Consider the following 124472-nt stretch of genomic DNA (forward strand, 5'->3'; position numbering starts at 1 on the left):
TACGGCTCTACTGAGAAAGAACTGGAAACGTGGGGAAGGAAAATGTGAGAACAACCAAGTGATATATTTTCTGGTTTAGATGAGATAACATAGCCTACTGTTAAATGAAGCTTCTGTGGGTGAGCAAACTCCAACGAGCGTTCTGTGAGCCAATAAAATCATTTGTCTTTCACTGTCATTGAAGCTGGTCCAAGTTCATTCACAATTCATCAGAGTTCTGTGGTTTCCTGGAGAGTTGTTTATGGTCACAAATGCTACATGAGTTGTTAAATTGAGTGTCATTCCCCTTTTTTAAAATGCAGGGTTTGTCAACATACTAGACTTGCAAACAATATTAAATTCGGAGGTTACTATCCCACTGTGTGTGTGTGTGTGTGTGTGTGTGTAAGTAAAAGTGGTGTCCTGGCCAGGCCCTGCTGGTCCTCCCCTGAAGGACTCAGGTTGCAGCTCCCAGATGGTTCCTTAATCTGCAGGTCCCTCTCAGGTCAGCTCCAGCAGAGCCAGGTAACACGAGCCAAACTCATAACCCCCACCATCCCCTTAAAATGCATCCACAGAGACCCAGATAGATGACTTTAATGTACACTTCTCCTGGAAACAGAGTCACATGAAGCTGGGGGAGCAATGATCGAGGGGTTAGGCTAACTGAAACCTATTATCTACAAGACCTGCTGCTGTGGGCTTGAATCCCTCTTGCTGTGTGCTTTTGATGACGAAGCGTCTGACTTGGACTCAGTGGAAAAGAGCTTGAACATGACAGTGGTCAGATTACCTAAGCCTTCACCTCATGCGGTGTAAACACCCCATTACTTCCCACTCACTACCAGCTACCTTATAGCTGCGGCCTGCCCAGTATATAGAGAGGCATTTCACAAAGTGTAGGAGTTGCACCACTTTCCAGAGTGGGATCTAACCGCACCAAAAACCATGTTACTTGTCAATGCCAGAGTAAGAAATTACAGCATGCTCCTGAGGGTTTGATCCCTGGCCAGATAAGGAGCTGCTTGATGGGATTGGGTTACCCCCCTCCCAGCCCTGGAAGAGAACTACCACAGCAGGTCCCTGAGCCTCTACTGTGATAAAACTGCCTCCCTGTTCCACTTCTCCCTTCTCCCCCTATGTAGAATGTCTAATAATTTCCATGCTCCCGTATCAGTTGACTTGACAGGGTTTGGGTGTGTTACCGCAGCCAAGTTACAGCTGGAAAGCTTTTCCAGGCCAACCTGAAGGGTGTGAATGGGCAGCTGACCCACAATTTCACATTCCAGCTTTAAGTCTTTTGAAATTAGCCCCTGACCTGAAACTAAGGGGTTTTGAATCTGTCTTTGTGCCTTTGATCTCTTCTATCCTACTGCTTAAATGCTAAACTATGCTCTCCTTCTTTCTTCGTCTACTGTCTTTCTTGAGATTTATGTATAAGCAAAAAAGAGTAATCTCTTGTATTTAATCTTGATTGTTTTGATAGTAACATTCTCTGTATCAGGGTCCATTCTCTAAAAAGTGAAGAGACCATGATGGATGGTCTTACTTGCAGGATAATTACTATTTTTGCCACCACCTTCCTTCTGTGTATGAACCTTCACATGAGGCAAACGTAAATGGAGCATTTTCCTCTCTGCCTCCCTCTGAAATTATTTTAACACAGGACACTGTAAAACACCTCTTAAGATAAAATTTTAGTGCATAGCTAATGCTTTGACCAACACAGAAACTACTCATTCAAGCCACTGGTGGCAAGAACAGGGTCTTGTTGTTTAGCGTGCTGCTTCAACACCCCGACGTTCTTAGGACTTGTACAAAGTCTCTTTTTGAGTACATAACTTCTAACCTTTCCTGTCCTGTCTTACAAAATGGAAAAACATCATTAACGTATTGTGAAAAGAAAAGTATTGAGTTTGATGTTTATAAGAAGGTGCAGACGTTTATGCTTGTCAACATGTGTTTCTTTTTTCCACTGACCCTCAAAGGATTCCAATGATCTTAATGAAACCAATTTTCATATAAAGACGCCTTTTAGCTTCGGCTCCTTGCATGAAGGCAGTAGCATTTTGGACCCAACCCCTGTGTGGACCTGGCCTTTGAAGTGGCCTCTGGTTATTTTTCTGCTTGACAGATCAGAGCAACTGTGCAGAAATCAAAAGGGAAGTGCCCTGCTGCCCCAGGTAAATGGTAATTCAGGACTGAGCTGGGACATTTGAAAGGAAATATGCTGTTGCTGAGTTAGGGCCATCTGGACATTTTGCCCCCCGTCCAAATCCTTCAAAATGTGACGCTAAGTAGTTGCATCGCAACCAACAATGTAGGATTGTGGGCTGCGCTTGTGAGCAGAGTTGCAGCAGAAGTGTATCATATGACTCATCAGAAAATAGTGCTGCACACCTCAGAGAGTGTGAAAGACAGACCTGAGTCTGAGACATGGTTGGTTGCTGGCAAGGTGTTGAACAAGGCTATCCAGGCGTGCATGACCAGTATCCACTCCTACAGCAGGAATGCAGCGTGTGGAAAAATTAAGGAGATTCCTGAGACTCTATAGGGTTCTTACAGAGCACCTGGTGTAGTTCATTTTACCCATGAGAACAGTAGGTATTGAGGGATGAGACACGGTCAATTTAGCTAAGTGAGATGTGATTCTCCATCAAGGAACATCTACCACTGTTTCTTCCTGGAGCCCTACTCTGGCTCATCACACACACCCCTCTCTCTAAATGCAATTGTCCCTCAACCACGGTAATGGGAGGGCAGAGAACAAGGTTTGTACAGCACTTGCTTTTCATTTTCCGATGCCCCCCTGGAGGTTTCAAAACAAGCTCTGGGGTTAAGAGCAAAATCACTGAAAGCCGTTACACCACAACTGATGCCTACTCAGGTCTGCTTCTCATTGGAAGGGATCTTGGGCGAGGGACAGGGCTCGCTAGGAAGGGCTGAGAGATGCAAACAATCAATGCCACATTGGCGCTCAACCCTGCTATGAATAGGGATATCATACACACACATACTACAAAAGGATCAATAGAAAGGACAAGATTACATAGATTACATAGATTGAGACTCTAAGTTTCATCTCATGGAATGTTGTTTTGCCTTCTGCAACTGTATAAACAAGTATTATTAATGATCCTGATCATTTTATGTCTTGGGTAATGTCCCCTTGTGTGGCCCATGTGTGGTTACTGTCCCAGGGGGTTTTGGTAACCAGTTGACCACAAAGTGCAGTATCTTTTAATTTATTTCAGGAGCAGGGTCTGCAACAGTTTTCACATGTAACCTCAGATCAAGCAAAAACTATGTTGAAATATTCAAAATAAAAAATATGTGAAATGGAAAAAAGTGAGAGAATAGACGGAGAACGTTTTCTACCATTTCAGATAATCTTTTTGACAAATTGCCATTCCTTTGTCACTCTATGATTACTTATAGTAGGTGATGTGGTGTTAAAAGGCAGCAGATTTTCCTTCTACAACAGTCTCTGTCTCTCACACACACACACACACACACACACACACACACACACCACCTCATATACACACAAGACAAAGCTGTGTGGCTGTGCATTTGCAGGCATGTTTATCAGTTCCCATGTGTTGTACCAGATCTGTCATTCAGCACTGTTGTAAAGCAGCCGATGACAGGGCCTTTGTTTTCACTGGGGCGTATTGATGCTTGAGGAGATAGGCCCAACTACCCATTTAAAACATATACTCAATACACACGCATACACACACTCTCTTTCTGTTTGCCCTGAAGACGGAGGAGACCTGGGAAGCTCCCCTCCCCGCTGTTGGTGTAAGAGGATATATATATGTATATGTATACTGTGTCTGTGTGTGTGTGCGCGTGTGTGCATGTGTTTCTGTGTTGGTAGTTGTGAACAGGGTCAAGCCCAGTGCTTATAGCGCAGATAGTAAGTGCCCAATGGTGTGAGAGGCCTCATGAAGAAGCTGTTAAAGTTTAGGGAGAAGGTAGTTTTGTGTACTCTGGCTGCCTCTTAGTGACAACATAATAAAGGACTTATATTGCATACTTCTGCATACTGTCAATACCATAAAGCAAACCTTTTAGATTTTGTCCGTCCAGGTTTCAAATACTATATTTAGTCTTGCATCCTTGCATCGAGACCCATTAAAATGTATAATAATTTATACCATGTGGGGACCCACCACTAACAGGCCCACAAACCATTTTTGGTCCTGACCCATAAAAACACAGCTATGGAGTAAGCATTGCGGTGTCACATACAGTAACTATTGGAGTGTTGCATATGCTTTGTATAACGATCAGTGACAAATCATTTGTGTGTACAGTTTTTTTTTTTCTTGCAAATATCCCTCACTCTATGGACCACCTACAATATGGGGTGGGGAAATAATAAAAAAAAAAGACTAGGTAAAATCATATTGCTGCACTAGTGCCACTGCACAGTTTTTTTTCTTACACTTTTATATTATGCTTAATCAAATAAATGTTTTGTATTGTATAAAATTTGTTAATTTTCCTGTGTGCATTGCAAAGCCATCAACGTCTTTTGTGTGTTACGGCCAAATGGTTGCAAGTATCAAAATTCTGTGATGCAAAGATGATGTAGGCAGCTGAAATATGCTGTGTGTAAATTTTGGTGTTGATTAAAGGAATAGTTCACCCAAAAACGAAAATTTGGTCATTATCTGCTTTAAGGCAACGTTGTAGGAGAAATGTTAAAAAGTAGTTGCTGTTACAAGCTTGTCCTGATAGTGGCCCTATGGAGTGCAACCAAATGTGGTCCGTCACACTTTAGGGTCTATCCCAAATATGTATCTGAAAATTGGTTGCTCCACCATGAAGCGTTTAAGAATTATGCCTCACTTCCTGTTTGTGTATCTTTGTTAAGTTAATTTGTGCACCATGGCCAACTGGTTGGGATTTTGAAAAACTCTGGGTGAAAGCTGTGTGCAAAATTTTGTTGGGACTGGGCTAACTTTGCAGGAGAAATAGCAAAAAAATAGGCATTGCATATAATTCAAAATAGTGGAAAACTGCCGTGAGTGAAATGAAAATCAATACATGGAATGGGGAAAAAAAAATTCTATGGCTTATGGTTCAGGAGTAATTGGCCAAAACGTAAAGCTGCTTGTTATAGCGCCACCATCTGGTGGATCAGTGTAATTTTTGTTGCCTCGTAATAGTGGTGGAAATTTGAAGCCTATTTACTAAATTTGTGTTTGCTCTATGACTTACTGTACGGTCTCTGAGGTACTAAGATTGTTTTAAGGGAGAAGAAGAAGAACCCTAACGAAAACGCAAAAGCACCTTTCACGCAAGTTGGAAAGTGCTTTAGAGACAATAAAAATGAATAGAACGGGCAAATGCAATACAAGGGAAATGTAAAAGAATTGTTCCTTTAATATCATTATCCTTGAGTGTGTTCTGTGTGGGGCATTTTCTTGTGATCCATACAGTCTGGCATAATAATGTAGTGATGTCCTTGTGCAAGGTTGTTTATGCAGGCCAGCGGTGGAGATGATTTAGTGTTGTCTTAATGCAGCCGCTTGTGGCCCAGCTGGGCCCAGGGAAGCTGGGAGGTCTTGTAGGAAAGGGAAGGAGGCAGTGGAGAAGAAGGATAGTGGCGAGGAAGGTGATTTATCTGCAGCCTGAGCTTAACCTGAGTTTTCCCCTACCTCCAGACCTCTCGACTCCCCCAGGATCCAGGAGTACAAGCGCACAGGCTAGCCCACGGGATTGATGTGGAGAAGTGGATCGAGAGAGTTAGAATTCCTCAGTAACTGTTCTATCTGATACCTAAAATCTGAACCTCTGTAGGTAAGAATGACACACGCCTTGTTTTAATTCTGTGGATTCATTCATGGTAATGTTGGCTATATACTGTGCACTAATTAAATATTAATTAATAAAATATTTATTAATTAATTAATATCTAAACGTTTTCCAGGTTTATTGACAAGATGCAAGTATATTGTTAGCACCAGCCAACAGTAGAAGTAAAGGATTTATGAGTGTCGATGCAGAAGCTGTTCCATTGAATTTAACAGTGATGCTGCTATACAAAAAGGCAGGGTCATGCTTATGGAAGAACATGGGAGCAGGGTACATACTTGTCCCTTGCTCATTAATTATAGATTGTCCAAATTTTAACATTGTTTTTTTTTTTTTGGGCCATCATGCTTGTTGACTATGACATATGTATTTGTCTGTCTATGCTGTTAACGGAACAAAATGGCAAGAATGGATAACTTTGTAATGCTAACCGGTACGAATAAAGATTGCTAGCAATGCTAGTCCGTTAGTACCTCGCAACAACCTGAATGTGTCTATACCGTTATGCTGGAATCTGTCATTCTTATCAGTGAACAGTCTTTGCCTAGGGCTGTGTATAGACCTGTGACACATGATAGATCAAGTCTCTTTCCTATAGACCTTTTTTTTCCAAGAACAAGACTTTTGCCTTGTAGCTTGCACTGCCTCAGGGTTTAGTTCACACAGCACCCAGCCTGACATCTGATAACCTTCTCCTATCCAATGGATGGCCAGAACAAACTTGCCAATAATGATTGGTATGTGTTTTAGACTGAGCCCAGAGCTGATGATGATGTCCAACAAAACCTGCTCCAGACAGGCTGTGTACCATGTTTGTAAAGATTACGGCTCATACCTTCTCCTTATTAAAAAATAACTCCCTGCATGGTCTTTTGTTCCGTTGATGATGGCCATTTCAGAGGGGATTGTGGGAAAGTCATGAGGATCACTGTTATGTGGTTCTGTTGTTAACATCAAGAGGACATTGCATGTTGGTCTGTGTGTGGGGCTTTAATACCGCAATATGTTTTGCATTAGTCTCTTAGTCTGTGTGTGTTTGCCTCCCTCTGGGAGTTGAACATGTTTGCAGATATCCTTAAGCACTGCTCCAGTTTTTTTTTTTTTTACCTGTTTGGCCTTACAAACAAGGATTGCAGAAATGGGATGGGAGAAGGAGGGGAATATACCACAATCTAGATGGGGTGAGAGGGCAATCTGCTTTTTGTGTTGAGATCCTCTAAAACTGGACGGTTTCAAACAGATACTCTGAAATGTTTTTTAATAACAAAGGGCAAGCTCAAAGAATTTGATAATGCCCTAATGTGGAGGTAGAGAAAGATGGGGATATGAAGGGTGGTTTCGTTACAAGATAGAGCAGAGATGAGAGAGAGTAAAGCAGTGGTAAAGAAAAAGGTGGTAAGCCCATTTTGACTGTTACCTTGAATACATATTCTTTGGTTTTGGCATGGTTGTCCTCACAGATTGGAAGCTTGGTTCCTCTCCCTGCTGCTAATAATGTAATGGCCACTTTTGGCTCCCTGTGCACTATTTCATTTCAAACACACTGCCAGCATGGATATTTAGCCTTCCCAATGATAAACAATGACAGACTCTGAGGGGGTTGACCCTCTGCTGTGTGTGTGTGTGCATTTGTTCTTGTGTGTATTATTGTGGTCTGGGCAAACCCAGCTTGGCTCTGTTTGAACTGGGTAGGATAAAGGCTCATACATTTTAATATATTGCCCCCACGTCAAGCAAGAAGGAGCAAACACAAAGCCATGAGGAGAAAAGCTATTTGGTAATGAGAATCAGCTCCAGAAGCACCAGTTAGAAAAAGAGAACTGCTGCCATGTATTTGTGAATGCAGAGCTGTGGATGGATATGGGAGACAGTCGGGTTGCCAGGTTAGACATTCAACAACCGCTCTTTTCTTTTATTGTGACTGAACAAATCGACATCTGCAGAGATGAAGAGTAATGCATCCACGTTGAGTGCATGTTTTTGTAAAGAACTATGGTCACAACACTTTGGCTAATGCCTTCTACCAGCCATACAGATTACTGAAAAGCATCTGATGGTAAATTGTGTTTTAAAGCCTACATCCAGATTAAGAGAAATGATTGAAACTTGACCCGATGCCCCCCAATCCATTCTTCTCTGCTTCGACAGATTCTGGTGTACCTGACTGCAGCATTTGCCTCCACTCCATTTGGACTGAAGAGGGCTCTTTAGGATGAGAGGGATTTGGTACGAGTGCACGACTGAAGTGTCATACCCTACTAATCCCTGATTCCCTCTGACTCCTCAAAGCCGGGTCAAAGGTCATGCGCTCTTCCCACAGCACGGCCCGCATGCGACGTCGTCAGGGTCAATGTTTCTGAGAGGAACAACGTGACACCTAGGTGGAACAGCACATTTACTCCGAGTCTTGCCATGGAACATTAAGTAATGCCTCAAAGCCACCGCATTGTTTAGGGATTATCACTCTGACTGTGGGCCTTATTTGTTCTATTTATAGCTCTAAATAATCGCCATTTCTGCTCCTTTCCAGATGGCTTTCATGGCTAAGACTTGCATGCCCTTGACAATTGACTCCACAAGTTTGGCTTGTACACAGCACACTGGCACCACACACATCTCAGCCACACACTCTGTTGGCCTGCTGTGCGCCTGTGAGAGATTTGGAATATATCGGCCTTGTCAGTCAAACGCAGTGGAGTAGAGCTCAGTTTTAAGTGTTTCATGTTCTGGTATATATTTATATAGTCTTGAGTGTGGTAGCCAGACATTGAAGTTAAAGCCCCTTGACTTCCTGTTGATTCATAGTCCTATATTTGTGGTGTGTCCAGCAGCCTAGTTTTCTTTGTCTTAGATTTCAAACTGAGGCTGTGCTTTCTGTTTTGCTTTTGATGCTAGAAGAGAGACATGCTGTTTGACATGGGACACTGTTGTGTAATGTCATTAGAGAAGATGCCAAATCTCTGGTCCTTATAAAGAGCATGGGGTTCATATGGTGAACCCAGTGTGATGTGGAAAGTGCATGGAGCTCATTTTCTAGACAATTTCTGTCACACCTCTTAACTCTGTTGCTACATAGTTGCGGCCGATCTGTCGAGCTATTTTTGCTCTAAAACAGGATTCAGACTATTTGCCCAAACTTAATGATTTCAGCTGTTCTGTTATTGTTTTTTTATTTTTCATTTTTATTCATAAGCTTATACAGCTTATACAGGTGGTCATACACCCACTTGCAAAGGGGTTAAACAGCCTTGATCTCTTTGGCAGTCTATCATCAGAGTTTACCTACAGTACCCAACTACCTCAGCTGTGTGAAGCTAGGCTCAACTACAAAATATTTTTTTTTTCCATGAGCAATAGCTGTCCCACGGATTGTGAATCAGACAGACAGATAGGCTTCACACCATCTGTGTCTCAGGATCCCCAATCAGCAGAAAGTGTCCATTACATGGACACTTTGGGAAACTTTTGGGAAAATACAGTACATGAAAGCTTTGTGCACTGTACTGTACTGTATGTAGAGACATGGGAATCCCAATCTCCCCCAAGAAAATGGGTTCACATAACGCAGTATACGTAGATATGACATAAAATCGATTTAAATAGAAAGGGGCTGTCAGATAATATCAGCTCATGCAGCTATGGCAGCAACATAAAGAGAATATGAGAAGGCTTCTTACTTAGTTACTGATAGCCTTTTTGCAGCTGACAGCGGTCCCCTCGCTCATTTTTAGTCTGAAGCATCGAATTAGAAGAATGCTTGTGTTTATTACCTGTTGTAAACCTGTCACTTTGTCTCTCATCTCCGCTGGCATACCTGAATGGGAGTCGACAAATGTAGAGAACTATTCAACAGCTGAGATGTTTAGCATTCCCAAAGCATGTTTATCTAAGCTATAGGCTATAACATTTATGACTGGCTTTAATTCAGTCAGCGTACCGTTTTGATTTCACCATCAGCTCAAATAGTGTACAAAATGTGGCAAGGGGTCCATAAAGCCTTCAACATGTTTTATCCCTCTCTCTCTTGAGTGTACAGTTTCACCATGTCCGACACCAAGCTAAACACATTCATCACTGTGTAAAATGAGACACTATTTTCCCTATTTTTCAGGAACTCAAAATGAACCCTCACATAGAATCCAGCTGCAGAATTGTTGAATTCATCCGTTGTCATGGAAATGCTAGATTTTTAAGCATGTTGTCTACTACAACATACTCCTCAAACTCAAACTCTGGCTTCAGTGAAGTTTTGCTAGTGATTTCGACAAATGTAGAAAACTATTCAACAGCTGAGATGTTTAGCATTCCCAAAGCATGTTTATCTAAGCTATAGGCTATAATATTTATGACTGGCTTTAATTCAGTCAGTGTACAGTTTTGATTTTTTTTTAGAAATTGATTGTTTTATTGTTTTTTTTTAACAATAAAACACTAATACATTTGGAGGATGTACCTGAAATTTATCGGTCAATATTTCAAAAATCAAAGGTGAGGCTAACCTAAAAAACTTTTATCCATCTATTATTATCTATGTATTCTCCTTTTTTTTTGTTTTTAGCCAATGGTCTTTAGATGATTACTAACTTTAATAGTAACCCATAATGGGCTTTACTTTACGTAAGTGATCATTTTGTCAGAGTAGGCGCCAATTTGGATGGTTATCTCATTTTGGGACCAAGTTCTTCATTTAAAAAAAAAAAATCTATTCTACATATATCACTCTGCTTTCTTGCGGCTTGGGTGATTTGCCTAAAGACAGCATTGCCATTCTGGTAGAACTATGTGCACACATAGGAAAACACACAGCTGATGATTTATTGGGTATAAGAAGCTGGACATGTACGGTATGAGAGAAATCAGCCCCCCCCCCCCCCCCCACACACACACACACACACCCCCACCCGCTTAACCTTATCCTGCTCGGCACCAGCTCAGTAATGAAAGTCTTCAGTCATTCCGTTACGGATGTGCTGTGGATCATTTGGCCATCTGGGCCAGGACAGGAACAGGAAATGAAGAACAAGGAATTAAGAGGGGCTCTTTTTCGGATATGAAAGCTTGAAAAGAAAAGCTGAGCACCCTTGGGACTCTTCCCTCTTTCTTTCCTTCCGTCCTTTCTTCCTTCCTTCCTTCCTTCCTTCTTTCCTTCTGATTCTCTTTCTTCATCTTTCTGTACATCCTTCCTTGTTTCTAAATGTGAGACTTAAGATTCAGTGCTTCTCCAGTTTTTCTGTACAGTATTTCTTCACCAGCACACCGCCCATGGGACCCAAAGAACGTGCCGGTGTTGCCCCTAGTGTTACAATGAGTACAGGGCAGCCTTATCAGATGCAGTCTCAGTCAATTGCGAGAGTTCAACAGGCTCACCAACAGAGGAGGAACAGAGAGGTTTTTTCATACCCTCAGGGGGAACAGAGAGGAGGGAAAAACAGAGGTTAGAGTCTACACCCGGCCTTAATAGCCTCTTTTCCTTGTATCCTTCCCTTTGTCTGAAATTACCATTTTAAGAGTTCAAGCCTGTGTGAAAGCGGAGCCAAGGCTTGTGTGCCTCTCCAACATGTTGTCGCTACAGTACTCAAATCTGAGAGATAAAGGCGAATTGAAGAAGAGACAACAGTCCCACTGTTGCTTGATGTGCATGCAAGATAATGGAAAGTAGCCCAAGGATCTTCAGGCTTTGGAGTGTTTTAAGTGTTTCTGACTGAAATATTCACAAGACGATGCCCATTTTCTCCCCTTCCGCCTCGTCATTGTGGCCGAGATTCCTCAAGAGAGAAGATAAGCGCTCACTAGGAGGATATTCAGAATTCCTCTACTTTCCTTTTTTTTCCACCCCGACTGTCCCTTTCTTTGCTAGAGCATTTTCACTCAAACGGCTTCATCTCTGTGCGCCGTTGTCTCCCTCTCTTGTTCTTTCTCTCTTTCCTCACTTACTCACTTTCTCTCTTTTCTCTCCTTGTGATCATATCTTTTGGACTAGTAACTCTTTCACTCATTTACTTTGTCCTAACATGCAGCATGATCAGAATCTGTGGCCAGCATCAGCCAGTGATGTGAGAGAGTGACATGAGAAAGAGAGAGAGAGGGAGCGACTGAAATCTGCTGAAAGTGAGATGAGGATGGGTTATAAGGGTAGTATATTGATAAGGAAAATGAAGTGAAACCGATCGTCTTCCTCTCTATCTGTACATCAAAAAAGGAACTTGGAATAACAGGACTATTCAACAGATTTATTTTATTCTTGATAGCTGTGTTATTGAAACTGGTAGAAAGGTGAGGGATGGGGGTCAGGTAGATACTGATTATACTGCACGTTCGGGTCCCCAGCCACATGCCATCTCTCACTCTCACACATAGCCTTTGCACCTTTTTTCTCTCTCTGCTATTTCTCTCCCTCTTTTCAGTATTGGCTCTCTATGACATTGAGAGGCCGGTTTACAGAACAGGACAGAACAGAGAGGCAGGAACCCCATCTCCTCTCATGCATATTCAAGCACACACACACACACAGACACACACACACACACACACAGTGAAAGGCAGCTTGGCTGTTGGTCAAGGGATCTCTGCTAAAGGCTGGTCCCGGACAAGAGAGCTGCTCGCCAGCCAAGCAGGACAGTTACAAAGTGAAGCACGGGAGGCCCCGCCATGTTTGCTAAGATCTAAAGCCTCTTTCTCTAAAGCTTTGTTTGCATTTTATTCACTGCACCAGCTGAACGGTACACAGAAAAGCCTTTTCTTACCCTCTCTCTGTCCTCGGTCCTTTCACTTTTCACTTTCTCTGACTCGGTTGCTTTCTGACAGTTGATTCAATTCCTGTGTACCAAAGGAAATTATGTGCTTAATTGGATTATTGGGCGTTTTCTTCAAATGGGTGCTCACCCGCCCACACACCCAGACACCAAACTCTCCTTTATGGTGGGCTGTCCAGTAGCCGAAGGCTCTGTAGTCTACTAGATGAGCAGGAAAAGGGAACTTGGAGTGTTTCTGAGATAATATTTTCTGAGTGATTATGAATACAGTTTGATATTGTGTGTGATGTTGAGAGATTCCTTCTATACTCATTTACTGGATTACTGTATGTTTGAACAGTTTTCACATAAAGGTAACAATGTTGCTCAAACATTCACAGTATTTACACTCACTTATTCATTTGCTCTCTTTTTCTCTCTCTCTCACCCACTCACTCACTCACTCACTCACTCACTCACTCACTCACTCACTCACTCACACACACACACACACACACACACACACGGTTATGGTCAAAAATGTAATTTTGGAAAATCGAGCCTGATGTGGGGCATGAAAGCAGGTCTAGCTGTCAGACATCTCTGCTGGCCATCACCTTCAGCGTGCCACTTGGCCCAGGTTAATACAGACACAATAGTGTCCAAACACACACAGGCATCACTGGAATTTGCACCTGTTGGAGACCTGGCTCCTGTGATCTTCTTCCACCTCTGAGAGATGGCTTTCTCTGGCTCTCGCTGTGCAATTTGCATTCCTTAATAACCTAGAAGAAGAACAGGTAAAGAGAGAGGGTGAGAGATTGGTGGTAAAATAACCATTTGATTTATAATTTGGTGAAGGGAGATGGTCTGGGAATTGAAGAGGAGGCGGGGCATGAGAATGGTGGAATAAATCTTTGAAGAAGGAAGGTGGACTGATAGAGTTGGAATAGGTAAAGAGCAGGAGTGGATGATGGGAGGAGAAAAGGGGTGTGAAAGAGGCTGGATGAGGCGGCCTGGAGAAGAAAAGGGGAGGGCCCGCTCTTGTACCTATTCTCATACAAATGTTCCCTTACGCTGTGTGGCCCTTCAGCGGGCCAGCATCATAAACATCCCAGTGCTTGTGCAGTTGTTGTTTAGTGGCAAGCCGTTCATGTTACTGATTTTCTCCCAGGGAGAGGAAGCCAGTCCAGGGCACAGATTAAAAGGCCTCTCTTCCCACCCGCGTGCGAATCACAAATCACACAGAGCCACAGTGCTTCCTCTGCCCAGGAACCCAACAAACACCCAGTTAAAAAGCCACAGCCACAGCCCTGGGTTTTCATCTTACTGGGCACAGAAAGCATAGTTTGTATTTTAATTAAACTAGCGTGTGTGCCAGGGTTGCCATGTGGAAGTCGGTGCTGCAGCGGATTTACTGTACACTTTCTTTTAGCTAGCCAATTTGGTTCTTGCGTGAGTTGCTGTATGTGTCAGTGCCTCATTATTTGGCGTTTTGCTTGTTGATTGTACTCAGTTTGGCGGTCGTAAATGCGTTCAGCCATAGAGCCGTTCAGACATAGAGCAGAACTGATCATTCAACAGCGCTGTTGTGTAATACTTTAACCTCTACTATATGTCAACATGTACTGTATGCTCTAACCTGATCTCCCTTGTTCTGGCCACATTCTGCTGACAAATGAAACTCCTGTCCTTATCGCAGCCCTGGGCCTGTTAGGGCCTCTGGGGGGATAATTGAATGGCCTATCTGCCCCACGCAAATCCTAATTCTCCCTCTCAACAGGCCACTGGCGGCATGCTTTATAGGATTATATTCAACCAGGCATTTAGGATGTTGTAGTGTAGATAGGCCTTCCTCCCCACGTACAGCTTTTCCCCTCTCTCCTTGTTCCTGCCTTTCACCTTCTCGCCTGAGAGGATTAAGTCAGGCTTCCGGAAACGGAGCGCCGCTCGGTGAGGATGAGACTCATCAAAAGCCCCTCAGAGACGGGAAAGAGTTGGACACTGGCGTCAAGGCAACAATTGCTGCTTTCTCTCAATGTCTTCTGGGGTCAACACTTTTTAGTTGACAAAGAGTTGCCCTATTTTTCACAGAGAATGTAAACGTAAACAAATGTTTTTGGAGCAGATTGTTCAGCTACCCAAGAGACAGAGTGGAGTCTGCGGAGTCAGAGTTTATGAAGGGAAAAGATTATTTGTTGAATGCATTATTGTTCGATGGTGTGGAGACTGATTCTTTTATTTGTGGCTGGAGGAGAACTCTGCTCCAAGGTCAATGATATGCTCTACCAATGCCATTTTTGTTCAATCTCTAGTAAATCTTTTTCTTTTCAAAACATGTTCTCGATTAAAAAAAAAAAAGAAAAAAAAAAGAAATCTCTTCTTTGGTTCTTGGACCGCTCCAGTAAAGGGGTTCACATTCAGCTGGGGTTTAATTTACATTCAGTTCACTTCAATTCATAATATTCAAAATGCAATTCATATAATATTAATAGGGCATTCACTCTTATTTACAAATGATTTTTTTTATGGCACTAGATGATTTTCAGTTGTTGAATTTGACCCAACCATGGTTCATATTTTGACCGAGGATAAATAGCTGCTATATTTTTATTACATTCCGACTGTAATCCAAACAAGTGTCATTTGTACAGAGCATGGCTGCCACTATTTTCCCCGACAGTAAGTTCCCATTAGTCTAAAGCAAAGCAGTAACCCTGAACATGCTACAGAATTAAGTGACCCGTCCATCTGGCCCCTTAGGCAGTGTTTTTTCTTTGCGGACACACACAGATTCACCTAATGACAGCTCCCCTCTCTCCTCTCCACATCACCCTTATTTGGATAGGATATATGATGAAATGTGCCTATCACAATAGGGTGTATGCATGTAAAGGAATGTCAATCTTAATCTTTTTTTCCTCACCTTTTGAGCTGTGTTTTGTAATATCTGTGTGTTCAAGGGTACGTTGTTTTTTATTTTTTGTGCCATTTCTGCTGCTGTATTATGGGAGAGGGTCAAGGGTCATGACTGAGGCGCTGTGTGTCTGCAGGAGAGGGAAACCCTTACAAAGCTTGGTGGAATTATAGGCCACCAGCTCCTAGTCCATTAGTGGCATGTTGAGTTGACGACCCCCCTCCTCCAGCCCTTTCCTCGCAGATATCGTATCATGGCAAACAAAGACACTCGGGCAGGCAGAAGAAGTGTGTTTTTTTTCCCTGTTTCTGCTTTTATTCTGTTTTCTTTTATTTCCCCTGTCACATTTGTGCACACGCATGATGTGCCCTTATTCATGTGTCAAGAGGTATCTACACATATAGTAAATTCAAGGCAAAACTGTAAGTGGAATTCTGTTGTATTGCTATCTCCGCAGTCCCTGGGGCTTTGCCTGTGGGTGCTGGTCATTACATCACTATCACTGTCCCAGCAGGCAGAATGTCTTTCATCTCCTTGCCTCAACCTAGGGAGAGTGATCTATATCTCCCACTGTATCTATCTCTCATAGTCTATCTTACTGGCTTACAGCACTGGTTCCCGGGCTTTTAACCAGCATTCACTGAAGCTTAAGGCTATCTTAAATCATTTCCGTCATCCTGTGATTCACTAGATCAGCGGAGTGATAGGATTGAGTCCTCTCGCTGTCTATTCCTGGCTTTAGTAGAAGTTTTTAGAAGATCTTGATCTTGCCTTAAGATGACTCCCTGGGAGGTCTATCAGATTTCTAAATGGTTTGCTACAAGTGTTATCATTGGATGTTATCATTATTCTAAACATAAAACATTTCTGAAACTCCTGAAAAAGAGTCAAATGAAGCAGAGCCCTGTGAAAGCAACACAGTAGTTGGAATAGTTGGAAGGAGGAATGGAGGAGTTGAGGAATTGGTCCATGGATCCAGTTTAAGGCAGCATAAGATTTAAGGCCCACTGTAACTGCAACACAGACACTGTTTGAAGTTTTGATCAATAAGAGTGTCAGTGTGTTCTTTGTTAGGTGCCCCTGGCAGCTAGTAAGGGCCAGGGAATCGTACTGTGCTCTGACAGTTGTTGTTATTTGGAAATCTGGATGCACTTATTTTTTTTCATGCCAAAAATTATCCAATCTAGGCTGCATTCCTCCAGAACTAGATATGTGGAAGTAAGTTCGTCATTTGCACCTGTATAACATTACTGATGGTACGTGTTGTCATTTGATATTTTGCGTGGAAATAAATTCAATATTTCTTCAGAGCAAAAATGATCAGCAGAAGGATTTAGTCAACACTAGTTTTTGGAATCTGGAAGAATAACATCTGTGATTTCCACATAACGACAGGGTCGCTTATGGAAGCAATTTACTTTCAATGAAGCATACCCACTGTTGCGCTTTACAGAGAGGGATAGAGATAGATATGCAAATAGCTCCTGTACTATTGACATTTTCATAATTCTTTGACAGACTTGGTTAAATTACCTGAGATTAGATTAGTTGTTTATCAAAACACAATATTGAAACACAATAGTATTTTCAGTAAATGGAACTGGCTTTCTCCCTGCAGATACACTTTGATAGTTGGTTGATGGATGGTTGATGACCATGTAAACATCTGCCAGCATTCTTCTCAGAACGATAACACCTCTGGCTTCTCACTGAAGGCCATTGATGGATGTCATTATGAGCAGACCTCTAAATCCTATCATCATTGCCTAACACTTTGTCTCAGTTTGCCTTTAATGAGTCCATTATGTGTTAGTGTATTCCATTTGCCTCATGCACTACCTGTTAGCTTCTTTACAATGGGTTTTCCACAATGGGTCCCAGACTTAATGTTCATTGTATCAATGACTGCCATCCTTTCCAGTAGAAAAAAGCCTAGATGTATACTATATTATATGTATGCTGTGTTATGTGTCACCTGAAAGCTCCATATTGTATAAGGATTTGTCAATTGGCCTTATTCAGCCTATTGTGACAGTTGCTGCCATGTGCCATGCATGTCTTCATGCATGTTTGGTTTCATGCGTGTTAAGCTACATACATGTGTAGTGCAAGGGCACATGAGTGCCACAGCAGGAGGGTGGCGTGAGCAGAGCTCCCTCCACATGCGTGTGCTGCATGTTCAGCTGTCACTGAACCACAGAACCCCCCTCATCCATTCTCCTCTTTCTCCCTCTAGTTCCCCTTTCCCTTGCTGCCCCTTGTCCCTACTGTACTCCTGACTCCCCTTTTTCCTCCCTTCTCCTTCCCTTCATTTCTCCTTCCCTTCATTTCTCCTTCTAACTCTCTCTTCCTCCTCCTCCTCCTTTCCTGCTGTCTCCCAGTCCTCCCTAGCTCTCAGCTGTGCCTGTCTGGCATGAACTTGAGATGACGCTGATTCGACCCTCTGGAGTCTGAGGGGTCCTGGGAACCAGCAGCAGAGGACCAGATATATATAGCACCAGGAAGGATCCTCTCTTTGCTCATATACACTCGATGACACCTGGTCTTAGCTGCAGAAGACAGACCTGTTTCCTGCCAAGTGGCCGTGTGCCCTGCTCCCAGAGTTGGCAGTTAATGAAGGTAGTACCCCCTGCGTGTTATGGCCCTACTCAAGGAGATCTCTAGCAGCTGACGCATTCAATACTTTGATCCCCGCTCGTCATCTGACACCGGGCTGCCAGCGCTGTGTCACAGTGGGAGGTTAGCATGGCGTTAGCCATGTGGTTAGCATTTAACTCACGGCATAGCACAAGACAGTCCAATGTCACCCCTAGTTTTGCCTTCCCCCACATCACAGCATTCCCCAGTTCCAGCTCTAGCTCTCTACACTGACCCAGAGGCCGGATCACAGCTATGACACCCCTGTGTATCTCATTCAGCCAGAGAGAATGGGGCTAGTGAACCGAGTAGCCCCCCAACACTGGCCCCTGCCTGCACCTGCGGGCCCCACTGATGGGTAGCAAGCTGGTAGAAGAAGGGGGGAGGTGAGTTTGGGATCTGAGGAGGATCCAGTTCAAGAATAAGGCTTGGACAGGAGAGAGCGGTGTGAGGTGTGGGGGACTCCTTCAGAGAGCGCTGATACCAGAGAAAACTGGTAATCTTAGGCTAATTCTGTGTTAGATATCCACCATGGTAGGCTTGGTCGGTACTTTGTGAAGTGTGGAGGGAACGGGAGAGGAAGGGGAGATGGGGAGAAAGAGAGAGAATGGGGGTTACCAGAGAACCTCTGGCCCCCTGCAGGTCATTCAGTCATTCATAGGATGAGGCCATTTTATAGACCTCCCTCTTCCTTCGCTTTTGTTGCTCTTGTGTCCATGAGCGGAAGTGAAAATGGAAATCAGCGATAAAGCAGGTCATGCAAAATGAATGAGGTGTGTTAGAGTGGGGGAATAACCAGTAACTATCTAAAGGTTTGGGTCTTCTGGCTGCTTGATAAGACTGAAGTTGTTTTCCTCATAGAAACTCAGAGCCTGATAACCTTTTCTGTCCGCATGGATTTATGATGTTTACAGATGTGCTCAGCTCCTGAAAAAACAGCCCCTCTCCCCCATTGGGGCAGCCATCTTTAATCCAGTAAAGAGCATAGGGATTTGGTCGCCCCTGGCCTGCCTGAAGGCCCTTTGGAAACCTCTCGGCCGTGAGAATGGGGGCTGGGGGTTGGAGGTGTGGGTTGGGGTGTGTGTAGCCATGCAGGAGGGGCTGGGGACAGTCTTTGTGAATTTAGTTAATCTAATTTGAGCTCTTTCCCCCGAAGGCCCTCTCTCTCCCTAGCCACTGCCCCTGTTCCAGACCTCAGCCCGAGCGGGGGAAAGTTTCACGTGTCTCTGGTGAAAATAGGCTTTGTTTTGTTTAATCTAATATCCTCATACATAAACCTGGGGTGAATATAACCGGGAGCACCCGATGAAAAGGTGGCAGTATCCCTTTACTGTGTGTGTGGTGCACTCAAATTAAACTGGAAAGCTGATATACAGTGGAGATCTGAGGGATATGGTGAAATACGCATATTGGGGACTTTACAGAACTTTGTCAGGTCACGCTACTGCTGTATACATAATTTAAGGATGCAACACACTTTGATTATTATTGTACAGGATTAAAGTCAGGCATGGTTGGAAAGAAATGCTTGAATTGTACTTAAAACGTTTTATACAGACCAATAAATGTAACCTTCATTAGACTGTTTGTGGATCCACATCACCTTGACTGTATCATTCAGTAAGGGTGATCTGAAAGGGACTATCCACAATGCAATTATACTGGTCTGTGTAAACCTGTTTAAGTACATTTGAACCTTATGATATTTATCAAAGGACAACTTGAAACAGGAGACGATGGTGTGAATGCTGCTCACTGAATGTAAATGGACCACTTAGAGGCCTTTGTTTGGCGTTTCACACCTCTGATGAACTCACTGTGATGCTGTTGGATATCAAATGCGTATTAACTCATTAGCGTTCGCCTTTGAAGTTGCTCTTGAATATCATCAGGGTCTCATAAGCCGTTTTTAATGGATCAGTGAGTAGGACAGTGGTTCAACAAAATGATTAATGGGACAGCCTTTCTCACCTAATGTTCCCAGTGTTTTGCATGAATGGGTAAGTTTTTCATTTGCTCCAAGATCAATTGTATTGTAACAGCAGGCCTCAAGTAAGACAATTACCACAAAATTGATTGATTATATAGGAAATTAACTCTTAATGGTGTTAATGTTGGAAGACGTCTCACTGATAGCAAATAGTACATGCTTTTATAAAAGGTTCATATGTAGTGCTTTGGGATTCATATCTTATCAATTAGGCAGGTAAAGCTAAATCAAACTCATCTTTATCAATCTGTTTCCATCTTGTACCACATGCATATCCCCTTCCTATCTTTCCTTGTGTTGCTTTTTCTTTCTCTCTCTATCTTCCTCTTTCCTTAGCTATGTAATTTTAGTGTCTTCTTCACTGCCCTCCTTTTTAACTTAAGGCAATAGATGGTGAAGGGCAGGAATGCAGCCGTGGGACTGTAAGGATTTATCACACTAAGGTGTGAGGGCTGCTGCCTGTGCTTCTGCGCCTGCAGATGTAACAGTTTAGTGCCAACAGCATTCCCACCATGGAGCCAATACAGAGCTTTATTGCTTTATTAGTTTGATTCTCTAGACCACATAGTCTGTGGCCGCTGTAGCAGGGAGAGGAAAGGAGGGAAGGGGGTCAGGGACAGAGGGTAAAGTACCGGTAATGTGTGTGTGTTTAGTCTAAGATTCCTGTGAGAAGTGTTAAGTAACATTACTGGTCAATTGGCATAGTCTGTCTCCCTCTTTGTCATTCTCTCTCTACTTCTGCCTCTCTCAAACATGTTCTCTCTCTTATGTTCTCTCTCTCTCTCTCTCTCTCTCTCTCTCTCTCTCTCTCTCTCTCTCTCTCTCTCTCTCTCTCTCTCTCTCTCTCTCTCTTTCTCTACCTCCCTCCTCCCATTCCTCCTCTTTCCCCTCCTCTCACTCTCCCTATCCCTTCCTCCTTCTCTGGCTCTCAGGTTACGGTGGCTGGGGGTTTTCTTGCTTGCATCTTGTAGAGTGAGTGTGTGTGCGTGTGTGTGTGTGTGTGTGTGACTGTGTGTGTCTCCCTGCGCTGGGCTGTGTCCTTGTCCCTGCCTCCTGGCAGCGAGGAGCCACCCAGCAGCCGGGCTGTGATTGGGCAGGGGGAGTGGGGTTCTTGACACAGCGCGGTGCTGACTGCTCCGGGACGTGTTTCAACAGATGGTCGAGGTTAGAGAGTGTCATCACATCGGAGAGAGGATTAGAGGAGAGAGGTTGTCCTCCAGGAGCTGTGTGGTCCCCCCTTACTCTTCAACCCAAAATCCCAACACCAAGACACAAACCCCTCTATGAGCGGAGGAAGAACCATTGAAGAAACGCAAGGAGAAAACTCACAGAGAGAGGAATCCTAGCCTTCCCTCTCACTCGGCCAGCACTCTGCTCTCCTGCCTTCCAGGTAATATGCAACTTTCTCACTCTCTTTTTCTCTATTTTCTGATGTTTTTCTGTCTTGCTCCCATTTTCCACTGCTTTTGCAATGTGTTTGCCTGTTAGTCTGTTCATTTAGCAGTCAATATCTTATGCAGATAACAGTGAGGAGTGGGAGTCTGTCTTAGCAGGGATTTGTATTGGTGGTATGGTGAGCTGTGCTGTTCAGCAGTGGATCTGTGTTGCCTGTACACTGCACAGCAGCCCTCTGTGTGCAGGACTTCATAGTTTTCCCCCTGAATGACAGGAATTCCCTCCGTCGCAAATTCCTCCGTCTCCAGGGATTAGAAGGCAGCACATTCCATTAATGTCATTTTTTCCCCTACCCATAAGCAACCAGTTGTTAATTTAAATTTTTCTGAATGCATGAGTTTTGGAAGTGAAAGGTAACTAGATCAGAAAAGCTTTCTGTTACTTAAATAAGTTAAATACATGACTGTGTCAGTGGGGGCTTCCTATGGGTTATCATAGCATCAGGGTCAAAGATTACAGTCTACATTTTCATCCATTTTGGATATCCTGAATTAATGATTTTCTCTGTTGATCTCAAGAAAACAATTCATCATCTTCCCTCAAGTTTTTATTAGTTTTGTCAGTTCCTTAAAATAGTCAATTAAACCACTAGTTATGTGCATTCCCTAAACTCAGTGTAGCATTTAACACCCCTTCACTTCAACCCAGTTAAAACTTTTCATAAATCTAATTCAAAGTGCACATTTGGCAGACAGTGTCAGTGTAGGCTAAATGGATGGGCTGCTGAAGAGCGTTTTCCGGACAAACTGTCAGAGCTGAAGCAGAGAGAGAGAGACACAGGGAATGTACACCTCACTTCAGCTATTTAACTTGACTCGAGTGAGAAGGGAAACTTGCCAATGGAGTGGGAATATGATGTATAGTATTTATACCTAGCTCCGGGCGCTGTGTGTGTGTGTGTGTGTGTGTGTGTGTGTGTGTGTGAAAGAGAGGTGTTTGCAAATGGAGATTGTGCAGCTGTGAAAGGCTGTGTGAACAGCAGCAGGGCTGAGAGGAGAGGAGGTTGTATGGGTGAAAGCTGCTGTTGTGTGAATATGTGTTTACCTTGGTAAATCAGCCGTAGCTACACTTCCTGCTTGTTACTTAAAGTATTTAACACAACCACCAGTGGATTGTGATGCTTGCTGCTTAAGGGCTATGGAGATGGTCTCACAAAGTGGCTTGTATTAGAAGATTGATGAGGGATAAAGTTACTTAACTGAGACAGTCGCTAGTGAAAGTTTAGCAGTTTTGTGCTCACACAATACTGTTGTCAGAGGTATTTGCTGAAGGTTTAACTCATGAGTCTGCCTTTCATATCTAACTCATTTATTGCCCAGAGACAGACAGTGCATAAGAGTGCATGTGAATGCTCTAGCTGAATATGTTTTCACTTCTGTTGAAATACAGTTGGCTTTTGCTGCAGGTAAGCTCGGATGCAGCCGAGTCACTGAGTTCAGCCTCAGCGTGGCTCAATGTTAAAAGTCCCGCTGTTTTAGAGATCCATGTGAGCAACTTCTCGACGTGTGTGTGTATGCGGTCTCTGTGTGTACCTACCAGTTCATAAGAACTAGAGAATCTCTCTCTCTGACCTAGTTTTCCTAAATGGCAAGCTTATGTTGTGGTCCCGTTCAAAGCTGCCGCCAATTGGTTGCACCAGGCACAATTAGCGTTAAATGTAACAGACTGGCTTAAATTTCCATACATTGCCAGCTCTGATGTGTGTTACTGGATGAGATGGCTGGAGAGAGATGGAGAACTTGGAAGATCTGAACTTCATACATACTATATCGATGAGTCTGATCCATAAATCCACCCTGCACTTGAGTTTCACCTAGCAGTGTTTAGATTCGATTTCTGATTACTCAACTCGGCGCATAGCAAAGCAGCTTTGGGGGGTTTAAACGCAGCACTAACTGCCAGCTCAGAAGAGAAGGGAGATCCTTTAAACAGTTTAGCGTCGCTGTGCTACAAACAAGAGCATGAGCAGCTGCTGCAAATAATGAGGTTCCGGGGGGCAGAGGCTTGCCAAGACAAACGTTGTTCCAGTAGCGCCTCTGCCGTCATTTGAATCTACTGTGGGGTGTGTGTGTGTGTGTGTGTGTGTGTGTGTGTGTGTGTTTGTGCATGCAGTGACTGGAGTAATACATTCTTCTGATAGACATGGTGAGTGACTGAGCATGAGGGAATAGGAAGAGTTAGTAACTGTGTTTTTCAATTATTTGTACAAATGGGGGAAAAAAATTGTGTGTGTGTGTGTCATTTGAATGTCAACCACAGTGAATCAGAGAGCTCTCAGACATCTTGCATGACTTCATAGGTGCAGACGGGTGAACAAGGGCAAAGGCATTCATCACAATAGTCAGACTAAATAATTATTGTCGTAAATAAAACACAACGAAACTCTGTGTGTTATGTCACTGCGTGAGTAATAAATTTGACACATATAGTATGTGTCAAAAGTGCTGCATTAGATTGACTGAGCATCCTGTATATGTGAGCAGACTTAGGCACATTATGTAAAGTGTTCTACTTTTCCCCTTCTTCCTCATTTAGTCCAAATCAAAAACATGCTAGAGGAGTTTTGACATGCCTCTGCCCTCGTTTTATATAAGTGAGCGAGGAGCGATTTGATGTTTCTAGAATGCTTGTTACCCTCAAACCGGCACCATATTTTTACACCTACTATGTTATCTGTATGCCGCATTATTCACTGTCTTTTCTTAAGCCTTAACTTGACCCTGCTATGGTAGGTGTCACATTTGAGAATCCTGTCACTGTGTGGTTCTCAGCTGGTTGCAGTGCAATAGGAAGTCTTTCAAATGACTTTGCCTAGTCCTGTGAGAATAGGAAGAAAGTGGTGGCCTATAAAAAGAAGAGTTGGGGGCGGTGATGCAGTGATGGTGTTGGAAATAGAGAAACACTGATGAGGATGCAATATCAAAACAGCACTGAGCACCTTTCTGACCAAATTGCACTCTGACCAGGTATAAATACCATTAATTAACTGTTTAGCCCTCTTTGCTTTTTTGAAAGACTAATCGTATGTAGGTTCCCACATTTTTTCATCACTGAAAAATACAGAAAAGAAAGAAAAGAATGCAAAGAAAGTGTTGAGAAGGAGTTGAAACCATTGTGCAAAAGTGTTATTTTTAAGATTTAACGGTCAGTTCCTTTGGTGTGTGTGTGTGTGTGTGTGTGTGTATATGAATGTGTGTGTTCTCATGTATGTGTCTTAAGAAAAGGTTTCCTAAACCACCCTCTCCTCCGGCGCTTGTTTATCTCTTCAGCTTAATGATAGTGTTCCTCACACTGGCCTGATTGCACAGTAGCGCTGGGATAGATTGCACAGTCCTATCACTGCAAATGACCAGTATTTGAACAGTGAGCTCATGGCATGCTTTATTTATGTGGGATCTAGAGAGGCTATCTTTAGATGAGTCAGCCACTTTCTCGGTTGCTTTGTTGTCCTTACTGCTCAAACATTGCTATGGAGCGCAATGTGCATTTCAATACACTTACATACAGCCCCTGAAAGAGAAGTGTCCTTGGCTTTTAACAACATAGCTCCAGGGAAATATGCCACACATATCTGGGTCCACATGCACACACACGCACACACTCACACACACTCACACACACTCACACACACACACACACACACACACACACACACACACACACACACACACACACACGCACTGCAGTGATCTATTTTGGGGTATTTGGGAGTTTACAATAGCACCCCCAAGTGTTTGTTCAGTCTCTCATTGGAGCGGTGGAGGTCAGGGCATGCAAACATCACATCCAGCTCATCACTGGAAGGAATTTCCTAATCCTCCAACCTCTGATCTAGTATTTTCACACCTTACAGAAAGTAGCAAACCAGGCTTAGGTTCAGTACTTTACATTTGCTGTGTCAGGAATTTTCCCCCTTCCTTTCTCCAGCCTCTGCCCCGATGACCAGTTGGGAAGAAGTGACCTTTGCTGTGCAGTTCTCAGTAGCTGGACATTAGTTCAGCTCTGCAACAGCCAGAAATGACCCTTGACCAGACCCTTCTTGTTTCGGCCCGAGAGGGAAGTGAGAGAAAATGTGGGATTGCTGGTAGTGGGTGAAAGTGCACAACATTAAAGAAGAGAACCAGAGTGAGAGAGGATCTGTGTCTTTTTCTGCGATGTCCGGAGCAGCTTTTGTTCGAATGTTGCTGCACGTGGATGCAGCATGGGCTTAAGAGGGGGCAGAAAGAGAGAGCTGGGTCGAGAGAAACAGAGAGGGGGAGGAGGACAGGGGCCAAGATGAGAGGAATAAGAGAGAGGAGGGGAGATGAGTAAGAAAAGGGAGGTGTGAACGTGATGAAGGGGGGAGTAAAGTAAAAAGAAGTTGAAGAGCAGAGGGAGTGCAGGGTCTCCAGTGACCGTGTTGTGATCAGAGAACAGGCTGGATTTTACATACACGTTCTTTCCTGTCACACGCACACACACACACACGTGCACACATTTGAAACACATGGACACATACATAATCTTCTCGTGGCACGGGCATGCACAAAAGAGAAAACATAGCAAAACGTGTGTACAGACACACACACAAACACACTCTCCACAAGCTTACCCCCTCCGACCCGCACCCCCCAGAGGGCTGCACTGTCCCTGCTTTGTCATCTCTCTTGTCCAATAATCCCCTCCCCAGGGAGAAGCAATCTGTTTTAGATTTGAAAGAGAAAGGGCCCTGCCTGTATCACGTACAATTAAGCAGCCGTCAGAATGCATCGGCGTAAGGTTGGAGGGAGAAGTGCTGCCACTGGGGGGTCCTCCCTTTCATCCGCCGCCTTTCTAGAATGGAGATAATGGGGAGGGAGGGATGGAGGGATGGGAAGGGATGGGGGGGGCAGGAGGAATGAATACGTTTCCTCACCCCTCCATCCCGCTCCACGGCTCTACTAATAGAAGCCAGCATGCGTTTGTTTCAGCTCCTCTGCTCCCTTTCTTCCCGTCTCCCCTGGAGCGGGCAAACACATTCAGCCTCTGCCAGCGCTCCCCTCCACTGCCTGTGTGTGTGTGTGTGTGTATGTGCGTGTGTGGACGTGGCCATGTGGTACGGGACTGGTAGCCTCTGGTCCTGTTTGCCCCGACTTGAACAGCCTGACTTTGCCATGTGGATCTGGAATGACTGCATCGCTGAACAGTTGTAGTGTTAAGAGGCTGAGCGGCTCTTTAAAGCAGTTTGTTTATCCTGACAAAGTCCAGCCTGGCATGACACGTATTATCTCTGCTTTTCCTAAAATGCCCTCGGCCAGTTCAACTGAGTTTCCGTGTGTTTTGTGGTGTCTCTTGAATATGTGGAGGTGATGTATTGACTGCATTCCTTCAGGTTGGCTGAAATGTATTGGAATGACAGCATTTGGAGAGGTAAGCTGCATGTTTTATACTTAAGATAAGGTACAGTTTTTAGATTTTGTATAATGCACTGGCTTTTGGAATTTTTGCCAGGAAAGATAAAGTTAATTGAATTACAAATGACGTTATTGCACACTCTGGAAAGCCACACACATTGAGCCAGAGGCCATGGAAAGGAGAGCTCCCCTGTGTACAAATTACAGGTTACGTGTCTGTCTATGTGCATGTCTGACTGATTCTTGCTGTGTGTGTGTAAGTGAATGAGTAAGTGGAATAGTAAGTGGTACAGACTTGTAATGCACACATACACACCCACGCACACAGTATAGGATATGAATACATATATATATACACACACACATACAGGGACAGCAGGGAGTGCAATAAAGGCTGCAGCACAGGTGCAATCGGGCGAATACATTTTACGAGTGGTATCATGTGTTGGTGTGTCACAGTCATGGAAAAGTTTGTTTATGGCGTCCAGGGTCACGTAGGCTGGTTCTCATGGTCTATGTTTGTCTTCAGTTTCCAGAGAATATGCCTGCACATGCTCCACATTTTGGGGGTGTTTTGTTTCACGCCCCAGCAGCGGTACACTTGCCTGGGGTTTGCTGACTGAGCTGTTACCTTCTCAGCCTGTGCTTCTGAGGAATCCACACAGCCCAGAAACAGTTTTTGGATTGTTTTTAGGCTCGCCATTAGGTGAGAGCCTCTATATGTCTCGTCCGTAAGGAGGACATTTTTTAGGGACATTGCATGTTGACTTTCATTCATTTTGGATGCTCATTCACTTTCATTCACTTACAGTATATCTGTGGCAGTTACCTCTACTCGTCAGTAGATAGTGCTATCTCTGTAGCATTTTGCATATTTCAGATCGCTTTACAAATCTTCAAAATCAACCAATTTTGTCTGTTTGGCTATCATACCTGTCATAGGTTGTGCCGTCGGTTTTAAATAACTGTCGGAACGGAGGGGGAGAAATTTCTTTCTTTCTTAAGGGAATTAGTCTTTTGACACCATATGTCATATGTGCATATGTCCTCCGTGATATGGCACTTGGTTCTGCTGGTAGCCTTGAAATAACTGTGGAGAGACATTCAAGGGGAGCTGTGTCTGTGTGTGTTTGAGAGAGAGAGAGTTGGGTTTTTTTTATATTTCAGGAATTTCATGTTTTTTTCCCAAAAAATACAACGGCTGTTGATTTTGAATCATGAAAGTAATGAAAATGGAGAAAGAAAGTAGAGAATAAAATAGACAAAAATGACAATCTACCTGCTTTTTTCCTTTTCCTGCTATTTTTTGCGCTCCAGATCCCATCTTCACTTTCTGCTTTTGACATAATTTTCTTCAGACCATATAATGAGAATTCTACTTCTACGGTAAGAACAGTAGCCTCTAACTATGGTAGACTTCTAACAGTAGAAATTCTATTTATTTTTCTTTATAAATTGTTCATGTTGATTTAATTACCCCCCCCTCCCCACCCCCTCACATACACACACACACACACACACACACACACACACACACACACACACACACACACACACACACACACACACACACACACACACACACACACACACACACACACACACAGAAACTAAGGGACTAAGCAAAGCTTAATTTGCTGTATTGAATGTGAAAACAATTGTCCTGCCTTTGACAAATCTGTTCTACAAGTGGTCCAGGAGACGGGCACATTAATCACTGCTCCGTCCACGTGGATCATTAATTCTCTAAACTGGTCCAGCAGTGGCGTCTTTTTTTATACTCATTGTCAATGAATAACCTATGCTTACAGAGAGAGAAAACCATTTCTTCCTAATGACCCATTGCTGGTTGTGCTTAAGCTCAAGAACACAGGCCTTTTTTTTGCCTTGACAATGTCCATGTTATACATGAAAGGGAATTCAATTCTTAGGAATCACAGCTCTGCCACACTTCTCAAGTTGGTAGTCAGTGAACATTCCAGGTCTATTGAAGTGGGTAAAGTACTGAGCTCGAACAAAAAAATATCCTCCAGACTCACTGCACTCACTCTGTCTCTGTGCCACCATGCTGCTGATTTCATGGAAAAGAAGTCAATCTCTTTATTCTTGACAATTACCTCAGTGGAAACCCATTGAAGCAATTTGCCATAGCTCTCTTTTGTGGCAAAAGGAATAATTTATCTGGGGTATATTTGACACGTCAAAGAGACGAGAAAGCCACCCGTGAGTGAGCAATTCTTTCTCTTCTTCTCACTCTCTCTTTCTCTCTTGCTCTCTCGGCCTGATAGTGTGTTTCTGATGGGAGTGTGGGCTTTGACAAGAGAGTGGCTGGAGGAATATAAATGCACTGTATTTTATTCATCTGAGGTCCACTATCGCTAATGGTTTCCATTCATGGCTCAGAATAGATTTAACAAGGAAGAGCTTGCTCTAGGCTCATGCCATATAACTGCGGTTAGTGATCCGCTGATTGTGATTCCATGTTTTCATATCACACAATAAATCAAACGAGGGGTTTCCCTTTTCTTCACTATCTCTTTCTCTCTTTCTCTCTGTCTCTCTCTTTCTTTTTCTCACCCTTTCATTTGGGAAATCTTTTTTTCCACTTGTAAGGTTGAACCACACTTAAAAAACATGCCTCCTGGAAGACTCCTTTTTAAAGTGTTTCCAGAGCAGAGCAGGCCTCTTCCTAGAGCTACAAGCTAACAAGAACTAGCAGAGTTAGAGGTGAAAATTAGACACTGTGTGCAACGATAATGTGGATTTGGGTACAGTACGTTACTTTTGATATCAATCACACTGACTAACATTAATCCCCATTTGTAAGTGTTACCAGCATGAGGCTTGTGACAGATAGACAGAGCTCAACAAAGGGTACACATACTTCAGGACCTGAACATTTAAATACACACACACACACACACACACACACACACACACACACACAGAGGCAACCTTTCTCCCCTCTCTGAAACAGCCTTGTATGTTTTTTAATCATTTCCCTCTTAGGGTGCCCAAAAGCCCCTCATCATTCCCAACAGACCACCTAGTGGCCTGCAAGCCTTTCCTACTTTGAAGTCTGTGGGACCAGGATTCATTTAATTATATATTTACATGCATCCATAATTATTGATGGGGCGGCCTGGCAGCCTTGGCACTACAAAGGGTCTCTTACCAGGTCAGGGAGAAACATGAGGGGTTTAACTCAGAGCCATGCATGCAGTCCAGGTTCACATTTCACTGAATTGAAGCCATTCTTCTTCATTAAAGTGACCATCGTACACTCTAATACAACCACAGACCATTGGACGGGAATCATTCCCAGTTCTAATATCTGAAGGCTTACAGATTTAGGACATACAGGAAGCTTAAGAGGACGATTCTGAATGTGCCTGTCAAGGTGAGGAGTGGTGTTTGTATCCATTTTCTCAGTAAACATCCTGGAACAAAGAGCCAGTGATCTCTCCGTTTCACTGCTTCTTGCTCTTGGTTTTCTCACTGGAATTTGGTCATAGATCCTACACCGATTTGGGCATTTTGGTCAAACAAATCAGTGGAGTTAAGAGTCTGAAAACACCAAGGTTTGAGCCCTTTCCCAGTGTGTACATGCAGCCAAGCGAGCGTATTGGGACAGAGCTCTCCTTCAGTGAGCTCAGTGTGGCTGACGGGCGGGTCTTGGTGGGCACAATGTTCTGCCCCCGGCCTGCTGGGCACAGTGGGTCCTGACACAGGCCCTCCTCAGTGTAAAGGCCCTCGTTTGGCCCCATGGCAGCAGACCAGCCAAATTCCCTCGGATTAGAGAAACATTTGGACAAACCTCAATATTAATCTAAGGCCGCTCCGTAATCATTTTTTCCCCTCAGAAATCGAGTGGGAGCAATCAGACTACACATGAAAAATGGGACTGGTCTAAGGCAAAATCAAGAGACCTCTCCTTGTTCTCCACAGCACCCAGTGCATCTCTATCTCTTCGACCGTTTCTGTGCCTCTCTGTTTGCATTCACACATTTATCTCTTCTCTACTACATTTTTCACTTTTTCTTCTTCCTCCCTTGCAGAGTTCTCTCATGGGAAGAGTTTGAATGCACAGAGTTGGAGCTGCATACAGAACGGTCTTTGCTGTTACTGGTGGTCTTGCAGCCTATAGACACAGGACAGCCTACAGAATTCTAACTATGCCATCAGACTTTAATTCCCCTTTCTTCGCTATTGTTCCTCTGTGTCTTGGCTGCCCTAGAGATGGACTGGGCAAACAGAGAGAGAGAGAGAGAGGGAGAATGAAAGGGAATAAGAGGGGATTTGAGGTGCTTTGAAATGGCCATTGTCCTTAATGGCGAGGGCCTTTATGAATGACTGATTTACTTTAGGAGGCCATGGCATCTGGTTTGGGTTTGACTAGCATCTTGTTTTGGGAATGTGAACCCCTTCACCTCCCAACTCTCCATGTTAACTTTAACAAGAACCACAATCCAAGGATAGGCCCACGTTGATTGAGAAATTATACCGTCACCGCGCTTTGCTTTCAGGGATACAAGGATTCACGGCTATCGATCAATGTCTGTTTACTGAAGAATTCCTCTTGTGCCGTCCCTTTATGTGTCTATTGTTCTTCAATGATGATAAACGTACAGCCACCAGTGGTGACTGAACAGGGCCCAAGCCAGATGCAGCCTGTGTGCCATGGCTTAAACAAATGTCCAGGCCAATCACAACCCTCCTTCCACAAGACTTTTAGTTGTTACCCTCATACCTCTCCTGAATCCCCGCAACCCCTCCTCTTTTTCTTCCCCCGGAGTTCCCCCTCTTAACCCCTGTGTGTGGGTAGCCTCAGGTGACTGAGGTTAGGTTAAACAAGCCACCATCAAAGCCATATTACCACGCGGGTCAGAGGAGGGTCAGGGTGCAGGAGGGTGTGTGGTTTGAGGCCCTAACTGTACGGCACACCACCAACCAACCAAACAGTCCTGCACTGGATGGTTACACCATTATATTTGACTTTACAGTATGCACAAAGCATCTGTGTAGCCGTACCAAAATGACTTGGAGCGCTGCTGTCATGTGTCAAAGGAGAGTAAGTGGAGGAGCTGTTTTCTGCAAAACTAGAATAGAAAAAACCCTTTACTATCATGAAAGTAAAGATTAGCGGGGTGTTGAGGTGCGCTAAAGGTTCCTAGTGTTGATGGCCATTAATCTGAAAATTGCACATATTTTACGTCTCTGGCAGCTGTGTGTCTGAAAACTCCATAGTGCCCTTTTTGTTTGGTTCCTTTGAACCCCCGGGCCTTTTACGTTCCTCCCATCCGTCCCCAATATTCTTGCCCCAGCTTAACCCTGACGAGTACAGTAAAGGCTCATTTAAAGGGTCATTAGTGCTAATCCTCCAAAACAATGAGGAAGGAGAAACAATGTGCTCCCTAGTCCTCTGACTGTCCAGGCATAAAGGCCTCTTGTCTGTTCCACAGATGTATAGAAGCCAGCTCTGCTTCTGTCGGGCTAGATGAGCTAAATAAATGAGTCAGCCAAAGTGAAAGATTTATAAAGATGCCACGAAACATTAGTTATTCTAACAAAAAGGTTCTCAAGAGGTTGTTAGAATTGGTGACATTCATCTTAACTTACATTTCGGTGACAGGTAAGAAGCAAAATGGCAGTAACAGAGGAGACATTCAACAGCCAAGTCTATAATAACTTTCAGATGTCAGCATATTTGCTCATATTGTATCTTATTTAGCTCTCTCTGAAGTTTGAATACATCCAGCCATGTTTAGCATGGGTAAGTTTCCTGCTGCCTCTTGTCCCTGAATGTGCCTGAAGGCAAGAGTTCTGTGATAGCATAACACTTTGTCAAGAGTGTGTACAAAACAAAAGCACTTGCAACTGACTGGGTTTGAACACACTGATCTTAATCCCACTGCAATTAATCCTGCTGAATGATAACCATCAATGATTAAAGCAGTCTTTTAAACTATTTGTCTAAGTATTTATCGTTCGTAGTGCTTCCTGTAGTTGATTTTTATAGTCTCCCTCGATGGAGATTTTAGCAAAAACTATGTTCAGATTCTTTTGCATTCATTTTTGTCTTCTCTAAAGCAGTCACAGTCTGATTGTTATATTTCATCCATGCCAGATAAAGTCTGGATTCTGGCTATGTGTATTAGTGCCTTTGTCTGTGTGTCTTTGTGCGCGTGTGTGTGTGTGTGTGTGTGTGTGTGTGTGTGTGTATTTAAGTGCACAAGAAAATGCTCCAGAACACCGCGGACCATAGAAATCCTGACAGGCATATTTATTACTATCTCTAGAGCTACTGGGCTGCTGGCTAAGACAGCTGCCTGAGGCAAAAATGGCCACTGGTATGTTCACTCTGATACGAGGACATTCATGGAAAAGGGCTACACTCTTTTCAGATTCAAAGTATGTAAGGAAGAAGTAGCTTTTTCTAATTCAAAGTGTGCCAGATTTCCTTTGGGGAGTTGAGTGTTTTGAGTAAAGTTTCTCTCTCTATCTAGTTTTCCACCGTGTGAACAGCTACCTTGCTAGCTGTGCCGTAGGGCTTAATACTGCCAGCCCCCTGCCATCCATCCACCCAGCCTGCTGTACAAACAGCAGCCACTAATCTCTACATACCAGCCTCGTCACTTAGCCAGTTAGCTCCGCTCTAGCAGCTCTGTGTCCCATATCTCATGGTTACGCCAGAATGTCAGGGTGCCGGGGATGCTGCTGTAATGAATAATGGTGCAGGTTTTGTTTTCCTGGGTAACAGGGCACCTTGAGATGGATAGCTGTCAAATGATGTACGGGCACCTTTGGCAGACACAAACCTGCTAAAAATACTTTTGGTCAAAAATGAACTTTGGGTGACCTATGGAGGAAAGCGGATCAGGTGAAATTGACTTAGGACGAGAGGTGACCCAGAGGACAAGGGGAGGCCTGGGTCGTTCAAGGCAGCAGCTGTGTCATTTTGCCTGCATCACCTCGGCCCGCATCACATGGGTCACTTTGTGTGGTACTTAATTAGCCCTGCCATCCCATTCGTTTAAAACAGTGTAGCTATTGATATCGCTGTGGCTAACCACATTAGCACAGCAAGGTTTGTATCAGATAGCACAATGAACCTCCTTGTCTGTTTTCTCAATTCCTCAGGTCACATGAAAAGGCTATTGCTGGGAATCATTGGCATGTCAAATTGAATGTGTGCTGGGTGCTAACATTACACTGGCTGGCTGGCTGGCTTACAGTTGATTTTAGGTCTTCCACAGCTTGACAGAAAGGGAGACTTGAGTATGTCTGATTGGCTAGTTTCGGGCTGTGTCTAGTATTGTTTCTGGGAAGCAATCCCATTTATGTAGGAGGGGCTGGACCCTCACAGCGGGAGTGTGTGTTTTTGTGGGAGAAAGGATGTGCGTGTGAGTCTCTGCCTATACTGTATGTGTGTTTCTGCGTGTGTCACCATCTGTTTGTACAGTAGTTTGTGTTGGGTGTGTGTGTAATCCAATGTGAGGGTCTGTGCACTCTGCCACCCTGTGCTGGAGGGGGGTTTGTCCAAACAGCGCCAGTGTTTGCACAAGGCTGTCAGGATGACTGGGCTGGCTGGCCCGGACACTGCCTGTCTGAAAGACTCTCCAAAAAAGCTCTTAAAGCTCCATCTGAAGCTCTGCTTATCACAACCACCATCTGACTGGAGGAAAAGCAGATAAGCAATGAAAACCAAAGCAAAAATGTCTCTTGTATCTTCAACATGACTTTCCTCACCCAATCACCCAAATCCTTTACTGGGTGGGGTGGTGGGCGAGGTGGGACATAATTTGTGGTGTTGTCACATGTCATCTCGTGACAGGACCATCTGTTAGATACATCATTGAGAGCAGGTGTTTTGGGGTTTGCTGATGTAGGCTGTTTCTGTTCAAGTCAGGGTGTGCGTGTGTGTGTGTGTGTGTGTGTGTGTGTCTTTGCATGTATGTGTGTGTTTTTATGTTTATGTGTGTGTGCACGTACATGTGCATGTGTTGGTGTTGGACAAATGGACAAGTTGATATGTCAGGGCCAGCCTGTGGCAATGGTTTTGCTCTACAGAATATATTATCCTAGACCTCATCCATCTTGTCATCCTCTTACCGTCATCCCCTGCAGGGCCTTTTTCCTGACATTTCCTCACATTTTCCTGCTTCCTCCCTATCATCTACAGAAAGAACCAGTCAGGTGAAAGGAGTCAAATCCTCATCCATATACTATTTTAGTGAACTGTGGAACTAAAGCCTTACCCATAGAAATCAACACATTGCATGGCTGAAAATCATGTTTGCATTTACATTTTACCTTTTTAAAAATTAATCTGATTTATCCAAAGGGACTTCCAATAAATGCAGGCACCAGCATAAATGAGCATTTGTTCTAGATTTTATTTATTCCTCTTTGCTTGGTACCAGTTGGGATGGCCCTTTGTGGCCATTCAGAGGGTAAGGGCGGAGCCACCCAGTGGGGTTTGACCAGCTCAGGTGTGGTAGACCTGCCATTTGTTTCCAGGCCATTAACTCAGAATAGAGAACAGTATGGTGCCACTCAGTGAGATGGCTGCCCATAAGGCACTTTGTCATCGTGATGGAGTACTCATTATTACAGTGTCATTGTTCATCATACGCCCACAAGCCATATTATTGTTACTGAATGACGCCCTTACTGTCATCTGCTAACTTAATTTTATCGAAAAAAAATGTGTATGTATATTTTGCCTTTGCACTCAACCTTGTCAGGATACATTGGATATATAGATTAGTATTATTAGGAGTTTATAAATGTATGATTTCTCCAGAAGTAAAGTCATGAGGACCAATCACAAGAATATCAGTTTTCCCTAAAGTTGGGGTGGGCTTTGTCTTGGGACCACTGTAAATGAAGTAGAAGCCTTGCACATTAAGCCTGAGGTTATTTAGACTTCTGATGACCAACCATGACATTGGGATGTTGTTCACTGCCGTGGCTTGCTGGTTGTGTTTGAGCAAGTGAGCAAGAGGCTGCAAAGGGCTAGGATGACTCAGTGTAAATCTGTGATTGGCGACAGCGGCATGGGGTTAATGTAGCGGAACCCTCCCCCCACCTCCCCCGCTCCCCCCTCAAAATGTGGTCCCATCCTCCCCACAGGCCCTCTGTCACGCTTGACTCACCAGGGGGTGACTTTTGAGTGACAGGTGGAAGGTGGACTGCGATTGGCTCATGCAGCAGTGTGGTTGTGGGTGTTTGAGTGTGGACAGCCAATGGCATTGCCTCAGGATAGTGAGCTGAACAAGAGCTCTCCAGTTGAGAGATGGAGAGTTAGAGTTTCCGTGTGCTAGTGTGTGTTATCTCACACAGGAGGAGAGGGGCACACTCTAGTCTGGCTGGGTGAAAAATACAAGAAAAAGTGCAAGGATAATAGAAGAAGAAAAATGCAACATGAAACTCATGGAATTCTCCAAGGTGAGAACTGCGTTTCTAGACCTTTACTGCTCTTTGTTGTTTGTAATGTGGAAGAGTTTTCATGGCTTGCTGTGGTCTGCTTGTTAGTTCAACCCAGGTCAGGAGAGTTGAGGTCGAGAGATCTTGTTTTCAGAGGAGAGAATAATTCAGTCAACACACAACATATGTTGGATCTGTTAGAGAAATCTTTCTTGGTGACCTTAAAGGGCTCAGACTCCAAAAGAATCCTTTTGGTTTCTCTCTTTATGGATATACTGATGTGTGCTGAGTATGATTTGGGAGCAGATGTACAGAATTTCACTGAAGTAAATGTGCTGAAATGTTCCTACAGGGAATCTGGGTTTTTCACTTGACTGTCTTTCTCAGAAATGGAATCCACTTCTCTATTCCCATTACTAGTTTTAAATGTCCTACTTTCTTTCTCTTTTTTTCTCTTCTCAGCACATGTATTTTCCCCCCACAAACAGCATTGGTATGGATCACTCCCTCTCCCTTGTTGTAATGCATCTGTGTTTTCTTCTTCTGTGTCCTCAGACTCACCCACGGCTGTGAGAGCTCCACTGGTGTGAGTGAGCGGCCTGGCTGGACCTCTTCTCCCTACATCCATCTCTTCATTTATCCTCTCATACCCATCCCCTCCTCTGTCCCGGGCACCATGCTGGTGCAGTGGCTGGCCTGGTTGGCCCTCTTGTCTCTGGACTGGGCTCCAGGCAGTTTGGCCTTCACCACCACCAGAGCCCAGGGCCTGAGGGGTCGCATCCAGAGAGACCGCAGGAACATCCGGCCCAACATCATCCTCATCATGACGGATGACCAGGATGTGGAGCTGGGTAAGATTGACGCATTCGTCCCCGCCTCCCTGGAGTGAGCTCTTTTTTCCCTCTCTTGTTTACTGTTTTAATTCTATGTTATGTTCTTTCTTGCATTCTTTTCCACGCTTCTCCCTTATTTTCTCTCTTCCTCTGTCTTTATCTTTTTCTCTGTCTTTGTCTTTGTGGGTGTTTGCTTCAGGATTTATGAATGTATTGTAGTCTTTTTCCACACATAAATATTAAATGGAAACCATAAGCACGAGCAGAAGGGCCATCTGGCCCAAGTGCTGCTTTATTTGTGTTTAGCTCATGCACAGTGGATTATGATTATGTTTACTGCTGCCTCTCAGTGAATGCAATGAGAAAAGGTTAAGTCATCTAATGAGTGCGCTGTGTTTAGCCACATGGCAGTGAAATAAATAGAATCTTATTCGTTTAGAAAATACTTAGGGATTGTCTTTCACAAACAGCAACATTGGCATGGTGCATATTGGCACAACACCTTATTTATAGTATTAACAATGTATGCTGCAAAATTCAAACAGACTTCAGTGGAATGTGCAGCACTGACCGCCCTATCTTTCCCTCCAGGTTCTCTACAGGTGATGAATAAAACTCGTAAGATCATGGAAGATGGCGGCACTTCTTTCACCAATGCCTTTGTTACCACGCCCATGTGCTGCCCGTCACGGTCCTCCATGTTGACGGGCAAGTACGTCCACAACCACAACACCTACACCAACAATGAGAACTGCTCCTCCCCTTCCTGGCAAGCCCAGCATGAGCCGCGCTCTTTCGCCGTCTACCTCAACAACACTGGTTACAGGACAGGTTGGTGGACACACACACACACACACACACATAGAGGGGCATTTCCCTATACATATTAAAAATTTGAACTGTTTCTGTCATCCACAGCACATTTAAATCTTTGTCATATCTCATCAAGCCCTGTATTCTGTTTAGCTTGTTAAGCTACATTGTGAGGGAGGGGCATAAAATGTCCCAAAATCATGGACACATTCACATTACATTTTACATTTTAGGCATTTAGTTGACATTCTTATCTAGAGCAACTTACAATGGGACTGGGTGATGTGATTTACAGGGGGTGAGGGGGACTTCTGTTTCCACTGTTTCTTCAGTTTTCAGGTTATGATGGTTCACCCGCAGTAGGCCCCGTCTCCATTTTAGCCAGGGTTCCATCAGTCACTGCTAGCTCAAATGGCCTGCTGGCCCCCTTACATTCATTGCTGTTAGTCAATGCAAATTTTTACGGGAAGCTAGAGTCCATCGCCCTGCCTGCCTGGCTGTCTGCTGTGAGAAATGCAAACACGGCGAGGGTGCCAGGTCGCTGTCGTGTCTCATCAGACAGTGTCTGTGTGAGTGACGGGCAGGCGCTGGACCGGGCAGCTCAATGGGGTCCTGTGGGCTGCAGCATGGCCTGCGGTTTCGAGCTGATGCGTTAGTCTACAATTAGCCCTCTCCGGGACAGGCTGGCTCCCTGCCCAGCCTACTGGAGAACGTTGTGCAGTGAGGCCAGGGGAAAAAAAAAGAGACAAGCGAAAAATATTCTACATCATACTCACACACACAGATATGCTCACACAGACCCACAGAATTAAGACTTTTACAGGTAGGAGTGAGAAAGAAAACAGCATGTACTGATGTTGACCCAAGATTGCATTTGTCTTCTCTCCCCTTCTCTACTGCAGCCTTCTTCGGCAAGTACCTCAATGAGTACAATGGCAGCTACATCCCGCCTGGGTGGCGAGAATGGGTCGGGTTGATCAAAAATTCCCGCTTCTATAATTACACCGTCTGTCGGAATGGTTACAAGGAGAAACATGGTGCAGATTATGCCAAGGTATGTACCCGCTGGTGTATTCCCACAATTCCCAAAAAGGGGCCATTAATTCAATCACCCATTTGTTTTTCCTTTATGACCCCATATAAAGTCTTCTCCTGACTAATTGCAGGTTCCACTCTACTTATAAATATAGATATTGTGGCACTTCACTTATCACAGCGTTGTGATTCAGGCTGGCAGGAATTCTCCGACGAGAATTAAAGGGGATGTGTTGATCTGAGGTGGCGTCTCCTCTTTCTGCAGCATATTATAGCATCTCTTTATTATGTTGTGCCTTACCTCAACATTTAGACGCTGTAAAATTGAAACACCTTTGTGATTATGAGAGACCAAAGTTGCCATGAAAATTACCACCCTGAACTTGTTTTTGTCTCTGTCTCTCTCTCTCTCGCTCTCTCTCTCTCTCTCGCTCTCTCTCTCTCTCACTCTCTCTCTCTGTCTCTCTCTCTCTCACTCACTCACTCACACACACACACACACACACACACACACACACACACACACAAACACAAACAAAATTAACTTTGCCACCCCCAGACTCTGGAGATGAGCGATGTGGTAGCTCTGTGTTTTTGTTTTGCACGGCTTTGCATGGCATGGGGCATCCATCTTCCCCCCCCCAATGTTTTCACAAGAGCTGTCAGTTTCTTTTCCCAGCTCCATGCCAATGTCCTCCCAGGTAGCGTAGTCCTGGGGGCATGAGGAATGCGCGAGGAGGTTTCATGGTTTGGATACACGTCAAGTTGAGTTTTAAAATGGTCTTCCCAAAGGATGGGCAAACAAATGTTTGGACTGGTATCCCCATGCCAAATGACTTGCTTGTTGAGTTGGACTGAGGTGTAAAGTTACCCACAAGCTGAGAGCAAGGTGTTTACGAGACATGGGCCTGGTCAGCAGATTGTGGTTTCAGACCAAATGGACCCACTATGGGCGCTTGCCTGCCAAAACCCATTAACCTGCCACAACTAGAATGATGGCAGCTCCTCTACGTAGACTCCCACAGGGTGAGAAGGTCAGGGTTTCACACAGAGTGCAGTTGGCACACCAAGTCATTGTGATTTGATGAGGCGATCGCCCAGCGATTTTAATTCAGTTAGGTTCCATCTAGTTTTCCATCTGTAGAGAGGTTGAGGTTTCTGACGTTAAGGTTCTCGTCAAAGGACTCTGTGTGAGGATATGATTCATAAGCTCACTCATTTTGAACCCCTCTCCACCTCTTAAGCTTTCCTCAAATTCCATGACAGTAGACAATTGTAATAGGGAGGCAAAGCAGAAGCTTGGCTTGCTAGCCAGATGTGGTATGTCAGTGTTATCAATGGTAGCACAAATTCCCAATAATGATCCAGGGGCTTGGAATAAGTACAACTTACTGCTTCGTTAACAATCAAACCATGTAGGTTGTTATTAAAACTTTTAGAAAATGTTAGCATCATAAATTAAAATGGAGTCTGTGAGAATTGAACCATATGTGAGCGAATACTCATTATGAGAATGCCATTTAGTACTAGTCAGCTCCGAATGGTTCAGGGGAAAATGAAGCTCTTCACCTTTATGATCATTTCATGGTAGTTGGCCAGCTATCCCCCTTGACACCCTCACTTCCTTTTAACCTGCCAGAGCCCTTAGCAGCAGTGGCTCAGATTATTGGCAGCACAGAGGAAACCAGTATGGCAATGCTTTGCCATGTGCATGCAATCGCCAGCCTCTGTGGGCATGTGTGGCCGCCAGGTCATTAAAGCTGTCCATAAAGCCTATTAATAGAGACAGGATGAATCAGCCAAACCCACTTCTGACATTTCAGGGAAATCACCCTTTACCCTTTCATTCTGAAGCTGGCACTCCATTCTGCATGTTGTATGCCAGGCAGCAACCGTTGCATGCCAGTGTGCAGGTAGAATGCCTAATCAACTGGTGGAATCTTGGCAAATGCTGCTGTGATTTTAGTGGAGGGTGTGACCTACATGTAAAAGCCTCCACCACGCCTGAAGTCTAGGCTTTGATAAAAAGTCACGCCAATGGATTGTTGCATATGACAATGCCAAATTTCCTGAGTCTAAGCCCTTGAGAGTAAGCTGTATTTCTCGGCCCCTACTTGACAAATTTAAAACACTTGATTTCGCTTAAATGTCACAGTTGTCCCTGACTGCCCATTCCATTAGATAGCATAGAATGAAGCACAGTGAGAGAAAGAGAGAATGGATTGCACAGAGAGGAGTAGAGGGAGGAAGCTGTCATAACAACATACCAGTCGCGAGCGCCAGGCTCCTCTCACCATCAAGTGTGTCACATCCAATACTGCAGAGATTCACTGATGAGCAGTTCGCATACACACAGACGCACCCACACACACACAAGCACATACGTATCCCCACACACACACAAGCACATACATACTCTCACGCACACAGGCAAGCTGCCAGCTGTTGACTCGACAGATTGGTACCGTAGTGTACTCAATGGCCCCTCTTCATATCCCACTGGCCCCTCTCCACTGATTTGAAAATGACTGGACTAGTGAAAGCAACATGTCTGGACGTGTTGCTGCAACTGAGTTTATCAATGCTTCTGTTGATTTGGATTTTTCCTAATCTCTCCTTCCCTTTTAGCCTTCTGTAGACGTGATTTTAGCCCTATAATACCTTATTAACATATTCTTGGTTTTTGTTCCTCTTTTCCAGGACTATTTCACAGATCTGATCACCAACGACAGCATCAACTTTTTCCGCATGTCCAAGAGGATGTACCCACACCGTCCTGTGATGATGGTCATCAGCCACGCCGCCCCTCATGGCCCAGAAGACTCGGCACCACAGTTCTCTGAGCTCTTCCCCAATGCCTCGCAACACATGTAGGTTACACACACACACACACACACACACACACACACACTCACTCACTCACTCACTCACTCACTCTGACCGGGGTTCCTACATAGGTCTAGAAAGGCTGGTCTTGATACACATATTTTTATGTAACTGTTCTTCTAACTATCTTCTGTCATCTACACATTTTATTTGTTGTTGTGAATAATCTTGAGCTATACAGTGTTGTGGCCTAGTTGACAATATTGCCATATTGCAAATGGGTTTCTAAGTGTGCCACATACTGTATTCCAGTACCATCCAATGCCACAATGTACACTGCTGGTAAAGGAATGGACATATAAATTATACACACAGAAATACTCCTAGCCAGACATTCACAGACTCTCTGGCGAGAGTTATGTCTGCTGCTATTTGGAATTTTTCTCACTAAAAAACAATTACACTTTTTATGATTTGGTGTACCTACATTTCTAAAACATTATTACAGTGCGCATGCCCCTCATCCTCAGTGATGACAGGTTGCTGAGAAGCTGCTAGGGTCGACAACTCGGCAAGCGTGAAATCAAAATGATTTATCATCCAAGAATAGCTGGGGCACATACCAGGGAGAAGATCAGGGATGGGCGTTTTTTTTATGGAGCGCTCCTCTCATGCCAAACCCACATTGGCCTCCCACATCTCTCATCACTGAGTTGTGGCAGCGCTCCGATACTCTGGGTCGTTCCATGGCAACATGCCCTGCCGTCCCTCCGTCGGCCCTCCACCGTCTCCCAGGGAGCCCCAGCCCACTGGCTGGGGGGAGGGATGGAGTTTGAGAGAAGCAGACGGAGGGGGCTAAGCTGCAAGCCTGCCATTTGTGCTCCATGTTCCTCTTTCTTTCTCTCCCCCAGTGCTTTGCTTATCTTTCCCAGTTCCTTCCTCTCACTTTCTACCCTACTTAGCATTCACCTCAGTCTCTCTCTCTCTCTCTCTCTCTCTCTCTCTCTCTCTCTCTCTCTCTCTCTCTCTCTCTCTCTCTCTCTCTCTCTTTCTCTTTCTCTTTCTCTCTCTCGTCTCTTTTTCTCATCCCTACTCGCTCCCTCCACCCCTCCCTCCTGTGTAATTCCCAGAGGACTTCCTGACCCTGTCCATATCAATCAGTAGTTTCTCCCTGCGGCTCCTGGGATGTGAGGAATGCATTGTGTGCATTGTGACATTATTAATTTATTTTTAGCTCGAGCCTCCGAGTGAAGGGGGTGGAGCTGGGGCCCTGGAGTGACTAAAGGGTTGCCCCAGTGATTGCATATAGGTGAAGTGTGTGTAAGATGTGGTGAGGACAGGTGGTTGGCATGGGCGGGTGTAAAGTCGGTGTAGTTGCTGACTTTGCACTTAATGACCAGATATGACACAAAACCTTCTTCATAGAGAGATGTATTTGAAGCAGCGTCTGTTTCAGACATCATTCTATTTTGGACACTGTTCCATTTTGAGTTTGGGTTGGTTCAAGGAGGTTTGGTAACACCCTACAAAAACTGGTTAGGCCCTGGCAAAGGTCATCCACCACCTAACCCCAGGTAATGGAAAATCATGACTGCAGCCTTGTTTGCTCAGCCACTTTCTCTCTTGGCTGTGGAAGCCATATACAGCTAATCTGTAATGCATGGAGCTGGGAAGAGACTGCGTGGCAGTAAAAGAGGAGCCAGCTCGTAAATCAAACAGGCATCTGTTCTTTTGACGGCAGCAATAGCAGGGGAGGGTTTGATGTTAATGTCATTAACATTCCTCACCCAAGGTGTTTTTACCCTGTCTCTTAGATGTAAGCTAAGGCTAGCTACTGACTCACTCTAAAAACTAGAGATGTGGTTTGGTTTCTCAGTGTCAGGTCTTTCTAAAACAGACAGTGAATGTAAGCTATTCTGGACATAGCTCAGCAAGTTGCTTTAGGGAAAGCCAGTAAATCCATGTTAAGCTAAGGCCTTCACCACAGCTCTACCCCATGCTGAATGGTACCATGTCAAGGTTTTGTATGGTCAGGAGGCATTCTGAAGTGAACACCGGGCCTTGCACTGTTGTAATCCATGGCTAATACCACAAAACACCAACCTATATGTGACAGGTGGCAGGTGTGACCTCTCCTATATGGACTGGCTTCATTCCACTGACCCCTGCATTCCTGGTTCCCCGGTGCCCAGGGCCCCATACCTTGGTGGCCCAGTGCCCAGAGACAGGTCCCTTTGTGGGGCTTATTAGACCGCCTGGCTGGGTGGGTGAAGAGTTCACCCTTCGCACAAAGAAGGCCTGAGGAGGAGAGGGCAGAAGGCAGCTCACTCAATCAGAGCAGAGCAGCTCCCATAGCAGGTCTTCATTAAGTATCTAAGCCTGGATAGGTTGTCTAGGGGCTGCTTATAAAGGGTGGAACCTAGTCCTTAATTTATACGTTATTCTAAGAATGAAGTACTTCCAAATTAGAAAGGAAATTATTTCCTGGTCATTGCAGAATTCCAGGAACACTGCAGACATATCATTCTGGGTCTAAACTTGATTTGGTTTCTGCAGCTATAGTTATACTATTCACTATACTTTTTCATGGACCTAGAACCACAGAAGACTTCCAGACACAAAAGTCAGCTTCATACTCAGGCAGGCTTGCGGGTCTACATCTCCCTCCTCCTCACAACAACTCATACCACAACAGACAGGTGAACTGCTTCTCACAGCCACAACTCCACAAACAACACTCCTTCTCCCTCCCTCTCGCTGTGTATCCACCCTTTTAATTCCCCCATTTCAAATGACCGTGACTTATTGAGTTTTTGGTCCAGAAGTTGTTGCAAACTTGACTTTGGGGCCTATTATTTTCTTAAGCATGTGCCAACCCTCAAATGACTTCTGTGTGCCAAGAGCGCAGTGGAGCAGGGAGACTCTCGTCTCTGTGTGAGGGGAGAGATGGTCGGAGGGAGGCGTGGAAAAACAGCTAGCGTGCTGGCTGCTGAGCATTAAGACATTTCCCTCAACAAACAGGCCAGTTATTGATGCTTGTCACATACAGTAGACAGCAGGTTAGGAGAACCCACAGGCACCTGTTACTGAGAAGCAGTTTGTGAAAAGTAGCAGACAGGTGCCTGCTGGCATCTTAAATGGGCTCTTTATGGCTGTTGCATAGTCTGATGACTCCCATGTTTTTGATAGACGTCCAGAAATATTTTGTTTTCGTACCTCTGTGCGACTCTATCAGACACATGATATATGTTCCATCGGTCCTAACACTAATATCATAATACCCTTTAATATGTTGTCCTTGGATGAAAAGGGAAATAAAACCAGTTTGTTTACATGCTCATCTCTTCCTCCTGTGATCCCTAGCACCCCCAGCTACAACTATGCCCCCAATATGGACAAACACTGGATCATGCAGTACACCGGCCCCATGAGACCCATCCACATGGAGTTTACCAACTTTCTACACCGGAAGAGGCTGCAGACCCTCATGTCTGTGGACGACTCAGTTCAGAAGGTGAATGTAAATTGTTATATAATTGTGTGTTTGTTGTATGAATGGCTAAACATTTAGCCTCTTGCACATTTAGCCTCTGTTATTTTCATGTTATTCAGTAACCATATGTGTACACTATCTGCTTGTGGTGACCTTACAGAACATTCAATTGGTAATTATGTATAAGTTTGAAGAAGCAACCTGCACAACTTATTGTGGTATGCAGGCCACTCTCTCTGAATTGTGAACCCTTCGTTTTGGAAGCCTCCTGTGCCACTAACTAGTATTACTATCGTAATTAATTATCTAATTAATTATCTAATTATTAATTTTATTTCCCAGGTTTATGAGATGCTAATAGAAACTGGAGAGCTGGACAACACTTACATCATCTATACCGCAGACCACGGCTACCACATCGGTCAGTTTGGGCTGGTCAAAGGCAAGTCCATGCCTTACGACTTTGACATCCGAGTGCCCTTCTTCCTGAGAGGACCCAACGTGGAGCCAGGGGCAGTGTAAGACCGGCCAGTCACTAAAATCATATTATCAGGGTTCTTCAGCTTGCAAATTACATTGTCTCTTACATCTCCAAATGTTTCATCACCCCAAACATTTAATACTGCATTGTAAAAGTTCAAGAATGTGTGGGTGTAATCCTCACTTATTCAGGTAATTTGCTTTTATCAGTGTACATCACTGATGTGTATTGCAGAAGATTAAGTAAAGTTTGATGTGTGTGTGTGTTTCTTCAGGAATCCTCATCTGGTGCTGAATATTGACCTGGCTCCCACAATTCTCCACATTGCCGGGCTGGACACCCCTCCAGACATGGATGGAAAGTCCATCCTTAAGCTGCTGGAGCAGGAGAAGACTGGCAACAGGTCTGTATGGGCCCATCATGGCTATGGGAATCTGAATCTGAATCATGACATGCTGTAATGCAAATACAGCATACAATAATGGCTTAGTGTGCATAATATGTGCTTCAATTCTATTCAGTAGCCGCTATTGAGCAAATGCAAAGTTGTTCAGCCGGAATAATTGCTTCTGGTCCAGCTTTGCAAAAAGTGGGTTCAAGTGCAATTTGGGTGATTTTTCTCGGCTGTGGGGCTTTGGCTGGGATTCTTTGAGGTTCTCTTCATGAAGTTTCTCTTAGAATTTAGCTAGTTAAATCATCTGTTGTTGGGTACTGATGGAGGGTCAAATAAGACCATCCATACCCTCTGCCCTCTATTAAAATCAAGCATTGTAAATACATACACATAAATACATAAAGAAATTCAGTTCCACTGGAAAACATTTTCAGAGCAACAGAAAGGACAGAGATATTTCATTTAATGCTGAAACGGCATTTGCGGTTATTTTCAACACATTTTCAACATTTTTTCATATTCCATATTTCCCGGTGTTCACTTCAGAATGCCTCCTGACCCCACAAAGTCTCGAGCTTGCTGTGATCAACTTCCATATTGTTGGCTAGTTGTGCGACCGACATAGCTGATGGTGAGCGCACAGGCCATATGAATTCTATAAACTTTGTGCGTTTTGTTTTCCCAGATTCAAACCCAACCGGAAACCCAAAGTCTGGAGGGACACATTCCTGGTGGAGCGAGGGTAAACTGGTGTTCTTTATTCCCTTTCCACACCACAGGCACATCCATGTCATTGCAGAACATCGTGTGTCGCGCAAATCCGACAAAACATTTCATTGAACCCAAGATGTGTGAGGCCCGTTGCATGTTCCCTCTTCCAGCAAACCAAGCCTCTTTTCCCAGTTATTTGTTATCTGACAGACATTTTCTGACCACAGTCGGCTTGGAAGGCAGCGCTGGTGGAAGGGGGATCGAAATTTTCTAGGTTGTTTGGTAAAGCTATAAAAGGCTGGCACATTATGACAGTTCACGCAAGAGGCGCTGACACATGTGTAACCAGGCTATTCGATCAGTCATAGGAAAAACAATCCAAGTCTTTGTCCTCTGCAGGGGCCTTGCATATTCAGCGCACCACCAAGACACTAAACTTGACTTAGCCCGCTGTCCTTGCACTGCCGGAGACAGACGGAGGATACATTACAGTAACACGGTAGAGCTAGACATGCGCAAAATAAACAAGGGCTAGCCAGGCTCAGGATGATATTACCTGAGGAATGGCAGGAAGGCTCGCACTCAATCCGCTCACAGGACATGTCACCAGCTCCCCCAGTGTGGAATTCAGCCGCTGCGCCACGGCCAGCACCTGACTGTTTCCTCAAGACTGTTTTCTTTGTGGCGCACGCACTCGCATACATGCTGTCACGCACATTTACAAACAGCGTCAGTCCTTTATTTAACCTCTCAACGGGCACCAGAAATATATCACCTAACATGATACGTCCTATTTCGACAGCCCACTTTTGTTCACTCAACATGCTAAGCTGCGCTAATGCCAGCGGTACACTGTTGGAAACCTGACAGCTCAGAGAGAAATAATCCCATCAATCTCCTCTTCACATGGCAGAGGTGGCCAAGCAAAAAAAAATAGAGAAAAAGACGGCACAGGAAGGAGAGACAGAGGGCATAGGTAGGAAAAAGAGGCGGGAAGAGAACATCACTGGCTGTGTCCAGAGCTGTGCTGGCAGTGTGTGTAATGATATATTACGTCTTTCGAGAAGCACTTTCGTACAGCTGCTGTTTTTCTCCACCATCATTTCCTCACATCCCCACTTATTTGCCAATGGCCTGCTTGTCCCCTTGCTATTATTCTCATCTCCTTCCCACTCATTTGCTCATGTGCCAGCGACTGCATCAACATCCGCAGACACGTGTCCAAGAGTTTAAACGGAGAACCCGTTAGCTCTGCTGCCACTAATGCAGATCAGTCTCCTGCTGGCCTATGTTTGTGTGACAGAGGAACTGGCTCGCCCGTGGACCGCTGTGTATGAAATGAAAAGAGCGTGACCCCTGACCTGTCGGGGCTTTAGCTCTTTTAATCCATTCTTCCATTAATCCACACTGTTTATGAAGGCTGTCTGCTGGCGCTCTATTCTCTAAGTGCTGAGATTAGCCTCCACAGACCTTTCACTCTATTACTCAGACACAGATGTAGCACTACAGAGCGGACAGTCACACACAGTAGCTAATGTGTATCGCACGGTTCTCTCGTTGGCCATGTGATATACTGTATGATTTCATATCCTCACATTACCTTGTAGTACCTCTGAGTCTCGTGAGACGCTGACTGACAGCTGGGACCGACTATATACTGTTTGAGAATCCAATCATCTACGTAATGTAGCCGTCAGGGAGTGACATAGACAACAACTGTTAGCGCTTTAATCACCCTTGGCTAGGAAGCTAGAGAAAACAGCCAGGCCAGTGTGTGAACATTGGCTGTTTTCCCCTGGCCCGGCACGCCAGACAGGATAGGACAAGACAGCGGCCCGACTCTAGAAGGGGACAGGTTGTTCTTTGCTTCGTCGTCGTCGTCGTCGTCGTCGTCGTCGTCGTCGTTCTGTCTGTAGGTCTTGAGCAGCCAGGCCATGTTGGCAGAGAGCTGGCAGGGGTGTGTGTGTGGAGGGGGTGGGCGGTTGGCATGGGGCTTAGCATAGGCTTGGCCAGGACCAGTAGTGGTGGCGGTGGTGGGAGGGGGTGGGGGGTGGCGGCTGAGGGTGGTGCCAAGCCAAGGTCAAACAGCTTGGCCTGGAGCTGAGCGCTGGTGTGAGGCTGAGCTGTGCTCCGCGCCCGGGCCTCCACTGGCAGACACAGACGCTACGTAGCCTATCCATTCACTGGCTTTGACCATGAGAAGCACACAGCACTGCCATGACAGAAAATAAAAAAGTGAACACTCCTTATGTGAATAAAACTCTGGCAAACTGTGCTCAGTTTACTAAGAGTGCTGTACTTTGACTAGTTGTAGTGTGTATAGACTCCCTGAATAAGTCCATTGTTTGATGCTGATGTCATGCTCAGTTTTCCCCCCTAATTCGGTTTACCTATTGTGCCGTGCAGCAAGATCCTGAGGAAGAAGGATGACTCCGTGAGCACACAGCACACCAACAGCCTGCCCAAGTACAAGAAGGTCAGAGAGACGTGCCAGCAGGCTGAATTCCAGACGCCCTGTGAACAGCCTGGACAGGTAAAACAAACATACATGCACACACACAGACGCACACAAGCACTTATTTCCACAAACCTTTGTGAACCTTTTGTGAATAGAAGGGAGTTCCCCTCATATCCACCAAGTCATATTTCCTCAGTTCTTTTCCAATAGCAGAGGTGCATATCGTTCTCAAAGTGCGCTCTCTGCTTGACATAGCCGCTGTCTGGCGAGCTAGCGTTCTGCAGAGCCACAAGTCAAATAGCCGTTTACATCAATTGGTTTATAATTGGACGCTTTTGCACCGTTTTGTGGTGGACCAATTTGTTGGGACTTCCTTTCATCTGTGCCCATTAATTTGCTGGCAGAACCTGTTAGACCAACAGTAAGTGGTATGTGGCCGTGGAGCAGACAGACCTGAACAATACAAATTGTTACAATTTTCAGGTAGCATTAAATGGCAGACAGGGTTTCTGAGGGGCTAACTAATGCAATCCAGATCCCTTTTATGGCCGCATAAGTGTGTAACACTCAATCAGTTATTAAAGACAGCAAAGGAGAGATTCTAGTTGAGCTCAGCTGTGTATGTGTGTGTGTGCAAGTGTAAAAGTACACTGTGAATGTGTATGTGTGTGTGTGTTCTAGCACCTGTAATTGTTTACAGTATACACCATAATGTGTTGCTGCATAGCACAAATGAGGAGATTTGGTCATAAATGGTCTGTCTGGCATGATTTAACATAGCCTCCCAGTGAGCCGCCTGAACCCCAGCGCTCCTTACAGACATATAGGGGAAAGTGTGTTAGTCTCACTGACAGCTGGCCAGTACTTGATCTCATTGTCTTATTCCTCCTTTCCCTCTCTCTCTCCTTCTCTTCATTTTGCTCTTCCTCTCTTTCTTAAGAGAGCTTAAAGACTTAAAACCCTTCATAAACAATTGGAGTGCCCTTGGTGAGACAACAAGTAGTTAAAAGGGTCTTCAAAAGGGACATTGGGCCTTTAGTGTTGAACACGGTTAAGGTTAGGATGGGAGAAGTTTTGTTTTGGAAAAGAAAAGAGAGACTTTGAGTTGCTGCCTTTTGGATGTGACCACATGATGGTGGTTTCAGATATACCAGATTTTTTTTCACAGAGAATAGCCTCTGTTGTGTTTTTGACCTGGAGCTGTTGTGGTACTTTGGATATGGTCATGTGATAATAGTATGGGTTTCTTGTGGGTACGCCAGATTTACTCACCAGGGACATTGAGCAGCCTCTGTTATGTTTTGGAGGTACATGACAGTGTGAATGAGTTGCGGTACTTTGGGTCTTCCACTTCACCACTCATGTCTCAGCTTGCATGGTCTTCGATGTCTGCCCCTAGCTAACCACTCCCCTCCTCCTCCTCAGTTCCCCATCCCTCTCTGCTGTCCTGCACCGTTGCAATGTGACTGTGGTGCCTTAAAAGCCATGAACAGAAGGGAGGGAGAGATTGTTTTCATCCCTGAGTGACAATACATCTCTCTCTCCCTCCCTCCCTCCTTGTCCCATGCTGATATAACAGCTCCGTCGGGCCCGTAAGCTGTTCGTCACTATATGAGACTTCCAAAGGAAACGCGATCTGCCTTACGGCCCTTTGTTTGGACCCTCGTTCCCACACTCACTGCTGATCATCTGCACTGTGCTCTGCAGATGTGTCTCTTCCACTTATGCAAAGCCTAACTAGCGGCACTACTCACAGCAATTAGCCTCAACTTTCTTTTCTAGTGGGAATGGATGCTGAGAGAGACAGGGAGGATGTAGAAGAGTGCGTGGATATGCATTTAAACAATTACGCCGGTGACGCACTTGGCACCGACATATCCAGTGGAGCAGTCAGACTGATAGGGGTTTCTACATTGTTTACAGACACCAGACAGATCCAATCCATCTCATGTGGTAGTTTTGGTTTATCTTTCTTGCCGCTTTTGGAGGCCATTCTTTCCCACAGGCTGTCTGAAATTTGCCTGACATGTCTGTCAGAAGCCCTTTTGTCTCAGGCAGTTTCTAAAATCAATGCAAAACAGAGGCCATACTTTTTCCATATCACTTACATCCATGGTACTTTAGTGTCTATGCCAAATATTTTTCATTGCCAAAGTAACATATGGCAATTTCTGAAAGGGATACTGATTAGGGACTCTTTGGATTTTATTAATTTCTGGGAATCTAGACGTTGAAACAAAGTACTCATGACAGAATGCTATTTCTCCCTGTTTAATGCTGCTTTGTTTGCTGTTGACAGAAGTGGCACTGTGTGGAGGAGATCACAGGGAAGTGGAGGATTCAGAAGTGTAAGGGCGGCGGGTTGAAGCAGAGCTCCAGGAAGAAGGCCCGCAGCCTCAGGCCCCGCAGCAGCTACAACAACCGAGAGAGGGGCTGCGACTGCGGGGACGAAATCTACAAACCCTCCCGCTCAGAACGCCGCTCCCACCGCCAGTTCCCTCCCTCGTCTGGCCAGCGTGAGTATGCACGGGCACTGCCGACTGCAGATGAAAAGCCCTGGGATACATTAGGCATATTTGTGGAAATCATGATCAGTGTGGGCTGTCTTCAGCAAATATACCATGTAAAGTAAATTGAAGGCATGGTGGATAGGGCACACAGGTAGGACCACAAGTAAAGCCTATTATTTTTGTTTAAGTGTTGTGGACAGGCCATGGGGCAGACTGGTTGGGTTGACATCCAACTTACACCAGACTTGTCACACTGTATTATGTCTGTTTCTCAATGCCAATAGGAATAATAGCAGAGTCTGCAAGGGCTTAAACCATGATTTACTGTAATGGATTATTTAGGCTCTAAAGGGAGACAGATGCACGGTAAAAGCAAACATCCTGCAACAAGTCCTGGAAATTGTTCTGTGGATGGTGCCTTGTGCTCGTTGTGGGGATGGTGGTTTAGAATGGTTTGATGCCATCTAGTGCAGCCTGGAAGAGCTGCAACTGAACCATGAACATCTAATAATCCTCATACATGCGCTCCAGACTTCGGTCCAATATGCTGCTTCTGAGCAGGAACAATTGCAGTTCAAGATGGGTGGGGTTTACTTCATCAAGATGGGTGGGGTTTATTTCATCAGGAAAACTGAATTAGAGTCAGTTAAGTTGTCAGTCATGGAAATATACTAAATTGACTGTAAAATGCTTTCCTAAATTTTTTTCCTTTTCTATAATTTCTGGCACTCACTGTATTGTCCCACCCATCTGGTAGCAAAGTAGGATGAAGTAGACCATAAAAATACCGCTTGACTCAACTTTATTTGTTTTTTGCAGGCTATCGTCCCCGTTTTGTCCACACCCGGCCTGCCAGGTCCCTGTCTGTGGAGTTCGAAGGTCAGATATATGACATCGACCTGCAGGCAGATGACCAGTCAGCTGTCCGGCGCCGTGTCATCACAAAGCGCCACTACAACATAGAGGACCCTGAGTTTGACCTGGGGTCAGATGACGGCTCAGAGGAAATGCTGGCGGATGATACCAATGCTGTTGGATACCCCAACTCTGTGAAAGTCACGCACAAGTAAGAACTCTAATCTCAATAGGTAATCGTGATAGTATCAGCTCTCCATTACACTTCAGTAGTGATGAAAAGATGTTGGAAAACAATCAGTTCTGCCTACTTTTGGGATCTACATGGGTCAGATAAGTCTATCAAAAGAGCAGTGCATGAAAGGTGTGTGTGTATCTCCCTCAGGTGCTACATCTTGATGAATGACACTGTCCACTGTGAGAGAGAAGTCTACCAGTCCTCCAGAGCCTGGAAAGACCATAAGAGTTATGTGGACCAGGAGGTGAGTGCCAAACTCAGACCATCAAATCACCAAATGACATGCAGTCTCACAATCTGACCGGCCAGGCGCTGTAGCTCTGGCCCTCGCACTCTTCTCTCCTGGTTGCTTGTCATGTTAGAGATCAAGGAATTTTTCAGGAGCTGAGAAAAGCAGCCTTGTTTTAAGCTTGACCACCATGCATTTTTGATTTTATCCAATTATCTGCCATCCCTAGGATGGTAGAATTTTCTCAACCCACACAAAACCATCTAATCTTTCAATCAAAGTCAAAACATGAAAATCAACAATTGGAGTTACAAGGTTTTCACTTGACAACAGCGTTATGCTACCATTGCTGAAATGCCTAAAACATAAAATGTGAATGGAAACAATCATTTGTTTGAAAATCTGATTTGATCTAATGCAGGGAAATATCAATCAATTTTAAAGATATTTTTGGAAGATCCTCAGATTAAATGAGGAAAGGAGGTGGAAAGAAAAAATATTTTTTTATGCTAGTCTAACTCCCACATGCAGGGTAATAGCAGATAAGTATTTCGTTGTTGTTGAGTTTAATTGTGTTTGTTGCATATTCAATTCCAGATTGAAGCGCTTCAAGACAAAATCAAAAACCTCCGGGAAGTGAGAGGCCATCTAAAGAGGAGACGACCAGATGAGTGTGACTGTGGAAAGAAGAGGTTAGTTGTCTAAATTTGACCTCAAAAATACCTTTTCTTCCCCCCGTTAATCATTTTCTCTTATAGAATTCAAGTTATTTCCATTTGTAGCTTATTTTAGGCCTTATGCCAACTCCTTGTGGAGTCCACAGATGAAAGTTTTCTGTCAGGTCCTTAGTCTCTTTCTCTGTTTATTAAAACCAGCTACTATAGCAAAGGAGACAGAAACAAGGCAGAGAGATTGAAGAACAAGAATGATCAACTCCATCCATTTAAGTGAGTTCCTCTTCCCCTCTAATTATGGGTTCGCCCCCATTTATTATCATCCCTTTCCATACTGATCAATACTGACCGTGTAATCTGCAACTGACTCGTAGTGTACGTATATTGCACAGACCTCAAATATTATAATGCTGTTTGACTGTATGTTGTTGATGTAACTAGATACTGTTTGATCATTGGCAGAAATCTGCATGGTCACCGCATGCCTGTTGTACCCATGGGGTATTGTGAATGTTGTCACTAAACTTCACCTTTGTTTAGATGACTTGTAGATCTCAGATTGTACTAGTCCAGCATGTGTGTATGTGTGCTGTGATGTGTTTGAAGATTTGTTATGTGACCTGAAAGCACCAATGGGTTTCTAAGGAGCACTTGCATTTCATTGGGTGTCCGTCAGTGGGGCTTAAACGCCAAAGCAAATGTATGGCCAGGGACCTATTTTGTGTGTGTGTGTGTGTGTGTGTGTGTGTCTGGAAGTGATTGAATGAGCCGCATGGAAAAGATAGAATGACTCAACAGAGGGGAAGTCAGTCAATCCCTCAAACACAGTGATCAACTTGCACCAGGAAACATTGGGAACAGATTATGCCAATACAAAGCAGCTGTTTTTTGCAGCGACTGTTGTGCGTTTAAGCGTGCGTTTTAAGGAGGAAGGGGGACAGTGGCTAGAATGTCATCCCAGAGAAAATTGGACATAGTGAGAGCTTAAACATGAAAGTAAACAGACTGTCATGTCCTGGCACCAGCGCTGCCTTCTGGAAGTTCCCTCCAGAGGTTCCACCACTGTGGTTACTGGCACCAGAGAGGATAGGGGCTGATGTCATCTTTACATCACTCTGTTTTGTAAATTGCTCATGTTTTTGTCCATCAGGGAGGCTGCGCAGGAAGTCGACGGCAAGGCCCAGCTGTACAACGAGATCCGGAGGAGGAAGAAGGAGAGGAAGGAGAGGAAGAGGCAGAGGAAGGGAGATGACTGCAGCCTGCCTGGTCTCACTTGCTTCACCCACAACAACGACCACTGGCAGACTGCCCCCTTCTGGAATCGTATGTTAACTGTGCTGCCAGCTCCTCACACTGCTTCCCAATGCAATACAAGTACAACTGAATACAGCATGGTCCGATACCTTTATCACCCTTGTTTACTCAAGCAAGATGACTATGAACACATTCATATTTACAGAAATGGCCTGTGGAAGTAGCTCACACCTGGGAATTATCCAATACTACCACAGTCTGTTTGCCATTAAACAGCTCCACTAGCACCATTGGGCCAAAGTGCTCATGCATTCATTTTGTACACTTTTCTTTCTCTTTTAACTCTAAAAGGAATTGTTCTATCCAGATATTGGTTAGTAGTCCCAGCAGGACTGACAACAATGACTGACTCTCTGTTATTCTGTAGTGGGTGGATTCTGCGCATGCACCAGCTCCAACAACAACACCTACTGGTGCCTGAGGACCATCAACGAGACCCACAACACACTGTTCTGTGAGTTCGCCACCGGCTTCCTGGAGTACTTTGACCTCAACAGTGACCCCTACCAGGTGGGTGAACTCTCCTGTGGTATAATCCACAACTGCCTCCTGTCATTTAGCTATGCTTCCTGTCTCTGTCTGTCTGTTTTCTCGCTCGCTCTCTCCCTCTCTCTCTCCTCCTCTTGAATGAGTTTCCTGGGCCCCTGGGTTATGAAGCTTGCTGAACCCATAAAGGGTCATGTGAAAGTGTAAATCTTTCTAAATGGTAGTTAGGAGGTTTTTATGTGACAGCAGCGATATGCAACTTCCATCTTTGGCTTTCTTGGAGACAATAACACACAAATATAGAGGTGTGAGACTAATAAATGTCTTTGTGTGCTTGTGTTATGTGTGTTTGTGTGTGTGTTGTACATGAGCAGCTGACCAATGCAGTGTATGCAGTGGATCGAGACGTGCTGAACAGTCTCCATGCTCAGTTGATGGAGATGAGGAGTTGTCAAGGGCACAAGCAGTGTAACCCTCGCCCCAAAGGCCTGGATACAGGTAAAAATACTCATAACATCCAACCTATCTATCTACCTACCTACCTACCTGTCCTAAAATATACACTGAGATAGGTGGACGTACGGTATGGACTGGTATTACGGGTTTAGTGGTAGTTGTTGTGTTGTGAGTTTGAGACAACAACGACTGAAACAGATTTTACACACAGAAGAGTTAGGTTGAAGTTGATCCAATTAATGTGTTGAACAGATCATAAAATTTAGTTAAAGCGTAGTTAAAAGATTCATGGATACACCCTATGGTCATAGGGTGGTCATATTGGCAGTGTGATGCTGGTTTGTGGCATTAACTGTGATTTCAGTCTAGTCTTCTGCCGTGTTCTGAATCTGTTTCAGTCTCAGTGGTGTGTGTGCATTTATCCGCATGCTGCATGTGAATGGGGATGATGATGTATGCCGAAAATTTCAGGTGAAGGTCAAGGAATCATCACTGAGACCCGTGTGTGTCCTGTTTGTGGATGTGTGTTTGATGTTTTCTTGATGATGACACACACACATACACTCAAAGATCCTTCTTTCTCAGCCCTCATCCCAGCACCTTCTGCTCTCCTGGGACCTGTTGTCTGCCTACAATACACACAGTCTACATATACTGTATTTCAAATTGAATTGTGCTGCAGATATTAAGTTTGCACATAGAATTTCTTTTTTGAAGTCCAGCCCTTCAACTATAGGGGTGTTGCACAGTCGAAAAACAAGCGCTCACTTAGACCATGTTAGCATTGTGTCCTGGCCATCTGCCCCCTTGTGACTCACTGAGTGTTGGAGATGATATTTGGAAGATGCTGTCAGCGCAGCAATTGAGGCTGTCATTTTACATGAGCCTGTCAAGCATCACTGCTCTAATCAGCCACATTATTTTTTTACCACCACCACAGGGTCCAAGCATCCTCAAGAGCAGACATCCTAGCGACGACGGTTAATATGTAATGTCTTGATGACCTAAGCCCATAAGGATGAGCTGTAGTGTTTGTGTGTGGCATGAACTGGCGGCGTTGTTTATGTCCTGAGGATAAAACTCCATGTCTGTAATTACTAGCTGGAGAGCGGAGCATCGGAGTGGCCAAGCTGCTCTCACAAACTGGTTGTGTTTCAATGCTGGCACGCTGGAGTTGTCAAAACCACGCCAGCACAAGTCACATAGCAGCCTGAAATCTCATACTTGCACTGGCTGCCCTCGCGTTGGGTATCATGCCAACTCCTTGAACCAATGAAATTGCTGTTGTGGTTACACCGAGCAATGTTTTTGTTGGAAAAAATAGATTATTAAAACTTAACTGTCGGATGAATTGGATCCAGGAATTACTTGCATCTATTTGCAGAGTGTGACTTAACCATTGGACGCCATTATCACCTGACTACTGGATAACCTTGTGCATTTTGCCTCCAACCACTCAGTTCTGATCAATCCTCATCTCTCCATCCAACCCAATCATGTGACCCCTCAAACTTTCCTCCCTACCTTCCTCCAGCCATATCCCCTAAGTTCCCCCTCCTTGCACCCTTCCTCACTCCCCCCTTCTCGTCATCCAATAATTGCATTTCTCCCTAGGGAGTAGCAGCTGTGCATGAAGAAAACTTCAATGTGAATGAACCATTTATTCCCCTCCCACATCTCCTTGATGCAAAGCATTAACAATCAATTGCTTTTATTTTTCTGATCAGGAGGTAAAGATGGAGGAAGCTATGAGCCACACAGGTATCCACAATTTTTGTTTCTCTTCAGTGGCTTTTCTTTAACACCTGCATGGGCCGAACTGCCTCATTCCCACTAATATCCATCCATGGAGTGCCGGCGCTTGATCTGTGGCTGCATGCTGGGGACACGCTAACAATTCATAACAGACCTTTTGAGTTTTTTATTTATGTACTTATGAAAGCAGTTTCCTTTGTTGTCACTCCTGTGGGCACCATCTCTCTGCACCTTTATCTGCTGTCTAATGTCAGTCTGCAGATGTTTGAGGCTACTTGAACATACACTCATATCAGCCAGTTCATTTGTGCAGTAACTCATTCTCTGCCTTATATTTTCACACCTTTGCTTGCGAGTGCAGAGGGCGCAAATTTTATACAAATTGTATCGCCCAAGTTGAAATCTAAACACAAAGTTGGCACTTTCTGGTAGTTTTTGGCTATTCTCAGGATAGCATGGCTGAATTTAAAAAATAAAAAATAAAAAAACCATACGAGGAGGTGCTGAAAATGTGCTTTTACCTGAGACCCACCTGAACATCAAGTGCACGGGAATGCAAATGCATGATACTGTTATCATCTCCCTCATGCATCACATTCTACATATTAGCTTTAACTTCATCCTCCATGCCAGCCATATCCACAAATAAACACAGTCATCACCATATTATGTGCTAGCGTAACATGACATTTAGAATGACATTCATTTTTGCCATGGCATTAGCTAGTGGTAGAGTGGACACTTGAGTTGCCGTGACCTCTCTGTCCTCCCGCTGACCTCTGCCCTTTTGACCTCTGTCTCTGGCACCTGCTTACCAGGCAACAGCAGCATCGAAAGTGGTCAAAGAGGAGACCAAGCCTCTCCTTCCTGTGAGTCTCTAAGCCTATGTCAAACCATCTCCATTCTCTTTATTTTACAGTTGACACATTCACTCCACATCAGAGCTTGAAGTAGTTGCCGTAGTTACAAGAAAGCTGATTTCACAAGGAAAACCAACCAAAACAGGCATCATTTTTTTCAGTTTGATCAATTATTTTTTGTCTTTTCTGAATTGGCTGTATTGACATCATCAGACTGAGCCCAACTCTGATTTAGCCTCATGCTCTGGTTTTGTTTCATTTGCTTCTTCCTTGCTAGTATTTTGAATTCATTTATCTTTTTTCTGGGGATACACCACTCAGCAGCAGGCTCATTTACTTCATTTTGCTCCTGAACATTCTCCTGTTTTGCAGAAGTTGATCACTTTTTTTTCCTCTGTTTAATTCTTTGATTCCAGGTTGCCTGGGTGTTTATTTCAATCCAGCCCAGGCCTATCATTACTTCTGCCATTACTTGTTTTGTTGTGAGGCTTAGCCAATATGTTCAGTTTATTTTGATGAAGGATCACAAAATGTTTTTGTTTTTTTCAATCTATCTTTCTAATATGAGCAGCATGTGTTTGCACTACTCATGGCTTCAGCATAGTGTGGGTGCTGTGTTTATCTAGTAATGCTGCTTTGAAGTGTGTGAGTGTATTTGTGTGTGCGTGTGTGTGTTTTGCCGGGGCCACTAACCCCATGGAGCTGGCTGCTGTAGTGAGAGCCGGACGCTGGGCATGACTGCATGCTGTCTGAGCAAACTTGAAAAAGAGCTCCCTGTTCTTTACTGGTGCACTCCTCCACACCCTGACAGTCTCCCCTTGTCTCTCTGTCATCCCCAGCACACAGCCAATATGGGACGGACGACAGGGTTAAGCTGCCTAACTTGACAGAGGAGGAGGTGGACTGGCAGGGACTGGAGGATCTGTATAGCATCAACGAAAGCCTGTATGAATGTAGGCCTGACTACAGCCCCAGCCCGGACGACTGGGCCAACTTCCAGAAGGATGTAGATAATATGTTTGCACTGCGACACATTTTTAACAAATTCAACCAAACCCATAAGCTTGACGACTCCTCCCTGCCAGAGCTGGGCTCCGGGGCCGGGGGTGGGGGCCTCGAAGAGGGCAGCGGAGGAGAGTTGGCGCCAGCCAGGGACGTCTGGCCCGGCCTGGTCACGGAGGCTCGCTTCACCACCCCCGCCCCCAGCAAAACACCGTCACCACCACCCACGCCCAGGCTGGAATCTGTTGTGAATGACCTTCCTGAGAGGCCCATCGACAGACACGGGGCGTCTGCGATGTCGCCGTCATCGGCGACGGCGACGATATCATCATCAGGTCCGAGGAGGGGCGGGGACGTTGTCCGCAGCGACGTGTGGGCCAGGCAGCTGGAGGAGATGGACGGAGAGGGACAGGTGTTTAGTGGGAACGGACTGACGGAGCTGGAGACGCGACACGACCTCCTGCTGCGCACTCACAACAGCCTGCAAGCCCAGCTGGAGCCCGGCCCCGGCCCCGAGCGGAGCCCAGGCCTGGGGCTGGGCCTGGAGCCTGAGGAGGAGGAGGACATATTCCAGGCCCAAGGCTACCTCCCTCTCTCCCCGCAGACACTGAGGCCCAAGGTGCAGCCCAGCACCACTGGGAGCCCCCCCGCCACGCAGACTGGCGCCCCGCGGAGCGTAGGGGTGGTGCTACAGGCGCCGCCTCGACAGGCGCTGCCCCTCACCCTGGACTACGAGGGCAGCGGCTCTCTGCCTCAACCCTCCAATCAGACCCTCTGAGGCAGACGCATGCGCCAGCTGGCCACTGAGCGGCTGGTCGCCATAGAGACACAGAGACACAGTGACTGGGAGACGAGCTCGCCAAGAGCAATGGCGAGTGATGTCACCTCAGTCAGAGTCAGAGCTGTATTATGAGTATTAAAGTTATTATTTTTTTACAGGTGCTCCCATTTATTAGTAAACAGTGTTATGTTGTTTTTTCAAATATATATTTAGAAAAGAAAAAGCCTTAACGCAGCTAAACTTAAGTATTGGAATTAAAGATGTTAAATTCCAAATGGATAACACCATTGATGTTTTTAATATATATTTTTTATGAAAAACAGATTATTAGAGTGGTGAAACCATTTCAACGTCTGAATGGATAGTTAGCATTAGCCAACTTTAGGTACGCTCCAGTCTTGGAACAGACTAGTCATCCTACCCAATCACAGCGCACTCCATCATAAAGTAACCACTCACCAATTAGATAATGGCAACATTTTGACCCCAAATGCACTTTTGAACATTTCCACATTATGACCCTCACCTTCCACTGTTGTTCGGCTTTGAAAAATGTGTCCACTGTGAAACCAGATTTTATGAAATTATAATTTCTATTGACTACTTTTTAAAACAAAGACAAAAACTGGATTGCCACTTCTGAAAAAGTTACAAAATGAACATAGATATGCTTCATGAATAATGGTTTTGGTTTTGTTTAATGTTTTTGGTTTTGTTTAATGTTGTTTAACTTAGATATTTGCAAGTAATTCGTAGTGTTTGTTTTAACCTCCTTGGACTAGCAGAAATTTGTCTCATACGGCAGTATGACTACCAGAATATTTAGACAATCATGGGAAAGTATTTCAAAGTCAATTTACTTTTATGATTGACAGCTTCCCTGACATCATCTGAATTATCCAGCTGCAGCAAACCCAACCCATCTGGTACTAGAAACAGGTGGGGGGGGAAATGCTAAGAATTACTTGCAAACACTGGTCTGATTAGTTGCACCATTGCATCTGCTGTTGTTGCAGAGTTACACATTTTTGTTACATTTTAATTTGAATAAATTAGATTTATCATTATTAATCACAAAGGCTCACACAATCACCAGGGGTTAGAAAACATGTTCATTGTGTAACTTTTTTTGAAATGTCGCCATATAATCTTGTGCTGTATGTTGTAGTGCTTTGATAATCGAGAGTATAGTGTTGCACATGGCCAATTCACTTTGAATGTAGTTGTATAGTCCCATAAAACTGGTTATACAACAGTACACTGTTACAGCTTTGTCTATGACGGTATAGTCAGTATATACACAGCAGGCATTGCATAAAACTAAGTGGTCCAAGGCATCGTTATTCTATCTGCCAGTGGTTAATCTCTGTTGGGTGTGACTCCTTGATGCCACCCAACAGCAACATACATAGATGTACCTTCTGCTTAGAAACCACAACTGTTCCGCAAAAACTGGTACTGTTGTTTTTCTTGACAATGTGTGTAGAAGTATTGCAACAACTCTGGTTTCAGGAAAGCCATGAAGCTGTTAAGAAATAAACCCTTCCAACCTTCATAGTGATGTTCCAACATTATTTTTTACCTTTTTAGTAGCTTCTTTGTGATGAATTAATTCAGCACTTTTATCTTTCCACCTCACCTCTAACACAATCACACATAACATTTCTATAAACACTCGCTTGGCACCAATGAGGTCAGACACAAAGTTGATTTTTCAATTTTTAATGACAAATATCAAGTATTCAAGGCATTTGTAAACCAAGTGTTCACAAACATCAATTAGACTTCTGCTCCTGAGGAACACAAAGCAAAAAGAGCTCGACTTTCAGAATACAGCTTCAGTCCATGAAATGAATTCACCTTCAGTTCAAATACTGATGAAAAGAAAACGGTAAAGCAAATCTACAGTCTACCTGAAGTCATCTGTATCGGAGTAGTAGTCCAGGCATTTGAATCGCAGGACACTGAATCCCAGCTAGGTGTAGTACAGTACAGGGGAGGATGAGGGCCGCAGCAGGCGCCGATCTGTACAAACACACACCAACCCCTCTGCCTTACTGTGTGTCTGACCCACCGACACACACACTCGCCCTCACTGTCACGGGATGGCTATGGAGGTACCAGCTGATTCTCTACCCTTCCCTGCAAAGCGTGCCCTTGTGCGGTTCACTCGGCCTCACTGTTGGAGGGAGATGCTACTGAGTGCAGAGGTCCGTTCTGGATCTGTTGTACACATTTCTTAATTAAACCACAAGAGGCCGTGGATCACAGAGCGCCTAAAACCCTTAGCTGTTCTTACATTACTGTAAATCATGGCCTCCAGTGGCTTATTGCCTTAATAAAATGGTAACACCATTCTAACTTAAAAACAATAATGTTTATAATGTTTAAATTGGCTCTTATGCACTCACAGGTGTGCGTTTACCAAGTATTTCACAACGGCTTTTAAATGCGATTCAGCCAATCAGAACTGAGGACTGAACTATTGAGTTTTATAAGCAGCCATGAGGTGGAGTGAACAGACTGAAGCTTTCCAATCACATTAGCAGGGGACCTGATCAATAATCCTAGATTGGCACTCCTTTTTTGAGCGTGTGATAAATATGGAACACTGAGAAGGGTAGAGAATCATGACAAATGGAGATATAGGGGCATTCTGGGTAGTGTAACTACAGTATATCAATCAACTCAATTGTATAGTCGTCTTTACAGAAAGAAAAAAAAATACATTGCAATAAAAACAACCCCCCCCCCCCCATTACATAAGCTGAACTCAACCCTTCCTATGTGAATACTGTTCAGGCACCGAGAAACAAATTCACTGTTGTTTCCTTGTTTTTTTTGTAGTTTTAAGTCTTATTTTTTGTTTAGTGTTATTTGACTACAATGTCACAGGTTAGTTCATAAATAGGCTTCTAACTATGTGTGAGCTCTATAATATGCTTCATTTAATTTGTCAATATTTACACGATGATCACTTAGGAATATGTAATTTGAGGTACTAATTCACGATAATATTAAGATTAAAACCCATAATTTGGCATTAGTCACTGCAATTACCATTTGACAATCTTTACCTTGCAGAATACTGTGAAACTTGGACAAAAATGTTAACTTTTGAAATGTAATCACTGCACAAGATTCTCTATTTCTTCGCAAACCTTTAACAGTTAAAATGGATTCATGCTGATCTGAATATAAAATACAATTTATTTATGATTAGACTTATCTTGGGTTTCCACAAAACAAAAAATCTAAGCTCTAAGGCTGGATTTACACACTCCCAAAAATGTGACTTTCTGATCACGTGCCACAGATCTTTTGTATGCATCTGAAAACAAATACATGTGACACTAGGCAATGCAATTTGTGTCTTGACACATAATCCATTTTTTTAACAAGGGAAAGAAAGGCCAAATAAGTTCAGAGAGAAACACTACCATTCCTATTCAAAAAGGGAAATAAATCCACAGTACAGGCTACATGAAGGTGTAACATTAGCCCAAGTTAAGATGACAATGATTTCAGAATGAGGCATCAGCTAACATTCAATACTCATGCAAGCTGCTTCAACATACCTCTGTCTAGACACACAAATCTGATAGAAAATGGTATGTGTAGACTGCATCACCAACCTAGCAGATATAACCAGAAGATCGACTGCAGAGTAAAAGCAGCCTGAGATCATCTTTCAACTATTGTCATCAAAGGAAACGATCATCTTTGTGCTTGAGGATTCTTTGTGGCAGAGTGGTAAATTCAGCGCAGTGATTAAGTTTAATAATTAACCTTTTAACCAAGATTTTCATAGTACTTTAGGTCTGACTACAGCAACATCCACTGGCCTTCTCACGCAACCATCTCTCTGTCCACCAGAGGGCCCCAAACACCATTAACTGAATAATCAAAACGATGTCAGATTACTCCTGTTGATAAAATGGGCTTCATTGTTTACATGCTTGCTGCACTACTTCTTAAAAGCCTAGACTACTAGATAATTACTATGTACATCTGATGACCATTAGAATGGAGAAGCCATTACAATACAAAGCCAAAATGATGCATCTCTTCCTGATCGTTGTAATGGATTAGATAAAATCTCAATTAAAAGGTGGGCCAGATTTGTTCCAATACAGCAGTGTTCAAACATTACAGTACTTGTTTTCATCACATTTCTTAGATCTCCTTGGTAGTTCTTGTTTCAAGTGTGGTCGCATCTTTAGGACCTACAGTAGCTTCAGCACATGGTCAGAGATGAGATACATTACTTACTTTCCTTGCTCCTATTTGCCGCTTGGCTAATTGTGTGATGCAGTGTAATAAGATATAGATTTCTTGCTTATTGACAAGATTGATTTTTTCATAGAATACATTAAACACTGTACCATTGGTGCTTGTCGGCTTTAAGCTACGTTAACAAACTTCTTCCTCCACTGCAGAGCACCAGGCACTGACTCAAGACTGGTGACGACTGTTCCCAAACACAGAAGAGGGAAACTAAGCAGAATACTGTCCCTCAACTAAGAGGACAGTGATTGGCTTTTGGGTAGCTAGCTATTTAACCTGGTAGCTAGCTTTATACTGAACTGGCCAAGACAGCCTGAGAGGCACTGTTACAAAAAAAGGAAGAAAAAGGAGGTGAGTGGATAAAAAAGAAATCCCACTTTTGTCCATCTTGAAGACACAAACATCACATCTGGACTTAACCAGAGGTTTACACCGACAAGTATGACTAGAGAACTGGAGGAACGGCTCATAATGTACAACAGAGAGGGTTGATATGTTCCCACCTCTTATAATGTATGGAACAATGGGATTAGCTGCTAATGACATTCAATGAGCTGACTACAACGTGGTGGTATTTTCTGTGAATGAACGCGGGAAGAAAGAGGTACAGATAGGGAATACAGAGTGCGCTGTACAGTACTGAGAAGGGAGGAGCTGTACATAGGATCTTGCATAGTACAGGTTTATCAGTTGTGCTTTAGACGCAGTGTTGATGATGAGTCATCTGTCTATTCCCACCAGTCAGTACAGAGGAGATTATAATGCCCTGCCCCTTTTACAGTAGCACCATGTGATGTCTCGTTTACATCATCCAAACCTTGAAATGGAGGTCTGACCTTCTGTGGATGCTGTGTGTGGCTGCAGCTGATGATATGCTCAGGATCGAAAAAACAGGTCCATTGGAGCATCTTTCGGTCTATTATCACGGACAACGATGACCAGCCCTTTAAGTATGGCGGGCGTTCTTGTCAGTCCATTGGTGTCTCTGCCTGTCAGTCAGAGCTTCGGAGCCCCGCCCCGGTGTCTGATCGGTGTAAAGCAGACACCGCATGGCGCAGAAACAGAAGCAGGAAGGCACATGCCACGACGGACTCCAGAGGGAGGCTTGGCCTGTTCTCAGACGTGGGCGGAGCCTCTGTGGTGATGCGGCAAGAGGATGGGCGGGGTTATTGCTTTGAGGGCGTTGCCGGGGCAACTGAGGCTGCTGTGGCCACGGTTAAGCAACAGGGCGGCGGGCGGGTCGGGCCGAGGCGGGATGAAGACCGGACAGGAGCGGGTGCGGGCGTGGCTCTTCTGGCCCCCGGCGTGGCAGATGAGCTCGCTGACGGTGCCCAGCGGAGGCAGTCGCTGCCGCCAGCGCTCCGCTCGCTCCTCCTTGTGCTTGATGGAGTACCAGGTGAGGAAGATGAAGATGAAGCCGACGAACTTGAGGCTGGCGGCCAGGCCGAAGTAGACGAAGCGGAATGAGGTGACGTCGTACTCCCAGCATGAGCCGTGCACGCCGCAGTCCTGCTGCCACAGCATGCAGGTGGTGTCTATCACAGCACCGAAGTAGATGGGCGTAGGGATGTAGGCTGGGGGGCGAGCGAGAGAGAGAGAGAGAGAGAGAGAGAGAGAGAGAGAGAGAGAGAGAGAGAGAGAGAGAGAGAGAGAGAGAGAGAGAGAGAGAGAGAGAGAGAGAGAGAGAGAGAGATTTCATTTTATTCACAGAAAATGATAAGCTGCTATGACGCAAATAAATAATGTCACTCGCAGCAAAAACCTTGGATGTGGTTTAACTGTATTGCAATACAGGCACCCCACCACTTGGTGGCACCATTTTTTTTAGATTAGAAATACAGTATGTTACCATGTTGACCCAGCACTGCCAGCAATGCAAAAACTTCTTCTTAGACATGCAGTATAGTGAAGTTCAGCTTCACTATGCACTTTTACTGTACTTGTGCTGCCTCTGGGTTTTTTTAAAATCATTATAAAGATCCTATCCCTGCTCCAATTTTATAACCACATGCAAGCGCACACACACACACACACACACACGCACATGCAAAGTCCCTCCTACCACCCACACACACAGTTCTCGGGATGTTTTATGACACAGGTGATTTGACAGTTATATGTTCACATAGCCATACCAAGAAGATCCGAGGCATGTTAGGGCACTGCTTACTAACCCCTGAGGCTTTTCTACACCCATCTACCCAAAAGTTCAGAAGCAGACCACTACGGTGCTGCATTCCAGTCTTTCTCGAAAATTGTGAAGTGGTAGCAGAGAGAATGGAGAGAATGGAGAGAGGCAGTCTCCTCCACTTCCTCTACATCTCCTCTTTATGGCTGAAGTGGATATAATAGATTAAATCAATAAGGGATCGTAACTTTTCACCCCGACTCACCAGGTCAGAAAAAGTACGTGGTCGTAATATTTTGTACACTTAGTGCATGTGGTCTGGAACTTACCTAGAGTTCGGAGCAAGACAAACTGCATCCCAAGAGCAAAAGGCCTCTCCTGCTCATCAACAGACCTGACAAAAGAAGAACACAGTATATAAAGTTAACAAATTAAAGTTCCTTAGTCTTCACTGTGCTCTGAAACTCAAAGACTAACATTGGCACATCCCAACAAGTGCAATAAAAGGGATGCAAAAAGACACAAATTATGCTAAATTTACATCCATTCATTAGGTCGGACGGACAGATAGAGAGAAAGCTAGACAGCCATTTTGGGCAGAGAGGACACTAACTGCTGTGAGACACGAGCAACCAGCTGCTAACCAGCTGCAACAGTAATCACCCCTCTGCATCCCGAGGGACGAGCCAGGAAAAAAGACGAGTCTCGGAGAGGATAATTAAACTTGTCTCTGACAGTGATTGACAGAAGCGGCCCCCTACCTGAGTGTGACGATGATGGCGGAGGGCTGGGCACAGGCGGTGATGAGCGTGACGATGAAGAGGAAGATGAGGAAGGGGATGAGGGTGTTGCAGGTGCGGTCGCACTTCCCCGACACGGCGTAGCCGTTCTCATTCAGGTAGGTTTTCACTATGACCAGCTGCAGCTGGTTGCCTTGGCCTCCAGAGGACGGGGTGATGACCTGCCTGCTCTGCACACAGCCGCAGTCTGTGTAGTTCCTGATCTGTAAACACAGCCAGCATGAGACGAGTACAGACATGAACACACACATATAAGCATGCAGTGCACACACATAATATACACTCTCTCTCTCTCTGGCTCACACACATACACACCAGTGTTCATCTTGTCATGAAGTAAGTAAATATTCTGTCCCATGACAATATTTGAAATGATTTTATTTCATTCTAGTATTGATGAAGAAAGCAGACGTTTTTCTCCATTGTTAAAAGTTGTTCTGCCCATTCTACTATCTTTATCATAGTAATACCATTAAAATGTATCTCCTCAGTATCTGTGCTTTTTACCCCTCGGTGTTTTGACAAATTTTCTTCCTGGCAGTTCCATACAGTACAGTATGTTGTGTTGATGTGTTTGATTACCTGGACTTGACTGATTAAATTTAATGTTTGACTTGATTCAATTTATTCTCACAAACAATGACTTTTTCACTATTATTGAGTTGAAAAACAGAAAAAATTGGAAAATGTTTAAATGTTGCAGATGTAACCTAGACTAAAAGATTGGTGTTATTTTTTGAAGTGGAGGTATTTTTGTTGACTATAATAAAATTATTTTAGTTGACTAAAGGCTATTTTAGTCTGTAAATAATTGATTGAATTTAATCAATATGCCATGACTAAAATCTGATTAAATTCGAAGGCTATTTTCATCAGAAGACTAAGACTATAAGTGAATTAAAAAATGTGAAAATAAACACTGACACACACACATACACAGTGGGTGGCACCATAGGTGTGGTGCAATCATTCCGTGATCTAGCAAAGAATCTAGACATTTCCTTTCCTCATTTTGTTATCATTTCCTGTCTGACATTGTCGTGGAGCCTGAGACTTCCCGTCTCATATTTACTTTTGGGGATATGGGAGGAGAATGTATATTTCTGGTTAAGGCTGTTGCTAGAAGAAACACAATGGGTTCACATACCATAATGGCACGCATAGCTCTACGAAATCCATTTATTTCTTCCACATAAAAGGCCTATATATCAAATTCTGCTGAGGCAGGAAGGTATAATCAAAGAATATTGTATCTGAAAAACAAAGAAGCTATGAGTGGAGCCAGCATGGGTGTGTCACTATAAGTCAATGCGTGAGCGTGCGTGTGTTGTTACCTACCATGCAAGTGCAAGTGTGTGTGTGTGTGTGTGTGTGTGTGAGCGTGAGCACTCACCCCGGTGCTGTCATTGCCCACAGTGCTGCATCCGGCCAGACAGGGGTTGAAGTAGGTGATGCCGTCAGAGCCGCAGACCGGAGCGTACTCATGGATTCTGCAGCCACAGTTCACATTGCAACTGCCTGTCAGGTTCCTGTGGGTCATCGTCAGGGTCGGCCTGCACAGACGGACAGCGGAAAGGTGGGGGAAGAACGAGAGAAACTGATCAGTTCCACACGGAACGCATGGCGTAATATATTTAGTCTTCATTGCATTAATTATTCTTTTTTTTTTTTTAAAGGAGAGTAGGCAGTCCACCCATCTGTAGTATTTTATTGGGACTTCTGCATTTTGTGTTTCTTAAAATTTAGACCACATTTCCCATAAAACCCTGTTGCAAAGAGAATGTTGTTACAGAGATAAGCTAACATGAAATTTCAGTTAAGCTGTATTTGTAAAGTAAGGTTCCTGTTTTGTGCCATAAAGCAATATCCCTTTGTGCTTTAAAGCAACACAGCAATCCAACCAGCATGAAGTGTAAAATGTAGCGTAGAGTCTGGTACAGGCTGCCAATCTTTTCAGCAATGGGCTCATTTGTTTACTTTAATTACACTAATGTCTCAAAATTAATTTTAATATGCTACACATAGCCACTGTAATTAACTTCAATTTAGCCTTCCACCAGCTTTTACAATCCGAGCGTGATGATCGTGACAAGGAGAGAAAGAAAGGAGAGAGAGACAGGAACAAGAGAGGGGGGTGAGAAAGCGAGACCTCCGCCGGGTCGCCCGGCAGTGTGGGAACGGCCGCTCTAAGCCAAACAGGTCCGCTGCTCCGTCTAAACTGGGAGCAGCGAGGCGAGTCCTGGGTTTTCTCTGGGAGGCTTCGCACTGAGCCTAGCGGAACAGCCAGGGACAGGCTCTAACACAACACAGCCCTGGGGTGGTGCTGAGACACACACACACACACACACACACACACACACACACACACAAGGACACACACATGTACAAACACACACCTACTGCCAATTCCAATGAGACAACATCTCTTTCCCCAAGTGTGTAATTGGATAGTGTGTGTTGAAATGATTATTTGTGTCATGTCACGGTGGGTCATTTAGCCCGCCTGCCAAAAAACACATTCTTCATTCTTTTCATGACAGAGGTTTCAAAGAATATTACATTATTACAACATAAATAAAACCTCTCAGTGTATTTCATTCCCTGCAAAACGGGAAGGAATTAGATATTATTTTTATACTACCACTTAAGTCACTGAGCCATCGTGTTCTACAAGACCATATGGTGATTTTATAGTGGCTGTCATAGGAGTAAAGTTAATTTGTCAAATCAGCACAGGTTAAGAGAGGCACTAGAGTTGGGCTTGTCCTGACATAACAGTGCCACATTCCAGGACTGTGTGTGTGTGTGTGTGTGTGTGTGTGTGTGTGTGTGTGTGCGTACGCAGGCACATAAAATGGCATCTACCCTGCCAGCGTCCCAGTCTCGCAGCACTGATCGCACATGCCCTTTTCCCAGACAAAGCCTCGGCCCTCATTGAACCCTCCAGATGTTGTGTCGCTCTATGCAGGCTGCACCGCATAAAAACCCAAACAGAGAGCCAAGGGACACAGTGGCTTAATCTGGTTTAGCACTGCAGAACAGAGCACAGGGTGAATGTCTGCCTTCCTAGTATGAGAGAGAGAGGGGAATGAAGAGGAGTCTGTCCGCCACAAAAGATCAAGAATGCGTCAATGTTTAGCAAGAACAAGTTTTCTATGTGCCGTGGAGAAGTGGGTGTCATGGAATAATCTTAGGTGTGTTGATTGGAAAAAAAAATGGAGGTCAAACAAAAGTATTTTCTTATATTCATGTTTTCACCAGGTGAATGCATTGTGGAGCTTGTGCAGCATGGTAGCTATATTATATGTTTTACTAAACAACACTGAACACCATTTTGGATCACATTGTTGTGTGGAAATATTGCCTGATAGCATCACTGTTGTCATTAAAACAGAGCCACTGAGACTGAAAAGTCAACTGAAGAACAACATTTGCGAGACAGTGACCAGCCTGTCAGTGGGAGAGAGCAGAGTCTAGACTCAGCGTGTGAGTACAGACAAGTGGCACAAAGGGTGGGCTCAGGCTAAACATTCCTCATGTGGGTGCTACCAGTGAGTGGTGACCAGTCCTGTTCATAATGAAGAGACCCACAGGCTCACAGGACCCTGCTGACCCCTCTACAAACACTGACTCAGGTCATTAATAGGTCACATATGAGACTTAAAAGGGGAACTCTGACTATTTGGCTCTTTATAAACTCTTTGATCAACTTAATATTGTGCAAAGAAAAAAAATGGTAGCAGTTTGTGCGTTCGGTGTTAAGTGTTCTGTGGTGCATGCAGTATGCTTGTGCTTTTGAGAAGATGCTGAGCTTGCTTGACCATGCTTAAGTGTTATAATGCACCGAATGAATCAACTAAACAAATACCGGACATACATTAAACTGCTATCAATGTCCTTGATGCACCATGGTAAGTTGATCAGAGAGCTTATTTGCCAAAAAGTGTATTACTTTGCAAATTGTAGGCACCAGCCAAGCAGGTCCGTCTCCGTAGCATTTCCATTATATACCATTCCTGTCAAAGGGAAATTTTACACAAGCCTGTGTTGTGCAGTATTCATTAGGCAGGCTAGTAAAATTCCAACCTCTGATTATTGTTGGCCTGTCCGTCAGTCAACACTACAAAAACTGAATTGGTTCACCTTATTATAACAAATAAATTCCCTGTGTGACTTAATTACTTACGACTATATGCCTAAATGCATTAAACGAATGACCTGCTGTGCAGGAGCTGGCTTCTGTTGTCATACAATGGGTATAATAGCATCAGTATGAAGAAACAATATCAATAATGAAGTAAGTGTGTAATATGTGTGTAATCATTTTACCGGGTCTCAGCGTGTGTCACACCTTATGCATCATCCAAGGTCACTCCATACTTGACGTGTGTGTGCCTGTACGCGTCTTGTATGAGTGTCTGTGTGTGTGTGTTCATAAGTGTGTGTACAAGCAGACTTCTACACCACATTTCAGTCCGTAGCGGTGACACATCGGATGACTGTTAACTGTGCAGCATAGCTGGTGATGTGGTGTTGAGCAGCAGCTTCAGAAATAGAGGTGGCAGAGTGATTCATCGGAGCCACAAGAGCAGATGCCAGTGTTGCTAATTAATCATTCACACTCCGCCTCAACGCCACAACGGATGATGATGATGGGAACAGTGACAGCACCCTGGAACCATAGCCTCCAACAGTGTGTGTCTGTGTATTCTGGATACTAGTACATATCCTGACTAAGGTCATAATCGGGGATAAGCAGTTTGGATGCATCTTTCTATCCTGTTCACACAAATCCCTGTGCACATGAATAGACAGAATAGTCCATATATTATCATGGAAAGGGAGCTTACACAGCAAAAAAAAACATATGCTTATGCAGGCTTTTGTGCCAACTCTAGTTCTTGAGTATCCTGTATTGGAAGATAAATGTAAATATAACTTTGGTGTTGAAGAAGTCATACTTTAGGCATCTCTGCTGCACTTCCGCTGCACTCTTGCTCCGCATCCAAAAGGAATTGTTGGGAAAATCTTGCACGGCTAACACAGAACAGATGCAGAATAGGGAGGGGGGAACTTCTACTGACTATAACTAGGCTAAAAAATATGTGGTTTTGATAGTAGTGTAAATCAGGGGATGAGTGTGTAACTTACTACCATGTTTTTCTCACTTAACCCTCTCTCTCTCCATGTTTAATCTATAATAAATCTCTGATAATATAAAAGGAATTGTCCTTACCCAGTAGTGTAAGGTATATTGATGCCTCCCAGGTTGATGCTCTCGCAGCCCACTATGAAGAGTGTGGAAAAGCAGAGCAGAGACACTCCGCTGCAGATCATGGCCAGCTTGGCCGACTCCCTGGCGCCAAGCTTTAGCTTCTTGATGATGTAGCCCCCCAACACGATGCCCACCCCGGCACTGGGCACGATGATCACACCTAGGGCAGAGAGAGAGAGAGAGAGAGCGAGAGAGATGTGGGATAGGAAAAGAAAAAGGAAGAGAGCAAAAAGGAGGGAGGAAGATGAGGGAAAGGGAGAGAGCGAGTGGGGGAAAAGATGGGGAGAGGATGAGAGAGGTGGGAGAGAGTCGGAGAGTGAGAAAGCGGAGGGGGAGGTGGGAGGAAGATGTGAGAGGGAGAAGAAGAAAAAAAAAAGAGTAGGTGAGATGGAGGAAAAAGACAGAGGTGTTGATATTACAGGCGCCGCACAGAAATAGAGAGCAGCAAATTCTGACATCGAAAAGGTTCACACTGAATTAATTACCGTTTAGCATCACAGAAATTTATACCCACACCTGCAAAGTGGCAGGAGAAGACCAACGTCTAAAAATGAAAAGAGCCATAAAACAACTATTTCCATCAGGCTGAGTAACATGACTGTATGAGATGCTAATGTGACATGTTTTTATATGACATTTTGTATGAAGCCTTGTTTGACAGGACAGACGTCAATCTTTGTGTAACTACCCTGGTTAAACAAAGAATAAATAACTTCAGTATAGTCGTATATAGGGCTAGTTCAGCCGAGCAGGCTACCAGTGACTCATCTCAGCCTGTGGCAGGGCAAAACACGTGCTCTCTATCCAGTAGAGCCAGTCTAATTGACAGCATGGAGAAAAGGCAAAGCTGGCTGCTGGCAGGATGGACGGGGTGGAAAGGGTCATTGTGCAAATCCACCGGAGGAGTAAAAGCCCGGAGAGGCTGCACATGCCTGTCCCCAAGCCCAGCCACAGGCGCTCTCAGCTGGGTAACGAGACAGCGGGATGAGGGGGGGTGGGGGGGTGGGGGGCCTGGGGGGGTGGGGGGCCTGGAGGGCGGCTGAGACAGAGGATCAGCACAGAGAAGTGATCCAAGTGCACAGAGATGTCATCTGCTGTTGGGGTGTGGGTGTGTGTGTGTGTGTGTGTGAGTGAATGAGTGAGTGAGTGAGTGAGTGAGTGAGTGAGTGCGTGAGTGCGTGAGTGCGAGAGAGAGAGAGAGAGAGAGAGAGATATAGAGAGAGAAGGATTTGTCTTTGAGCGATGTCACAGGGTATACTGTAAGTGTCCGCCCACACACACACCCCTCTCTCTCTCTCTCTCACACACACACACACACACACTACATTTGCTGCGCCCTCTTGGAGCGCTCTCAGTAGGGGCCGGGCAGCAGACAGCTGTAGCTTAATATTATCCTGTAAGTGCATGTGTTTCTGTGGTAAAAGCTTGTGCTTTCCATGGGATTAAACACACACATACACACACACACATCCACACATCCAAACCGGATATCATGTCACAGTGACTGAAAGCACACACACACACACACACACTGTTCTGCCATGGTGGTCGCTACATAAATGATTACACATATTTTATCCAGATTACTAGCTAGTATGCTGTCGTAAATATGAGAGAAATATGGTGATTTGTGTGTGTGTGTGTGTGTGTGTGTGTGTGTGTGTGCATTTGCCTCCATGCGTGTCAGTGTTCAGTGATATATATCTATGAGATCCTACAGGAAAAGAAGTCATGACTCTGACAAGCTCTTTCACGGCCTTTGTTAACCGCAGCTTGTGCAGGAGAGACGAGATGAAAAAACACGGGGGACAAAGGGAAGAAGTGAGAGAAAAAGAAAACAGATATCTAAAAAGGAAGAGTGGTTGAGATAAGGGGGAGCCAGTGAATTGAAAAACGACAGAGAAATTGACAGCAGCAGCAGCAGCAGCATAGGGAATCTGCAGCTGAGGGAGGTGTGTGTGATGTGTTATAGTGCTATTTCTGTAGCTAATGAGCATGGAGCAGTGGCAGCTCTAGCAAGATACAGACTGGTAAACTGCGATATTCTGTTTTGTTTTTTTTTGTGGGGGGGCATGTTTGGTGTAAAGAGGTCACTGTTGTGGTGTTTTTGCCCGGCACTTCATGGGGACAGCCTGGCATTCAGTGTGGCCAGTACTGTGACGTCTTCCTCTGTGCGTACCGCTCTTTTCTTTGTCCATGGTGGCTATCGCTGCTCATGCAAACTACCCAGTTCTCCCTCTATTTATTCCGAACAAGCTGCTTTTGCTGCTGCCAGAAATATAAAACGCATCACCTCCTGTGCGCCAGAGAATTTTCCCCAGAAAACACCTATCCGACACAGTGTTTAGAACAGGAAATGTAAAAGCTTTCATGAACTGGGTTGAATAACTATTGTGTTCTATCAATCGGCATGAAAACGGGTCAGATTATTACTTTGACGCTCTTGGTTCGTCTGGTCATTCTTAAAAAAACGAGGGGAAGAATCACAGTTGGTCAGTCCATCTGGCAGCCCAGAGAGTCACTGTGCTCCCGTCAACAGGAGTGCCCTCTCCTCCGCCTCTCCCATCATCATCACATCCCAACAGCTTGGCATCGTTTGGGTAGCCATGGCAACTGCACCACCCGTTTGCCCTTACCCCTTGTATCCTGGCAACAGGCAACTGAGATGAGGCAATGGCATTGTGTGTGAATGTGTAGGTGTGTGTGTGTCTGGAAATGACCATATGTTAGCGAGCAGAATACACACACACACACACACACCTTTTGCTTTCATAGCCAGAATTGAGTTTGCAATCAATCCTTGCTGCAATAAGACGAGTGGTTTGTACGCTGCACAGTATGTGATGCGCAAATTACAGGCAGAGCCCAGGAGTCCGAGCGTATGTGCGTGTGTGCATGTGACGCATGCAGTCAATAGAGACTTGTGTGCTTCAGTCAGGGGATGTAATGGTATCTCTGAATGAAAAGCCAGCAGGAGTCCATGAGTCATAGCACTGCCCGCTGACTGCGTATCACCGCGCGCGCCTGGAGAAGAATGTGAGAGTAAACAGGTGCAGAATCTGTATAGTAACATGCTGCTGATGACGAACAGCTCAGCTCATGGGATTTGTATGAAGATTTGTAGTTAAATTTGAGTTTTCACAACAGTAGACTGTTTACTTTCTTTTGTTAATAAGACACAGTTCAAAGAAAATACATGAGGGCATTTTGCCTCCATGATCTGATATTTAGGGGCATTTTCATTCGATTTCTGGGCCGTTTAATTGAACTACAAAATAAGCATTGAATATTGGTAAATAAACATTCAATTTGTACCAGTGAGATTTGTTTTATTTTAAATCATATCCCACATGTCCCACACTTCTTTCCCACTGCTGGAAACTCATGGCAGGCTTTACAGAAAAGGATGGCACCGTTTTCCCCTCTATGTCCCCAACCAGTCCATCTTCCACCCCTCGATTGTTGAGGTTTTTACGATATTGGTTGTTTTATTTTCTGTTGACACAGTGGCTTGTGTGGAGTCAACATTTTCTTCTACTGCTGGCTGTTTGGTGCCAACATTTTGTACTGCTTCAGGCTGTATGCTCAGTTGTTTTCTGATAAAAAAAAATGCTCAATTTTGCTAGTCCAGAACACACTGGAAAGAAACCTCTGGTCACAAGCTTCCACAATTCACAAGGGACTATTTGACAAATTAAAAAAAGGATACTCCTAATTATCATGGGCCTTTTTCTACCTCCTCATTTTGAATTTCACAGACATTTTTGCCCCAAGCCCCCGTTAATTCCTGCTGCTGCTGTAAGATGCTGTGGCGATAGCACCTTGGTAAAAAGAACAAAAGACCGGAGTGAGAGAGAAAGAGAGAGAGAGTCTTACCAGTATATATGCTGGCGTTGGAGGCAGGGATACCAAACTGTGACTCAATGAACTTGGGGATGAAGGTGATGAAAGCGGTGACAATGGCACACTCCGCCGTGTAGGACAGACTGACAAACAGGAAGGTCATGTTGCTGAGGATCCTCACCGCTGCCTTGGGGAGGTCTGGGGAGGGAGACAAGACCAGATAGACTACTTCATTACTAGGGTGTGGTAATTAACGCACAATCAGTATCTCTATTTGGCTCTCATTCTCTCTCACACACACACACACACACACACACACACACACACACACACATAAACTTAAGTAGACTATAAATCATTAGTGGAACGCTGTAATTAACAGACATACTGAAGAAAATTATGTATCCAAATAAACCTTATCTCAGGTGCAGGATAAAAACAAGTAATTAATGAACAAAGCAAAAAAGGAATAGCTGTTAATAACATCTATAAATGTCCCTCACACACACACACACACACACACAAATACACACACTCACATTCAAATGTGGACTCAACCCATGCCTCATATCTGGATAAGCGTCCTTGGTTTACAGCAGGAGAAAACAGCAATACACAGAGAGATGCATCGCTAAGCAGTTCAATGCTCTATGATTTCCATAAAAACCACATGCTTTTAGGTCATTGGTGAACAAAATCTAAACATCTATTGTGCATTTTTGGTAGCCTGTCATCCAATTAGCCTCTAGTCAGCAAATGTGTTGTCTCTGGTGTCAGCAGACTAGTAATAACTGTAATTCTATCAAGTCTTTAAGAGACACAAAAACAAGCACTGCAAATTCAGCTTGAATGGCATCACCCTTGCTTCATCATAACAAGGGCAAACATGCCCTTCATGTCCGCCGGAGGACAGTGCCCATATGACTGGGTCAACATGCCCAGTCCTCTTGCTTGTCACTCAAAGTCATGTGGTTAAGCTGTACATTACTGTTACTGGGCAGATTGAAATGGATTCATCTCTCTGTACACCCCAGCACCTACTGTCCACTTCATTGGCTGGTTGAGGAACACAAACAAAAGGTGGTAGAAAGCTTTTCTTTTCTCCAAAGGAAAAGTTTGTTTTCACTTGCCCTCCTCCACAGGGATTGCAGGGAGTGCAGGATATTTTTCTAAACAGCGTCCCTGGAGCTCGCCGGGGTTCAGTGTCTCACTCCTGGCAAGATCCCAAGTCTTGTGCTGGGGGATCCCAAGGCATAAGACAGCAGGATCCCTGCTGTGGACACGGTTGTCTGGCTTGTTCTGTTTGTCCCGTTGCCATTGCCATACCACATTGACTATTACATTGAATTATCCATAGTTATTCATAATTCCTATATTCCCATAATGATTTCAATGAAAGCCACCTGAACCGTGCCATAATTGAGCCTTGGACCCTCCGAGTTTAGATACTGACAGCAGCTTTTATTGGTCCTAACAAGCTCACAAGTGATTGCCTTGTCCACAGCCACAAGGGCTTCTACTCACACCTACACAGAAAGTCATTATCACAGAAAGATTTCACACAATACAGTGTGACCAGGGAGTGGGAGGGAGGGAGAGAGGGAGAGAGAGATAGAGAGAGAGAGACGGGGAGAGAATTGTAAATATCACATTTGCATCTTTTATTGCGTGGTTGATAGTTCTCAAGGCCAAGAGAGGTCCTTCAACCGAAAACAATGATCACACAATTAAAGATGCCATGTAATGTGTGTGTGCACAGGAATCGTCTTTATTTAAATGGTTTTGAACTTTGGTGGCTTATTTCCACCACTAAAACTTTGTTTTGTGTGATATTCCTCTCCTGTTCTATCGTTGACCTGAACTAACTGTGGGAAGGAAGATGAGGGATGACAGGAACCAAAAGGACTATTTATAGTGTCTTTCATTCATCACCTAGCCCTGCCTCTGTGATCAACTGAAAAAAACAAAAAATATTGCAATCAGATTTTTAGATTTTGCTTACTCTCTCACCTCAGCTGTTTTTCTTTCAGTGTGTGTGTGTGTGTGTGTGTGTGTGTGTGTGCGTGTGTGTCTAGGGGACTAAAAGGTTGGGGGTGTAGGGAATTCCACACTAAGCCCTTGGATGAAGCCAAGTATTATGACTTTACAGTCATGATTAAAAATGACTTCTTAAGGCTATCATCAGTTTTTTTTCTGGCTCACAAGCTCCTCACACAAAGAAAAGAAAGAATAAAAGAAAACGCTGGAATTAGGTAAGGAGCGGCGTATTAGTGCTATTTATCAGGCAGGTTATGTAGCTATAGCCAGTCCCAGGCTGGGCGGCGTAGTGCCTTCATTTGGGCATAGCGTCTCTGCGCTAATTCAGCTAATCTTGTTCTAGGTGGAGAAAATGCTAGCATCTGTTAGCGTTATCCGAGATCAGAGGAGGGAATAGCATGGTGACGCTAATTATTTCATTCCTGGGGAGCTGGGTTGTAATGTTGTCAGGATGGGCACAGATGGTGAGGTCCTGTTGATGTCTAAAGCAGCTGCTCTCTCAATCAGACGGACCACTGGCTCGCAGGAGTTTCCATGCTTGCTTTCGTAGAAATTAGTTGATGATTCAAACCATTTGTGTTTCCCCAAAACTTTTTTCTTTGGTGCAAAGATTGCTCATAATAACATATTATTTGTTATAGTTGTAGAAGCACTGAATATTATATGTGTGGTGTTTCATTCCACAAAGCTGGTAGTCTGCAGTGGAACCGACCTTAGCCCAAATCCCAAGCATCCGGACTTAGCCAGACTCCTGGACAGTGGTCTTGTTTTGCTAAATCCTGGAGGACTGCGGGCTGTCCCATGGTGAAACCAGCAATCCACCAGGGCTCTCATGTAATCTTTTTGAGTCCTCGCTTGACTTTCTGCCAATCTGTAATCTTAAGGACTGTAGCCAAGTGGCTCACACACAACTCAAGTGAAAGCAGATGCTTTGAAGGTAAAATTTTTAGGCATTAGTCATTCTAATATTCATTATGTCTATTAACCACCATTATTTTTATTTATGTTGTTCAGTTGCAATCACAAAACCTGTGGACCTACTATAGAGCTATTGCCTGCTGATTCAGCAGTGCAGCTAATGTTCATTCTGTTGACTGAGGTCTGTGCCAAATGCTTTCTTAACTCAGGTCCTTACCATCTATTGTGAACTTGAGTCTGAACATTGGGTTTGGAAGTAAATAATGACATCACACTTGAGTCAAATAGTGCTTGCAAATAATCCTTGGTGTTTTTTTATCCTCATATAGTAGAGGATGGGTGGGGTTTACTGCTGTCAGCAGAAATACTTGACTGCAGTTGTCTATAGTTTCTGCCATTTGCAGCAAAACACCTACCTGGCATTCCACAAGGAGTAAAAGAAATGCTAAGAATTATTTGCAAATACTATTTAACCATCTGAATTGCATTCTATTATCAAAAACCCGTCCCTCACACATGCATTGCTGAAAATTTTCAATGTTAGCAAAAAATGCTAGCTTGTGCTCTGAAGGGCAAAAAAGTGCTTTGTGAAAACAGCCACTTCACTGCAGAATATCTTTCATGAAAAGTGCTGAATTTGTCCTATAGACAAACACACACACACACCTCAATAGAAGGACATGCACAGCGCTAAAATACATTACTGAACCAAACATTAGAGCACCCGGGTTTGCAAAACAGCACATATACATCCTGTTGGGACAATTAAAACTGCAATATAGCTACCAGTGGTCTGCAGAACTGTATTCATGGTTATGGTAGGTGTTAGCGCTGCTCACCAAGACAAAATCCTGTCTGGTTTGCTGCGGGTGTTATTCAAACCTGACAGTTGAGAGCATATGTATGCACCCATGCAAAATGTATGTTAGAATTCACGATACTGCTATTGAGCATGATGAAGAGTGTGTGAGCAAGAGTGTGTGTGCGTGTGTCTGTTGCAGTGTGTGTCTGCTCCTGTGTGTGGAAACGTGACTGGGTTCCCCTGAGAGCTCATTTAAGGGAGAGAAACTGTCTGACTGAGAAGAAAAAAAACAGAACAGAGGAGACTGGGAAACACTGGAGTAGCATTCGGCTTAACCAGGGAACTCTCCCAAGGAAAATAAGGACATATCTGGCATATCTAGTTCAGCAAATAAAAAAATGTTCTAGCATAAATGCATGTAGGTGTACAGGTGCATGGAACTACCGCATGTTATATGTAGTTCCTTTATACGTATACAGTTGTACTAGTAGTGTATAGTACTGTAACTATACTGGAATTTTTATGTTTTCACATCAATTGAAGGATTTCATCCTTTATGAGTTGAGAAGATTCTCTGAACTCGTCAGCTCATGAAAGTCTTTCAAAACCCATTGGATAATGTCAAAAATGCATTGTCATCAAGCTAAAAAAAAAGGCTGTTTCAGTTAGTTCCTGAAAACGTGCCATTTTGGAGATACAAGATTTTCAGCCGACAGCACCATTATTCTACTTTTAGCCATGTCCTCTATTCATTTATAGTCATAGTATAACTATAACTCAGAGTCCTCTGAAGCTGGCTATGTTAATAGTAAATTACCAGCATCATTAGGCAACTGCTTGGACAACCTCCTCCATCACTGATCAATAGCATCTTTACAGGAGGTCTCAATGGAGCCTTCACTATTAGATAAGAAGACTAATCCTGGCCATTGATTGCATTATGGACCATTTGCACATCAATAGCTTACACAGCTCCTGTATGTAAAGGTATTTACAACCTGTAGGAGTTCAGTGCTAGAAAAGGAGTAATGACTGACAGTATCCATTCCTTACCTTTGATGTCCTTCCCAAAGCCCATGGAGGAGGAGACGTTCTGGCCCTTGCTACTGGACTTCTCCTTCATCACGTCGTCGTCACTGGACTCGTCACCAGCCGAGGTAATCTTTTTCTTCTTCCTCTTCTTGTGGCGTGGAGGCAGCTTTTTGGGGAAGGCAAACATGGGGAAGATGACCAGAAGCATGGCTATGGAACACAAGAGGAAGCCACTCCACCTGAAAGGAAGAAACAACACCGGGAACTGTAAAGGCAAGGAAGTACAGACCTATACGTACAGGCTTATACACACACACACACACACACACACACACACACACACACACACAATAATACAGGCAGTCATGCAGGTGTATTTACCAGTTGCCAACAAACCGAGGGTCGCTCTGGTCAATGTTGACTACAGTTTTGGGATCGACATAGAAGCCAATGAGGACGCCTCCCAGCAGGTAGCCAGCTGCAGGTCCCAGGGCTCCCATCACATACATGATGGCTAGAGGAGAGACAGACATAACCAATCACAACCATGGACAATACTGCTGCAACCAATCACATCATTCGATAGTAGATGGTACATACATGCTTGGAATCATTTTTTTTTTTCAATTCATCAGTGAGAAAATTCCCATAAAAGCAAACCACAACATTTTTTTCCTGACAAGAAATGTTAGACACTATTGGTAAGTGGTATTTCAAGTGAGTGTCAAGCGCACGTTAGTCTTTATCTCTAAAACAGCACTTTATTTCAGAGCCCACATTTTTCTCCACTTAAAACCCATTTAAGTTCTTAATGACTCACTGTTCTCTGTGACTCAGTTTAAATCAGACTTGACACCTGTGGGAGCTGTTCATTACCCCTGAGGCACGCACCACCATATTCAGAACAACTGCACTGAGATCAGTAGGAACTCTTGACCGGCCCTAGGGGCATTAGTCCCGGCTTCTGAAGCGTCTGGAACAACTGACCTGGACCCTCTAGGGGTCTCGCATTAACCCGGGGCCCCGCCTACAGCTCTTCCATTACAACAAACCTTAGAGGAAGCAGGGGCGAAACATTAACCCTTCGGGGCATTCAGACCATCACTGATGTGAGCCAATTACTCTGCGCCACTTTGCCAGAGGAAGGAAAAAAAACTCATTAAAGTCAGATAACCTTAGTTGGACAAGTGGAAAAATCTCCTGCGGACATCCAGTGGAGAGGAGAGTCAAAACCATTTACCAGCCGTAGTCAGGGGGCACACATTCTATAATTACACCTGGAACATTGCCGCTGGTCATGAAGTATGTGTGTGTGTGTGTCTGGGGGGGTTGGGGGCTTATCTCCTAATGCTGGCTGTGTGTGAATATGCATTTAAATAGTTCTGAGAATGAAAAACTTCTCACCCACAAGCAGCCTTTCCAATTATATTTCCATTTTCACTGCCTGGCTAGTTACCAACCACATGCTTGCATCCACCCCCAGCCCCCACTCTCACACACACACCTAGCAAAATGCTCCTGTTCCTCTGTTTGCTTCTCTCAAATGACAGTTTCTTGGATGTTGGCACAAAGCTCCATCAGTAACACAGTCCAAACGCGTGCGTGTGTGCGTGCGGACATGTGCGAGTGTGTTTGTGCTCGTGTTTGTGACTCTTTATTCAGTTCAGAGGCAGTAGGTGTGCTGTGTGCCCAGACCAACACTCAAATCTCTATTCTCTCCCCTGAGACAGAGGAATACCTCCTCTGTACCAGATTACATTACAAATGAATGCACACACACACACACACACACACACACACGCACACTTACATTTCGCTTCCATCAACAAAGATTGTTTTTGTCGGAAGGGAACCTCAAAAACCATTTCATCTCAGTCTATTGTGCCAAATGTTTCAGCTGTACTGCCAACTTTATTGTATAGCACTCCTAGAAATACAACCCAAATGGCTCCCATCCATTACTCCCCTCATAGTTTCATCCCCAACACTCACTGCGAAACTGAGTGAAGTGAGGACATCCTTTCCTCCATAGAGGTGGCCAGCACAACACAAATATGCATGTTCACTCCTATAGCGAGGTCCCAATCATGGCCCGAAGCCCAAATCCTTATCTCGGCCTAATTAAATCGAGGCCTCCTTAAAGAGAACCATTGGGAAGAGGAGGAAGAGAAGAAATCATTCCTTAAAGGTACAAAGGGCTCGTCGACAAATTCTCTTATCAGCCTATGGCAGACACACACAAACACACATGCATGAACACAAGCACACATATAAAAACACACAGGACAACAATGATCCCTAAGCTGATACAATGCAAGGAGGTGCAAACATCCTACCCATCTCTCTCCCACACCCCCACACACAAACACACACACTGTGTTGCAGTGTTAACTGGGCATAAAGACAGACAGGCATGGCTGAGTGTGACAGGAGAGATGTTTGTCATTCCATTCTTCACCCTGACCACTGACCAGCACAACACTGCACAGGGACAAGGGAATCAATTTAGGAAATGATCCTCATCATTGAGGTGATAGGTTGTTTGTTTGTGTGTGTGTGTTTCTGCACACATACCTGCATGTGGGTGAAAATGAATGGCAACAGATGCACAAAGAGAAAGAAGAAAACGTATATCTGTGTGTTTTGCACGGGTGCGTGGCAGTTAGACTCCTATAAATCTACACTGGCAGACATGAATCACTTCTGTATGCAGCTAAAACAGATGGTCCATCTTTTGCCTCTCCTCTCTATCCCTCCCGACACCCTATCAATCATATTTCATCTTTTTAGCTCCTTTCACTGTGCCATTTCTCATATCCTGCTGGATGGAGAGTCGATTCACTGCAGTAGTCAAACTGCACGCAAACTGGTACACAATGTAACAGGATATTACCACCCAGAGACAATGAACAGACATGAGACAATCCATCAGAGTTGGCAAGGACAGCGAGAGGTCTCATTTTATTATCTCCATCTTGAATTAAGAACATTTCAGATCACGTTCTTGTGGCACACAGCAAATCAATTTCACCCTGTAAGGAGAAGCGACCATTGGAGGATGCCGTTAATGCCGTTTGTTGGGTAAGCTACATCAGAGAACGCATGTCAGTAGGGGTGTGATTAACATTCACTGAAAAGGTTATTCCTTACCTATAGTTGAATTTCAAGTGTGGTGTGTATGTGTGTGCGTGTGTGTCTGTGTGTGTTCATATATAACAAGGTTCTCTAGCGGAAGAGAGGCGAGTCAAAGCCCACACTGCAGAAAGTATCCATCTTAACAAATTACTTAATCCAGTAATGAGTCTTTTAAGTGAATAAATCTGCAAATAGGGTGAGATAATTTTTGCCTATTTCCAAAGCAAGTCAACTTGTTGAGTCAAGTGTCATTTTCGTGGTAATAGTGATCTGCCTTATTTCAAGATACTGACACTTGAAACTGTAATTCAAACAACTGGAATTATCTCACTGTACTGGCAGAATTTGTCATTTGTTTTAAGAAAAACAAGATTTCAGACTGAATACAAGACTAAATGGACATTTTTTTGCAGTGCAGCGTAACCTGAAGAGAAGCCTGCTGATGAATCGCCCCAATCACCTCACCCTGCAGACTGCTGACCCATTCTGTGCCCCGTATACAACGCACCATTAATTAACACACTCCCAGTGGCTTCCACCAGATATGCTGGAGTCAACCAGCCATCTCCTCGTTAGGCGAGGGTTGAGCACCAAGTGTGATCCTTCAGCTGCCCTCCAATCTCCATCCTGGCCTCTCTCGGGCACCCGGGCAGGAACAGCCATATCTCATCCCCCTCGAGTGATTGTGCAAGCGCCCCTCTTGCCACTCCATCCATCATATTAACAGTGTTCTGCCTGATTGGAGGGTGAAAGGGGTCATAAACCACACCCGACTCCACGCCTACCCCTGCCCGCTTGGCACCGAGCCACGGTAGTTTAGGTCCGGTAGGTTGGGATGGGAGAGAATAGAGGGCTGTGGCTATGCTGAAGGGCGGCCGGGGCATCGTCGCTGGATTGAGGAATATGCTGGCACAGCAACTGCGCTCCATCACACACACACACATACATGCTGGGATGGCAGACGTCAGTGGAGAGCAGGGGGTGCATGCCGATGAGGAACGCATGGCACGCCACAGGCTCACTTTACTCAATTACGCAACGGACCTTCACCACTGGCACGTGAAGGACAAAACATTATAGCCTTCATATAGCTTCGCACACGTGTGGAGGTAATGGATTAGGAGCTCTCCATTGCAGTTATTGGCTTTTGTGTTCTACAAAGTCAGCATCCAGGAGGCCGTTCAGCCTGACTTTCAGTATGTTGTGGTGCTATTATGCTGACTATGTTCTGAGCATTAGACATGCATGAAAATAAATGCATTGAGGATGAAGTCAGGGAGCGTGCAAGTTAACATATTACAAGCAGAATCCAATATCAGCAGCGAGAGATTAATGAGGTAAGGGAAAAATGTTAATTGAATTGCGAAAACACAAATACACATGCACCCACACAGGCATAGGAAAGGCCTCTTCAGGAAACACCAGTGTATTCATTACAACAATATCAACCAAGGTCAGCCCGTCCTCGCACCTTCAGCACACACACACACACTTAATTCACACATATATGAATGCTCACGTGCGCACACACGTCGGGGGAGGGGCAAGGGCATCCATGGTAGGAGTGAATGAGGGATAAGGTTAGAGAATTTCATGTGTGTCGTTGACCCCAATTTAGCGTTTCAATTCCAATGTTTATGATGGATGGACATCATGGTGTCAGGCGCCTGCTGCAGAGAGGAAGAGGAGATTTACTGGATAATAATCCAGTGGGAGAGAGGAGATACAGTGGGATACAGGGAGGGATAAAAACCGATAAACTGAGAAAAAGGGGGCTCCTGCCCTGAAAAAGAGGAGACGGAAAGAAAAAACAGAGGAGATATGAATAGACAGAATAGCATCTGAGAGAGGGAGAGAGAGATGTAGGAAGCGATAGAACAGGAGAAAACAGAGGGAGAGAGGAAAGGAGGGGGGGGCTGCAGTCTGTGTGACTGATCCTGCTGTGTAACAGAGTGATAAGGCTTGCTCAGCAACATCCCTCTCATATCTAACCTTCAGGGACCAGCGCTGCTCTGTTGTCTCCTCTCCGCCTCCTCCGCACTTCTCTAAGAGCCGCACTCCTCCTGACTGATCCCTCTCTATTCATAATCTGCACTGACTGATTCAGACCTTGTGAAAATGAATGAGGCTGAAACAGAAACTGAAGACGGGCGATAAAGAGGAGAGCAGGTGTGAACTAGAAGAACTCTTATAAGGAGGTGTCAAGCAGAGGTGTTGCATAGGTGACGCTTGTGAATGTAAACACATTTATGGACCAGTGCGATCATCTTATAAGGCAGATTAATTCAATTATGCCAGCAGTGGAGATATTAAATGTCCAGGTGACTTTTTAATTGATAAGCTTTACTGAACAGTAGCATTGCACTTGTCAATCATAATCCAATATTCATTACAGATGTTGAGATTTTTGTTTTGTCAGGCTGCTTGACTTGACAATCCATTCCAACCTGCAACTCTTGTCCTTGGAAGAGGACACCTTCTGCATTAACTGCAAAGAATTGTGGGACACATAGCCCCCATTCCAGATAGGTTCTTCTATAGTTACCTTGGGTGAGAATGCTGTTTCAGGCATAAAAATAAGACAGTGATTGCGGTCACCATCCCCCTCCTAACCTCTCCTGATCTTCCACTCTCCTTGCCTCCCCACCCCTCACCCTTGAGACCCAGCCAGCCCAGCAGCGTGAGGGAAGAGGAGAAAGAGGAACCAGGAAATGATGAGAGAGCACCTTGCACCTAATGAAGCAGCTCCCCAATGGCCAAACTAATTACCAGAGATTAATGAATTGATTTAATTACGTGTACAAAATAAAGGACAGGATTTTCATTGGCTTGTCCGACCACCATGGGATAAAGAGGATGATCAAGGCCAGAATTTATACTGCAGAAGAATGATCAATGTTGGACCACCCGCTTATCTGATCTGCCACCGTACACAAGATTAAATTAAATTCAGCAGTGTGTGTGTGTGTTTGTGTTTATGTTTGTGTGCAATAAGTCTAATTTGTTTTCAGTTTGTTTCTCTGCTCCTGTCACTGTCCTGCGACACAAGCCGCAGAGGTATGAGCTTGGCTCTGTAATCCCTCTTCACTCTCTGGCTGGGAACTCGGTCTCAATGAATTATGTAGCACTCCGCCTGGCTATTACCCTACAAAGCCCAGTCAGTCTCCAAACAAGCCTGGGAATGGATGGCATGCAGACAGGCAGGCACACAGCGACCTTGGGTTTGTATTGGATATGTTATGTGGAAGCTGTCTAAGCTCTCAAAGATGCAATCACATCACCCTCTGCATTACTCAAAAGTCACGCCAAGTATATTCATGTAGCATTATGCATCATAAAGCAGTACATGACATTATCAGGCCTGTTCACTCTGACCCAGACTAATAATTCAGATTTTTACACTAGCTATGACAGAAAATATCAGAATGAGCAATTCTGTTTTAGTAGATAAAACATCAATTCTGTCAGAACTAGTTATGTAACTAGAAGGGCACTCGGAGAGCGCAGACCTCCGACAAGGTTTGTGCTATTATTGCTTGTTTGTGAGTCGGATCCGGATCCGGTCCTAAATTTAATGGGTTCTTCCTTGGCCCATGCTACACCCTTCCACGAAGTGTCATGAAAATCGGGCCAGTAGTTTTTCCGTAATCCTGCTAACAGACAAACAAACAAACAAACAAACAAACAGGCAAACAGACAAACAAACGGCACCGAAAACAAAACCTCCTTGGCGGAGGTAATCAGAACTGTCACCTCCATCGGCAGCACAGTCGTAACACTTAAGAATTGTCCATTCATACAAAGCAGCTGTTACCCTGACCTGCTGTACTGTACTGTCCATTTCAATGCCTAAAGCTCTTTGGAAAGTGCTGCTGCAGGTGACAGCTGTATGATAGATGATCTATGCGGCTGCTGCTGTTAGAAAGAGAAAGAGAGAGAGAAAGAGAAAGAGAGAAAGAGAGAGAGAGAAAGAGAGACAGCATTCTATGCGTTCCTGTGCTATGGGGATCAATTCGGTCATGTGACCTTCCCCCGAGAGACAAGAGGAGGAAAAAGACAATGAAATAGGGGAATGACGGCATTGTCATGAGAACTTGCTGACACAGCAGTGTCTTCTTACAAGTCCTAACCTTACAGTTTTACCCAGAGGGCATGCGGGGGGACTGTGGCCTCTCACACGCGCTCACACACGCACACACACACACACAGGGTAGGGGCAATGGGACAAATTCCATTACCATCCATGACTTATCAAGGCAAGGCACATACACACACACACACATACAGTACACAGAGAATGAAACATTACACACCAAAAGACATATTTTCTCATAAGCCATTCGCTGTGGGAGGCTGTGCACAGGATGTGTTGATCACCATCTCTTTCATGTTGCATCATGCTCTCTGAGTCCCATTACAGATACAGTATACCTTTACAGAGTGTTGCAGCAACCAATTCCCATCACATAAATAAGTGTGATTTCTCATTCATGGCCTTGGTAGAGGAATTACCTGTGTGCATGGTTGTGCGTGTTCCCACATTAAGCACCTGGTGAATAAGGGAATAAGGGTCTATATGGGTACTTGTCTAGCAGCCTAGGGCCCTAGGAGAGTAGAAGACTGATAAAGTACTGAGGTTTGTACCAGTGTTTCATAGCCATAAGAGGCATAATCACCTAAGAGGTTAGATAAATCACGGAGGAGGATGAGATGGCAATGAAAGTAAGAGAGGATGTGAGGGAGGGAGAGAAGAACAGAAAGAAGACCAGAGAAAGTCGCAAGTGTGTGTGTGTGTATATGTGTGTGTGTGTGTGTGTGTGTGGAGAGAAAGGGGGCAAGACTGAAGACAAGAGAACAAACAGTCTGATTGAGAGAAAAAAATCCAGATGATCAACCGCCCCGATTCTCATAAAGTCAGAGACTACACGGAGCTAAACCCAATGAACTCACTAATACTCACTAAGAACTGACTCTGGTTACATACCCTCAATTTACACGCACACAACCACACACACACACACATACACACACACACACACACACAGCATAGTAGTGTGTTGTGGGGAGACAGTCTGATGAGATGGGGGAGATTGGTGTGATGAGATGGGGATTGATAATGCGGATCTGTGACTGGCATCTGTACTGCCTTGCTCATTGACCCCCTACCAGGCACTGGCACACGCATGTATACACTCACACACACACAAAGTACACTTGAATAATCACACCAGCACATACTGTAGTAGACACATACACGCACTTGACAAATGCCAGCTGAAAACTCATGCGCCGCTACAATAGCTCCAGCATGGTAGAAACAGGTCAAGAAGCCATTTTCTCCCATGTGTGAGGCAGGCAGACATTCCCATTGGGGTAATAAAATGTAGCTTTAGCTTTACAGTAGCACCGGCTCATTTGTCACTACCACTCTGCTTTGGCCCCAGCACCCGAATACAGCACAGCCTCAGCAGATCTGTGAATGCTGTGGGCTGCATGTGTGCATACATTGGCCAGCAACTAATGCACACAAGGCCTTATCTGGGGAAGTGCCTCGGTGCATGTGTGCGTGTGTGATTCTCTAGATGTGTGTATTCATGTGTGTGTAAAAGGTTAAGTTATGGGGCCATTTATCGTTGTTTGAGGTCTCAGAGGAGGAACACCTTCATATTACTGTCACCTCCTATCCATATCACAGAGAGGCATTCTGTAGAACAGCAGAAACCACTCTGCCTATATGACAGCAATGGTCCCACAGAATGTAAATATACAGACTTTATGCAGGCAAGTGCAGTAAGATGCAGGATGTGGTGAATATTTTAATGGATGAGGTACAGCAAAGAACCTTGATCTTGGCGTACAATCAGTACAGACCGGTACAGTGGCCAAGAACCAAGCCTTAATGAGACAGACATGACTTCTGAGAAGCATATGATCGGCAACAACAAAGCCTGGCCACACATCAGTCTTTCTTACTGCCTTAACTCCCAGGCTTTACCCCCTTATAAACCCCTTAAGCAAAGTCATGACGAGTCACAAGGGCCGTCCAGAGACCTGATCCCACATCTGAGTTCCACCTTCCCCCATTTCCCCCCCTCCAACCCTCCAACCCGTGACCCAGTGACCCCTTGTCTCGCCTAGATGCAAGTCATGTGACGGTGATGTAGTGGATAATTGATGGTCTATATGTGTCTATATGTCTATATGTGGACCTGAGATCCGATTCATAGAAGACACTATACTATACATGCACTACTAGCGTGATACTAGCAATCCTGCCGCTCTTTGAAAGAAATTACATTCGACTTCAAAGCAAAGTATTGACATAAAAAAATTGTGTACTCCGTTGTTGGGTTTAAAGTTCAAGCTTCCCATTGCATGGCAATAATGCCCAAATCTTTGTCACCTATATTAGCCCATCCCAGGAAAAACCCAAACAGTATACTCTAATCAATGTTTCATGCTAGCGGCTGTACTTTCCATGCAGGGGTTCCCCAAGCTCACTTCACTAAATCAAATATTTAGAAAATGAGAGAAAAGAGAATGGAGGGATTTTCTCTATATTTAGCAGCTCCCCAGCTGGCATGAGGGAGGCTCTGGTACAGTAGTCAGCCAGCCAGCGAGCCGGTGCCTCTGCCAGCCATGAACAAGCTTTATTTGGTTGTCAGAAAACACGTCTGCACTCACAGAAAGAGCATGACAACAGCACCACAACTTTCTTACTAATAAACAGTTTTCGACTAGACATAATACAGCAGGTACTCAGAGAAAAGGTTGTTTTAGCAGTGGCGATTCATGGCCTAGCACTTTAGTTTCTCGCTGGAGTTTTCCTGCGGGACTCGATCCACCCACATCTTGCGCAGTAAAACTTTTGTGTGCGTCAGTGGGGTCAAGGATCCTAAGGCTGACACCAAATGACCATTTTCTGCTGATTCTGATGCTGGCCTAAGGCTTCTGGACCTGCACTGACAGCAAAGGACCACAAATCTGCAGCTGCTGATGTCTACTAGAATCCACTTAAGGGCCAAAGGCTGGGGGAATACAGCTGAATGCAGAGAAATCTACATGGCACAGTCACAAACTCCATTGGAAACACAGTGATGGGAAAAAGAAGGCCCAGTCGATGATGCATATTAGATCAGTCTTCAGCAGCCAACCTGCGCTTCACAAAAACCTGTGATTGTGCCTCAACATCCATCACTGTCAGATGGGCGAACCATCTGTTTGGGGCAAAAGATTCTGCGTCTCTGAGTTTGCTGCATGCTTTCTGAGTCGTATTTAATCAGAGTTTGTTGGAGAGGAGGTGTGAGAAGAGGTGAGAAGTTCTTGTCATCTATGGCAGCATTATTTAGAGGTACTAGTCTCAGTAGACAGTTGGAAATCTATTTCCCTCTCTCTTGCCTCTTTTCTCTCGTTCCCCATTTTTCTCTCTCTCTCTCCCTCTCTCCCTCTCTCTCTCCATGTGACAAGCCAATCAAAGCAACACAGTACTCCTTAACTGGCTTAGTGATGGAATGCCATTCAAAGGCGCAGCCTAAGAGAAGTGTGCTAATTCCTTTGTGCCCTTCTCCCTTTCTTATTCCCTACCTCCCTTTCTATTACTGTTCAATCTTTCTATCGGTACTGACCCATCAGTCCAGACTCCTTAATTCTCTAATCCATCTTTCCTTGTGGATTTTACTCCTGTTGTCTCTTCCCTTCCGCTTCCTCGTTTTTATATATACATAAATGTCATTTTGGCCCAGACTAACTGCTTGGATAAAGATTATGTGAGGAAGATCCCAGTGATTACAGATAGTGCAATGACGTAAATTTTAAAAGAGGGCTAAAGTGGGTCAATCGGGCAATTTCAAGCATTTTCCTGCTGTGAAGGCTCCCTTTCAGTCAGCAGTTCACAGGGAGAGTGAAGTCGGGGTCAGTGTGTACCTTGCCATTGTACAGGACATGCTGCACAAACCTCACAGCATGCATAGAGACACCGCTGTTATGTTCGTTTTTCACTTTTAATGGTACAGTTAAGTTTAGGTTTATAAAGGTTATTTAAGGTTTCTAGCTGAAAATTATACAAAGTTCTGGCTTTACAGCTTGGGAAAAAGAGTAACAACTGTTACACAAAGCAAGACTGGGCATTTATAAAAAAAACGAGCCAATAAACTGAATGTATGATCGCAGTTGACTTACAGTTATTATGGCTGTGCCTCATTGAGATGATGAGAATAGCTGCACACTCATAGTTCTGATGCAAAATGAGCTGTCATGCTACGAGTGTGCGGCTAGTCTCCTAATACTCTCCATCCATATGCTAGCACCTCATCAATACCGGTGTGCGTTTGACTACCACCATTTTTGTGCTTGCCTCATTACCAGCTCCTGATCAAAGCCGTCATCCAACCAGTCTGGGGAGACCCTTACATCTTTGACATACACAGGCCGAGAGACAGATGTCCTCTCAAGAGTGCATCCAAAAGCAGAGTTAAATGCACCAAGTCGTTGCCACTCTGTGTGTATTTGAGTGCGCATGTGCACATAGATAATGCCCGAGCATTTGAGAGGGTGGCAGATAATCTTGTGGCTGAATGAGGGCCCATGAGTGTTGGCTGCTCTCAGAGGGGGACATCTGGACTGGGGGTATAACCACATTATACCGGGGGTCTTTGTGTGGGTTTGTGTGTAAGTGCATGAGAGGGATTGGTAGTGGGTACGGGCTTAGCTCTTAGTTTGTCAGCCACAAGCTTGCACCTGCAGCTTTTCAGCCTCTCTCATTGATAGACATGGCACAGCAATCTGGTCCATGGTGCTATAGCGGTGTCCCCCCTTTTCACCCAGTGCCAAGTATTAGGCCAATTCACCAGTACATCCTCCTCTGTCCAATCCCTCCACAAGCAGAATATATACCAGAGAGCAAGTGCGCCTGAATGAAGGTCTACCAAGCTCTCTCAAAAACAGGTCATTCTTCTCTATATTCAAAGTGTACCTTTACTGCTTTTATTCACAAGTTTATCATTTATATTTCCCCATTTACAGTAATTTAGAATAGCCCAGATAAGCACATGTCCTGCTTATGACAAACCATAATGATAAGGAGATATACTAATATTAGCCAGGAGACCAAGGCATATAAACACTTTATCCCATTTACTACTGTTCTTTGCAATTTGTGTCCTGTTTGAGTTCCATTTCCTTGGCATCATTCAGAAAATTGTGTTTACTCGTGTCTTACGAGATATGAACAGGATATGAAGATAAAGTATAAACAGCTTATCCCAAATATGATCTTAACCATGAGTCAAGGCTACTCTGCATACTGTGTATGTGAACACAATCATTGTGGCACAACACACAGTAGATACAGTAATTATATAGGACAGCTCTGCTTTCGTTCATATTCTTCTGTGTTACCCGCAGGTTACACATATACGGTTCTACAGCAGAGGTGCCTTCTCAACGATGTGTGGGTGGATGGGAGTGTATGAATCCACAGTCTTTATGTCGATAGGTCAGGCTTTTCTGCAGTCTCTACACAGGCACAGATGTTCAAATACCATGGCAGGTTTGCAGGAAAACCATGTGTATGGTCTGCAACGCAGAACCTCTCCTGTTGCAGTTTCACACACTTGTGCTCACTCCCAAGACCCAACACCTCCCACAGCCCCAACCCCAACCCCCACCCAATCCCACCCCCAACTGCAGGTGCGCACACACATGCACAAACACGTACATCCTGGGTGCAAGCTCTCCTCAACAGCTGCTCTCCCCCCTTTCACAGCCTCAGACCGTCTACCAGCAACAAGGCCTCCACAAGAGCAAGAGGCATTGCAAGAGGAACAATGGAGCGAAAAAAAAAGATAGGAGGAGTAGGCTTAAGCAAATTAAGATAAAGCATTTGTATCTTTCAGCTACTCAATGAGTCCTACTGTGTACTTTCTGATAAACCGCTGGAGACAAGAGATGGCAATTTTTCTCCCCCACTTCCCACACCGAGCAAACTCTCTGTTAGCTAACATCTGCTGACGACGCTTGTCAAAACACTGTCTCTCCGATGGGCTATATCATGGTTACATGTTACCCTATTAGCCTACGTTATATAATGTACCACCAGCTTAACGCTACATTTACTAGCATAACAGTGCCTGGCAGGACCGCTATGACACAAACAGATGAATGTGCACAGCAAAATTCACCCCAGACTGCATGCCTTTCAAACTACATTTCTGGTGTGTGTGCTTGTGTGTGTCTGTGTGAGTGTGTGTCTGTGCATATCTCCCCTGCTAAAGCAGCTACCCCACAGGGTGAGGTCAGAAAACGTTTAGAGCCATCCATCTCCCTCAGAGTGGGCTCCTGTCCCTCCAGGGAGCTCGACACAGATGGGTCTGCCTGGCCTCGGATGGCCCTTTCTGCTATGTACAGCCAGCACAGTAGGACAACAGCTGAAGGTCACAAGTGGACCAACAACAATTCACGCAACAAACATCTATCCCTATGAAAACAGCCAATGTAATTACAGCACACAGTGCACAAATATGTACAAAAAATCAAACAATATGAATTATGAGTGGCTATTTTACAGATATTATGACAAGAAAAACACTACTTCCATTTTGTTCCCAAGAGTTGCCTGAATGAGAAAATATTTGGATACTTAAATGGAAAATACCCAACTGGACAGTATCCTCACAATGGTGAACAATAGTGCAGAAAATACCAACTGCCTTTTTGGCGTTCTACCAAATACCACTTTTTTTTGTGCTCAACATGGTCTTGTCAATTCCTTGCACTTATGTAAAGACCATTAACACTTCTCCCTCCAGCAGCCCTTCCTCCCTCCGTCTCCATCTTTGCAGCACTGGGGTCAAGGAGAACAATAGCCAGTTCACCGCTCCGAGGGCACAATGCTAGACTGGAGGAACATTTTTCCAATTCTGTACAAAAACAACACCCCCAAAAACACCCAGAGGCTGAATAAACTTGGGAGGCCAGCTGAGCAGAGTAGATATCTCTGAAGACAGGAAGAGAATGTAATTCAGTGTGACGTGGATGCAGAGAGTGTCTCTGTTCAGTGTTATCTTCTTAACTCTTGTGGTAAAAGCAACCGTTTGCTCTGGTGAGAGCTGACGCAGGCCAGAGCTGGTGACTCAGACAGCAACTCAATCAGAGACGGTCTTTTTGAAAACATAGTGCTTGATGTACAACGTGTACACTCAATGGCGCCGATAGCCATCACAGGACATACTGTACCCCTAGTAAAGGATAAGCATCTGGTAATTATTGAGAACAACTCATTTCCTGCCTGCACACAACAGGCATAGGAAGGTCATGTTTCTGTTCACAATGCTGATCAGCTCAGAGAAAATACACAGAAAGAATGCATTTTTCTAATGAGTGCTTTCAGCCGAGAGAGGGATGAGAGCAAAAGTACTAAGGAAGACTGGCAATGAATGGAGGGCATCAGAAGTGAAGTGGCCTCTTGTTTTTATTGCTCTGAGCCATAAAACACTTTCAAAGTAGAACTGGATGTGGTGGCTCAGCGGAGATATTAATAGTGTTATAGCCAGCCACACAGTTACAGAAGATAATGCAAGAAAAAGCACTCTCCGCAGTAATTAATGCCACATTAAGCTTTTCAATTAAACCAAAATCTGTTTAATTTCTTAAGGAGCCAGTGTAATTTGTCCAAATTGACAGACATTGTTCATGTAATCATATAATCCCCCCAGACGTTCAATAATTAGGACTCATGCCTTCAAGGTTGGGGGTCGGGGGTGGCTGGGGTCCTGAGCTCTTCACAATTACTGTATGACATCTGCCCAAACACACAGGTCTGCACACTGAGCACTCAGCCATAAAATTAACATACCATCACTCTCTGAAAATCTGAATTTTAATTGTATTTTATCTCCAGAGTCAATTTCTAATACGTCTAAAGCGATGTCCCAAAATGTATTAAGAACAATTACAATCCCCTACAGCATGTTTCCATGCAGTGACAACTAAAATACCTCAAAGCTTTCCTGGGACATATTTAATTTTAACGTGAGCAGCGAGAGCCAGGGATCAAGGAGGATTTGGTGGAGCGACTTCGACTCAGGAGCCAAAAAGAACAAAGAAAGAATGTGCCCTTCTTTTTTTTCTATAGCTGAAAACAAAGGTTTCTCAGCGTTCCCACTATCACACAAACCCCTTGGTATTTCCCCAGGAACCCCCCCACACTGTGAACACAACACTGCCATAAGTCTCATGGACTGGGTTTGGGTAATAGCTGTGGTGATTGGTCAATTAGGTTGAGTGAGAAGTGCTCATTGGTCAAAACATAACTATGGTCAAAACTTAACTATGTGCCCACTACAGTTGTTCTGCATCTGGATCCACATGTGCCCCCACCGGCATTGAATTGCCTGAACTTTCTCCCCCTTACTCTGTCACTCTTCCTATCTGAAAAAACAACAAAATGTCCGTAACAAGTGCAGGTTGGTGGAGAGAAAAGATTTTAGTAACACTGACAGACTCATCAGTGCTGCATGGATCAGCCAGAGAGGTCAGTGGTTCACATGGGAGAGCAGTAGTACGCCTTGACATCAGCTGAGGAGGAACAGTTAGTCGTAGTCAGAGCTGGCAGCCCCGCAGTCTGCAGCTAAAAAGGTCGCCTGCTGCTAAGTAACCCTACGGGCCACTGTGGCTAGCAGAGCAGTGTGGAGGGAGAGGGGGCAGAGATATTTAAAACCTCCAGAAGGCGCGAGGATGAGCCGAGGGGACAGTGACAAAGCAGGACCGGCCCTCTCTGCCTATATATGCACCAGCCTCCGAGCGGGGCGAACGTGTGCCCTACCCTACCCAATCCTGAAACGTGATCCGTCAGCCAAGAGGGGCAGAGTGCAGCGGGGAGAACGTCGGGTCCCAGGGGACTTGTGTGTTTGTGTGTATCAGCTTCTGTGTGTGTACAGTCTGCACTTGCTTTGGCTGCTGCTAAGCTGAGCAGAACACACAATTTAATGAAATTGACTGGGTGAGCACAGCAAGGGACACGCTTGGGCCATTACTGATAATCCTGAATTATAAAAAAAAATAAAAACACACAGTGAGGGATGGCTATATAACTTTTCATTCCCACTCTCTCTCTGAAAATGGTTAATCTGCAGGGGACACACACACACACACACACAACGCACGGTAGGAGAGGGAGCAAGAGGGGGACTGAGAGCAGCTGTTCTCTTTCTAAATTTGTCGGGGGAGAGCAGAGAACACACTCCTTGTGCTTGCGTGTGTGTGTCTGTGTGCGTCAGTGAGTGCAGACAAGACCAGTGTTCAGGCCGTCTCCGCGGGTGTTGAAGAACAGCTCCTCTCTTCCTAAACTGAACATTCCCTCTCTTCTTCCTCCTCCTCCTCCTCCTCCTCCTCCTCCTCCTCCACTCCGGTAAATAAACAGTCCTCTACAGTCCCGCTGTGTAAAGCCTAAGCAGAGGCTAATGCCCTTGGTTTCTCATAGGCATCTATTAAAACATTAATAATGCACAAGCAGCAATAACTCACACACTGGGATGTTACTTTCAGAACCATCTGCGCTGCAAGCTATGAGATGCAGAGACTGTGGGACACTGTCCGCCAGCAGGAATCAATTAACCTTATCCTGCATGTAAAGAGGTTGGTTAGACACATCTTAGCATGCAAAGGAGGCTGCTCAGTCTAGGCAAAAGAAGGAAAAGATATGAAAAAAAATATTATATGTCAATCATTGTCCATAATTGCAAAGTTATCACAATAATGGAAATTTTATACTATCCTATTTTCTATGCTAGAGTTTGATGAGACACCTATGGGAAGCCTAGAGGAATGAGCGTGTGCATTAGGTGGGCACGCACACAGCAATCTAATCAGACCTGACCTCTCATCCATCCCCAGTCAATAACAGCTTCTCAGCATCATTAGCTTGTAAATCACAGTGGGTGTCAGTGGACACCCCTTCCCCCTACCATAACCTCCCTGAGGTGGCAGCCACTGTCAAAAGCTTGGGATAGATCAACACTCTTATGTATGGAAACTGGATTATTGATTGTTTAGATCTATGGGTCATTTTGTTGCCCAATCAGTTGCAGATGATGATGGATTGTTAGAGATTGGAGATGTCTTTGTTTCTCTAAATGTTGCCGGCCCAGAGATGGACCGGGTTCATTCGGCACGCATCTGACCTATTCAATTTCAGGTAAAAAAAAAGAGAGAAACTGAGACATGGAGACAATTTCAGTGCACTTTCATAAACGCTCACTAACAAGAGAGACTACAGCATAAGTACAAAAGCTGCATGGAAAATCTAAGTTAATCAAAGTTTATCCTTTAATAGGAATTGTGACTCAACTGAGGAACAGAAAGCTCATCTAATGCAAGTAGCCAGCCTCACACAAGCTGGAGTGGCTCAGGCAAATGTTCACCATAGTAACGTCAAGAATGGTATGTAGTAAATCTGTCGGAGCAGAAGGAAAGAGAAGAGAGTGAAGAGAGAGAGGTGGAGATCTGCATACAGTGGCGGTTTTAAAACTAGAGCTTCCAGCTGCTGCCAACACTTTCTGCTCCCTGGAGGACTACTGTTAAACCACAAAACCCTGTAAAACAGTTGAGAATAGACAAAACCGAGAGACACTGAGAGAGGGTAGCAAGAGAGAGAGATATGTACAAAGTAAAAAGAACTGTTCAGTGACTACTTCACCATTTGCTTAAGAAGTAGAGTTATAGCTCACACTCCATGCCACGTAAATTGCCATAGTGATGTGGGGCCAGAGCTGGAAAAGGGGGTGACAGGTCAGAAGGAATGCCCTACTGTGTACGCATGCATACACAGAGACAAACACAAAGATAACACCCCCCGAAAAAAACACTCACACACTCTCTCTCTCTCTCTCATACACACAGACATGCACGCACGCACACACACTCTCCAAGGGCACCAGAAGTACCCCTCGGTGTAAACCTCATTGTCCTACAAAGCGAACAACTCCTCCCCTCTGAGCCAGCGCAAATTGAGATGGGGTTTACATTAATGGGTTTGGGGAAGCCTCCTCTAGGTATATTTGGGGAATCCTCCTCAAGATATAGGTAGCCTACTGCTCCACAAAATTAACTTAGTAAAATATAGAAATCGGTTTTGGATTTCTGGGTTAACATGTTCAGTACTGCATGACATTGGCCACTAGCCAGTGAGAAGGGGCCCGAGCTCTCATTACAATTTTACTATTTGCAGGGCGAAAGGGGGATGGGCAGATGTAAAGAAATTAAGATTGTTATTTTGCTTATAACACTTTTGCACATGAACATGTATTTTTTGTGCTTTGAACTGATAACTGATGAATTCTGATGTCATATCAATTATTATATGGTTGCTGCCTTTGAAACAAACATGGATGCAAGATAAGGGATGACAAGCCAGCACACCGCTCCACCCACAGTCAATTCATGCTCCAAATACCACAACATGCCTGGGAGAATGTCAAAGATAAAATTGCAGTCAAAACACCTCAATAATACAAGTGAATCTCAGTTACTATCGTTATTATGAGCTTCTAAAAGGCAAACCAAGGACATTTTACCCCACTTATCTCATCACTGACATGTAAGGACATGTCTGTTTTCGCAAACAACACTTTGTTGAAATGAAACAGATTATCCCTCTGTGAACGTTCTGAAAATAGCCAACAAGGTCAAAGGAGCAAGTGGTTCGTGCCACAATCACTGTTGCTTTGACGGACACCTACATGAGGCGATGCCTCGACAGTCACAACTCAATGAGCCTTACAAGGGGGATGCATTTGCCCTCAAGTACCTTGCCAAGGTGAGGGCAAAGAGCAAGTCGATGTTTGAGGTTTGGTTGTTTTCTCCTTGTTTTCCAGGCTGGGTCAATAGCTATGCTGCATTGGCTCCTTGTGACGCAGGCTCTCTGATCAATACCTGGTCTTGAGGGCAGCGGAGCAGGCAGTATAAGTGGGCTCAACAGCCAATATGCTCCATAGGCTGTGTAATGTTGTGATGAAGGACCAGTGTCAGCTCCCTGCCTAATGCTGTGCAACCATCTCAATGCTTTTGTCACCTGCACACCCGTCCAATACCCCACTTCCTCTCTCTCTCTCTCTCACAAACACACACACACACACACACTAAAGACCTTGACAGACAGACTGACATCAAGAGAGAAAGGCACGCACATGCACACACACACACACAGAGGTCAGTGGAACAATGGACAGCTGTGAAATACTGCGCCAGACTGAGGGGTGCCCCTTGCCCCAATAACCCAACTGGGGGGTGCAGACAGAATGGAAGATTACCTTTTAAATCATGATCTTCCCTATGAGCTATGTACTGTATGTGGTATGTACAGCCCATCGCTCTGAGCAAAACCATTAGGGCCAGCAAAGCCCCAGCATACCAGACAAATGACAGGCTACCTCTGTATAAATGTCTGGATGATTTGAGGAGGAATACAGCTGAAAATCTGCTAATGATCAGCAGAACCTCATCTTTTCTGGCTGACCACAGGAGCATGTGTTTTAATGCTGACAGCCATGCATGCACATACACACACACACACACACACAAGCCTGAAGGCATTGTGCATACATACATACACAAAGACACCGTATTCACTCTCACACACACACACACACACACACACACACACACACACACACAGAGTACTGGACCATTAATCATAAGCAACCCAGTTCCACTTCTCCCCCTACACTCCTCTCTCACATATGCTTCTGGCCCAGGGTTGACTTTGCAGCCTCTATTTACCCAGTGTGGTGCAGGGGTTGCATGCCACAGAGATTCAATCAAAAAGACAGAGGGCTGAGGGGCGAGCGCATCTCTAAACAATATGATTGTATGTCCAATACATGTACCCTCCTGGTACAAAGAAGGCAGACCAAAAGCCGGTCAGGTGAAATGCATTTAAAATGGAATGAAATCAGATTGGATAATTGACAATAATTGTGTTAGAGACCACTAATTCTATACCCCATGAGGTCTGCATCTTTACAGTCACACACCAGACCTGCATAGTTAGTACTATAGGGCAAGACTAGAGAAATTACTTAAGTCCAAGAAGTAGCCTGTGTCCTGTTTGTGTTCTAATAAAATAGCAGATATGCATCTGCATTGTGTAAAATCACATAATTGTCAAGTTTATGTAACATAAATCCATCACTTTCCTAAATGTCAGTTATAAACAATGAAAATAAAATGTATTACAGGATTGAACAGAAATGTTCTCACTGACCAGAGTGTTTAGAAGTGCCACTAACCTAACCTCCTATCTGACTAGTGGTGCATCCAGCCTTACCCAGGTAGAGAGATGCATTTTCCTTCTTCACGTTGTCGTCCAGGTAGGTGGGCCCCAGGGTGTAGATTGGCGTCGACCCCATGCCCACAAGTATCTGGGCGCAGATGAACAGTGCCACATACAAGTTGTGTTCATTGCCCTCCTGGTCGCGAGGGCACGATGCCACGTCCAGCAGCTCTCGGCCGCTGGCGTTGCCGCTGAGACAGAGGCCTTCGTGGCCCGCTGAGGAGTTCATCTCCTGGATCTGGTAGGGCGGCGAGATGAAGTGGGGCAGGGAAAACAACGCCGCCCCTACAGCGATGAAGACGCCGCCGACAGCCAGCCAGCGCGGCCTCTGACCTCTGCCACCAAAGTAGGAGATGAAGACGACCACCAGCAGGCTGCCGATGTCAAAGCAACTGACCAGCAGGCCAGACTCAGAGCTGCGGAGACTGTAGCGCTTCTCGATGGTGGTGATGACACTGCTCAGGTAGCCCGACACCATCAGGGACTGGATGAAGGTCAGGTAGCACATGCAGAACAAGAAGCAGCGCGAGTCCCGCAGGATCACCCGCACGTACTTCCTAGCTGGGATACGAATGAGGCGGGTGAGAGAGAAGCCGAGTTTTTTACCCCCGGAGCCCGCGGCCCTGTGGCCCTCCACAGGCAGAGAGCTGCTGAGCCCCAACATGCTGGAGGCAGAGGGGGAGAAGTCTGTCCTGGAGGAGGGGGATTCATCCGCCTGGCTGGAGTCTGGGGTTTTTGGCTGGAGCTCGCTGGTCTCGTCCACGGCCACGGAGGTGTGGGTCGTGTTGACCAGCCGAGGCTCCGCAGCCTCGCAATCGTGCTGACAGGGTCCGTTCAGGATGGGCAAGCTTTTGGACTTGAAGCAGTTCTCTGAGTCCATGTACTGGTTCTGGAGGTCCTGGATCTCCAGAGACTCAGACAGGTCGCTCCCCGTTTCATCATTATCCGACGAAGTCATGGCGCAGCTGGAGATGCAGCTTCAGTGGGCTCCTGGCTGTGTTGACAAGTCAGAGTCAGTAACTAGTGCCACATGAGGACACAGTGGAGCTACTGCAGGGCTGGGTGCCGGAGCAAAGACTCTGCCCGACAGTAGGACTGGGGCGGACTGAACCCCTCTGGCTATGGGCATGTTTTATTCCACATTGCCATTTGCAGCAGTGCTGCTCTGTCACAATGAGCTGCTCTCAAAGAAAAACATTAGGGCCAGACTATCCTTGCAAGCCACTAACCAACAGTGATAGTGGTGTCTTAACTGAATAATAGAAAAAAACATCACCTTACCTAAGCACCTCAGAATATGATCTATGTTTGTTTACAATAAATAGCCTAGAAGATTAAAACAAAATGATTAATCAAAAACAAAAAGTGCCTTCTTTATAATGTTCTTCCTATTCCTAGCCCCATTTAACGTTAGTCGATCTTGATTTTATGGCTCTTTGTTAGATGACAACCTTTATGTCTTCATAGCTGTTTTGTTCTTTTGTCCCGATAGCTGTGCAGCATCCTAGGGGAAAGAAAGAAAGGAAGAAAGAAAAAAAAAGAACAATTATTATCAACAAAAGAGCGACTTTTAAAGTGGATACATTTGTATACAAAATCTAACCCGTTTCACTGCTGACATTCTGTGCTTATATGATTATAACAGACACTTCACATCGCCAAATAGCTGGAAACGAACAATAATGTCTTACAGAAAACAAAAATAATCCTACACAAACAACCGCATCGGTGTCAAACTGTCGCAGCGATTATGGCTAAATAACATTACAGCTCCTCTTTGTCAAAACGAGAGATATAGAGAACAATGAAAAGACCACGCTGTCCACAAACGTTTCAGTCGTGACTTTGAAAAGAGATAAAACCTCGATTCAAGAAGAGACACTTCTGAAATTAAGCAATATTAACTCACGGACTCGACTGTAACGGCGACAAATATTATTTCACATAACTTCTAGGAAAGGCTAGATGGAAACCCTGAGGAAGGGTATACGGTCTATAGGAGGCTGTAATACTCACACAGGACAGAGGGAGGTAGCCTGTTGTTGTCTATGGAGCGGCCACTCCGTGAATGAATCCACTGGATGCGGTTGGCTGCTGCTGGTGGTGTGCTGCATTCATGTGCTGTCGGAAATATTGCAATTTCACTTAGGCGCACATGAACGACCAGACAAAGTGGTAAACACGACTGGGAAAGTCTGAATTTTCGATGATACCCAAGTAACCGAGTGTGACCAGATGTGACCAGACGAGATGTGTTAACAACTGATGGTAAAACTGATGATTACACCACAACTTTTGGCCAATAAATTAATTAAAACAACAATCACGTTCCTGGTGAGCATTTTCTCCTCTTTTTTCTGCCGCTGCAGCACAAATTAAGTAGGTCTGTGCCATTTTATTTCTAAAACACATCAACAGTCACGAAGGCAACTACTGTTGCATGGTCCATTATGTTATTATTTACGACCAAAACAGATGGATGGGCGACAAGATCTATTTACGAATTGGAGGTCTGATGTAGGTGCTAATGAGGAGTACTTGAATGCAGCAAATCACGAGCCACTGGGACTTGTAGTCTTTTCCTGAGTCTCACGTGCGTTTAGATCACGCTGTAGCTGTATGGAAAACAGAGATGAATAACAGGCACTCACTGAGACACAAAGCCCGCACAGTAAGACCAGAAAAGCTACTGTATACACATTTTCATTCAATTTATTTTGATTATATTGTCTCTAGGACTTCAAGTACCAGGATACTTGTGGGGTCCATATGGTGGCTTGTTGCGTGCGCTGCGTAATTTTCGACAGCTGGGACCTTTGCTGACCCCGCAGTGATTGACTGCGCATAGGCTACGGGAATGGCTTTTTACACAATGGGCTATATTCTTGAAAGTCTCTCTGGGGCACTAAAGCTGGAATCTGAAATGTAAAAATTGTCTAGTGGAGTCAGTTCTGAGAATACTCCAATCAGGGTTGTAGTGGAGGGTGAACCCACCCAAAATCACTTAAACCTTTGAGAAATATTTTGAGTTTATACCCAACTTTTTAGGCCGATATTAATCTTTATGACATCAATTCATAGTAGAATTTAGTATCAAATGGATGTAAGTTATATGAATGTATTGTCTTTTGAGGAAAACACCCATAAATTACTGTTTTTCTGAGAGGATCATTGATTTTTGTTTATATTGGTCGTTTTCCAAAGGATGACAACTGGAGGTCATATATAGTTTACCCATCTTATTATTTACCACATCAGTACAATTCTAACTCAAACAGATAATTGTAGCACATAAATATACTAATTTCGAAATAGATTTTTGATTCTGCAAATCCTTTATTTGACATTCATAATAATCATTAACATTCAACAGTATTGGTAAAACAGATATGAGATCCGATGGAAAATGTCCATACTGACACAGAATAAGAGGAGGCTATCTTTGTACCTTTCTGTAGAGAGACAGTTGACTCTGTCAGTTGATTCCCAGTGACTGTCAAAGGGATGGATGACTTTCCCCAAGGTCATTAATTCATTTCCTGGACTAGGTAGGATGGGTGATCAATCCCACTCCTCCTCTCCTCATTCCTATGCTCTCTGCCCTTCCGTGGGCCATTGGAGGAATAGGATTTGAACAAAGCCTGAATACAAAATGTTTCACTAAATTGAGGCAACAAATGATGCACAACCCAATTACACAGCTTCACTTAACTCAGTATGTGTAGAGGGAGATGTCTGCTCTCCTTGTGATTTCTTCCAGTGTTTACGTGGCAGACCCTTTTTATCCAAAATGACACACACTCTGCTTTTTTCCCGTAGTGTGCAGGCTCACCCAGCCCACCCAGCTCCTTGCTGTCCGAGACGGAGCGACCGCCTCTCATCAGTCAATCAGAGGGATCAATGGGAGCCATCATGGTCCATCATAAAGGCCTCTGTCATTGCCGTCCAAAGGTTTTTCATCTCTGTCTCTGTCTCTCAGCACACAGGAAGCTGATCAATACCACAGACTGAGGTGAATACACAATGGCACGTCTTAAAGGGGATTGAGAGGATTTATTTAGCAGATAGTGGCGTTGTATCATTCTGGTTGGGCTAGCTTCCTCCCTCTATGCATAGCTACACTGGGAGCTCTTTTATAGAAACGTATTGATCCGGTCCCAGTCTTAGCTCCATTCCATATAAACATCCAGTGTCATCATCTGTCTTGACTTAATCCATGTCTGTGGCGTTCTAGAGGGTGAATCGCCTATAGGTGTTAGTGTTTGCGTATAGTTGTAGCATCTGCTTATATGATAATGATGATGTGTTGCAGATGTGATGGCAGGGAGTCCATTACAAATCTCGCAGAGTGTGTGGGAATGTCACAAGGCCACAGCTTTACTCTCTGGTATGGCAGCTGCTAACAGGGAGCTTAACCAATGGCAGCGCTGCAGGCTACAATGATGCCAAATTCCTTGGTGTTATTGGTAGGATCCAGTTATTTCAACCTAAGCCACCAAAAGCCATTGTAGTAGATCCCTGTTCACACAAAAAGTACGGTTCAAAGACCATTACAGCACCTCTTTAGCTAGGTTTCAGTGTTTTAGAGGATTGCTCATGATAGTTTTTTGATACTTTGCTGATTGTTTTTGGGAACTTAATATCTCTTGCCCCCCTTCGCGGAGGTCAGAGTGCAGGGTCAGCTACAGAAAAGCAGGACTGGTAGGGATTCAATGGCTTTTTCAAAGATACTTCAGCAGGAGAGGCGCTTGCCCACATGGGGGCTTTAAACCCAGGTCTTCCAGTTGAAGGACGCTCTCTATAAACACTTGGTCACCCTGCCGCCAATGGATGTTGTTATTATGATAAAATAAGATGTGATGGTTGTGTGCCACGGCCATGGTAGGGGATGGAGCACAGTGAAATTGAGTCAGGCTAAAGGAGCCTCCAGCCAACAGTTTGAATCTTTTGTAATCATTTTAAGAAGAAGGAACATGTTGATTTTTTTTTTTTTTTTTGTATGAGTAGCTCTCTAGATTATAGAGCAATGTGGCCTTTTTTGACAGTCTGATAATGCTGAAGCAGAAACAAACTTCTTTTCATTTTCATTCCTAGATGAAGAGCCAGGGTTCAAAGGTGTCTCTTTTTGTATCTGCCTCTATCCTCTTTAGAGCCTGATATATATTTTCAGAAGATCTAATGCTGTTGGATCAGTTCATTCATACTCCAAGACAGGGACATTATTCTAGATAGTCTTTTGTTGTATGATAGACAGAGGTGAAAATGAAACATTTACTCTAGTACTGTACTTCAGTTCAATTTTGACGTACTGACTTTACTTAAGTATTTCCATTTTGTGAGACTTTACACTTTTACTCCACTACATTTCAGAGGGAAATATTGTACTTTTCTCCACTACAGTTATGTGATGGCTGTAGTTACTAGTTACTTTGCAGAATAAGGTTTTACATGCAAAACATACAATGAGCTCATAAAATATGATGCACTGTTAGAGTTTTAATTACACAACAGTATATGGAGCAGTTAAATCTACAACATTAAAATATTCTTACAGGTTACTGCATCAATAATTTAACACTCTGAAAGGGACTGTTCTTCAGAATGAGTACTTTTACTTTTGATACTTAAGTACATTTTACTGCTAATAGTTTTATATTTTTACGTACTTACTGAATCCAGAACTTTTACTTTTAATGAAGTATTTTTCCATTATGGCATTGCTACTTTTACTTAAGTAAAGGATTTGAGTACTTTTTCCACCACTGATGATAGAATAGCTATTGCAAGCTGCACAGCAGATTTTTCTGACAGTCCAGTGCCATTGATTCAGAAGAGATGGGGAAGTTGTCACACTAACCCATGACCGCCCATCAAAGATAGACAGAGGGAGTGTGGAAACATCAGTGGTGACAGGAACAACCTTCTCCAAAGGTCAGTGTGTTCATGTCTTTTCAGAAGTGGTTTTATGGAGTACAGTAAGGCTTCAGAAGAATTTGGCTTGAATGTCATGCACCGACTGAAAAACAAAACAAGTCTGTTTTTGGTACAGAAAAACAAACAGAAACTTCCCATGTGAACAAGTAAACCAGCACAATAGAGCCTAAACAAGCATGTCTGCATTTTCAAAAGGGGGGATTGCTACAAAGCTTTCCTTCATATTTGAATGTTTCCCACAATCATTGCCAACAATGATTGCTGTATTGAGTTCCAAATAAACCAAGCAATAAAATGCACATCTTGTTATGATGGCAATAGTAAAGACTGTTATTTTATTACTTGTCATGGGGGGCCAGAAATCAAGCCTATTTAAAACATCCATATTGTTTGGCAATATTCAGACCACTGCTATGCAGAAATTGATTACAGCACTCCCTCTTGATCTGGCCAATAGCAGCAACACATTGTTTATAATTAGAGGAGACAAGTCAGCCCTGGAATACAGTTTAGGAAAAATAAAACTAGAAATAGTAGAATAGGCTGTCCTTGGTATGTTGACATTACATGTGGTTATTTTGTAGGGAAATTATGTTCTGCTCTCAAAATTGAGCACAGGATCTGCAGTAGACAAATACAACACTACCCTCTAGTGTGCAATCTAACACAATGAAGCCAGAATCTGCAGTTTGGTTGTAGTTCTAGGAATAACCAACAGATGGCGCTTTGTCCTCAGGATTCATAGCATGACAGAAGCAGAAGGCTGATCTGTTTCTTTGGTGCAGACTACATTGATAAAAAAAAAGGTTTTAATGATAAATGACAGCAATAAAAGAGACTGAAAAGCGACTAACTGTTAACTGTAACTTCATAATGACATTTTAAACTATGGATTTGCATGTTGGGCAGTTACAGCAAGATTGCACGTAAAGATTTCAAGAATTGAATGACTCCAACTGTTGACTAAATACAATCAGTAATTAATTGAATTCTTTCTGCAAGTTGTTTTTTCCCCCTTTCATTTAATATAAGTTATACAAATGCTATGCTTTTCGTACACTGCCAACTAAAGCTGAAATTGGCCGTAAAATCTTGAATTGTTTGAAGATATTTTGTCACTTTAGCATAGAATTAAACAGCCAATGGTATATGCTTTTGCATTTGGCTTAGATTTTTCTTTTTACATGACTTTGTTGTTCAGCTGCACACATTAGAAGTGTCTGTGGGACAGATATTGTGTCAGTGAGATCTCCCCATGTCAGTTTTGCCGTGAGTGATGAGTGATGGCATCATCATCATCACTGCAGCCTGGTCTGACACTCCCCGTGGCCTTGGGTCCCGCACCGACCTCCGTCTCCCCCTGCCCCATCCCACGCTCTTCCTGTCAACCATCCCAACTTTATTGACATTACAGGAATTGCTAATGAAACACCGTCTGGTTCTCAGCTCCCTGTGTCTGCCTGTAGAGCTATTAAAGGAAATCGTGCACACACACAAATGTACACAGACGTTGTGTGTGTGTTCACAAATATACCCCCCCCCCCCCCCCCCCCGCAAGAACATACAGTATACACACACACTTTAGCCTTTTCCTGCACATAGCCTTGGCCATCCTGTCCACCATGTAACATACGGGAAAATACTGTAATGAGAGATATTGAAGTGTGTGCATCTGTAACTGGAAGCCAGAGGTGCTGCTAGGAATTCTGGGATTCCTGAAAAGATGTGATACAGATCTCATAAGACTGTTGGATGGGTTCTTCAGTTTAGGGCCCCTTCACTCTTTGCTGTTTTTGCATCAGCTGCTGCAAAGAGGTGACGGAAATGGTCCAGTCTTCTCCCACTGTCGCATGGCTTCATCAGCTAATGGCTTTACTGCAGCACTCAGAGATATAGGAGGACTCTATGCCTGAACTATAACCCTCTGTGGTACTGTTTTACCACATTCTGTTTACAGGACAGGCATCCTTTTCAATTAGCCATGCTCTTTGTGCTAGTTTGAAGGGTGAACATTGCTCGTGTTCTGGACGCTCTTTTAGTTTCCCTGCTCTGTAGTCAGGACTACTCTCCAAATTAGTTCACCCATTCAGAGGGGCAGGTCAACCGGGAACTTTGCCACCCCAAGAGCAACTGATACATATGAATAAGGCAAGCAGGTCAGGACAGAAGGGTGGTGTAGTAATTGTGTTAAAAAGTGCAAGGGCCCCAAAATAAAGACCCCTAGTATAAGCCTGTGGAGGCCCCCTCACTGTGCAGAGCAATCCGAGCAGATTGGGCCCCATGCTTATGCTAAAGTCCCGAACCCCCGCACCCCCGCCACCACCTCCAAAAGCCCGATGGGCAGGCCAGGTCGCCCAATCGGTGGGCTTACACCAGTCGCTCCATGACAAAGGCCTGCTGAATGTCCCTTTCCTAATAAATCACGAGGACATTAACAAATATGTGCCTGTGCTAAGAAAAGAGCACAACAACCCCCTTCCGTGGAGGATCTTTAACACTGATAACACACAGCTTTGATTAGCAAAGACAACCACACAGCGACGGCCGAGAATTCCCTCCTGCCGAGGGAATCATTGGGAAACGTTTCACTGAGAAATCTTTATTCTATCTGATAATAGCTTACTGTAATCTTGCTAATTTCCATATGAGGAAAACCTTAAAAGTTAATTAGAAAATCATCTTAAATGTCAAAAGGATTTATGCTGGAAGTTACAGTACAGCACTCTGTGAAAATGTTGTTTTAACTTAAAATCACAAATAATACAGCTGGGTATTTTTTGTTAAATCGGTAGGCAAGATGCAGCAAAATTAACATTCCACCAGTTTACTGTGGAAAATTTACTAGAAATATCTTATGTTATCATCAGTCAATTACACACAGTCTCAGTTAAACTCAATAGGCATAATTAAATGAAGTGTAAATTAATGACTAAGGCATAAATGAGTTGAGATGATACATTATTACTGTTACAGTAATATTTTTCATTACTTATTGTGAATACTCCATTAAAAAAAAAAACCTATAATATTCAATAGTTGAGCTGAGAATCAGCTACAACTATTTCCACAGCAATTACACATCTTCCCTTTGGACCAAAACACATAATTGTATTACTTAATACACCAAAAACACATATGGAAAGTGTCAGTCTTTTGGATCAATTAAAAAGGAGCTAAATAAAAGTATAATACATGCAAGGAAATACATTTGAATGTATATTGTTTAATAGGCAGTGATAAGGTGATTAGGTGGGTGAAGGTGGGGGACTGGGATGATGGTATGAGTTGGAAAAAGCAGTTTAGCTGCTCAGCATTTCTGTGTTTCCAGAGGCTCAGAAGAAACCCTAAGTTTACTGTAAACAGCGGGCTGTTTCAAGCCATCCTCAATTCCTCTAAAACATTATGGAAATGGCAAATACCTTGAGGGCTTTGTCCTTGTCCTAGAGCGTCCACACGGCCCTCACACTGTTAAAGGGGGGACTGCCAAACATTTCATATTCATGGGACACAATTACCTCCATATGAATGGCATAATTGCTCTTGAGAGGCTTAAGCTACTAACTGAAGTATGCCTTGGTTTTTCAGGCCCTTGGGCTAAGGTGATCACCAGTGGATCTGCTCTAACATCTCTCTTAGAGGGAAGGAACCATTGCCTACTACCTTTTTGTTTTGAAAAGGAAGCAGCATTACTAGAGATAGGAGTGAGTTTGTTTAATTCCCCCTCACTGACTCTTCATTAACAAACCATAAATAAAAGAATCTCTCCATAAATATAGGGTGCAGAACTTTGAAATAAAAAAGGCTGTCATTGGTTTCCTGCTTAAACTAATGCAGCTGTGTCTGTCTTTTTGAGAAGGAGAATCTTTGTCAAAGTACATTGCTTTATGAAATGTAATATTTTAAATATAATGTCATACCCCATCTAGAAATGTGTATCTGCCGAAACAAATTATTTTTCACTGTACTGTACTGAAACATACCTGCTTTGGCGGATGCAAAACACTTACATTGTTTAATGGAACAGTAATAGTAGCAGTGACAGACAGGAATCAGCTGCTGATCATGAAATATGAAAACATGCATGGTTATCCAATGAAAAGCATTAACCATTAATCATTGCTTTTCCTCTGAATAGAGCGGGCCCTTTTTCATGAATCTAAAGGGAAATCCCTCTCCCATTCTTGTCATACAGCCTGACACACAACTGCCCTGATTTTTAGAAGCCAGAGGTACTTGAGTGTGTGCTTTCTTAACCCCTGAAGAGGATCCTTCTGCCCAGCTCATCCCACTAATTACCTTCTAGCCATACTGTAAATGGGCCACTCCTGGTAATCAGCCTAAGCTGGGAGGATGGCTGGATAGAAGGATGGATGGAGGGAGGAATGGATAGGCATGAAGGGGATGGGTGCATTTCAATAGGCAGCACCTATTGAGCCTGGTGCACTGGGCCTAAGCCCTAGTTTAACACCCTGTCTAATTTCTAGTCTTTAACTCCTGATGACTTTATCCCTAACACATGCTGTGGCTCAAGATTATTCCCCGACCGAATGGCTGATGGATTCCTCCTTCTTCAGTGTATTTCAAGTCAATGTACAGAGTTGGGAAGCTCAGCATGACTTGGTACTGCCAATTTGTACAGATGTAGCAGAACAACACTCACTTTTTCATCCATTCCAAAGACACATTGTTTAAACTTTAGAAAATGCTGCAGTAGTGATGGAAGATAGATGGAGGTTAGGGAACGTCTGCAGTAGTTGAGTGCTTCTCTTATCTTTTTTGCAGTTGTGGTGCTACAGGGCAATTTTGGTTTTGATTCCCTGTTTTGGTTCTGTTGTCTGAACATTTTAATAAGATAAAATCACACATTCTAAATAATATGACTATAAGTGTGCTTTTGGGTAAATTGAATTTGATTGAATTTTTTTATTTTCCATTTTCTCTGGTCAGTTTCTCTGTGTTGGTAGTTTTCTGGATATAGTGGCCCACCACTGCTGAATGAATATAGAGGAAACACAAACACAGAAACACATGCTGCAGGTCTCTCCTTCCTTGTTCTTCATCCCTCTTCTGTATCACCCTAACAGCCCACACACACCCTCTTCTTACAGTAATAAGGTGCTTGAGACACAGCTGCTAATAGAGCAATGCCTGCTGCCCCCGATCCACACTTCTGCACACATGACACACACACACACACACACACACGCGCAAAGACACACACATGCACACAATGCAGAGGTGTTTGCACTGTAATTACTGCTACACTGTCTTTGTCTGGACCATAATCCGGGGTATCCATTGTTGGTCACACGTGCCTGGTCCTTCATTAGTACCACTACTCACCCTCCTCCTTGTCCCAAAACCACCCCCAAAACCCCTCCAAAAGGCTGTCTCTCTTTCACCCCCCTCTGCCCCTTACACAAGAGAAGTGTGCTGCGCCACAAAGGGACAAAAAAGAGGCACAATTAGCCCCGTGACAGTAAGCCTCGGCACGGGCCAGGAAGCATGCCGCACAATGGGACAAACTTTTATACGACACTTTAATGCAAACAGCGGAGTCTGCTGCCTCGTGCCTCAGTGTTTACGGCCCGGCCACACTCATCACAGGCCTTTGTGACCGGGAAACAATCGGTCATTCATTTCATTTATTAGTTACTCATTAATTGGGGAGGCACAGTATTGCCGGTGAGGTAACAAGGGAGACGGTGTTACGCGGGCTTGGGTGAAAAAAAGAAATCATCAGTAGGCTGGGCCTTTAATTGAATCCCGTGCCAGTCATTCAGAGACGTCTCTGTCAATGATTATATGGGAATCAATGCAGTGAGGGCAATTGCTATCTGAGAGGGGATGAGCACACTGGTGAGCCACCAATTTATTTTACTATACTGTAAATTGCCGACAATTGCTGTGTATTTCCTGATTTCGAGGGCACACACAGCTCTGCCAGTGCATCCAGTAGAATCACAAATTTAGTTCATAACCCCCCATCCCACTTACACAAACACACATACAATCTCACATGTATAATCTGACAAACACGCACATAATCACACACACAGTCTTTCCCTCATCTGTTGTTCTGCCCTCATATGTGCTACTGAGCTGCAGTGACGCACATCAACAGGTTTCCACTGAGCTGCTGCGTTTCTGCACTCCAGGACCCACATTAATGATCGGCGGGTTTAAATAAACCCTCTGTGGTTGTTCTCTATCGATCAGGTGATCTGGCTATCAGATAAGCTAACAGATCTATGAAGGACTCGTGCTGTAATTGAGTTGCTCTGTGTGTGTGTGTTTGTGTGTGCGGCCGTGTGTGCGTATGTGTTTACAGGCACATCGTGTACGCCTGGGGTATGCTCTTGAAGGATTATCAGCACCCTTTGGGCACATAGTGTCTTTTTTGTGTGTTTCACACAGGCAACCCAAATGGGAGGTGTGCTCCCTGTGCTAATTATGAGTTGTATAGCAGGTTGGGATTGTGGTTGTTGGTTTGAGTCCCAGAGGGGGGTCAGTATTCAGTCTGTCCACTGCACTGTGTGATTAGAAGGGGGGTAAAGTTTAGATTGAGATGCTGAACCAATCAATAGGAAGACCCGGACACCAGCAGGAGACTCCCTTCACATCTCTTTGATACGCTCATTTAGTTCAATGTATTTGAAAATTATTAAAACACATGGAGGACATGCATTTCCATTATGGTGCTATGACAGCTGTGCCGGCTGAAAAAGTTGTATATGCAGCTCAGATGTTAAATTGTAAGTATAAAGTGTGAAGACTCTACTTTTCTCCTTTTCATCTTGTTTCCTTTTACACCTTCATTCATTATGTATACTAATCTTTAGAGGACAAAGAATAAAGAATACACACAATGATAAAAAATGACACAGGTGCAGAAGATTATAGATGCTTTATCACTAATCAATCACAAGCCAAATTCTGATAGCAGCACCACAGTAGATATTCACATCAGTCTGTATAAAATAGAGAGAGGAGACTCACTGAGTAGAAGAGGAGGCCAGGAATGATGGGACACGGAAAAATCAGTCAGTAAAAACAAGAGTGCCGCGTATGTGTGTGTGTGTGTGTGTGTGTGTGTGTGTGTGTGTGTGTGTGTGTGTGTACATGCGTGGGATGTTTGTTCTTGGGCACTTCCATGCCTCCATGGACACCTGTGATGATAATGCCACTTGTCAGCTCTCACCACAGCAGCCAGCCCAGTGAGATACACTGATTAACACACACACACACACACACCGCCTTCACCCCTCATCTCAGAGCTTTGCTTCCAGCAGAAGACAGGTTTTAGGACAACAGTCACAATTAACGGCGGTGCTGGTCACTCAGTCTGGGCGCTGCCTTCATTAGGTTTGTGTTTTTTTGTTGAATGGACGGTCTAATGGCCAGGTTTAAGGCTAATAGGCCACAGGGGGATAGAAGCACCTGAGTGAAGGCGCTGCTTGCATCACTGTCTAGTACACACAGACACACACTAACATACACACACACGGACCGCAGCAGAGGCCACATACAAGACTGGCAATGTGATAAAGAGGCATTTTAATAGCTGTTATAAAGGCTGTAGTTCAACTTCATTAATACTGTTACTGTCCAGAAAGTGGAGAAGCAGCAGGACCAGAGATGGAGTGAAAGAAAAATACAGCAATTAGGTAGGTCATCAAAACTTTGATATGGAGAACAGGGACGACATGGAGAAAATTAAAAACATTCACCAGATATGTTCCTCAGAATACGAACCAATGACAACCAACATGTGCAGTTTTTTCCTAGTTTCTTTGCATAAGAAATGAGAATTTTGTCCCATCAATCACGTTAGTGTTACAACATCACACTATGTATGTCGCAAGTGTCCTTGAGCTTACAGTGGCTGACCAGAACAGTTCCAATTTGCATAACTCACACATAGTTACCTCTGTGAATACAGCGAGGATCATATCTCAGCCTCTAAATCAGGGCCTGTAGCCCATTAGAGTTTCCCTGCCTTTCTCCTCCTCTATTCCAGACAGGAGTGATGGGTTTGTGCACGGAGCAGCATCATCACTCACAGCTGCTACCGTAAATCCTGGCCGGCCTCAGCTACCCGCCAAGCGAACCAAATGAGCTCATCTTTTTGCCCCACGTGGAGCTTCTGTTGCAGTGGTGAAATATTGAGGATGATGATGCGGGTGATTATTGGTGATTTCCTTGGCTGTGTGTGTCATTAGGGGAAGGAGGGGTTGCTGTTCTTCTTCTTGTTTATGTGTGTGTGTGTGTGTGTGTGTGTGTGTGTGTGTGTGTGTGTGTGTGTGTGTGTGTGTGTGTGTAGGGAGAGTGTTATGGCCTCCTCAAGCCGGGATGAATCGGCTGTCCTCAGTGCACTGTTTGGATCACCTGGCTGATTGTATTTTAGCTGTTGATTAACTGAGGCCAGATTGAGCTATATATGGCAAACAGAAAGAGCAATGACTCCAACTGTGTCATTCCTCAGCCACCACACTGTCTTAATAAATCCCATTGGAGAAAACAAAAGCAGAAAGAAGTTTCTTTAAGGCTACAATGTAGGAGTATGGCCCAAATGAGATATATTCATATTCATCATATCAGGTTTGAATGAATGCAGATCAATTACCATCAGCGAAGAATGGATAGAGAAGTTGGGCCATAACAATGATGTGCTGAAAGAAAGAGACAATAAAAGTACAGGGGAGAGAGAGAGAGAGAGAGAGAGAGAGAGAGAGAGAGAGAGAGAGAGAGAGAGAGAGAGAAGCACTGAAGTTCTCTATCTCTTTCCTAGTCCAGCCCTATAGACCCCTGCTCTCCTCCTCTCTCCTCTCCTCCACGTTCCCTCTTCCTTTAATTACTGTGTTCATGCTTGGCGGGCGCTGATGACTTGATTAAGCCTGCCGTGTGCAGTTCCAGTCTCTACCCTGCTGATGAATGAGTCTAAAGCTTATTAACTTACTCGTTCTGATCAATAAGGCGCCGGGCCTGAACATTGCAAGGACAGAGGGGGAAAACTGCTGTGCTGCCCTCTGCACTGGCAGCAGGGATGAAAGCAACACGCGTGATTAGCGCGTGTAGCCAATCCCCTCGCTTCGTGGAGGGAAGAGTACAGTGGATTAAGAGTACAAAGATTACTTTTAATTGCAGAGGCTTTACGACTTTCTTCTACCACCTTTCATGCTGCAGATCAGCGCTTTTAAAAACTTATTCGGCTGAAAATGTTTTGATCTTGTTGCCGTTTTTGGTCTAGATTGATCATAACTACGATTTATATTGGCCAAGTGGCTTCACACGACCAAACCGCCAATTGGAAAATCAAAATGTTTTACAGGTCAGATAGAGATATCATCAAACCAACCATTCAGTTATTGCCTGCATCACCCACAGAGCGTACCCTTCCAGCATTAGCCAATCCTCCAGTGCTCATTAATACCCAGGAGGCCTTCTCACAGCATCCAGTCTGGCTGTGTGATTCTGGAGAAGGGTCACATCTAAACCCTATTCCCCCGAGGAGGCCTTTCATCTCCAGTGGGGCCCTCAGAAATGAGAGGCTCATCATTGAAGCTAATTTGACCTCCAATGGAAGCAGTCAGCATGCAGGAGCCTATACAGCGGTGAATAGATATTGTTTGAAGGTGACATTCCCGCCTAAACCGGTAAACCTCAGAATAGCAGATTATGACTGAGAAAGGTGCCAGATTGTATGTCTGTCTCCACCTTGCAGCCACAGAAGTCTACAAAACAAGAAAAAAACAACATGCTGTCTTCTCATCAGATTCCAATATTGATCATTTTTTTGTGCTGAAGATTCAATCTTTTGTGGTGAGAGGTGCCAGTATTGATGTATTGTGGTCAGTGATACAGACAGCGAGCCCACACACACAAGCGCTAAAAGGTGTTTGATTCATTTTTCATGTCAAAGAAAACAGATGCTTCCTGGGTCGGAGAAGACACATCATACGATATCCCTCCATACTCCAGCCTCCATACCCCAGTCCACCAACGCCCACATGTCTGGAACTATCTCTGGTTTTGTCAGGGTCCTTAATGAGCAGCACTTTGTAATGGAAGCCTCTAGCTGTTAGCAGACTAGACTAGGCTTGGCTAAACTAGGCTACAGTGTGTATTGACCTCTGTTTCCCCTTTGCTAGCTGGTGTGTTTGGACCGTGTGTGAGAGTGTGAGCAGGACGGTCTTCTGGGAAGAGCCCTTTAAGATGATGTGCACCATTAACGTGACTGCAGCCCAGCTCCATTTCAGAGACATTGATCTGCTGCTGGAGCTTACAGAGTCATGTGGCAGCAGGAGTGTGTTGGAGCCTGAGATGACGGACACGGGACCAGAGGAGGTTCTTAAAAATGATGTAATGAGGGGGACTAATGCAGGATCTACTGTGGTATCCAAAGGCCAAACTTTTGACACTAGAAGACTCTCCATTTTTCATGATTCTTATGTGGTCTCATCTCCATGCTCTATTCCTATTCCTGGACCAATGACCTCAACCCCACACTGCAAAAAATAAAAGGTCTTAGTTGGGTGGAATTGCTCTCTTTGGACTAGAGAGCCTTCTTGAGATAATAAATGGGAGTTTTTCCCATTCTATGGATCTATCACAAAAATATCTCTTAAAAAGGAGGCATTACAAGCATCTAAGGACAAGCAGGGACAAGAATACATTAAACATTAAAACACATTAAAATCCATCAAGAAACAAGGTTCTAGATACTCAACAGACATACCTCCTCCCCACTATTGCCACAAGACAGAAAATAAATTTGGACGTGATGGAAATTCATGCCCATCTCTGCAGTTTTCCTCTGATAAATGTCCATTATCAGAGATATAGACTGACTCTTACCGGTATCCTGACTCTGAGCCATCTTCTGTGACTTCTATTACCTCAGTCAATAAGTGCAATACCAATAATGTAGTCTGGAATGTATAGTTTGTATTAAGTCAGGATTTGTGTCTTTTTCTAGTATTGAATATTTAATGGGGTTCTTTTAAAAAAAAAGATTTTACCATTTTACCAAATGCCAAATATTTATCTTACACAGCAGTATTGCACTGGCAAAAGGCACACGGTAATTGATAACGCTTTGATAACGATTGACTACAGAAAAGCAATAATGATTGTTGCCATCGCTAATTAATTGGTCTGGTGTTACCAGATGAATCAATGGCCATCAGAAGATTGTCTATGGCCAAGATGAATCTCATGTGTTGGAGATTGTTAAAAAAGCATAAACAGATCAATGGAGCTCCACTTTATAGGCTTGGATATGTCTTGGATATCCTTTCTGGCCGGTGTTTGAGTGTGTGGGGCCGACGGTCCGGCCGGTAACTAGAGCTGTAACACAAACCCATTTAGCATATGGCATTTTTACCACGGAGGGGTAAACACAGTGGGGAGGCCAGGAGAATAGTAAAACACACTGCTCAGGCCGGATCTCCCTGTGGACCCACACACGGGAGACACACACACACACACACACACACACACACACAGAGGACGCAGTGTCCAGTCCCAATGACAAGCTGAGGTCATTCTGCTCAATACAGGAAGCTAGAGATGTTTTCCTCCATTTCTCTTTGAGTCTTTCCTTTTCTCTCTGTCTTTTTTCCAGCTTTTTCTGACTTCTGTGATGTCTCAGCCTAGACCAACAAATGTGTTACAATGAGCTGACCCTTTACCAGTCTGCACCCCGTCTCTCCTTCTCCATCTTACTCGAGGTCCCTCTTCCGTAGTCCCTTCCTCCCTCGCTCCCTCCCGCCCCTACAGTCCTCCTTCCCTCACTCTGTGGGTCACAGTGCATTTAAACCTGTCACGACACTAAAGGATGTTGATATCAACTGTCAAACCTTAAACCCTAATGGGGCTTTTTTAAGTGACAACCTTAACAGATCAATGCGCCCCTAGGAGTCCGGTTACAGAGGCCGTCAATGACCACACGTGAAGGAGAGAAGAACGGAGGAAACCGGGAGGGGAAACAACAGGAGATCCAACCTGGAAGAACACAGCAGCCCAAGCTGCCACAGCAGTTGAAATCAACATGTCCAGAGTACATAACTTACATTTCTGCATATTAGAACAACTGCATACGCCCTGAGTACCCACCTGCCACTTGATTTAGTGGCTGTCTTGGTGCTAATCACTCTGAGTGCTGCAAGCCAATGCTTTGTCCAGTCGGGAAACTTACCAGGCTTTTCCAACAAACTGCTGAAAGGGCGTAAAGGAGTAGTGGTGGCGGGGTGTTAAGAAGTTAGATGCCGGGAAGCAGCACTAAGGTGGCGCTAGGCTAGAGAGAGGCCATAAAGCCCTGTTAGGGTACATTAGGTGGAGGAGAGGGTCATAAGGCTTCATGAATGTTTCAGTAGGATGGGTGGGCATTTGTCTTCCAGCTCCTTCGTAAAAAACCCATCATGACTCAGTGGGGGGGGGGGGAGGTGGAGGGGTAGGGGGGTGGCTGGCTGTGGCTCCAGGGCCGGGACACTCTACTTTCTTGTGGTAGAGCACTCAAGAGCTCGCCTCTTCCTCCACAGGTTTCACCTCCATCACTGTCAACTCACTCGTCGGCCTCCGGTTGAATCATCGCCTCTCCCGCTTGCAGGAACAGGTTTAGGGCTTTCAGTCTCACATCCGCTGATGCTTGGCACCGTCGCTGTAAGCATCAGGTGCTTAAACAGTCATTCCAGCCCCAGGGTGGCTGCTACACACATCGACACATCAGGGCCTTTGAGAAGCTCTTCTCCCCTTTGACCTCTCAGGCCTTTGGGAGCTGCCTGGGGTCACGAACAATTGTCCTGTGAACAATACAGGGTTTGATTTGATACCAGCACCGACCATACAGCCTGGTCGTTAAACAGTGTTTTTTAAAGGTAGTGAGGAAGACAGAGACCCTGACATTGGCTTGATGACAGATATCATTAATAGGCGCCCATGTCAGTTCCTATGAGTTTTTCTGGTGGTGGAAAAGTTCAAGAGCCCATGATTCAGACTCACAAGCACACACTGAGCTTCATTCACATTCTTTGGTGACCCATAGTAGACTACAAGTTGATGAAGAGGCAGCATTGAGGTGATTAGAGAAGGTGAGGTGGGGGTGATGAGAGGAGGAGGGAACTAACTAGCTGATAAAGCGGTTGTCCTCCCTTGTCTCTGTGCTGTAAGCTTTGTTAATGTGAGTGACAGCTATTGATGGGTATGTAGCTGACCAGCCCACCTCTGTGTGTGTGTGTGTGTGTGTGTGTGTGTGTGTGTGCATATACATGGCTGTATGTATACATGTTTGTGTGGATGTATGTACATGTGATTGTGCAAACACATCTATGGGCATGTGTGTGTTTTTCTGGACTTATGAGTGTTAAGCTGCGTGTGTGTGTGTGTGTATGTGTGTATGTGTGTGAGGGGTTGGTTTGCAGGATAATACTGTACTGTGCGTTTCACTCATGTAGCCTACACTCATTCCCAGGACGGTCCATGGGGGAATAGATCATTAGCCGTCCTGTGTGGCTGGTGACTGTTCGTCCTCAGGGAAGAAGAGATGGAAGGAACAAGGGAGGTGGGGAGGGAGAGAAGAGTGCTTATTAGCTAATCCAGTACCGGTGGGATGAAATCTCCGACTTCTCTCTCTTTCTGTCCATCACACAATCACACACACAAACACACTCCCTACCCCCCCTTCTTTCCTCCCCCTCTCCAACAGTAACAGAGAGAAAGCAAACAGATTCTTCTGTTTGACAGGATGGTGTGGAGTCGATGTCCGCCATACGTGTGTGTGTGTTGCCGGGGACCTCTAAGTGTCCGTCTAAATGGACAGCTTAGTCAGGATTAGTTGGGCTAACAGCAAACGTCTTAGAGGCAGAGATGTCGCCACGCTGGTGCATGGATGCGCATGTGGCAGGAGTACAGTGTCCATATGTTGTAAATCCTTCCCTTGGGGACAACACATGCAGTCCTCCTTTTACCAGGACAGATTGGTAGTAAAATACACATTCTTACTCATCTACTGTACACACTGCAAATCTATTAGGCGAGGAAGGCTGGTTGTTTATTTCAAATTTAACAAGGAAGATAGCAACATTTTCCATCAATTTCCTCCCTAAAATGCATAATTAAGAAGGTGGAAGGAATTTTTGTTAACAATGAAATCAGTGAAATCACCCATTCCATATAATGAAATATCAATGGCATCTTGTTGCCCGTAGAATATACTATGTGACAAATAGATTTGGGATGTCTAAATTGAAAGATTCCTTGGTGATGTTAGCTGAAATTGGTTTCTCATCAATGGCCAACGTGTGCCTTTCCTTTGGCCTATAGTGTCGTAGCAGCATGAGGTCCCACTGTCCTAAAGTATCAGTTTGAATCATCCCAGGAATATTCAGCAGCACGACCCCACCGAGAGGCACATTCGCCTGAGAATAGGCCCCGGCACAGCAGGGGCAGCAGCACCATACGGCAACCATCGCCTGGGATTTACATGGCCATGGTCTATCAGAGCACAAGTGTGTGTGTGTGTGTGTGTGTGTGTGTGTGTGTGTGTGTGTGTGTGCGTGTGTGTGTGGTGGAAAGAGAGTACAGTAGTTATTGTGTCTGAACCAAGCCACAACATTTGATACTTCATTCTTCTATTCGCACAGATACAAGGACACATACACACAAGGAGAGAGACAAAGAGATGGCGGGTGAGAGACAGAGAAAGAAGAGAGAGAGATAGAGAGAGAGAAAGAGAGAGAGAGAGAGGGAGGTAGGGAGTACTGTAACAGTAGCTTCTCTTTTAGCTACCCTACTGCCGGCTTCATCACCCACAGGAATAACAGTTGGGTACATACAATGGCTTTGCGCATAAAGACACACAAATAGCACACCAGGAACTTTTGTATAGCATGACGCATGGGGAGAGGAACCCTATAACACTTTCTAACATCCCGAATGACAATGCCAGATGTCAACCTACAAGCAGATTTACTCCTCTCAGCACAGTTGCATTTGAATCAAAGAGCACCCCAGCGGATGATCGGAGTTTAAATGGTTCAAACAGGAGTGAGAAAATAATGCTTTTATTTTAATTTCCATGAGCACTCTCATAAAACCAAATGCTTTCAAATTCTAAAATCCCCTCTTAAACCAATAAAACATAATTAACTATCTGACAGTGATTAATTAAGATAGATAGATAGATAGATAGATAGATAGATAGATATTAATATTGATAGTACAATCTCTCCTTCTGAGACTTGAAGCCCAGGTATACAGGAGAAGTTGTGATGGGTGGGTTCGGGGGTTTGGGGTGGGGAGGTGGGCCAAAATGTGTTGCCCCACGGGACCACAGTGGAACCCCACACCGGCCCCCACAGAGTGGGATAAGACCATCTGCCCTCCTCATGCATGAATCCCCCCCTAGAAGACACACACACACACACACACACACTGCTCAGTAGCAATATGGAGAGGCTTTGCAGACAGTGTTTGATCTGCCTTTCATGCAGCCAGCAGCATGCAGGCCACTGAGCCTCTCTCTGTATCTCCTGCTGTACTGTCCGCTGTCCCGGTGGAAATCACCAGCAGATAACAACAGCACCAAGCTGAGGCATGAATGGCTGGACAGATCAGCCTCATCCCTTCACTAAGCATGGGGGGATTGGTGAGAGGTTGATGGGGGGTATTGGATGCCGCTGGAGAGACGGTCCAATAGAGCTATTCAAACTTATGTGACACTTTCTGTGAAGGCAGAAGTCACACGGAAAATAGTGGCGACCATCATGGGAAAACCTTGCAGCTGCAACAAGGTTACTATTGTTAACTGAAACTAAAAATAAGACTAAAAGTAGGCATGGAAATACATTTTAGCAAACTGAAATAAATATAAAAAATAAACCTAATGATTAAAACAGAAACCAAAACTAACTGAAATAAAATATAAATGAACCTGATTTATTTTCAGTATGAGTCTTTTGCCCGTTTCGTTAAGTGAGATGGAGAAATCATCCTGTGGTCATGAATTGGCCCCAATCAACTATCAATACATTATCAATACACTGATTCCCACTGTGCACATCCAAAGACAGTTTTTTGTTGGTATGTATGTACACAAAACAGCTACTACTAACACACTCCATACAGACATGAGCATTGAAAAACTAAAACTTTACCAAAAAATAAATAAAAAATAAACCAAAACTGAACATTTATGAAAATAAAAACTTAACTAAAACTAGAAAATGCCATTTGAAAACTGATGGGAATTGTAAAACTAGCACAAAAGTGGCAAGTTTCAGAAGTATACCTCATCTTTGCTCAGTTTTCTTGTGGTCTGGGTGGTTGCATGGAGGGAAGGAGGGAGACTGAGGGACAGATGGACAAAGATGACCGGTGTGGTTTTAGCAAAGTTTATGAGTCCACTCAGCTGA

General features: G+C 44.4%; 2 protein-coding genes across 4 annotated transcripts; one reads left to right on the forward strand and one right to left on the reverse strand.

Annotated features, from left to right (window-relative positions):
- The first annotated feature begins 21261 nt into the window (after window positions 1-21261).
- On the forward strand, window positions 21262-62096 carry sulf1 (sulfatase 1). Of its 3 annotated transcripts, XM_071517745.1 has the most exons (20): window positions 21262-21473; window positions 36895-37190; window positions 37764-38003; window positions 38888-39039; window positions 41721-41890; window positions 45210-45360; window positions 45682-45857; window positions 46095-46223; window positions 46900-46956; window positions 49332-49458; window positions 51683-51899; window positions 52713-52959; window positions 53134-53230; window positions 53813-53907; window positions 54091-54162; window positions 55040-55212; window positions 55571-55713; window positions 56064-56187; window positions 57873-57906; window positions 59600-59766. In XM_071517745.1, exons 2-20 carry the CDS (start codon window positions 37016-37018, stop codon window positions 59631-59633), a joined length of 2613 nt encoding a protein of 870 aa, XP_071373846.1. In that variant the 5' UTR covers window positions 21262-21473; window positions 36895-37015; the 3' UTR covers window positions 59634-59766. The 3 variants fall into 3 exon arrangements, with proteins under 3 accessions (XP_071373846.1, XP_071373845.1, XP_071373847.1); XM_071517744.1 differs by lacking the exon at window positions 57873-57906 and having other exon boundaries at window positions 59600-62096; XM_071517746.1 differs by lacking the exon at window positions 54091-54162.
- Window positions 62097-65946: 3850 nt separating this feature from the next.
- slco5a1 (solute carrier organic anion transporter family member 5A1) lies at window positions 65947-103084 on the reverse strand. Its single transcript, XM_071517747.1, has 9 exons — window positions 102121-103084; window positions 82047-82179; window positions 81687-81904; window positions 76910-77074; window positions 72995-73193; window positions 69152-69311; window positions 67720-67961; window positions 67288-67352; window positions 65947-66404 (listed from the first exon to the last, which is right to left on the reverse strand). The coding sequence occupies exons 1-9, from the start codon at window positions 103082-103084 to the stop codon at window positions 65947-65949; spliced, it is 2604 nt and encodes an 867-aa protein (XP_071373848.1).
- Window positions 103085-124472: the final 21388 nt, after the last annotated feature.

The sequence above is a fragment of the Centroberyx affinis genome, unplaced genomic scaffold, assembly GCF_046629955.1.
Source record: "Centroberyx affinis isolate AG114_WGS23_722 - 3 ecotype Tasmania unplaced genomic scaffold, CSIRO-AGI_Caff_v1 ptg000519l_1, whole genome shotgun sequence".
NCBI classification, from domain to species: Eukaryota; Metazoa; Chordata; class Actinopteri; order Beryciformes; family Berycidae; genus Centroberyx; species Centroberyx affinis.

Bases quoted from the DNA above. Each gene is read 5' to 3' on its own strand.
- slco5a1 (XM_071517747.1), bottom strand. From the start codon at position 103,084: ATGACTTCGTCGGATAATGATGAAACGGGGAGCGACCTGTCTGAGTCT. The intron at 69,312-72,994 runs GTAAGGACAATT...CCGTCTGTGCAG, and splicing joins AATATACCTTACACTACTGG to GCCGACCCTGACGATGACCC. The intron at 67,353-67,719 runs GTAGGGGGCCGC...TTCTTTTGTCAG, and splicing joins GCCATCATCGTCACACTCAG to GTCTGTTGATGAGCAGGAGA.
- sulf1 (XM_071517744.1), top strand. From the start codon at position 37,016: ATGCTGGTGCAGTGGCTGGCCTGGTTGGCCCTCTTGTCTCTGGACTGG. The intron at 39,040-41,720 runs GTATGTACCCGC...CCTCTTTTCCAG, and splicing joins ATGGTGCAGATTATGCCAAG to GACTATTTCACAGATCTGAT. The intron at 51,900-52,712 runs GTGAGTATGCAC...TGTTTTTTGCAG, and splicing joins CCCTCCCTCGTCTGGCCAGC to GCTATCGTCCCCGTTTTGTC.